General features: G+C 39.8%; 1 protein-coding gene across 3 annotated transcripts; it reads left to right on the top strand.

The window, feature by feature from the left end:
• The first annotated feature begins 478 nt into the window (after nt 1-478).
• Nucleotides 479-92,211, top strand: TGFBR1 (transforming growth factor beta receptor 1). 3 transcript variants are annotated; one of them, XM_082842777.1, is made up of 9 exons: nt 479-511; nt 61,302-61,547; nt 64,406-64,648; nt 70,113-70,343; nt 74,356-74,523; nt 76,298-76,454; nt 86,204-86,328; nt 87,334-87,464; nt 90,452-92,211. In XM_082842777.1, the coding sequence occupies exons 2-9, from the start codon at nt 61,412-61,414 to the stop codon at nt 90,575-90,577; spliced, it is 1,317 nt and encodes a 438-aa protein (XP_082698903.1). In that variant the 5' UTR covers nt 479-511; nt 61,302-61,411; the 3' UTR covers nt 90,578-92,211. The 3 variants fall into 3 exon arrangements, with proteins under 3 accessions (XP_082698903.1, XP_082698902.1, XP_082698901.1); XM_082842776.1 differs by lacking the exon at nt 479-511 and adding an exon at nt 20,566-20,654 and having other exon boundaries at nt 64,418-64,648; XM_082842775.1 differs by lacking the exon at nt 479-511 and adding an exon at nt 20,566-20,654.
• Nucleotides 92,212-121,896: the final 29,685 nt, after the last annotated feature.

Genomic DNA, 121,896 nt, shown 5'->3' with positions numbered 1-121,896 from the left:
CGGCGGTGAGAGGCCCGCGTACCGCAAAAAAAAAAAAAAAAGAAAGGTGGGCCTGGCACTGAGATCACTGTGTCCAGTAAACAAATAACATCGTCAAGTCCTCTCCCTCCGGCTCCCATCCTTTTGCCTCCATCACTCACCTTGACTCTTCTCTGTGCTCGGGCCTCATTTTCTCTTACTTGAGTTGGCTTCATCCTGGCAAGGACAGGGCACAGAAGCTACGACCACCGGAAGCTCCTGGCTTATATTATTTAGCTCAGTTATGCCTAGGCAATGAGAAGGTGTCTCTTTCCTCCCCCTGCTTTACTGGCTGTAAGTCCCAGCTGATCGCCCCAGCGTTTATCAGTCTCCTCATTCAGTCCTGGAGGCCGGGGATGAGGTTCTGTGATTGGTCAGGCTCAGGTTGCATCATCATCTGTGCGGACAGGGGTCAAGAATCAGTGACTGGCAGCCTCAGTAAAATCTACGGCCTGGCTGAAGCAGGGGAGGAGCAGATCTCTAAAGGAAGAAGGTGAGTGTGCTCTCCCTTAAGAAAGGAGGAGGTGGACAGGGAAACACAGCAAATCCCTCTCGTAGGAAGTCAGATTTAATGCCAGGAACCAGAGAAAGAGTACACATTCAGACGCTGGTTTTGTTTTCTAGGTGAGACGAGAGAAGTGAACTTTGTGGGCAGGAATTGTAATGAGGAAGTGAGCGCAGGGGTCTTCTTCTGTGGAGAAATAGCACTAAGGGGGAAGTTGTGAGAGGAGGCCTACCCTGCAGCCCGGCCTGCGGGAGGCTCTTGGAGGTGGAAGCCATTTCAGGTGATGACTCAGTGCGGTGTATCACGCCTCCCTCAGTTCTGCTCTGTCCAATGCTCCAAAACCAAATAAATAGGAACTGTGGCAGACTGGGTTCTTTTTAGCAGCAGTACACTCGGGTTTGTTTTCATGGGCATGAGTCCACTGCAAAGCAATTATTTTCTCTTGCCTCTTTGCTGCGTTAGAGAAATTGAGCAAGTTTAAAGAAATTGAAAGAAACAAATTCAAAGAAACAATTTTGTAACTTGCAAAATGGAATCACATAGTAACTGCCAAGTTGGCTGTGCTGATACATCATCATGACTGGTTCTCCTTTTTATAAAAAATTAAAATTATATGTATTTAAAATGTACATGTTTTGGGAGTTCCCTGGTGGTCCAGTGGTTAGGACTCAGCACTTTCACTGCCGTGGCCTGGGTTCAATCCCTGGTCGGGCAACTAAGATCCCGCAAGCCAAGTGGTGCAGCCAGAAAAAAAAAGTACGTGTTTTGATGTACATATACATAGTGAAATGATTACTATAGTCAGGCTAGTTAACATATCCATCTCTCCATATCGTTACCATTCGTGTGTGTGTGTGTGTGTGTGTAAGATGAGAGAACCCGAGATCTATTCTCTTAGCAAGTTTCCAGTATACAATACAATACAGTATTATTAACTATAGTCATCATGCTGTACATTAGATTTCTAGAACATACCCATTATATATAACTGCAACTTTGTACCCCTTGACCAACATTCCCCCACCTTCCCACCCCTGGTAGCCACATGCTACTTTCTGCCTCTATGAATTTGACAGTTTTGGATTCCACATATGAGTGAGATCATACAGCATTTGTCTTTCTGTGTCTGGCTTATTTCACTTAGCATAATGTCATCCAAGTCCATCTATGTTGTTGTACATGGCAGATCTCCTACTTTTTAAAGACTGAATTATATATATATATAAAATTTCTTTATCCATTCATTTGTTGGAAGATGCTAAGGTTGTTTCCATATCTTGGCTATTGTGAATAATGCTGCAATGAACATGGAAATGTAGACACCTCTTTCATTGGAAATGTAGACACCTCTTTCACGGAAATGTAGACACCTCTTTCATTTCCTTCAGATATATACCCATAAGAGGGATCGCTAAATCATATGGTAGTTCTATTTTTAATTTTCTGAGGAATCTCCGTACTGTTTTCCATAACAACTGCACCGATTTACATTCCTACCAATGGTGTACAAGGATTCCATTTTCTTTACATCCTCTCTGATACTAGTTATCTCTTGTCTTTTTGATAATAGCCATTCTAACAGGTGTGAGGTGGTAGCTCACTGTGGTTTTGATTTGCATTTCCCTGATGATTAGTGATGTTGAGCATCTTTTCATGTACTTGTTGGTCATTTGTATATCTTCTTTGGAAAAATTTCTATTCAGGTCCTTTGACCATTTTTAAAATTGTGGTTTGTATTTTTTTTTTTTTTTTTTTTTTTGCTATTGAGTTGTATGAGTGCCTTATAAATTGTGGATATTAACCCCTTACCAGATACATAGTTTGCAAATATTTTCTTCTATTACATAGGTTGCCTTTTCATTTGTTGATTGTTTCCTTTGCTGTGCAGAAGCTTTTTATTGACAGTTTGATGTTGCCCCACTTGTTTATTTTTGTTCTTGTTACTTGAGCTTTTGGTTTCCTATCCAAAAAAAATTACTGCCAAGACCAATGTGTCAAGACTTGTCCTGATCATATAGTTTCTATTAAAATCTTAGCGTGCCAGAATCAGAAGGGATCTTAGAGATCATAGCCAACCCTCTCACATTACAGAGAAGGAAACTGAGGCCCAGAGAGGGGAAGGGGCGTGATTTAAAGGACCCAGTGAGTTAGAGGCAGAGTGAAGTCTATCACTGAGGTCTTCTGAATTGTTGCACGAAGATCTTTCTATTAAGTCACTCAAGGATGCTTATAAGGGAGTGTCTGCTACAAATTTGCTTGTAAATGTCCTTGAAAGCAGTTGATGGGAAATTTCAGCCTGCTGCTTCAAGTGAAATTGCTAAATGAATTCGATTCTTGCATGCCAAAAATATCTCTGCAAAGATGTAACTTCGTCCTGGTTTAAACACGGGACACTTGAATTCAGCCATCCAGGATGTGCCCTCACCTCCCAATGGCCTTTTTGTCTCTGAATCCCTGTGGTCTGAAGGTAGTCTTCCCAAATCTACTGTTTGACTGTGTTTTTGTTACCTGGTACCCTCTGGGTTCCCCATCTTGACTGTTGGGCTCTGCAGGCCTGTCGAGCTGCCCCCACTTTCACAGCGAGGCTGTGAGCCAGTTGCTCCTCCAGACCCACCTGGTTCTGTGCCCTGCAACCTGATCCATCTGGAATACAGCAGTGGGTTCTCTTGCCCTGTGATGTCCAGTTAGGTTAGTCCAGTTGGCTGGAGATAGGAGGGAGGGAGAAGAGTGAACTTAGGGTACTTATTTGCCGGGTTCCCTGTCTATGGGATCTCTAGGTCTGGCTACATTCCCCCATTGAAAAGCTCAGCTCCCATCAAGCAGCTCCCTGCACAGGACTCTCTCTCCAGGCACCAGTAGCTCTTCCTCCCCTTTTCAGGCCTGTGCTGGTAAGAGCACCTTCTGTTACCAGTGCCTCCATGAGCCCTTGGGGTTCTGCATTCTCCCTTGTGGTTTCTCCATACCTGGCCATCTCTTTGAAAATAATCCTTTTATGAAACTCCCCTCCAATGACCCCATTTGAGTGTGCCACCTGTCCAGCTGGGACTCTGACTGATAAACTACCTGATTCCAACCTGGGGTCTCAGTCTCCCCCAAGCTCTGGGGCATATTCTATCCCGGGAGAGAGAATCTTCGGAGCCTCAGTTTAGGCGTCAGTTTGTCTGTAGGGTCCTTGAGCCTGAACTCTTAGGTCTTAACAACAAATTCGAACCTTATTCTGGAGAACAAGCCTCCGACACCTGAAGGTGGAAAGGAGACGGCAAGGAGCCAGAAATCAGGACCTGAAGAGCTGGGCTGGGCATCTGGCCGATGTTAGGTGTGTCATATAATAGAGGACAGGGTCCAGCGATCCTGAAAGAGAGCCTACTCTGGCAGCATCAGAAGCCAGCGTGTTCCTGTGCTTTCAGAGGCTGAGGAGAGCTGGGGGAAGGCATTTGTGTCCACGTTCAGGCCAGAGCACTGGGGAGACGCAGCACCTGCGAGGGCCCAGTGTGATCACGGCGGCAGGGGTCTGCTGACTTGACCGAAAGAGCCCCCAGGGAAGGTGAAGCACAGCACGCTCCTCTCAGCTTTGACACCCTCCCCCACCCCCAGTAGCATGCTAGTCCGAGTCCTGGGTCCCAATGGAGCCCTTAAGCTCCAAGTCCCTGATCTGACAATCACAAGCTATTCACTGGTAGCCAATGTCGTCTTTATTTGCATCTTTATCGTGCTAGACACAAAATTTGTTAGATTGAGAATAATTCACAGTTACTTACAACCTGTTTCCTTTAGACTGCCACTTGAGCCCAAAACTGTGTGGGGTAGTGCTTTCACAGAAGAAATGCACAGTTGAAAATATGCCCAAAGTGATAATATTACCTCACGTTTTTAAAATGTTTCACAGTTTGTCAAAGATTTTCTCAAGCATCACGTATCAATTGATTCTCACAATAAACCTATTATATATGTGTATATGTATATATCTGTCATCTATCTATCATCTGTCTACTATCTATCGTCTGTCTACTATCTATCTATCTATCTAACATCTATCTATCTGTAAAATGTATCTGAAAAGCTTGAGGATTCAAGAAATAAAATAACTTACCCAAAGTCATAAGTCTAGCCAGAATGAATTGCTTCTTTATATTTCTTATGATCTCACTGTGTAATATATTCATTGTGATTATGGCTGTCTTCCACTTAAGTCTGTGAGCTCATTAAGCATAGGGTTCATGGCTTATTATATTTTTTGTCATACATACCTAATAGGTGTGTGTATATGTATATACACAATGCGTCTACATTGCATTGTTAATGTTTAATAAATAAGAAAACAACCAGCCATGTATCTACCAGATTAGGAAATGAAACGTTGCCATAACTGTTGAACGACCCTCTGTGTCCCTTCCCTGTATCTTTCTCTCTCAATCTCAACCACTATTCTGAATTTTGTCTTTATCATATGAATGTATCCTGAAAAATATATGATTTACTTATGTATGTCATTTAACTTTATATAAATGGGTACATGGCCTGTTTATCCTCACTCCTCCTGCACATCCTCCACATACACAGACACTGCCGTGCTCACAGTAGGTGCTTGGACTAGCCTGGCCCTAGCGTGACCAAGAAAGCCTCTGTCTGCTCACCATGCTCTCCAAAGAATTGAAGAAGTCTGCTCAGAGGTTGGAGTTGGGTTCTGGCTAAGAAAAATCGTAGAACAAAACAGCTCAGGGCATCCAGCTGTGTCGCATGCCCATACTGCCACTCCAGGGGAGTCCCTTGTAGTCCCAAATCTGATCTATTCAGGGGGATAGTCCCAGTGGACTGTCTCATTACTTGAAGCTGGAGTCCCACTTTGGAGCTCAAAAGTGTCTTCTCTCAAGGCTTTTTCTGATTCACAAGTGGCAAGTACCACCCCTTAATGACCTTGTACCCTCTATTAACCCAACTTCCACTTCCTTACACATTTCCCTCTTAAATTCCTGGAGAATTTATGACACATTTTAACAACCATTTAAACAATGCAAGCAGTTTCTGCAAACCTTAAGAGTGGCACTTTTCAAACTGTGGGCCATGAACCATTAGTGAGTTGTGAAGTCAATCTACTGGGCTCAGACCAGGATTTTTAAAAATTGACATAGAATTGAGCATTACCTGGTCAAGAAGCTAGGATTACAAAATATCAGCATGCGTTCCCGGTAGCAAGCGGTAAATATTATCTTGTGAAAGTTCACAGAGGGATCACCTTGTGGTTTGGATGGGCTCTAGGTGTTTGAGTGTCCATGACTGACCTTAACAATTACCGTAATCCCAGCCAGTTGCCATATGGTTGGTTCAGGGATGGACAGTAATCCTCGGCCTCAGCCAGTTAGGATGTGTCAATCCCTGGCCACAGTTGGGGGGACACACGTCCCAATTAATCCAAGGATCTGTCTCTTAGGGAATCCAACCAAATCCTTTGACGGGCCTGGAAATTTCACAGATAAATACTTTGGAGATGCCAATCTGGTCTGAAACACAAAAGGGCTATTCACTGTTCACCCCACCTCCATCCCAGGTCAAAATTTGCTGGGGAGGGAGGAGAGACCAAGAGCAAACAAATAAGACACAGGGTAATTTCCAAGTTACATCATCAGTAACCTACTTATAAAAGTCATGGTTTTGCTGCCCTGAAGAGAGCTTTGTAGGCAGCCACAGGTCCGTCTCAAGCTCCAGGTAATCCTAAGGAGTACTTTACATACTGGAATTAAATATATAAAAATATATTATATACTGGATACTTAGGAGGCTGAATTCCTAGGGAAACAGGGGTTTGGGAATCAGCTGCATGCCCATGCCAGGGGTGGGTGGCAGGCAGGGGAGCATTTGAGGTTGTCCAGGAAGGACTGTAAGTTGAGTCAAAGTGAGAAGATGTGGGACAGACCCCAGGGAGAGCAATAATGCTTGGGGATGGACAGAGAGAAGAGTGGTAAGAGAGAAGACCGCCACCACCACACTTGTACTGTTGCATCGTGGTGACACAAACAGGAGCAAATTGTCCCTCCTGCCATCTCTGGCAGCCTGCCAAGACCTGGTCCACATTTGCCTGTCAGATTCCCAAGGCTTTTGGGATAGAGAACTGGGTAGCGGGAGAAGTGGAAGGAGGAGGCTACTGGATATGCGTTAGAATGGATAGAGGGCCTCTCGGAAAGAAGGAAGAGCATGGGGTGGCACAGGATACACTGTGAGATTTCAATGTAATCCTTCTGGCACCATTAACAGTTTTTCTTTTCAGTAAAAACTTATATGACTTTTTTGCGTGTGTGGGGAAGTCAGACCATTGTTTCTTTTGATGAAACATTATGATAAAGGGGGCTAGGAGGTGGTCCAGCTCTACTGGAGTTATGACACTACAATAGGTATTAATCATGTGTAGCCATCTCCCTCCCTATACTATGAGCTCCTAGAAGGAAAAAAGAGCTAGGCTAAAAGGAGGTGACCTGCCTATGTTTGAGAAGGAAAGAACAGTTGAGTGGAAAGATCTTATGCTGAAGTCTCGCCCCTCCGGGGATACCCGCCCTTCCCCCACTCAACTCTACCCATAAGGACTAGGAGAGAGAAAGCAGTGCGTCCAGGAGACGGGACCCCATACTGGCTTTTGGTTGGAATTGGGAGGAAGAAACCCACCTCAGAAATACTACGGAGTCATGCATAAAAGGAACTCTCAAATAGAGTGTGGAATAGAACCTTCCAGAAGCTGAGACACAGATCCTATAAGCTTGGTGGGTTTACAGCATTTTCTTCTTTCATTTCCTTTAGCGTCACAGTTAAATTCCTTTGGAAAGTACCACGCTGTCTCAACTATCTTAACGGAAATGAGGAAGGAGTCTGAGTTACATTCTGGAGTCTGAAGGAGGAGTCAAGAACTGTCCTCTGGGGCGCTGGGTGTGAGACCCCGGGGGTGGAGTTAGCCATGCTAGTGTGCTCTGTCCCCACCTGAGCAGCACTCATCCAACGCTCAGCTCTCCAAAATCTCTTCGAAAAATATGTCCTAGCTTTTGCTTTTGACTTACACGAGATGCTTCCCAGAACCTGGCTCCTGCAGCCATGTGCCTCATCCCTCAGCTCAGCTGTGGAGCCATGAAGACACTGGGACTCCTCAAGAAACAACCCCTCCTTCCCTTTTTCTCAGAACTCTGAAGGTGGCCAGGGCCCTGGGAATGCCACATGGCCTGGTTCTGATGGGCTCACACAAGAGAAACAGCACTTGCCCTGGTGTGATTCGTCTGCAGAACCTCCCTCGTGGCTCTTGTTTGGTCCAGCAAGTTCGGTCCAGCTGACTGTTGGTGCTGACTGGGGACGTAGGGACCCTCAGCCTCTTGGGGACAAAGTCCAGGGAGCATGTAGAGGAGTCAAAAACACAAGGGACCAGGAGGGCCTCCATGCCAGGTGAAGGGGGATCGGTTTTGAGCTGGAGTCCTGAGATTTAGGATGTGGAGTGACTGAAGCCTGGGGACTGGTTGGTGGAAGGCGGATGATAATGCTTCACCTTGGGAGCACTCACGTTTCCCCTGAAAGATGGGGGCAGAGGCCTGCAACCAACAGCCGTGGGGCTTTGTCTGCATAGCATCCCTTCTGCTAATAGGAACCTGGTGAGAATTCCTTTGGGAAATGACTCCTGCCCAACCACCGGTGCCTTATGTGTCTGGCAGGGTTGCCAAACCCAATGGCCCATCCATCCTGATCTCCACCACAGGAAAGGGCAGGTGGCAAGGGCACCAATCACCATGCCCCGAGACCCTGGCTTCACTGTCTGGCACAAGGCAGTGGTTCTCCACATAAGGCAGTATTGCACCCCACAGCCCTGGCCTTGGAAAGGGAGGGGTGTGCAGTTTGGTGGTGGTTGTCACAATGACTGGGGAGCACTTTGGCATCTAGTGACTGGGGGTCCTAAACATTAGCAACTCCCAGGACAGTGCTCCATAACAAAGAATTGTCCTATTGAAAGGCTAGTAGCCTCTCTGTTGAGAAACCCTGACCCAAATGATGGGCACCTGACCCCAGCTGGGCCATTCAGAGTCTATCCCTGGGATTTTTTTTTTTTTTTTTTTTTTTTTTTTTTTTTTTGCGGTACGCGGGCCTCTCACTGTTGTGGCCTCTCCCGTTGCGGAGCACAGGCTCTGGACGCGCAGGCTCAGCGGCCGTGGCTCATGGGCCCAGCCGCTCCGCAGCATGTGGGATCTTCCTGGACTGGGGCACGAACCTGCGTCCCCTGCATCGGCAGGCGGACTCTCAACCACTGTGCCACCAGGGAAGCCCCTATCCCTGGGATTTTGTTTCAGAACTTCAGGCAGGAGAAGGTGGTGCTCATCCCCTCTACCCCAATACTTGCAAGAGTATGTCTGCAGGAGAGAATGAGGACCAGGCAGAGAAAAGGCTGAGATGAGAGATGAAGAAAAAGAGAGCTTGAGAGCTAATGACATCATCTGCCCTTGTTCTTTTCTGGTATTTCAGCCAAGTTTTTCTTCTTTTGTTTTTTGCTTAATGCTTTTGAGTTGGCTTTCTCTTGTAAACCAAAGAATCTCCACTAGCAGAGGCTTTAAGAGGCAATGTTGCTCCTCCCTGGCCACAGGTGTAGGGGATTCAGATTTTAGAAAGCAGCTTTAACTCTCTCTCTAGTCTTCCCAAGCATCCCTCCATACTTTCCACAGATAAGGAAACAGATCCAGAGAAGGGTCAAAAAGCAATACGTCAAGGCTTCTGCCTCAGAGCTCGGAAAAGAACAGAACAGCCTACTCTTATTTAATGAGATCAAATCTAAGCTCCGGCTATTGAGTTGGGGGTGCGATTATGTCTTTAACGTGCCATTTGGCATTCAGGGGAATGCTGAGAGACACCAAGGGGAGGCTCACCAGGAAATTTCAACCTGGTTGGGGCCAGCATGGCTGCTTGGATCCTGTTGGTCTGGCTTAAAAAGTGGCATATTCAGATGGAACTGGAAACACGGGGCACCCAAACTGAAGGGCAGGGAATTTCAAGCCCACTAAGGCTCACCCTCCTTCATCCTAGTTTTTCCAGTTCAGGTAACTTAACAGGTCTGTAGGTTCTGCCATTTCCTTTGCAAAAGACCTTCAGGAGAGAGTCGGCATCCCTCTTGGGCCCAGAGAATTTTTAGAGGTTGCTTGTGGCCAAGATACTATAATTAGATGAATGGGATCCTTTGCCCTTGCCCTGTAGGTTGGAAGGAGTTGTAGGGCTGGTGCTTGCTGACTTGGGTGGAGGCTGCCCTGGGGGCTGTGGGCCACCTGCTTGCCTGTAAGTGCAAACTTCCATCCCGACCTGTTGGGAGATCTGATCCGTTGGAATGTCCACTCTCCACTCTGCCCCCCACCTTCCCACTCCCCGTCTCCCCACCCATTGCACAAACTTAAAAGTCACCGTCAGTTTTTTTCTGGCACTGAAATAGTCTTCATTGCTATTGGTATCGAAGGGAATTCAAACAAAAGCTATTGGCAATACAGTACAAGAGAAATTCAGCTTCTGGTGTTATCTCCCCTTCTCCAACTGTGAGAACATGCTCACAGGCTGTCGTTCCTCCTCCCTCTTTCAAGCTGATGTCTCCAAATGCTTGGGTTACTTTAGGAAATTTTTGTAAGTGGTTTTTGAATTTGTTTTCACTTGAACTTTTGTTACAAATGCCCAACTTTAAACACACCAGAGACAGGGATTTATCCTCTACTGTTGCTGCTTTGGAGGAATTTGTTGAGGTTTCTTCATGTATGATTCAGTTTTGTAAATATCCCATCGATACTGAAAAACAGAAGTACTCTGCATTTTGCACAAGTGACCTTGTGTGTGTTGGTGGGGGTGGGGTGGGGGGGAGTGTGAGCGCTTACTCAGCCTTGGTATTTATCCTTGATTGTTTTTTGCCTGCTTGATCTGCCACTTAGAGTTGTATTAAGCTCTCCCCAGTGCTGCTGTGTTTCTGTTGAATTCTCTCATGAAATGTGGGTGCTGTTTTTTGGATGTATAGTTCTAAATGTGCAAGTGAATTTGTATGTGTGTGTGTGTCTGTGTGCGTGTGTGTGTGTAAAATTAAACTTGTGCAGATCTCCTACAAAGAGGCCACATGGCTATGTGCTCCATATCTTCTGGCTTTTTTTTCTCTTTATACTTTTTAAGAACGTGTGGTTAAAGGGAAATTTGATCCAAGGGGAAGGGATAGGGGCAACCTATTGAAAACCTTCAATTTGTCTTGCCCACACGGAATCTTCCTGGCTGACCAGGGAGAAAAGCTGGGCTCTCCCTGAGACAATGTAACTGGGTAGGGCAGACCAACCCAGAGGAAGGGTAAGCGACCTTAGCGAGGCACCGAGTCTAGTCAGGGCAGGCGGCAACTGAGGGAAGAGTGACACATGACCACGTGCAGACAGTCCACTCTGGAGATTCTAACAAGGAGCAAGACGCTTCCGCAGACGAAGAGAGAGCAGCAATGGGTACTTGAAAAGCGGAGGCAACCACATTAGGAGGTCCGTCTGCATGGAGCAAACACTCATCCACTGAGCTCGGTTTTGGCCAGAGATTCCAGTCTTGAAAAGGGGGTGATAAAAAGGAGTCTGGGCCAGACGGAGGATGTAGGCAACACAGGTGACCAGTGCAGCAGCCTAGACTTGAGAACAAGGCAGAACCTAGTTATCAGCCCACTGGAGGCCGAGTCCCGGAGAGGGAGGCCGGGATTGCTTAACGTCCAGCTGTCTGAGAGCAGGACTGGTGCAAACAGAGCCACAGTCTGCAGCTTGGGACTGTTTCTCGGGGCCAGAGAGAAGACGGCTCCAGCCTGCTAGCCCCCAGCCCTAACTCACAGGGGCCAGGAGATTGGCATTACTTTTTGGCTCTCTTATGGGGTAAGGAGGGTGGTCAGGCCCAGAAGATGTGTCTCTGGGGAAAGAGGAAAGCAGGAAGGAGAGCTTAATGTACCTGTATCTGTCTTTGCAGATCAAGCAGTCAAAATGAGCAAAGGTAAACTACCAGGATTAGATATACACACACACACACACTCACAAATTCATGTGAGCAGAAAGAGTCCACTTCTGTTTTCCAGTATCTGTGGGACGTTTACTTAATTAATCTAAATAAATAAATAAGTTCTTCAAAGCAGAGAAACTTTCCACAGAGCAATCCTTTGTCGGTAGTGTGTTTAAAATTAGACTTTCATAACAAAAGTCCAAGTGAAAACAAAACAATAAAAAACAAAAACCAAAACATTTTCTTAAAAGTAACCCAAGCATTTGGGGAAACCAGATTGAGAGGCGAGTGGGGAGAGACAGACTGTGAGTATGTTTTTAATGTTTGAGAAGGGGTAGAGACACTGCCAGAAGCAGGGTTTTTCACATACTGTATTGCAAAACAGCTTTTGTTTGAACCCCTGTGAGACCTATAACAGTTACAACTGCATTCTGCTCTAACAGAAAACTGGATAGCGATTTTCAAGATGTCTGCAGGATGTTAGGTAGTAGGAGTTCCATTCCTGATAACTGGTGGATTGACCCTTCCAAGGAAAAAATTCTAAATGCAGAGGCAATATATCTTCCTAAATGCATTTATGAGCTGGCAAGAAAGTAAGAGAGTCTCAGGCAAAAATCCTAAGTGAGTACTAAGTGAAAGAAGGACTGCGCTGGCTGTGGCTCTGAGGGCATTGATTGAACCAGGTGGACTTGAGCTTCTGTTGTCGGGCCTCACAGAGGACAGAGAATCATGAAGTACAGAGACCAGGGCCATCCAAGGCCCCTAGACACCTCGTCCGTAAAGGTGAGGTGTCTAGGGGCTCAAATGTCAACCCCCAAATGTCTACACTCCCAGTTTGTGTAAACGGGAAATAGCTACTAACCCCATCAACCACCAGGGGGTTGCAAGACCCTAGGTGCTAAGCAAAAAAAGGGAAATTAATGTCATTACGGAGCCTGTGGGACCACAATCTGCCCCTCATGTAGTTTGAGGCCCAAGTTCATATTACCTGTGTGTTCTAAACAGTAAACAACAAACAACCCACGCCCCCCAAACTCAAGCCAATAATTTGTTAGGTTAATCTGAGACTGGTAGTGGTACAGGTGGCAAGAACTAGTGCAAATCCTTGATAGAGGAACCTACCTTTATCTCAGACCTTAAAGAATTTCCACAAATAAAATCTCAAGGAAATGCACAGCTTTCAATAAAAAGGAACCATCCTTACACAGAGGCACTGTAAATGAGAAAACAGACAGAAGAAATAGACCCACAAGAATTCAAATACTGGAAATATCATACACAAACAAAAGTAGGAAATAACTATGATTGCTATATTGTTTTTTTAAAAAGAACAAATTGAAAAACAAGGAGATATAAGGAAAGATCAAGCAGATTTGGAAAAGGTCCAAATATGACTTTTACAAATGAAAAATCAAATAATTAAAGTGAAAACTTAATGGAAATGACAAACGATTAGAAAGTGAAATTTAAAAATTAATTACAGGGAATTCCCTAGTGGTCCGGTGTTTAGAGCTCTGTGCTTTCACTGCCTAAGGCCGGGGTTCAATCCCTGGTCCGGGAAATAAGATCCCACAAGCTGTGTGGTATGGGCCCCCAACCCCCCAAAAATTAATTAATTCCACTTACAATAATGTACAAATTTACCTAGAAATAAATTTAACAAATGTTACAAAAGGCTTGTAGCAATAAAAACTACAAAACATTGTTGAGAGGAATTAAAGACTTGAATAGATGGAGAAATATACCATGCTCACAAATTAGAATAATCAATATTATAAAGATGTACATTCTCCCAAAATTGAGTTATAGATTCAATGCAATTCCAATAAAAATTCTAGCAGGCTTTTTGGAGATATTGACAAACTATCATTAAAATTTACCTGGAACTGTAAAGGTCTTAGAATGGGCAAAACGACATTGAAGAAGAACAAAGTTGGGGGGGTTACTCTACATGATTTTAAGACTTACCATAAAGTGTAGTAATCAAAACAGTGATATTGGCATTAAGACAGACAAATAAACCAATGTAAAAGAAAAGAGGATCCAGAAACAAACCCACAACCAAATGATTTTTGACGAATGTACCAGTGTAGTTTTATGAGAAAAGAACATTTTTTTCAAGTCATGCATCGACCGAATGTCAGTATGGAAAATATTGAACCTTGATTCATACCTCACATCCTACACAAGAGTTAATTCAAGATGGCTCAAAGACTTAAATGTAAAAGCTAAAACTATAAAGCATCTAGAAGAACGTATAGGAGAATATCTTTGTGATTGAACGTAGGCAAATATTTTCTGGACAGAACACAAAAAGAACTAACTATAAAAGAAAAAGTTTAAAATTACTGCTCTTTGAGGATAACAATAAAATAACAGTCAGAGTGAAACTATTTACCATACACACATCTGACAAAGGACTCATATCCGGATTATATAGATAACACCTATAAATTATTAATAAAAGACTTGGGTGAAAGACTTGGACAGACACATCATAAAAGATGATACGCAAATGAGTAACAAACACAGATGCTCAACAGAGAGCAGCGCTCAGCGAGCCTGCAGCTGCTAGAATTTGCAAGGCAAGAGTTCAGGAGAGAAAGGAGCTATGTAGGATGTTTAGAAAGCTGCAGAGGGGTTCTGTTTGAGTCTGTGGTTGAATATTCATCTACGCACACAGGGAAGGAAACCCCACAAAGCCAGCAATAACAACTTTAGAGGAAAGAAAAATTACTGAGATGCTATAATGTTCTCAGGTAATTCTGAGCTCAGACCAGGTCAGGAATCATTTGAGCTCTCTCCAGCCAGAGTAGAGACACTTTGTTGAATATATAGAGCATTTAACAGAGATCCCAGAAAGGCCGTACCTTACAAGTGAGGAAAAATTAGTCTTAGATTAATGGCTACTTCAGACTTGTCCTAAAGGAGTTTTAAAATAAGCCTCAAAAGAATCAAATTAATCTGCAAGTAACCTAGCTCACTGTCAGAAAAATTTCAAGATTCTTTAAAGGAATACAAGAAAATCAAGCATGTCACACCCTAAAATTTGCAATGTCTGGCATCCAATAAAAAAAAGTCACTAGAAATACGAAGCAGTAGGAAAATGTGAGCCCAAAATATCACTAAACAGAAACAGACCCAGAAACAACAGAAATGATGGAGTTATCTGACAAGTACATACATTAAAACGGCTAGTATAGCTATGCTTCATATGCTTAGAGATATAAAGAAATATGTGGACGCAATGAGAGGAGAAATAGAAGATTTTTTAAAGAACCAAATGAAGCATCTAGAGATGAAAAATTCAACAAAATAAAGCATCCAGATATGGAGCAACAGGACTCATTCATTGCTAGTAGAGATGCAGAATGGTATAGCCACTTTGGAAGACAGTTTGGCAATTCCTTACAAAACTAAACATACTTTCATCATATGATCCAACAATCATGCTCTTTGGTATTTACCCAAATGAGTTGAAAACTTATGTCCACACAAAAACCTGCACTCAGATGTTTACAGCAGTTTTATCCATAGTTGCCAAAGCTTGGAAGTAACCGAGACATCCTTCAGTAGGTGAATGCATAAGTAAACTGTAGTAAGCCTGTAGAGTGGAATATTATTCAGTGCCAGAAAGAAATTAACTATCAAGGTATGAAAAGATATGGGGGAAACTTAAATGCGTATTACTAAGTGGAGGAAGCAGACCTTAAAATACTACATATTGTATGATTCTGACTATATGACATTCTGGAAAAGGCAAAGCTATGGAAACAGTAAAAAGTCAGTAGTTGCCAAGTGATAGGGGGAGAGAGGGAGGAGTAGGCCAAGCACAGAGGATTGATACTATATCAATACTCTGTATGATACTATAATGGTGGATACATGTCATTATACATTTGTCAAAACTTACAAAATGTTCAATACCAAGAGTGAATTCTAATGTAAACTATGGACTCTGGGTGAGAATGATGTGTCATTGTAGGTTCACTGATTGTAATTAATGTACCACTCTGATGGGGGATATTGATAGTGGAGGAGGTTATGCGTGGAGAGGGCAGGAAATACATGGGAACTCTATGTAATTTTTGCTCAGTTTTGCTGTGAACCTAGAAAATAGGTATTCTTATTTATTATTTATACTTTATTTATAAAATATAAAGTCTATTGAAAAAGCAGAGAGAAAAGACAGATTACCTACAAAGGAGAAATCAACTAATATCTGATTTCATAAAAACAACAGTGGAAGCCAGAGACAGTGGGATTATGTCTTCAATTGTTGAGAGAAAACAATTATCATCCTACAGTTCTATATCCAGTGAAAACACTGTCCCATAATAAGGATTAAATATAGACATTTCAGTCAAACAAAACTAAAATTGTTTGCCACTAGTTAACTCTCACTAAAGGGAATTCAAAAGGATATACTTCAGGCAGAATGAAGGTGATTTGAGATGGAAAGTCTAGAAGTAAAAAGAATGAAGATCAGAAAAAGTGGTAAAAAGTGTATTCAAAAATGGCCACACTTATTCCCCTCTTGGTCTCCACGCCCTTTTGCAATGTGATTTTGCAGATCCTTTTATCAAGAGAGGGAGTCTACTTCCCCACCCTTTGAATCTGGGCTCAGCTCAATTCATGCCAAATCAATGGGATGTGGCAGAAATTATGTTGTGCCAGTTGTAAACTTCCATTCACTATTTTGGACCCCTGAACTGTCATGTTAACAAGTTCAGACTAGCTTGCTAGGATTAAAAACCACGTAGAAAAGCTGACCGAGACTATTATAGACTGTTCAGCATCAAGTTGATCTGCCACCCGACAGCAGATTCATATGGGAGCTCAGCTGAGATCAGCTTAAATTTGCCTAGACCAGAAAAACTGCCCAGCCTACCCACAGTCTTGTGAGAAATAATACATGGTTACTATTCTAAGCCACTAAGTTTTGAGGTGATTTGTTATTCAGTTAGGAGCACCAAGAGTTAGCAATAGATAATAATGGTATAAATTGATAATGTCTTATGGGTTAAAAAATAAGATAGAAATAAAATATACAGCAATAGATAGATAGCATATGACTAGAGTTGAAGTGTTCTAGGGTTAAAAGAAAAGATGTTTATTTTTCTCATGTAATAAGAACTCCAGGGATAAGCATTTCAGAGCTGGTTCAGTTGCTTAAGGAATTTATCAAGGACCCAGACTGTCTCCATTTTTCTCTCTGTTATTATTAGCTATGGCCATCATCCTTATGTTCACAAGATGGCTGCTGCACCTCCAGTCATTGCAGCTGTGTTCCAGGCAGAAAGAGGGTGAGAATGTGATACGTCTGTCTCTTCTTTATGAGGAAAACAATATCTTTCCCAGAAGCTCTACCTGGTAGACCTCTGATTATATTTCATTGGCCAGAAATCTGCCACATGGCGATATCGAGGTGCCAGAAGCCTGGGAAATTTTTAGTTAAGTGAACTGCTTTGCCAAAGAAAATGAGGATTCTGTTATAAAGTGAATGTAGCAGTGGATGTAGATTAGGCAACTAGCAGTCTCTGCTCTCTACTTAGAAAACATCTTCCTTGAGGGAATAATACAAAATGAAAAGCAAAGCAAACAATGTACTTAGTATAGAGATGGAGAGGTAGCATTGTGCAGGGGACAGGGCACTAGAGTGAGAGTCTCCTAGTCCTGGCTCAGAAGCTGACTTGCTGGGGGACGGTACCTCATTTTCTTCCCCTTTAAATCACGACGTTGGAGTAAACAAACTACACATTTTTGAGGGCCTATAGAGACTGTGAAGGGAATTAACGTTTATGATAGATTCTTCATGTGCAAGAGCACATTTAGACCTTACAACAAATATATGAGTGTCATTATCCCAGTTTACACTGGGGATGTGAAATCTCAGAGAGATCAAGTAGGGTGCACAGATCCCACATCTAGTAAATGGCAGAGCCAGAATTCCAACTAGGGCCTGCAGACCTCCAAAGTCAGAGGCTTCCTTCGATTGCCCATTCGTTTCCAGAAGGTGAAATAAGCACATGCATTTTTATTTACTGAGTTTTAAGGTCACACTTCCTAAACGAAGTGTCTTTTAAAGCATGACCTGGTAACACTTCCCCTGGGGGTGTTTATTACATACGCAGACTCCTGGACCTCCTTCAGATGAACTGGAGCAGACTCTCTAGGGCTGACACCAGGAATCTGCGTTTTAAAAAGCTCCCCTAGAGACCTCCCCGGTGGCATGGCGCAGTGGTTAAGAATCCGCCTGCCAATGCAGGGGACACGGGTTAGAGCCTTGGTCCGGGAAGATCCCACATGCCGCGGAGCAACTAAGCCCGTGCGCCACAACTACTGAGCCTACTCGCCACAGCTACTGAAGCCCGCGTGTCTAGAGCCTGTGCTCCACAACAAGAGAAGGCACAGCAATGAGAAGCCCACGCACCACAACAAAGAGTAGCCCCCGCTCCCACAACTAGAGGAAGCCCGCATGCAGCAACGAAGAACCAGTGCAGCCAAAAAATAAATAAATGAATAAAAATTTAAAAATAAAAAAATTAAAAGCTCCCCTAGTAATTTAGAGACATTTTAAATTGGAGAACCATGATTATAAACGTATAATGTATTGCTCCATTCTAATGTAGTTTATTTATAGATCAGTGGCTCATGGAAATTTCCTCCAAATATCAGGAAAATAAAATTTAAAAATAGTCTGTTTCTCCTTCCTGTTCCTTAGTTTCCTAATGAATATGCTCAATTCCATGGAAATGTGAAGAACCTGGAAGTATGTCATAGAAGATATCTGATTAATTGAGGCTCTGTAAGGCACAGGCACGGATTACTGTGAATGTGAACGCTGATTAGAATCACACAAAGCTGGAAGGGGATGGGCAAAGGAAATGACGTTACTAAATATTTACTATGTTCCAGACACTATTCAGACACATTATGTCATTTAAGTGGTCTAAGACATGTGATTCGATCCCTTTTATTTATAAATGGGGCAGGTACTATTATACTTCCATTTTAGAGATGAAGAACTTAATGATGAGAGAAGAACAATCACTTGTCTGAGATGACTCATTAACTCATTCACACAGTATCTCTTGAGGGCTTATCTTAAGCAAGATATTGAGACCAGAGCAGCAAAAAAAAAGCAGTCTAGAGACCTCAGCTGTCACAAGGCCCTGACCTACCCACCAGGTCTCCACTGAAGAAACCAGAACTGGGAAAGCAGATTGGGGCTGAAGCCTGGCAGAAACAGGCTCCCTGGGCTTGGACTGCCTGCTGCAGGGAGCAAGAAGAAAGCTTCCTGCTGGTGGTCTCAGGCAGCCCTAGAGAGCAGGCGGTAACCTTGGTTCCAGCAGTAGCTGCATCCCTGGTTAGGTGGTTCAGTGTATGTATACCAGACCCTTACTTGCCCAGAGGAGAGGAGCAGGTGAGGGGTCCGATGAGAGAGAGCCTAGAAGTAGAATTTGAAAGGGAAGAAGGGGAGCCCCCAAATCTGAACATATCCTCTCACTAACCTTGGGAGATAGATATTATTTCCATTTTATAGATGAAGAAATGGAGGCTCAGAAAGGTTAACTGACTTTCTCAAGTAAATGTTCAAGCCAGAAGGGGAATAGTGCCCGTCTCAGACCTCAGCTCCAACACCTCCACCTTGCCCCTTTAATGCTCAGGAGGGAGGTCTTCACAGGGTTGTAAAATGCTCACCAAGTAGTGCTAAAGTAATTTACAAAGCGATACTAGAGGCTGGTTCTGATTCCTGTTACTAAGGTTTTTTTAACTCCAAGTTCAAATCGCACAGAAAATAAAATTTTCTCCCTAAAAGGTTCTGTGGAAAATGTTCTCTGTTCTATGTAACAGCCTCCTCATCTGTGTTTGTGTCTGAAGAGAGGACTAGTCTGACAGGAAGAGTGATAAATCTGGAGCTTGTTTTGGCGTCCCGGAGGAAAGGTGGGTGGAGCGTCTCACAGTAAATTAGGAATTCAGAATGAAAACGTAGCCGAGTTTATTTGGGTTTCTAGTGACACCTCAGAATTATTGTGCAGGCGTGTCAAAGGCGGCTCAAAGTAATGACTGCTCCTCCTCCGCCCTCGGGATGCTGCGTGCTAAGAAGGGGGAATGCCTCTCCTTTGGGGATGAGGGTGGGAACCTTCCCTTTCCCACCTGAATCAGGAAGGGACAAGAGGAAAGGATTGTGGTTTGGAGTCCAGTCTGGCTCTGCTGAGTTCCGGAGACGGGCGGGAGGCAGTTCGGGGGCGTGTCTGAGCTCGGGATTTGAGGTCTGACGCCAGGATTTGGAGACTTTCTTCAGAATTTTTTTTGGGGGTATCTACGTTTGGGGGTGGACGCTGACAGTGGGAGGAAACGGGAGACTGGGTCGTATCTGAAAGGCACTGAGGTAGGATCTTGGGGCGGGGGGCGTTGAAAGTTGAGGCGAGGATCTGGGGGGTGGAAGTTGAAGCCTGCCTGAAGGTACTAAGGATGTGGGTGAATGTGTCGGGTATTGATGGTGCAGGGCTGTGAATGGGAATCAGGCTCAGTAACAGATCTTAGGTGAGAAGTAAAGAGGCTAGAAGAAAAGAGCGTCGAGCAGCCACAGCCTTTTCCTAAAGCGACTCACACCCAGACACACCCATCGTCCCAGACACACCCAGTGCCCTCGGTGGCTGGAGGCAAGGCAGTACCGGGGCCGGCTAGACCCTGCTCCCACCGGGCCTTCTCCGAACTCCCAGCGGCTTCCACAGCTGCAGGGGTCTGGCGGGTCCCCCCAGCGGGGAGTCTGAGGGCGTGGCCAGCGGCCCGGCGCCCGCGGCTCTGGATTGGCTGCCCAGAGGGCCCGTAGGCGGGGCTCTGGGTTGGGTCCCGCTCGGCTGTTCGCAGACGGCGGGGAGGCGGGGCCGGCGGGAGCCCGGCAGCCAATGGACGCGCAGCCCCGGAGCAGTTACAAAGGGCCGAAGCGAGGCCGCCGCGGCGGCGGGGGAGGTGGGGCGAGGCGAGGTTTGCTGAGGCGAGGCGGCTGCCGGGCCGGGCCGGGCCACAGGCGGTGGCGGCGGGACCATGGAGGCGGCGGCCGCTGCTCCGCGTCCCCGGCTGCTCCTCCTCGTGCTGGCGGCGGCGGCAACGCTGGTCCCGGAGGTGACGGGTGAGCGGCGGCGCGGCGGGACTGGCGGGCGGCCTCGGGGCGCGCGGACCGGGCCCGGCCTCTGGCTCGCTCCTTCTCTTTCTCAAACATGGCGCGGGGCCGGGGGCGCAGGTGGCGGCGCCTGGGCCGGGGCCGGGCTTTCCTGCTCGGGCCGCCGCCACGCTAGCCGCGGGTGGGGAGCGGAGGCGGGGCTAGGGCCTGGGTCCGAGCGCGGGTGGACTTGCCCGGCAGCCCGCGGCCGCCCCGGCTGCCGGCTCTCCGGGGGAAGTGGCGTCGGGCGAAGCCGTCCGGGGTCGGGGGCTGCCCTCTGGGGAGCGAGTGGGCGCGGGCCGACGGCCGGAGGGTGTGAGGCTGGCCGGGACCGGCAGAGCTGGGACTGCTCCCCATTCCCCTCGGGGCGCTGTGTGGCGTTGTCCCGGGCACCGCACCCCGAACGAGTAGGTGCTCCAGGCTCCGGGGTCCCGGGAGGGATTGGGGTCCGAGGAGGCTTCCAGGGCGGGGTGTGAGCTCTGAGCCTCCAGGGCCTCCCCTAGCAGTGGGAGGGGGGGATGTGTGGCAGAGACCCCCGGGTCAGCAGGGCCGCCCTGGCCTTTGGCGCCGGCCTGACCCCGCCGAGAGGGGCCGCTTCTCCAGACAGGGGTGGCTTTGGAAGGGGAGCTACTGTGAAGCTTTGTGTGAGGACAAGGAGGCACTAACATGTGCGGAGTGCTTCTTCTTTCGTGCTTCTGGGGAAGTGTTGAAGTGAATCCAGTAACCAGAGGCTACAGATTGTTTTCGTAGTAGAAACTTGAACGTTTGCTCACTCTGCGGGGGTTTGGAATGTTTGAATGGAAATGACTCTGAATTGATCAAACGCTTTTATTTCCTCGAAGGAACATCGCTAGAGATGTTCCATTTCTTGAGTGACAGTAGTTTGAATCAGTCGTCTGTGTAGCTGGTTTTCGAGGGAGTGTTTCCTGCGTTTTCCAAAATATTAAATTAGGATGGGGTATGGTCGTCACCTACCTCGCGGAAGGAGAAGTGAAAAACTTTGTTAGCATCCAAGTTATAGTACTAGAAACTGAAATATAGAGCCTTAGTGTAAGCAACTAAGATAAAGTGAAAGTACGTTTCTGTGTCTGTAATTGAACACCAAATGTTTTTAAAACAAAAAATTCAAGACTTAGGGTGCCAATTATTATTAATAGCTACTGTTTTTTAAGAGCTTACTATGATGCAGATGCATAAAGTACACCAAAGTACATTATCTAATCCTCACAACTAAACCCTTAGGGCTATGTGGCATTTGCCCCATTTTATTTATTTATTTATTTATGTCTGTGTTGGGTCTTCGATTCTGTGCGAGGGCTTTCTCTAGTTGCGGCGAGCGGGGGCCACTCTTCATCGCGGTGCGCGGGCCTCTCACTGTCGCGGCCTCTCTTGTTGTGGAGCACAAGCTCCAGACGCGCAGGCTCAGTAGTTGTGGCTCACGGGCCTAGTTGCTCCGCGGCATGTGGGATCTTCCCAGACCAGGGCTCGAACCCGTGTCCGCTACATTGGCAGGCAGATTCTCAACCACTGCGCCACCAGGGAAGCCCTGCCCCATTTTATAGATGAGAAAACTGAGATGTGGAGAGGCTAAGTACTCAATTATTAAGAGCTGGAGTTAGTACACTGAGGGTTCAGTGTTTCCAAAACCTATACACCTTAATATATACACCTCACTGTCTGGCATAGCCCATTTTTCTTTTTTAGTCCTCTAATAGTGATCTTTATTATTCACTTTTAGATTTTTGTCCTCACAATTAGAAAAACAGGTTGGCTTCTTTCTGACTCCTAGTACATTCCTTTTTTCTGGCCCTGCCACGCAGTGGTATCTAAATTCCCCAACCAGGGATCGAACCCGTGCCCCCTGCAGTGGAAGTGCCAAACCCTAACCACTCCTAGTACATTCTTGGAGTCCCTACACACTGGGCCTACATTAGAGGAAACAATGGAGTTTTGACATTGGCCTGAGAAGGGGGACAAGATAAATGTGTGGACAGGTGGGAGAATCAATATAGTTATGCATCAAGCATAAGTAACATTTCCACACCACTATTAACTCAAGTAGTGTAGTTCACTCTTTTCCACCTAGCTTAGCACACAAAGTGTTCGTGTATTCAAGCATCAGTATTGGACTTAATAGATGTACAGAGTATTGCTCAGCCCATGCCCTGGAGGAGCTTACAGACTACCCTGGCATGCCTACAATACAAAGCCGATCCAGGAGCTATTACTATGCTTAAGCCTAGACTACCTCAATTGGTCTGCCTGTTCTCCTTGATGATGTTGATGTTTCCATTCATCCTTTCATATATTCTGAAGAAGCGCAAATGCTTTTTAAAATTTATAATTTGACTTCCTTTTTAAGAGTTTGCAGTTGTTCCTTATTGTCTCGGCATCACTTTTGTATTTCTCTGCCCAGCTTCTGCTCTCTCCAACATAGATTTCTCTAGGGAAATTGGTTCCTTGTCCGTGGTACACAGTTTAGTACCACTATGTCTACATATATATCCTGTGTGAGAATGCTTCCTTTCTGCCATTTTATAACCTTTTCTTTCAAAACATGCCTAAAACCCAACTCTTATTTACATTAATGCCTCTTGAATGTTTTGTCCTTTCTTCATATGCAGCCATCAGTTTAGTCCTGCCTGTTACCCCTCAAATCCATTTGCTTTCCAGAGTTTCTCTCACCTAGGCTTTTTTATAGGCTGCTGCCAAGCTAATCTTCCTTAGCCATCCCCACAGAGGGTTTACGAGATTTCCCATTTGTATTCAGTGCTTAGAGCAGTACTTGAGGCTTATGATTAGGGCCATCTCTGTGTATCCAACCAGAGATCTCACATCCCACTACTGCAAACCCTCGATTCCAGCGTTTTCTATTTTTCCACCCACTCCACTTTTCAGCCTTTTCACTACATATTTAATTTTGCCCCTTTTGGGAGTGTGAGGAGAGAAGTTCTCAGTCCTGACTTCCTATACTGCTTTAGTTTGTGAACTCTTTATTTCCCTGAACTGTATAGAACTTACACTTTGTGTTGTCTATTTCTACCATGTTGCACTGTTACTTAAAAATACTCTCGAACGTGTTATAAGTACCCAGAGGGCAAGGATCATGCCTTTTATTTCTTTTATGGTCTCAGAACCTAGCACTATGTTTTATATTCTGTTCCACTTAAATGCTTGTTGTTTAAATTAATTCTGTTTGACTTGAGTATTCCTTTAGTGTTTATACTGTTATATGTAAGTACAGTTTATACAATATTAATTGAGAATTCTGTGTACAATCAGGAAAAGTCATGTGATGTGGTAAAAGAAGCAGTTGGTTATTAGATTTGGTTATTAGCCCCAACTTCTAGATATGCAGAAAATGGGGATGATACCTACTTTGTCTAGTTTATGAGATTGTGAAGATCAAATGAGAAAATTGTATTGGCATTTGAGGTTGCTATTTTGTATTGTTATTAATAGGAGGGCTGATGTTCAACCAGCAATTCCCACTGGGCCACGTGTGTTTTGATTGGTTAGACATTCTTTCTGATTGGTTGGTACCACTGGGGTGCTAGTTGTTAATACTTTTAATATCACCCCTGCAGAGAGGCATCAGTATTCAAAGAGGGAAGTGAGTATTCTAGACTGAAGTGACTGGGGGAGGCTTCCTGGACACTTTAGGACTTAAACTGACTTTGAAGGGTGGCTAGAATTCAGTTGGGCAGAGAGGGGGATTTGATGAGTGTTAAGCTCTCTCTTTGTAAGCTGTGTCCCCCAGCTCCCCTAGGGCAGGAAGCAAAAGCTTCTATTGTCTGGCTGGCAAGTTACTCTTTATAGAGTTAATTTCCTTATTCTGAAATGTGGGGTTTGGATATATTAACCACTGTTATTTTTTCCCAAATTAAAAATTCTCTAATATGTGACTGGAAACAGAAAGGTAATCTAAGTGGGATGAGTAAGGGAGAGTAATATAATGGGATGCCCACCAGGGCTAGGCATTCAAATGTTGAAAGTCATAAATCACTGAGTTTACAGATGGAAAAGCATAACTCTAGAGATTAGGTGAATTTCTCAGGGTTGGGCAGAACCAGGACAGGAACTTTGATTTTTCTGATTCTAGGTCTTGTGTCCTATATGGCAGTTTAAAATGTGAAGGATTTGGAGGGGGGAGGAACAGAGTTAATGGAGTGACTTACCTAAGTGAAGTTACCTTGAATTTCACAGAGCTTAAGAAAAGTGAGTTCTGAAAGTGGGAGGGAGGGGAAATAATTATAGGTTATAAAGTCCTCAATAGAAGGTCAGTACCTTTTTTATACTGCTGAAAAAAGGGCCTGGTGTAGTGCTTTTTTTTTTTTTTTTTTTTTTTTTTTTGCGGTACACGGGCCTCTCACTGTTATGGCCTCTCCCGTTGCGGAGCACAGGCTCTGGACGCACAGGCTCAGCGGCCATGGCTCACGGGCCCAGCCGCTCTGCGGCCTGTGGGATCCTCCCGGACTGGGGCACGAACCCACGTCCCCTGCATCGGCAGGTAGACTCTCAACCACGCAGGGAAGCCCGTGTAGTGCTTATTGATTGAGAAAAGTAGGCTTATAGTAGTTTGGAAATTTTGGTTTAATTGAAGTGGGATGTAATCGAAAGGCCTTGTAGCACATGGTTAGGTTTAGAATTTTAGATGATCTACTTTGTTGTTGAAATTAAATGGGGAGGAACTTCCCTGGTGGCACAGGGGTTAAGAATCCACCTGCCAATGCAGGGGACACGGGTTCGAGCCCTGGTCCGGGAGGATCCCACATGCCGTGGAGCAACTACTGAGCCTGTGCTCTAGAGCCCGTGAGCCACAACTACTGAAGCCCATGCTCCTCAACAAGAGAAGCCACCTCAATGAGAAGCCCTTGCACCGCAACAAAGAGTAGACCCTGCTCACAGCAACTAGAGAAAGCCCTGGCACAGCAACGAAGACCCAACACAGCCAGAAATAAATAAATTAATTTAAAAAAAGAAATTAAATGGGGAATGGACATGTTCAAAATAATGAAGAAGGAGATAAATCTTGTTCCTGTGGGGAAGGATGCTCCTGTGAAGACTTTTGTTGACAGCTTCTCCTAGGCCTAATTGAAACAGTTGCCTGAACTCAATGCTGTTCTTTAGTACAGTTGTATTGTATCAGATATGTTCATGTCTAATGAAGTGGGTTTTGAAAATGCCAGTATCCTATGGATGGCCCTTTTGATATGAGAACATGTCTTTTCAAACCACAGAATCGCCTGCACATGTCAAAAAACCTCATGCCTTTTGCTGTTCTTTCTTGGTCATGGCTTGCATAATGCAACTTTTTCTGAAAAGATGGACGCTGGTTTGATACCATGTGATTGGGTCACATCTTCGCCTCCTGGTTCTGGAATTGACAGCAGATGCTGGCATGTTTCTCAGGAATTTTCATGTCTTGTTACATAGAACTGGCTGAAAAAAACTTTTGGAATCTTCTCAAAATTTATAGTCTGTCTTGACCCAGCCTAACTGCAATACTTAGGATAATATTTAATGCATTATTTAATGTAATTTTCTCAATATCAAATCTAAGCAGTTTCCATAAACATTAAGATTTGCTGCTACGCTGAATTAGATCCAGGTTTAGCTGTACAGTTTTAGTCCAAAACTGCAAGTAAGTTTCTTATGGTTACCCTTTTTACATGTGAACTTAACGATTGATTGACTTGTAGGCTTTTTGCCTTAGACACTTTCTCAAACACTAGGTAGAGTAAGTCTGATTGGTTTTATGGGTCAAATTTTATAGATCACATCTGGCCTTTTGTAAAGCTGCTCTTTCATTTTGGCAATCTGAGAGCAATATACATTATACAGAATGATTTATAACAAAAATATTATGACTTGCAGGATGTACATACAGGTTGCTTTGACATTTCTGTGAAGGTTCAGTGGTCCTTGCATCATTTTATCAATCTGTAAGGAATATATTTTAAGAATGTGCTAGGAATTCTACCTGCCTTGTCTCATTTAATTCTCATAACCAGCCTTGGATGATAGTTGTGTAATAGTACAAAAGCTTCTTACTTTTGTACCAGTTAATTTCCAAAAGACTCTCTTTTTAAAAAAAATAATTAATTAATTAATTAATTAATTTTTTTGCGGTACGCGGGCCTCTCACTGTTGTGGCCTCTCCCGTTGCCGAGCACAGGCTCCGGATGCGCAGGCCCAGCGGCCATGGCTCACAGGCCTAGCTGCTCTGCGGCATGTGGGATCTTCCCAGACCGGGGCACGAACCCGTGTCCCCTGCATTGGCAGGCGGACTCTCAACCACTGCGCCACCAGGGAAGCCCTGTCGTTCATATTTTAATCATAAATACATTTGTAAAAGGAAGACACTGCTTCAGATGGAACAGATAGTGACTAACAGTAGTCCAACCACTGAGACTCAAATGATTGTGCATTACCATTAACTCCATCAGCCTGGGTAGGCAGAGTTGTCAGGATTTTGCTCAGATTGGAACTTAGTTTGTTCCTTTGAAAGTTTGTAAATAGAAGAGCTTCTGTGTTTCCATTCTACAGACCAGGAAACTGAGGTCATGATGTTAATGAATGATGGAGCCTGTGTTTAACCTTTGCAGAGTGTGTACTCTTTCCTCTACATCATGCTGCTTTCATACACAGTAAATATCTTTTTTTTTTTTTTTTTGGCGGTTCGCGGGCCTCTCACTGTTGTGGCCTCTCCCGTTGCGGAGCACAGGCTCAGCGGCCATTGCTCACGGGCCCAGCCGCTCCGTGGCATGTGGAATCTTCCCAGACCGGGGCACGAACCCGTGTCCCCTGCATCGGCAGGCGGACTCTCAACCACTGCGCCACCAGGGAAGCCCAGTAAATATCTTATAATGCTCATTTTGTCAGGGAGGTTTTCTTCCTTCCTTCCTCCCTCCCTCCCTTCTTTCCTTCCTTCTTTCCTTCACCATGAGAATATGCTTCAGCTTGTCTTTATTACAGTTTGCATCTTTGCAGCTTACTCAGATGCTTGCAGTCTTTCTTTGACGTTATATTTTTAGGTAATTCGAATCTCTCCAATGATTCTAATGATGGTTGATCCCTCACTATTTGTGTTGATTTATTTATATTCATAGCAAACTCTTTGCTTCTCAAATTAACATAGGCACAGACCTGAAAATTTGAATCAGAGAAGAGAAAAAAGCTATCATTGTCCATCGTTAACATTTTGGCTTATTCTATCCCTTTGCATTTTTTTGTATAATATAATCATTCTTTAATCATTCTGTCTCAATAGTTTATCAAAGCTAAATAAATATGTTTTTAAGATGGCAGAGCTTTGGCTTGTAGAAGAAATAGCTCATTTAATCTTAGCAAATATTTAGTAATGGTCAACTCAGTGGGAGGTATAGAAAAAGACGCACACTTGCTTTCAAGGAGTATGATGCTGGGGAAATATGAATACAGATTCAGTAATAGCAACCACAGGGATTGCTCTCTAAAGGTGATAGGACTTGATCTTGTGCCTTGCAGAATAGGTAGGGTTTAGAGAGGATGAGGGGCAGAGGGAAAGTACTCCTAGGTAGGGGAGGATGATGTGAGTGAAGAAGGAGCATGCTAAGTTTAAAAATTTTAAGGGGAGGAATGGAAGTTCATGATTTAAAGGGTGGGCTCAGAGAATTATGAACCTTGAAAATCAGGAAAAAGAATGTTTAACTGCACCACAGAGGAAATGGAGTAGGGTGGCTACCTAGGAGGTTTTGGAGTAGGTATGATGGCCTTGGGAATGGAGTGAATGGGTGGCTCTGTGACATTTTAAAGAAGTAGGAGCAGCTGGTAGTCATGCCTTTGCATGGCTGTTGCCTTGCCTGCAGGCTCTTGGCTTCCTCCCTCACCTCTTCTATGTCTTTGCTCACATGTCACCTTTTTCTCAAAGAGACTTACCCTGACCACCCTTTTGTAATTGTCATTACCTTGCTTTGCTTTTTCTTTCTTTCTTTCTTTTTTTTTTTTGCGGTACGCGGGCCTCTCCCATTGCAGAGCACAGGCTCCCGACGCACAGGCTCAGCAGCCATTGCTCACGGGCCCAGCCGCTCTGCGGCACGTGGGATCTTCCCAGACCGGGGCACGAACCCGTGTCCCCTGCATCAGCAGGCTGACTCTCAACCACTGCGCCACCAGGGAAGCCCTGCTTTTTCTTTTTTTTAACACTACCTTCTGAAATACAGTATTTACTTACCATATTTACTTATTTACTATGTTTATTGTTTCTCTCTAACTACTAGGATATAAGCTTCATGAAAGTGTATATCTTTGTTTTGTTAATCAGTGTATCTAGAGTGCAAAGAAAGTGCCTGGTGCATCGTAGGCACTCAGTAAATATTTGTTCAATGGCAGTCAGTGGCTCTTAACTGTAAAAAGGTGGAGTACAAAAGTTAAGAAGGACTCTATGAAGTAAAAAAAGAATGACTCCAGGATTTTTATACCTATATAATGCCTTTAACTAGTAAGGAATTTGGTGAGAGAAAGATAGAAGGGTAGTGAATTCTGATTTGAGCATGTTGAGTTTGAGGTGAAAGTAGGATAGGCAAGTGAAATGGTTCAGTAGGCAGCAACAATATAAGACTGGAACATGGTTGGAATGGGAGAGGACCTTAGGCAGAGAAATGATTATCAGCATATCCTTCCACCCCATTCTTTTGGATTCTCATGCCCCGCAAACCACCTTAAGTGGAGTATTTATTTTGATCCTGAATTCCTGGCTTAGATGTGGAGCCTTGCTCAGTTCACTGTTAGATTCTTCACTCCCGGTTGCAGGTCCATGTTTTGTTACCCACCCCCACCCCCACCCCCACGCCAAAGAAGTATATATTCAGAATCATTTGTGAACTTCTGGTTCTACTGAAATTGGCCTTTAGGCTATGCTGCTTTCTCTGCAGTAATATGACTGACTTCCTGGGAATCTGCTCTGGTTCCTGGCTGAGGTACAAGAGAGGGAGTTTCTTGTTTGAGGCCTGCATTTACTCCACTGGCTTCACGTCACGGTTGTGACGTTAATGGGTATTACCTTACTGTCTCTTGGAGCTTCCTGATGGCAATATTGTTAAACGCTTTTCATGCTACTGTTTTTCTCTGTGAACCAAACACTGGTGCACTTGTACATATCTCTAGACCATCTTTATTTTTCTCTTTGGATTGATCTAACTTATTTGTTTTCCTTCCAATTTTGAAGGCATTTAAATCATGTGACTTGGTTGCCAGAAATGTAATAAAATCTTTATGGGAACAGGTATAAGAGCCCCCACATATTTGTCTGGCATTAGATTCTAATCAGTGTGTCTCTTTGTCTGGCATTAGATTCTAATTGGTGTGTCTCTCTGGGACTCACTTTTCGCAGGAGGATAACACCTAACTTAAATGATGATTGTGAAAATAATATGTATCAATAGTAGTGTTTATAGAGTACCTAGCACATAGCCTGACACTGATAAATATTCAATAAATGAGACATACATTTAAATAAGTGAAGAAATGCCTTTTGGAAGAGGAAATACATGTCTGTGTAATGAAGAACTATGATTAATTGGTAGACTGAGAGGCAGATTTCACTCAATGTAAGAAAGGACTTTGTATCAATGGGAGCTGTCATGAAGTGGAACATTATAAGGTGTTATGTTCCCTGTCACTGGAAATATTCAGGCAGAGGTGGGAGGCAGAGATAACCTTCTGTCCAAGAAGTTGTAGAACACATTTCTTGAATTAGGTGAGAGGATGGAATTGATTATCTCCAAGCTCTTCTTCTATCCCAGAATTCTGTACTTACAGGTGTAGTCCAGGCTTCCTTGCTCATTGCTTTTAGCCAGCATACAGGCTCTCAACTTCCCTAGCATTCACGGCTTCAAGATGAGCACTGTTTTATAACTTTATCTTATTGTATGGGAAAAATTTATTCAGTGCTTGGCTTGTCCTCTGGCCGTTTTCTATAAAAGAATTTAGGACGCTTGAAATAAAAATATATGCAGTAAGACCAAAACTAGTGATCAGAAGGATAAGAACCAATAAGTAAAAGAGGAAAAGAAAGAGAAAAATTAGCTATAACTTTTACCTGAGGAAAGCTTTAGTAGTTGAGCACAATAATTAACTTTGAGTTTTCCAGGATTGAGGGCAATAAGGGAACCCTGAGAGTTTGCATAGATCTCATTGCCTGTTGTTGAGAACACATGAGGAGGCTGCCACCTTCCTTAATAAAATGGAGCCCCCAAACACGAAGACTGCAATGCAGGGAGAATTTCCAAGTGTTAAAAGAGTTCCAGGACCTGGCAGCCCTGATTCTTGTTCTCAGCCTTCCTCTTTAATATGTTTGAGGATTCAGTTTAGTGCTGCTGCTACCATTTTTATTCTGTACTCTAAGGACACACTAGTTTTACCTTAATGCCAGTGAAACAGCTGGTATAAGGCTGGAATGTTTAAATCAAGCTATCCTAAAAGCTATGGATAGAAAGCAACATAAAACTATTCATTCTGGTTTACAAAGACTCTGTCTTCAGGTCCTTATCTTTTGGCCTGTCTCCATTTGGCAGACAGAGTCTGAATACTGCCACCAAGTGAACTGAGCCAGACATCTACCTCTTTTCCCACAGGCCCAACTCAGCAAGGTCCAGAGTGTGTCTTTGCTTGGGTTTCCTGTTTGAAGAACTGCCTCCTTTCTGGGTGATGAATTATGGGAATGATGACTTCCTTTAGGAGAGACTGCACTTACCTAGAGAGCATATGTTGGTTGTATAGTAACCCAATATTCATATGAAAGATACCCACGTATGTTACCATAAAGGACATTCTTTGGTTAGAGACATGCTTATTTCACTGGGGAAAACAAGTTTCTCTCTGCTCTTGAGCATAATCTATTATAGAAATCTTTGTATAAGGGGCATTGGGAAAAAAGTGAAGAATTTGGGTTTATCACTCTCCATGACTTGAATGAATTCACTTGCCTTGCGTATTCTGCAGTTGCAGAGTTACTTTAGGCCTGTTCCAGTGTTTCCTTGTTCTAATCAACAGGCTGAACCTCCTTATTTTTGTTCACTTGCTTCAGGATAACCATTCCATCTAGATTTCCGAGGTGTGGACCTCACTGATTGCATAATAGTGTATATTTATAGTTCTAGGACACCTTGTACAGGCATCCTGTTACATTTCTACAATATAAGATCTTTAAATATGTATGGAAATAACAAATAGCTCCCATGCAGAAAAGCAAAGACAAATTTTTTTTTTTTTACTAGAAATAAGGACTAATATACATATATCAGAGCACTGAACATAGAGGAGATAAACCTGAAGAGGAATATAGAGATAAAAGCAGTAATGGTGGCTTTTCATTTATACAAACACACAAACTCTTACCCTCTCTCTCTCCTCTCTCTCTCTCTCTCTCTCTCTCTCTCTCTCTCTCTCCCTCTCCCTCTCCCTCTCTCCTCTCTCTTCTCTCTCTCTCTCTCTCTCTCTCTCTCTCTCTCTCTCTCTCACACACACACACACACACACACACACACACACACACACACACACACACATACAATATGTGTATGGGGCTTTTTTTTCTTGATGTATTCATTCCCAAACCAAACTATAATGTGCTCTAATTGAGTCTCTTTGTTTAGCACATGGCTATTGATTTGAGTACTTTCTCCAATTGAAAAACTGACATTTAAATTTTGTTATTCAGTGTACAGCTGATTTGAATAAAACGCCAAGATTGTGTATTGTAGATTTCCTTCAACAATAATTATATGTAATTATTTTACCAAAATAAACAAGTTAAAGTAGTTTTAGCTATTTTATCTCATTTCACATTTGGGGAAAAAATTACAGACCAGGGATAGAGTTTGCTCTTGTTTCTCAATGAGGAAAGCTAATTTCTGATTGCTAGTTCCAGCTGGTTCCACCAGAGAAGTGTGTAGTTGATGCTAGTAAAGAGCACTGAGCATGTGGAGAGGAAGCGCAACTGGAAATAGGTCAGGCTGGCCACATGCTGCTAAAACAGGTGACAGTTTTCATGAGTGTGGTATCTCAGAAATTTTAAGGAACCTGTGAAGATTAACTGAGTTTATGCTCCTAAACTTGGAGCATACTTCCTGGCACATAGAAAACATGAAGTAAATGATTGTTATTAAGAAAATTGTTTTTTATAGAATCATAGAATTTTTAGACTAGAAAGGACCATGAGACCGTGATTATCATTTTGTCTAACGTTATAAGTTAGGAAACTGGAGCTCAGACATTACGTGGTATTTCAGGATAAGCAGGATAATTTCAGGATAATAATTCAGCTAATGACTGAACAGGAATCCACTCCCTCCTCACAATTTTATTTAGCATCCCTTTTCTGACTCAAGCCTCCATTAGGGAGAATGATGTTTTTAAAATTGCCTAACTTTGTGGAAGATTTCTTTAAATACTATCAAATCAGACCCTAACAGATGGATGCATAGATGGATACATAATGATAAAATCAGTATAGCAAAATAGTAGCAGTTATGGAATTTAAATGGTGGTTATAGAGGTGTTCACATTTCTGTCAATTTTTCTGAATGTTTGAAAATGTTCATAATATAATGTTGGGGGTGGACTAAAAAAAATCTATACCATCTCCTCACCCCAGATATGTTTCTATTACTGATTTCTTTGAACACAGACCAACCAGCGGTACTTGCTACAGCCAAAGGAAATAAAACAACTGGGGGTCCAGGGCCCTCTGGCATGCACATTCTAGACCCTTTCCTTGACAGTCTCCAGGGATTGAGAACCACAGGTCTGTTTCAAGTTTTTCTGTCCTTTTCTTTCTTTTCTCTATCCTTTTTTTAAATTACAAGTGATAGTTGTGCATTGCAAATTTGAAATTCCCTACTCACCAACAAACAAGCCAATTAACACAATTAGCACTATAGGTGACTTTCCTATGAACAAAGGCTCTATTTTTTTTCTTTCTATTGTTTTGCTTTCTCCCTTTCTGTGGTAAATTTTACTTTTGTTCTTTTCCTTCTTATTTTTAATGCCTTTATAATCTTGAGTATTTCTATTCTTATATAATCTTTCTCCCCAAGATCACAATTGTTTCTTCCACCTTATCCTTTAAAAACAAAACAAAAACAAAAATGTGGCCACATAAATATTCTTTTAGCTGGGGCCTTTCCGCCCTTTCTTATATATCACCTAAGTTTTGTCAGATCCAGCCTACCCTTGCCTTGTGATGGGAGAAGGCGAAGGAGGGAGTTTCAATAAATTGGGTTTTAGGACTCAGGCAGAAACCTTAGGGGATACTCTTCAAGGGTCAGCAGACTCAGAATTAGCTGTGCATTGCAAACAGATGGTATGCCCTAAGGAAATAGTTGCTCTAAGCAATTGGGTCCTTGCATCTAATTTAGCTTAGAGATCCTGGAACAGGGAAAACAAGTCTCATGAAGCAAATGAGTATAATCACCTATGAACCATTATAAACCATAGCTAGGGCCTAATAACTATTAACTTATGTATAGACGTCATAACTCTGTGCCGCCATATACACATGCTGCATAATTCTGTACAACATAATTCTGTGCTGTATCTTCTATTCTCCAAAGGATAAGTAACATCAAGCCTTAGCAGACTCTAACCAAGCCCCTGCTAGAGGCCTTCTTCAGTAACCAAAATGGTACTAGTAATTGGAAAGCTGAATTCCTAATGCTAAGTCTTGGGACGTCTAGATTTTGAGGTCTGAAAACTTTTAGGTTGATTACAGTACATCCCCAAGCTCCAGTTTTTATATACACATAGTTTAGTCTTAAAAGGGTAGTGTTCCTCAAAGGAGTTCAGACAACCCTAGCTGCTTGCATCCTCATGCCCCAAGGGAGGCCATGGATTCAAAGGTTAGAAATATTGTAACAATATAACTATAATAAAAGCGTCTCATTTTGAGTGGGCTTTTCTGCCCTTGCTTGGTTTAGTTCAGGTTTCTCTAGGAGACTGTAACTAGAATTGAACTGCTTTCTTTGACTTTTTATTTGACAAGGGAGATGACCATTTCAGACTAGGGAAGGCAAGAAGGTTATAGCCTGTGTAAGTTGTGGTTCACCAAGTCTCAGATTTCTAACAGTATCTATCATCTTCCTTTTGGCTAAATTCTGTTATTTTTTCCTTTGTTTTGCAAAGGGGTGGGAATGACATAAAGCTAAATACCAAGAGACTCAATTAAGAGTAGAAAATGTGATTGCTTCTGTGGAGCGGGAAATAGGAAGGGTTGATTGTTCAGGAGTTGTTACCTTTTTTTTTTTTTTTTTTTGGTAACAGTCTTGTAGAACTATTTGACACCTTAAACTCTATACATATACAACTTTGATCAAAATAAATCTAAGTTAAAAAAATTAATGGTAAATATATGGCAGTTAGAAATCCATGAGTGCTTAGTAAATATGAAGGATTGAATTCCCCTGTTGAAGAGACAGACTCTTAGATAGGATTAATACAGACACAGAGGCCTGCAATCTAACAAAGTTTTTCAAGAGACACTTAAAGTGACATCAAAGGTTGAAAGAGTGGAATAGAAAAAGGCAAATCTGACCCCAAAAAAAGTAGGTATGATAAGATTAGTACCTGACAAAATAAAATTCAAACTACAATAGCATTAAAGGGAAGAAAGAGATGTATTATATTTTATTTTGATAAGAGGTACCATCTCTTAAGACATGTCATGAATCTTTATGCAACTAATAAAATATTGTCAAAATATGTAAGGCCAGAATTGTTAAAAATACAAGAAGACATTGATAATTTCACTGTTTGTAGATTAAGAAAGCAGTGCTTGAATAACATAATAATAAATAATGTATTCCAATTTCATAATCATGAATAATATTTTTGCAAAATAATTCTGCAATTTTCCAGGAAATTGATGATTTGGAAGTCAATAAAGAAAGGTCAGATTAAAAATTAACAACCAAAAAAAAAAAAACCAAAATAAAAAATGTATCTACTTGGAAATGTAAGATTATTCTTCTAAATAATCCTCAGGTTAAAGAAGAAATTACAATTGTAAATTACAAGCCATTTAGAAATGAACAAGAGCATATCAAACCTAGTGGGAGTTTTGCTGAAGGAGTACCCAAAGGAAAATCTGAAAGTAAGAATATTCAAAATCAAGCCATAGACCAAGTAAATACAAAGAAAATAAGGATTTAGAAACAAATTAAAAAAAACAGATATGATACATAGAACCCCAAATCAGTTCTTTGTAAACACATTATTAAAATAGACAAATATTTGGTAAATCTAAAACAGAAAGACATGGATAGAAAAATGGCAAAGGAGAATGGTGTCTTTTTGTTGAACTGTAATGTATTTTAATGTCCAGTTTCAGTTTTTTTCTCTTTAAGGTTAGTGCTTTTTGAATGCCACTTGATTAATATTTCCAGATTCAATGTCTTGACAATGTTTTTCTGTGTTTTCATCTAAAAGGCTTCTTGTTTTACCTTTCACTTTGAGATGCACAGTCCATTTGGAGTTGATTTTTGATTATGGTACGAGATTTTATTTTATTTTTTTCATTTTAAAAATATGTATGCCCAGTTGACCCAGTACTATTTGTTGGTAACGCCTTCCTTTTCCTAGTACACTGTGTTGTCACGTGTACTATAAATCAAGTAGTTGTATATGTGAGTCTGTTTCTGGAATCTCTATTCTATTTCATTGGTCTATTTGCCGTTGTGCCAATACCACACTGTCTTAGTATTATAATGTTATAATGGGTCTTGATATCTAGTAGTTAGGTTTTCCAAAAGCATTGTTTTTGAAGATTGCTTTGGCTGTTCTTGGGATGTTTTTCCACATAAATTTTAGAATCACCTTGTCAGTTCACACACACACACACACACACACACACACACACACAACCCAACCTGTAGGTTTTTTTTGTTTTGTTTTGTTTTTGCGGTACGCGGGCCTCTCACTGCTGTGGCCTCTCCCGTTGCGGAGCACAGGCTCCGGACGCTCAGGCTCAGCGGCCATGGCTCACGGGCCCAGCCGCTCCGCGGCATGTGGGATCTTCCCAGATCGGGGCACGAACCCGTGTCCCCTGCATTGGCAGGCGGACTCCCAACCACTGCGCCACCAGGGAAGCCCAACCTGTAGGATTTTGATTTGATTTTGTTGAATGTACAGATCACTTTGCAGAATATTGACAGTTTTACAGTATTGAACCATCTAGTGAGGAGGCTGGCATGTTTCTCCATTTATAGATAAATACATTTTATTTTATATTTTTCATAATGTCTATCAAGTATTGTTTTGAAGCTTTCGCTGTAAAGGTCTTACATGTTGTTTTTTGTTAGATTTATTCCTAGACATTTGATTTTGGGGGATGCTTTTGTGAATGATAATATTTTATAATTTGTGCTTTCTATTTGTTGCTGGTTTAAGAAAAGGCAATAACTTCTTTGTATAGTGACTTTGCTTTATCTTGAATAGGTGTTGAATTTTATCCGTATTTTTGTTTATGTGATCTATTCACATTTTCCTAAACTGCCTAAATAACTCTTATTCCTGAGTCTACATACAATATCTTTGTATATCACCGCCCTTGAATGACCTCCTTTCCTTTTTTAGCCTTCCATAAGCCTCAGTTGAGATGTCATCTTTGAGATAAGTCTCCCATTTCTGTGCTGCCTCTGCACTTTGTCCATATTACCCTTTATCAGTTGCATGTTTGTTCTCCACATTACATTGTGAGCTCCTTGAGAGTAGGAGTCTCATCCTAATCATCTGTCTTCCTAGAGGTGTGTTCTTTCTTCCTTCACAGATGACAACACAGTGTTCTTTTCTGGTAAAAGGTGTTCAGGCCTTATTCTCTGCTTCTAAAATTACTAACTACACAGGCCTTCGCCTCATATCTTCAACTATGGCTCTAGTAAGTCTTTTGCTGTTTGCTGGCCGAGGTGAAACTCTCCTCTGCCCTTAATTCAAAGGCAGCTGGTGGGTGGTTACCACTTCATTCTCTTACCACAGTTCTGTTTCATACGTCATTCCCCTATTCCAGAATGATATGCTACTTTCATTTAGGTTCATCACCATATCTCGGTATGTATGCAACCAACTCACTATGTCTCCTACAGCCACTCTTGCTTTCCAGAGGGAAAGGGTTGAAGCCTTTGTCTTGTTCTACTTGGGAGAGATCACCCTAGATTATCTAATAATCCTTTTTTTCTTTTTGTGCTTTTAGAATAAATCTAGATTACATTGGTATAACTTTTAGGGCACTCCTGTTTACTCATCTATAAAATAAAGGGTTAGGATCAGGTAATTATCAGTTGCCTTCCAGCGTGAACATTTTATGGTTTAATGAATTATGATTCTTTATCATTTGGGGGTATTACATATAAATGTGTATACTGGATGTGTCCCAACACTTTGTTAATTTGGGTTGGAACTGAAAACGTACTTCCCTGTAGGTATCTCTCACATGCTACAAGAGTGAAGTTCTTGGGTTAACCCTGTTCAAGCAGTCACATTGCTGAAAAACTCTGTATGGATATTTGTGAATGGAGAGAGAAACAGCTACCATGAATGCTCGCTTAGTGCTGTATGTGTGCATGTTTATATTATATTGTGTCAGTGTTGCCTCCTAGAGCTGTATAAAGGTTTGTGTTGGTTCTCTGTCCAGCATCTAGAACAGGAACTGGCACATTGTAGGTGTTAAAAATACTTGTTGAATGAGTGCATAAATGAATTTTTGAGCATTTTGTTATGTGCTAGGCACTGTTACTAAATCTTCTGTTATCTCATTTAACCCTCAAACCTTCTGAGATTGCTATTGTTATGCATTTAGGAAACAGGCTCCAAAAGTTAAGCAACTTCCTCAGAATTACTTAGAGGCTGATTGGCAGAGATAGGATTCGAACTTGTTTGTTTGTTTGTTTGTTTGGTCTCTGAATTTCATGAAAGAATGAAATGAATTACTGTTCTCTTGTAATACCCACTAGTCAACATAGAATCCAGTGAGAAACTGTATAAAAGTGTGTTTAGATTGGGGAAAATAAGAAATTCATTTATTTATTTTTTAGCACTCCCCATCATAAATACTAGTTTGTCCATTTTTTTCATGGGCTAGGGCGAGGCAGAGTGCACACATCTGCTCTGTATATTAACATACCCCCTCAACTCATTGCAGTGGAACAAAAACAAGAAGATCACCTGATAGGAATGGAATTATAATCACTTTGTATACAGCTTTAATAGTAAGATCATTCCTTTGTCCTTAAACATACTTCTATGAAGTATCAGCTTTAATCGCTATATAGTGTATAACTTACAATTGTATCATAATTTATTCTGTCATTGCCCTGTTGTCACTCATATAGGTTGTTTTCAACCATAAAATGCTGTAACAAACATCTGTGTGCTTATATCTTTGCTATCATCTATTGTTTCCTTAGACTAAATTTTAGGAAGTAGAATTAATGAATTAAAAGATATAGACTTTTTGTGTGTGTGTGCGGCACGCGGGCCTCTCACTGTTGTGGCCTCTCCCATTGCAGAGCACAGGCTCCGGACGCACAGGCTTAGCGGACATGGCTCATGGGCCCAGCCGCTCCGCGGCACATGGGATCCTCCCGAACCGGGGCACGAACCCATGTCCCCTGCATCGGCAGGTGGACTCTCAACCACTGCGCCACCAGGGAAGCCCGATATAGACTTTTTAAAGGCTCTTACTATATCTTTGCAAATTATTTTCCAGAAAGAACAGTTTGAAATTGACAATCCTTAGGGTTAAATATCCTGAGTTGGAGTTTTGAAGACAAGATAGGGAAGAGGGATGGAGCACAGAGGGGCATATTAAACATCTTTTATAACTTTGAAGAGATATAATACAGTCACATTTTTCAAAATTCAAAATGTGCAAATGGATTTATAGTGAAAAGTCTCCTTCCACTCCTATCTTCTGGGTACCCAGTTCCCTTCCTTGGAAGTCAGTGTTACCTGTTTCTTTTATATCCTTCCAGGGAGATATTTTGTAATATTTGCAAGCCAATATATGTATGCATTTTCCTCCCTCCCTCCATTCCTTCTTCCTTCCTTCCTTTTTCTAGCACAAATGTTACTATCTCTGTGATGACCTAGATGGGTGGGATGGGGTTGTGTGGGAGGGAGATCCAAGAGGGAGGGAATTAATGTATACATATAGCTGATTCACTTCACTGTACAGCAGAAACTAACACAACATTGTAAAAAATTATACTCCAATTAAAAAAATAAAATTTATATTAAAAAACAAATACAGTGTTGTGCACTATGTGGATTTTCACTTAATATGTCTTCAGGTAAGTCTACAATGTAGTACATAGAAAACATCGTATTTTTGTGTGTGTTTGTGGCTATATGATCTTCCATTTCATAGTGGTACCATTATTTTACCAGTTCTATTGATAGATGCATAGGAAAGATTACAGTCTAGTGTAACTGATTAGGAAATTAATAACCTATTATGTAAGTATATGTAAGCCACTTTACACATGTACAAATTTATCTATAAGCTATTTTCCTTCTGGGTCAGAGGGTATGTTCATTTGTAATTTTGAAAGTGTTGGGTTGTCCTCCATTTATATGATGAGAGAAGTTATTCTGGGCAATAGGATATTTTACGTCAAATGGGCTTGAGAGGTACCTACATGGGAATTTTGGACAGTTGAAAGGAGAGCACTGAGAATTGGGGAAAGGATTTCAAAAATGAAGGTAGTAAGGGATAAAAGAGAAAATTTGCTTGCTTGGCCATTTTATTGAGGACTCTGCTCGTAGCAACCAGCCACATACTAAAGAGATATTCCTTGGATGTTTTTTTAAGACACACATACTAGATCTCTCCTGTGTGCCAGGATCTAGGGATGCAGAGATGCTTAAAGCATTAAACTAGTTCCTGACCTGAAGCAGTTCATAGTTTAATGGAGGAAAAAGAATAAACGATTATAAAATGAGGTGCACTGCTGTAGTTATTGCACCTTGAAGATGTTAAGTTGAACTAGGTCAAAAAATGAAAACATGGATATTTAACATTTGATGTAACTTGTAAAATAATAGAATCTTACTATTTAAAGGATTGTTGAGTTTTGGACTAACTTTTCATTTATTACAGAAGATCCCTACTTCACGAACTCTGGCTATTGGTCATTAAGCCTCTGCTTAAATATCTCTAATGACAGGGAAGTCATAACCTTCTGAGCAGCCAATTCCATTGTAGGGAGGAGCTGTAGTTAGGAAATGATTCTTTATGAAACAAAATTTACCACATCCTGACCTCATGATTTGATTTAGTATTGGAGTAAGATAAATTGACTCAGTTGCTACATCTATAAAATGAGATTGTCTTCACAGCGATGGTATCTTTCAGATCAAACTTTGCTGAATTAATTCTTTGATTCTCTGACTCATTTACATGGCAGATTGATATTCAAGTAACACTTACTGATTAGTTGTTATATTGGACATTTGTGGGATTTTGTGCCCAGTTCTCCCTCTGTCTCCCCCATCACCATGGCTACAGTTAACAGTAAATGTTGTTGACTCTTTTTAAATCTGTTCTTAAACAGATTCCCCAAATCTACTAAGCAATTATCCTGCACTTGTGCAGTTTATTTTGAACCTAAGTGAAGGCCTTTGTAGTAATTGCCCCTATTAAATCTCATCTTGCCATTTAGGCAGCCTTTTCGTAGTGTGCTTTTCTCTGATAACAGTTAACATTATATCAGCTAATTCTGTGGAGCTTTGGAGACTAGAAAATGGAGGTATTGTGAAAATCAAGTGATTGAGAATTTCAAAGTGCCCTCATTCATTTGTTGAATTATATAAATGATTCTTCTTAAGTGCTTTAAAGGTGACAGAAGTAAATGGAATTTATCTGAAGAAATGTTTGGATAAGTCAGGTTTTTGTTTTGAAGCCCAACATTTTGGAGTGAAATGTTATCCAGACTGAAGGAGAACTTACTTTCACAATGTGAAATGTAATGGTGCTGTTATGTTGATAAGCTTGCGTTGACATTACTGCTGCAGAGCAACCCAGAGGGTGTGGAGTTAAGAAGAACCACTGAATCCTTTGAGGAACAAAGCCCTTAGCAGCAGGGTTTTGGCCTTGTTTATAGAGATATGCAGCATATTTTAAAAAGAGGAAGAGAACCTATGTGGTTCCCTAGACTTGGAAGAGGGAGAAGAGGAGAGGATAGGCCTCCTTGAGATGGGAGTGGAGAGAAGAGAGAAAGGTGGTTTACTCAGAGAAGCTTGAGTAGACCAGTAGACTAGATGGTAAATTGACATTAGTACTGGAAAGGATTTAACTTTGAACTTTTGCCTTTGCCTTTGCCAGCAATGGCGTGATCTTCTGCTTTTAAGCTAGTTAAGCGGACTGAATGAAAGGCATTGTGCGTGTTAGTTCCTTTACCTGTCTGTTGGTGTGTATTTGTTATATTTGGAAATACTGACTGTGCTGTAAAGAATAACTGTGCTGTAATAGACAGGGTAAGGGAAAGAAGTGTCGTTACCAGCACAGTCAGAGTGGTGAAAAGATTGGAATCCAGTGTCTGGTGAGAGCAGTCTTCATCCTCCTGTTCCTTTTTAGCTGCTGATCTGTCTTATGTCTTAGCAAGAAGAAACCTCTGAATCCTTCCAGGGGCCTTTTTTATCACAGATACTACTCTTGGAGGAATAGTGCTGTATTTGGTTTTGAATGTGTTGACTCTGCACTAACAGGTAAGACAAAGTACGCCCTGGAAGGCAGTTAGAAAAGGAGTTTGGAGAACAAGTGCAAGGAACGGGGAGTTTAGAGACAGATGTGAGCTGCAGCAAAGGGCTGAGTGTGCTGGTGGGCGCAGTGTCATGTGACTGAGACAGAAGGTTGTTAGTGTGTCTCATGTCCTAAAATATTTACAAAAGGATGAATTCAATCAAAAGGGCATCACGAGTGAATTTCAATGAGATGTTTCAGTCTAGTTCTTGATGGGGGAAGATGGGTGATGGAAGGATAGAGAGACCAAATAACAAGGGTTGAAAAAGGAGAGAGTATTTAAGGGTATGCCTAAAAAGAAGGGTAAGTTGTATAGACACTCTAGGCCTGGGAAGACAAAGTTTCTGGTACTAATTTTTATTTCATCAACAAGGCTCATAGAAATGCCTGTTCCATATAGTATTCACAGGCTGTCTACCTCTCCACTGTCAGATATAAGGGCTCGTGAATCAACCCTTGGTAGCCCTGGTATTATTAGGTAGAAGTAATAATGCCTTGATATGTGACTGCTGGATACACTGAAATGAAGGAATCATGGAAATTTCCTTTATAGATGGGACCAAGAGCCAGAATCTCAACTTGGAATTTATCCCTCTGATACTAGAGTATAGTGAAAATGATAACCCCAGGGGTTCTGCTCTTTTTACTCTTCCCACTTCCCTTGACAGCTAGATGTTTGGTTTCTGACAGTCCTTCACGTCACACCAACATCTTCAAACTCAGTAATTCTATGATCTATTCTGCAGTATTTGGAAATTTCTACTGCTAATAATTGTATTCCTGGCCTGGGACTGACAGTTTTCTGTGAACACAGTAACTTTTCATTGCAGTGCTGAATCACAGAGAAATCTTTGTGAATACATTTTAATAGGGATCAAGCTTAAGTTAAATTTTAGTTGCAGGAGAGCTACCAGTGCAAATAGTTAAAGTGATAATTAACTGAGTAATACCTTCCATGCATAGGCAAGTTCGCACATGCATAGGTTGTAACAAGTACATCATGTCTTACCTTTCTGTCTAGAGGCTAGAGTTTTGTGTTTTGTTCGACCTTGATTGTGACACAAGTGCAGATTTCCAAAATGTTAAAGTGTGGGAAAATGTGCATCTTAGAATTGAGGAAGCTGTGGCTACTAGTCAAGATTGGGGCACAGAAGCAAAAGGTGGCTAAGGTAGGAGAAAGGCACTAAACAGGGAGTTTAGTTCTTACCTTTGCAATCAAGCAGAAAAGTCAACAGGAAGCTGTACTATTGAAAAGTTTTGAGTTACTTCACATATGGATACCAGTATAGAAAAGAACTACATATACTTATTCAGGTTCATGATGATAATTTACTCACATCCACCTTAGGCTGGGTAGAATATTGTTATAAGTCATTTTGTACTCCTAAGTTTTGGTTTCTTCATTAATAAAATGGTAGAACTGCATTAGAACTAGATAACTTTCAAGGTTTTGTGTGGTTCTGTCAGTCCAGGATTCCACAGTGGAATTTAGGCACTACATTTGGGAATAGGTGTTTCTTTGGTGGCCTACAGATAAAAATCATGTTTGGAACAATTCTATGTATTGTATGTGATAATTCTGTATGTTCACATAATTTATATTAGTTTCAGAATATGTTAATGTATCTCATTTGATAATCTCAATGAGATGATGAAATAGGTCAGGAAGGTATTATATTCATTTTGCTGATGAAAAACCATTGTGGTTAGCATATTGAATAGTTATTTAAATTTGATGATCTTATTAACACTTGAGATACTAGTCACGAGGATGAAATCTTGCCTCTGAGGAAGAAAACCCTGTCAAAACAACTTCCCTACCTTCATCTATCTGGCAAATTTACATATTCTCCAGTTCTGACTTGAATATCCTGCAAAGCTTTTCTTGATCTTTCTTATACCTCAGCATATTTGAAGCACTTTGATCAGCCTGCTCAGGACTCTGGATTTGAATGATCTGTTTAATGCCTTACTCATTTACCCTAGTGAACTCCTTAACTCCAGATACCTTACGCCCCACAGCCTACATAGCACCTGGCATATAGAGATGCTCAATGAAAAACTGCAGAATGAAATGAAAGAGCCCAGTTGATGGGCTGGTGTTAAAAGGGTGCTGTGGAGGAGGAGAAACTTGGGCTCTGGGGTGGGAATAAGACATCTTGTATACTTTTTTTTTTAGATAGAAATTTTGCCCTGTACATGGATTTAAAAATTAAAAAAACAAAACAAAACAATAACCTAGTTTAATAAAAGGGAGGTAGCTAGGGATCAGATCTATTAATGAAATAAATTTGGATTTTTAAATAATGGGAATTAAAGCTCATGAATTCATGGGAATTTTTAAATTTCTGTTTTATTTTTTCCCTAAACTACATTACTATATCATACACATTTAACAGCAACTTTATATTTAATTAAGACTGATTTAGAGTACTGCAATAGAATTTTTAAATTCCCTCAAGAAATAAACCCGTACCTGGTTAAGCACTGTGTTATATGATGTTTTTATTTATCTAGAGACCTGTTCTTCTTATTGAAAGACTCTTGTTAAGAGAAGCCCTTTTTTAGCACTGACTTTCTCAAACTTGCCATAATGTAATGACCCCTTTTAAAAGAAAAATACAAATGTATTTTTCATAGTAGTTGTATAGACATGAAAGTAGATATAAAATCTTTGTTTTTGGCTCATCGACAACTATAAACCAAGTCTGCAAATTAAATATAAAGACAATTATACAAAGCCAAAAAATTCAAATTAATACAGTTATTCAGCGTGACGGATGATATTTAGGTTTCACAGTAGAAAAAAATAGCCTTGGGTTTGATTTCATTTTAAATCTGTTTCTATATTTTAACTTCAGTGATACTGAAAGCAGCAAGTGCTGATTCTCAGATGTAATGTTGTGCAAGGTGGTATTAATTTCTGCAAGGCTTTGTAAGTTCAGGTTTATCAGACCTCATACCTAACCAAACACTTGCCCGCACACATTCCTCAAATACCAATTTTAATGAGATGTCAACTGTTACGTTCACTTGCTGATGAGGTTAACATTATGACATTATTGAAATCTTTGTTAAATGGCTCTCTAACACAATTAATGCTGGAAGTGAGAATGGAAAAATGTCATTGCATACTTACAACCACATTTACTGCTAATGAACTTTTGCAGATTGTACTACAGAGGTGGGACCCATGTAATACTTGTAGCGTGTATTTGGTATTGGCTTTTGAAAATACCATGAATATACCATGCCTATATCACCATATGCTTTGATGGTTCAAGTTCCCTGTACTTTTCACTCTTTCAATTACAATTACTATGAAACGCTTGCTCGTAGAATGTGCCATGAGGACATTTGAAGGAGATCTTAACCTAGCTGAAGAAGCAGCAGTGAAAGCCTACTGACAGTACTTGTTTAGATAGCAGTTACTCATGATCCAGAATGTTTATCATTCATCTTAGATTATCTTTTAAATAAAAATATTAAAAAAATTTTTTGGGGCTTCCCTGGTGGCACAGTGGTTAAGAATCTGCCTGCCAATGCAAGGGACATGGGTTCAAGCCCTGGTCCGGGAAGATCCCACATGCCGCAGAGCAACTAAGCCCGTGTGCCACAACTACTGAGCCCGCGCCCTGCAACTAGTTAGCCTGCGCTCTAGAGCCCGTGCTCCAGAACAAGAGAAGCCACTGCAATGAGAAGCCCACACACCGCAATGAAGAGTAGCCCCCGCTCACCACAACTAGAGAGAACTGACAGCAATGAAGACCCAACGCAGCCAAAATTAAATAAATAAAATAAATAAATTAAAAAAACAATTTCTTTGTACACAATTTTAGACTCCCCTTCTTCTCCCAACATATTTGTGACCTCCTGTTTGGGAAACACTGCTTTGGCAAAAAAAAAAAATTTTTTTCTTTTTTTTTTTTTTGGCTGCGCTGCACAACATGTGGGACTTAGTTCCCTGACCAGGGATGGAACTTGCATCCCCACTGCAGTGCAGGCACCCAGTCTTAACCACTGGACCACCAGGGAAGTCCCTGGCAAATATTTTTATTTCTTTTAAAGAAATGTTTTTTATTTTATCTTTTTACTTTATTTATTTATTTTTGTTTGTTTGTTTTTGTTTTTGTTTTTTTTTTTGCGGTACGCAGGCCTCTCACTGCTGTGGCCTCTCCCGTTGCGGAGCACAGGCTCCGGACGCGCAGGCCCAGTGGCCATGGCTCACGGGCCCAGCCGCTCTGCGGCATGTGGGACCTTCCCGGACCGGGGCACGAACCCGTGTCCCCTGCATCAGCAGGTGGACTCTCAACCACTGCGCCACCAGGGAAGCCCCTTACTTTATTTTTTTAACATCTTTATTGGAGTAAAATTGATTTACAATGGTGTGTTAGTTTCTGCTGTATAACAAAGTGAATCAGTTATACATATACATATATCCCCATATCCCCTCGCTCTTGGGTCTCCCTCCCACCCTCCCTATCCCACCCTTCTAGGTGGTCACAAAGCACCTAGCTGATCTCCCTGTGCTATGCGGCTGCTTCCCATTAGCTAGCTGTTTCACATTTGGTAGTGTATATATGTCCATGCCACTCTCACTTTGTCCCAGCTTACCCTTCCCACTCCCTGTGTCCTCAAGTCCATTCTCTACGTCTGCGTCTTTATTCCTGTCCTGCCCCTAGGTTCTTCGTATCCATTTTTTTTTCTTTTTAGATTCCATATATATGTGTTAGCATACGGTATTTGTTTTTCTCTTTCTGACTTACTTCACTCTGTATGACAGTCTCTAGGTCCATCCACCTCACTACAAATAACTCCATTTCGTTTCTTTTTATGGCTGAGTAATACTCCATTGTATATATGTGCCACATCGTCTTTATCCATTCATCTGTTGATGGACACTTATGTTACTTCCATGCCCTGACTATTGCAAATAGAGCTGCAATGAACATTGTGGTACATGACTCCTTTTGAATTATGGTTTTCTCAGGGTATATGCCCAGTAGTGGGATTGCTGGGTCGTATGGTAGTTTTATTTTCAGTTTTCTAAGGAACCTCCATACTGTTCTCCATGGTGGCTGTATCAATTTACATTCCCACAAACAGTGCAAGAGGGTTCCCTTTTGTCCACACCCTCTCCAGCATTCACTGTTTGTAGATTTTTTGATAATGGCCATTCTGACTGGTGTGAGGTGATACCTCATTGTAGTTTTGATTTGCATTTCTCTGATGATTAGTGATGTTGAGCATCCTTTCATGTGTTTGTTGGCTATCTGTATATCTTCTTTGGAGAAATGTCTATTTAGGTCTTCTGCCCATTTTTGGATTGGGTTGTTTGTTTTTTTGATACTGAGTTGCATGAGCTGCTTGTAAATTTTGGAGATTAATCCTTTGTCAGTTGCTTCATTTGCAAATATTTTCTTCCATTCTGAGGGTTGTCTTTTTGTCTTGTTTATGGTTCCTTAGCTGTGCAAAAGCTTTTAAGTTTCATTAGGTCCCATTTGTTTATTTTTGTTTCTATTCAATTTCTCTAGGAGGTGGGTCAAAAAGGATCTTGCTGTGTTTTATGTCATAGAGTGTTCTTCCTGTGTTTTCCTCTAAGAGTTTGATAGTGTCTGACCTTACATTTAGGTCTTTAATCCATTTTGAGTTTATTTTTGTGTGTGGTGTTAGGTAGTGTTCTAATTTCATTCTTTTACATATAGCTGTCCAGTTTTCCCAGCACCACATATTGAAGAGGCTGTCTTATCTCCATTGTATATTCTTGCCTCCTTTATCAAAAATAAGGTGACCATATGTGTGTGGGTTTACCTCTGGGTTTTCCATCCTGTTCCATTGGTCTATATTTCTGTTTTTGTGCCAGGACCATACTGTCTAGGTTACTGTAGCTTTGTAGTATAGTCTGAAGTCCAGGAGCCTGATTCCTCCAGCTCTGTTTTTCCTTCTCCGGATTGCTTTGGCTATTCGGGGTCTTTTGTGTTCCCATACAAATTGTGGAATTTTTTGTTCTAGTTCTGTGAAAAATGCCATTGGTAGTTTGATAGGGATTGCATTGAATCTGTAGATTGCTTTGGGTAGTAGAGTCATTTTCACAATGTTGATTCTTCCAATGCAAGAACATGGTATATCTCTCCATCTGTTTGTTATCATCTTTAATTTCTTTCATCAGTGTCTCATAGTTTTCTGCATACAGGTCTTTTGTCTCTTTAGATAGGTTTATTCCTAGGTATTTTATTCTTTTTGTTGCAATGGTGAATGGGAGTATTTCCTTAATTTCTCTTTTAGAATTTTCATCATTAGAGTATAGGAATGCAAGAGATTTCTGTGCATTAATTTTGTATCCTGCTACTTTACCAAATTCATTGATTAGCTCTAGTAGTTTTTTGGTAGCCCCTTTAGGATTAGTAAACAGTGTAAACAGTGACAGCTTTATTTCTGTTTTTCTGTTCTGGATTTCTTTTATTTCTTTTTATTCTCTTATTGCTGTGGCTAAAACTTCCAAAACTATGTTGAATAATAGTGTTGAGGGTGGACAACCGTGTCTTGTGCCTGATCTTAGTGGAAATGGTTTCACTGTTGAGAACGATGTTGGCTGTGGGTTTGTCATATATGGCCTTTATTGTGTTGAGGCAAGTTCCCTCTATGCCTACTTTCTAGAGTGTTTTTATCATAAATCGCTGTTGAATTTTGTCAAAAGCGTTTTCTGCATCTACTGAGACGATCATATGGTTTTTATCCTTCAGTTTCTTAATGTGGTGTATCACATTGATGGATTTGCATATATTGAAGAATCCTTGCATTCCTGGGATAAACCCCACTTGATCATGGTGTATGATCCTTTTAATGTGCTTTTGGATTCTGTTTGCTAGTATTTTGTTGAGGATTTTTCCATCTATTTTCATCAGTGATATTGGCCTGTAGTTTTCTTTCTTTGTGACATCTTTGTCTCATTTTTGTATCAGGGTGATGGTGGCCTTGTAGAATGAGTTTGGGAGTGTTCCTCCTGCTGCTGTATTTTGGAAGAGTTTGAGAAGGATAGGTGTTAGCTCTTCCCTAAATGTTTGATAGAATTCGCCTGTGAAGCCATCTGGTCCTGGGCTTTTGTTTGTTGAAGATTTTTAATCACAGTCTCAATTTCATTGCTTGTGATTGGTCTGTTTATATTTTCTATTTCTTCCTGGTTCAGTCTCGGAAGGTTGTGCTTTTCTAAGAATTTGTCCATTTCTTCCAGGTTGTCCATTTTTTTGGCCTATAGTTGCTTGTAGTAATCTCTCTAATCTTTCTAATTCTATTGATTTGAGTCTTCTCTCTTTTTTTCTAGATGATTCTGGCTAATGGTTTATCAATTTTGTTTATCTTCTCAAAGAACCAGCTTTTAGTTTTATTGATCTTTGTTATCGTTTCTTTCATTTCTTTTTCATTTATTTCTGATCGGATCTTTATGATTTCTTTCTTTCTGCTAACTTTGGGGTGTTTTTTGTTCTTTTTTCTCTCATTGCTTTAAGATATAAGGTTAGGTTGTTTATTTAAGATGTTCCTTGTTTCTTGAGGTGGGGATGTATTGCTCTAAACTTCCCTCATAGAACTGCTTTTGCTGCATCCCATAAGTTTTGGGTCATTGTGTTCTCATTGTCATTTGTTTCTAGGTATTTTTTGATTTCCTCTTTGATTTCGTCAGTGATCTCTTGGTTATTTAGTACTGTATTGTTTAGCCTCCATGTATTTGTATTTTTTACAGATTTCTTCCTGTAATTGATACCTAGTCTCATAGGGTTGTGGTCGGAAAAGATACCTGATATGATTTCAATTTTCCTAAATTTACCAAGGCTTGATTTGTGACCCAGGATATGATCTATCCTGGAGAATATTCCATGAGCACTTGAGAAGAAAGTGTATTCTGTTATTTTTGGATGGAATGTCGTATAAATATCAATTAAGTCCATCTTGTTTAATGTATCATTTAAAGCTTGTGTTTCCTTATTTATTTTCATTTTGGATGATCTGTCTATTGTTGAAAGTGGGGTGATAAAGTCCCCTATTATTATTGTGTTACTGTCGATCTCCCTTTTTATGGCTGTTAGCATTCGCCTTACATATGAGGTGCTCCTATGTTGGGTGCATAAATATTTACAATTGTTATATCTTCTTCTTGGATTGATCCCTTGATCATTATGTAGTGTATTTCTTTGTCTCTTGTAATAGTTTTTGTTTTAAAGTCTATTTTGTCTGATATGAGAATTGCTACTGCAGCTTTCTTTTGATTTCCATTTGCATGCAATATCTTTCCCTCCCCTCACTTTCAGTCTGTATGTGTCCCTAGGTCTGAAGTGGTCTCTTGTAGACAGCATATATACACGTCTTCTTTTTGTATCCATTCAGCCAGTCTGTGTCTTTTGCTTGGAGCATTTAATCCATTTACATTTAAGGTAGTTATCGATAGGTATGTTGCTATTACCATTTTCTTAATTGTTTTGGGTATGTTATAGTAGGTCTTTTCCTTCTCCTGTGTTTCCTGCCTACAGAAGTTTCTTTAGCATTTGTTGTATAGCTGGTTTGGTGGTGCTGATTTCTCTTAGCTTTTGCTTGTCTGCAAAGGTTTTAATTTCTCTGTCAAATCCGAATGAGATCCTTGCTGGGTAGAGTAATCTTGTTTGTAGGTTTTTCCCTTTCATCATTTTAAATATGTCCTGCCACTCCCTACTGGCTTGCATAGTTTCTGCTGAAAGATCAGCTGTTAACCTTATGGGTATTCCCATGTATGTTTTTGTTTTTCCCTTGCTGCTTTTTTTTTTCAATTGTGAAAAGATATATGTATTTTTTACATCTTTATTGGAGTATAATCGCTTTACAATCGTGTGTTAGTTTCTGCTTTATAACAAAGTGAATCAGTTATACATATACATATGTTCAGATAGCTCCTCCCTCTTGCATCTCCCTCTCTCCCATTCTCCCTATCCCACCCATCCAGGTGGTCACAAAGCACCGAGCTGATCTCTCTGTGCTATGCGTCTGCTTCCCACAAGCTATCTGTTTTATGTCTCGTAGTGTATATATGTCCATGCCACTCTCACTTTCTCACAGCTTACCCTTCCCCGACCCCATATCCTCAAGACCATTCTCTAGTAGGTCTGTGACTTTATTCCCATCTTACCCCTAGGTTCTTCATGACATTTTTTTTTCTTAGATTCCATATATATGTGTTAGCATATGGTATTTGTCTTTCTCTTTCTGACTTACTTCACTCTGTACAACAGACTCTAGGTCCATCCATCTCACTACAATTAACTCAATTTCGTTTCTTTTTATGCCTGAGTAATATTCCATTGTATATATGTGCCACATTTTTTTTATCCATTCATCCGATGATGGACACTTAAGTTGTTTCCATCTCCTGGCTATTGTAAATAGAGCTGCAATGAACATTTCTGTACATGACTCTTTTTGAATTATGGTTTTCTCAGGGTATATGCCCAGTAGTGGGATTGTTGGGTCATATGGTAGTTCTATTTGTAGTTTTTTAAGGAACCTCCATACTGTTCTCCACAGTGGCTGTAAAAATTCACATTCCCACCAGCAGTGCAAGAGGGTTCCCTTTTCTCCACACCCTCTCCAGCATTTACTGTTTCTAGATTTTTTGATGATGGCCATTCACCACTGTGAGATGATATCTCATTGTAGTTTTGATTTGCATTTCTCTAATAATTAATGATGTTGAGCATTCTTTCATGTGTTTGTTGGCAGTCTGTATATCTTCTTTGGAGAAATGTCTATTTAGGTCTTCTGTACATTTTTGGATTGGGTTGTTTGCTTTTTCGTTATTGAGCTGCAAGAGCTGCTTGTAAATTTTGGAGATTAATGCTTTGTCAGTTGCTTCATTTGCAAATATTTTCTCCCATTCTGAGGGTTGTCTTTTGGTCCTGTTTATGGTTTCCTTTGCTGTGCAAAAGTTTTTAAGTTTCATTAGGTCCCATTTGTTCGTTTTTATTTCCATTTCTCTAGGAGGTGGGTCATAAAGGATCTTGCTATGATTTATGTCGTAGAGTGTTCTGCCTATGTTTTCCTCTAAGAGTTTGATAGTTTCTGGCCTTATATTTAGACCTTTAATCCATTTTGAGTTTATTTTTGTGTATGGTGTTGGGGAGTGTTCTAATCTCATACTTTTACATGTACCTGTCCAGCTTTCCCAGCACCACTTATTGAAGAGGCTGTCCTTTCTCCACTGTACATCCCTGCCTCCTTTATCAAAGATAAGGTGACCATATGTGCGTGGGTTTATCTCTGGGCTTTCTATCCTGTTCCATTGATCTATATTTCTGTTTTTGTGCCAGTACCATACTGTCTTGATTACTGTAGCTTTGTAGTATAGTCTGAAGTCAGGGAGCCTGATTCCTCCAGCTCTGTTTTTCGTTCTCAAGATTACTTTGGCTATTTGGGGTCTTTTGTGTTTCCATACAAATTGTGAAATTTTTTGTTCTAGTTCTGTGAAAAATGCCAGTGGTAGTTTGACAGGGATTGTATTGAATCTGTAGATTGCTTTGGGTAGTAGAGTCATTTTCACAATGTTGATTCTTCCAATCCAAGAACATGGTATACCTCTCCATCTATTTATATCATCTTTAATTTCTTTCATCAGTGTCTTATCATTTTCTGCATACAGGTCTTTTGTCTCCTTAGGTAGGTTTATTCCTAGATATTTTATTCTTTTTGTTGCAGTGTTAAATGGGAGTGCTTTCTTGATTTCACTTTCAGATTTTTCATCATTAGTGTATAGGAATGCCAGAGATTGCTGTGCATTAATTTTGTGTCCTGCTACTTTACCAAATTCATTGATTAGCTCTAGTACTTTTCTGGTAGCATCTTTAGGATTCTCTATGTATAGTATCATGTCATGTGCAAACAGTGACAGCTTTACTTCTTCTTTTCCGATTTGGATTCCTTTTATTTCCTTTTCTTCTCTGATTGCTGTGGCTAAAACTTGCAAAACTATGTTGAATAAGAGTGGTGAGAGTGGGCAACCTTGTCTTGCTTCTGATCTAATGGAAATGCTTTCAGTTTTTCCCCATTGAGGACGATGTTGGCTGTGGGTTTGTCTTATATGGCCTTTATTATGTTGAGGAAAGTTCCCTCTATGCCTACCTTCTGCAGGGTTTTTATCATAAATGGGTGTTGAATTTTGTTGAAGCTTTCTCTGCATCTATTGAGGTGATCATATGGTTTTTCTCCTTCAATTTGTTAATATGGTGTATCACGTTGATTCATTTGCGTATATTGAAGAATCCTTGCATTCCTGGGATAAACCCCACTTGATCATGGTGTATGATCCTTTTAATGTGCTGTTGGATTCCGTTTGCTAGTATTTTGTTGAGGATTTTTGCATCTATGTTCATCAGTGATATTGGCCTGTAGTTTTCTTTCTTTGTGACATCCTTGTCTGGTTTTGGTATCAGGGTGATTATGGCCTCATAGAATGAGTTTGAGAGTGTTCCTCTGCTATATTTTGGAAGAGCTTGAGAAAGATAGGTGTTTGCTCTTCTCTAAATGTTTGATAGAATTTGCCTGTGAAGCCATCTGGTCCTGGGCTTTTGTTTTTTGGAAGATTTTTAATCGCAGTTTCAATTTCAGTGCTTGAGATTGGTCTGTTCATATTTTCTATTTCTTCCTGATTCAGTCTTGGCAGGTTGTGCATTTCTAAGAATTTGTCCATTTCTACCAGGTTGTCCATTTTATTGGCATAGAGTTGCTTGTAGTAATCTCTCATGATCTTGTGTATTTCTTCAGTGTCAGTTGTTACTTCTCTTTTTTCATTTCTAATTCTATTGATTTGAGTCTTCTCCCTTCTTTTCTTGATGAGTCTGGTTAATGGTTTATCAATTTTGTTTATCTTCTCAAAGAACCAGCTTTTATTGATCTTTGCTATTGCTTCCTTCATTTCTTTTTCATTTATTTCTGATTTGATCTTTATGATTTCTTTCCTTCTGCTAACTTTGGGGTTTTTTTGTTCTTCTTTCTCTAATTGCTTTAGGTGCAAGGTTAGGTTATTTATTCGAGATGTTTCCTGTTTCTTAAGGTAAGATTGTATTGCTATAAACTTCCCTCCTAGAACTGCTTTTGCTGCATCCCATAGGTTTTGGGTCGTCGTGTCTCCATTGTCATTTATTTCTAGGTATTTTTTGATTTCCTCTTTGATTTCTTCAGTGATCACTTCGTTATTAAGTAGTGTATTGTTTAGCCTCCATGTGTTTGTATTTTTTACAGATCTTTTCCTGTAATTGATATCTAGTCTCATAGCATTGCGGTCAGAAAAGATACTTGATACAATTTCAATTTTCTTAAATTTACAAAGGCTTGATTTGTGACCCAAGATATCTATCATGGAGAACATTCCATGAGCACTTGAGAAAAATGTGTATTCTGTTGTTTTTGGATGGAATGTCCTATAAATATCAATTAAGTCCATCTTTTTTAATGTATCATTTAAAGCTTGTGTTTCCTTATTTATTTTCATTTTGGATGATCTGTCCATTGGTGAAAGTGGGGTGTTAAAGTCCCTTACTATGAATGTGTTACTGTCGATTTCCCCTTTTATGGCTGTTAGTATTTGCCTTATGTATTGAGGTGCTCCTATGTTGGGTGCATAAATATTTACAATTGTTATATCTTCTTCTTGGATCGATCCCTTGATCATTATGTAGTGTGCTTCTTTGTCTCTTCTAATAGTCTTTATTTTAAAGTCTATTTTGTCTGATATGAGAATTGCTACTCCATCTTTCTTTTGGTTTCCATTTGCATGCAATATCTTTTTCCATCCTCTCACTTTTAGTCTTTATGTGTCTCTAGGTCTGATGTGGGTCTCTTGTAGACAGCATATATACGGGTCTTGTTTTTGTATCCATTCAGCCAGTCTGTGTCTTTTGGTGGGAGAATTTAATCCATTTACATTTAAGGTAGTTATCCATAGGTTTGTTGCTATTCCCATTTTCTTAATTGTTTTGGGTTTCTCTCTTTTTTTTTTTTTTTTTTGCGGTACATGGACCTCTCACTGTTGTGGCCTCTCCCGTTGCAGAGCACAGGCTCCAGACACGCAGGCTCAGTGGCCATGGCTCACGGGCCCAGCCGCTCCACGGCATGTGGGATCTTCCCGGACCAGGGCACAAACCCATGTCCCCTCCATCGGCAGGCAGACTCTCAACCACTGCGCCACCAGGGAAGCCTGGGTTTCTTATTGTAGGTCTTTTCCTTCTCTTGTGTTTCTTGCCTAGAGAAGTTCCTTTAGCATTTGTTGTAAAGCTGGTTTGGTGGTTCTGAACTCTCTCAGCTTTGGCTTTTCTGTAAAGGTTTTAATTTCTCCATCAAATCTGAATGAGATCCTTGCTGGATAGAGTAATCTTGGTTGCCGGTTTTTCTCCTTCGTCACTTTAAATATGTCCTGCCAGTCCCTTCTGGCTTGACGAGTTTCTGCTGAAAGAAGAGCTGTTAACCTTATGGGGGTTCCCTTGTGTGTTATTTGTTGTTTTTCCCTTGCTGCTTTTAATATGTTTTCTTTGTATTTAATTTTTGATAGTTTGATTAATATGTGTCTTGGCATGTTCCTCCTTGGATTTATCCTGTATGGGACTCTCTGTGCTCCTGGCCTTGATTAACTATTTCCTTTCCCATATTAGGGAAGTTTTCAACTATAATCTCTTCAAATATTTTCTCAGTCCCTTTTTTTTTTCTCTTCGTCTTCTGGGACCCCTAATTCAAATGTTGGTGAGTTTAATGTTGTCCCAGAGGTCTCTGAGACCATCCTCAATTCTTTTCATTGTTTTTTCTTTATTCTGCTCTGCAGTAGTTATTTCCACTATTTTATCTTCCAGGTCACTTATCTATTCTTCTACCTCAGTTATTCTGCTATTGATCCTTTCTAAAGATTTTTAATTTCATTTAATGTGTTGTTCGTCACTGTTTGTTTGCTCTTTATTTCTTCTAGGTCCTTGTTAAACGTTTCTTGTATTTTCTCCATTCTATTTCCAAGATTCTGGACCTTTACTATCATTATTCTGAATTCCTCTTCAGGTAGACTGCCTATTTCCTCTTCATTTGTTACGTCTGGTGGGTTTTTACCTTGCTCCTTCATCTGCTGTGTGTTTTTCTGTCTTCTCATTTTGCTTAACTTACTGTGTTTGGGGTCTCCTTTTCGCAGGCTGCAGGTTCATAGTTCCCGTTGTTTTTGATGTCTGCCCCCAGCAGGTATGGTTGGTTCAGTGGGTTGTTTAGGCTTCCTGGTGGAGGGGACCGGTGCCCGTGTTCTGGTGAATGAGGCTGGATCTTGTCTTTCTGGTGGGCAGGTCCACATCTGGTGGTGTGTTTTGGGGTGTCTGTGGCCTTATTATGATTTTAGGCAGCCTCTCTGCTAATCGGTGAGGTTGTGTTCCTTTCTTGCTAGTTGTTTGGCATAGAGTGTCCAGCACTGTAGCTTGCTGGTCGTTGAGTGGAGCTGGGTCTTAGCATTGAGATGGAGACTTCTGGGAGAGCTTTTGCCATTTGATATTACATGGAGCTGGGAGGTCTCTGGTGAACCAATGTACTGCACTCGGCTTTCCCACCTCAGAGGCACAGGCCTGACACCCAGCCGGAGCATGAAGACCCTGTCAGCCACGCAGCTCAGACGAAAACGTAGAAAAAAAGAAAGAAAACAATAAAATAAAATAAAGTTATTAAAGTAAAAAATAATTATTAAAAATAAAAAAAATTAAAGAGTAATTTAAAAAAAAGAAGAGAGCAGCCAAATTGAAAAACAAATCCACCAATGATAACAAGCACTAAAAACTATACTTAAAACCAAACAAAAGAAAAAAGCAAAAACAGACAGAACCATAGGACAAATGGTAAAAGCAAAGCTATACAGACAAAATCACACAAAGAAGCATACACATACACACTCAGAAAAAGAGAAAAAGGAAAAAAATATATATATCATTGCTTCCAAAGTCCACTACCTCAATTTTGGGATAACTCATTGTCTATTCAGGTATTCCACAGATGCAGGGTACATCAAGTTGATTGTGGAGATTTAATCCGCTGCTCCTGAGGCTGCTGGGAGAAATTTCCCTTTCTTTTATTTGTTCGCACAGCTCTTGGGGTTCAGCTTTGGATTTGGCCCTGCCTCTGCATGTAGGTCACCTGAGGGCGTTTGTTCTTCGCTCAGACAGGACGGGGTTAAAGGAGCTGCTGATTAGGGGGCTCTGGCTCAGGCCAGGGGGAGAGAGGGGTACAGAATGCGGGTTGAGCCTGCGGCGGCAGAGGCCAGTGTTACGTTGCAACAGCCTGAAGTGCGCTGTGTATTCTCCCAAGGAAGTTGTCCCTGGATCACAGGACCCTGGCAGTGGCAGGATGCACAGGGTCTTGGGAGGGGAGGTGTGGTTAGTGACCTGTGCTTGCACACAGGTTTCTTGGTGGCTGCAGCAGCAGGCTTAGCATTTCATGTCTGTCTCTGGTGTCCATGCTGATAGCCGCAGCTCGCACCCTGAAACAATGGTCTCTTGCTTCTTAGGCAGTTCCAGACTTTTTCCCGGACTCCCTCCCGGCTAGCTGTGGCGCACTAGCTCCCTTCAGGCTGTGTTCACGCAGCCAACCCCAGTCCTCTCCCTGGGATCTGACCTCCAAAGCCTGAGCCTCAGCTCCCAGCCCCCGCCCATCCCGGCGTGTGAGCAGACAAGCCTCTCAGGCTGGTGAGTGCTGGTTGGCATTGATCCTCTGTGTGGGAATCTCTCCGCTTTGCCCTCTGCATCCCTGTTGCTGTGCTCTCCTCCATGGCTCCACAGCTTCCCTCCCACCATACCCTGTCTTAGCCAGTGAAGGGGTTTCCTAGTGTATGGAAACTTTTTCTCCTTCACAGCTCCCTCCCAGAGGTGCAGGTCCTGTCCCTATTCTTTTGTCTCTGTTTTTTCTTTTTTCTTTTGCCCTGCCCAGGTACATGGGCAGTTTCTTGACTTTTGGGAAGTCTGAGGTCTTCTGCCAGCATTCAGTAGGTGTTCTCTAGGAGTTGTTCCACATGTAGATGTATTTCTGATGTATTTGTGGGGAGGAAGGCGATCTCCACATCTCACTCCTCTGCCATCTTGAAGGTCTCCCTTGCAAATAATTTGCTGATCACTGCCTAGGAGTACAGGATTCAAAGATGGGAAAATAAAACAAATTTTAAATCTTGGCCCTTCTTAATGTAATGAGAGACACTTTAACGGCAAAGTGTAAATAGATTGATTTGTGCTAACCTAAAGGTATGCAAAGAGGGCTATGGGAAAAAATTGAAAGGAGTCACCCAGTTGTCTTATGGGTAGGGGAGAGGTTTAGATCACATCATGGAAAAGATCTTGTTTGAATATGGTCTTAAAAGATGAGAGGGTGGTTTCAAGTAGGCAGAGAGATAGTATGTGTAAAGACCAAGGTCATGAAAGACATGATTATCATAATAATGAGACGTGTATGGCCCAGGATAGCATTTGTAATGTGAGCAATAAGTTGGAACCCCAAAGTAGAAGTTTTCATTGTTAGACCCACTGTTTAGCTCTTATTTCATATACTCTAAGGGAGCCATGAAGATCATAGAAAAGGGAGAGGTATTCATGGTAGTATTTTTATATATAGCGATTACCATAGTGTATTGTAATGTTCTCCTTCACGGGTTGTTGGAGCTACTCAAGGGCTATGACCATGAGTTATAAATTTTTGTATACTAAGCTTTTGGTAGAGCAGCTGTTAAAGCTAATGCTTAGAAAACATTGGTTGAATGACTAATCATGAGTAAAGAGGATTCGGGAGAGAATAATGACAATCTCCTGTGGTGGTTTTAATTTTTTGTGGGTGATAGACCACTTTGTGGTTCTGTTGAAAGCTATAAACCTTCTCCTTGAAAAGGTAAATACGTACAACATTTGGCCTACAGTTTCATGGGATCCTTGTATCCCTGAAGCCAGTCCGTGGATTCCCGGTTCAGAATCCCTCCTTAGGAAATTATACCCAGGGAACCTACAATCACCGCCAAACCTCACCATGAATAAGCTACTGTCTCTTTTAACAGTCTTTTAAATGTTAGATTATAACTGTATCTTTTTCTTATAATTTTCTTGAATTCTCTTCATGCTTGGGAGGATTTAGTTTAAAGAACTGAATTATCTATGGAGAAAGAAAATAATTTTTATAATGATTGAGGTAAAGCTTCGCTGGTCTGTAAAGATAATAGACAAGCATGCTAATTAAGCTAGGAACCAGGAAGCAGCTGCTTGAGGTAATGCTGATATTCCTTGAGTTTGGGTTTAGCAAGTGAGTTAGGGGTCCTCAGGACCATCCTCTAGCTTGATGATTTGCTAGAAGAACTCACAGGACCCAGAAAAGCTGTTATACTCATGGTTTTTATTTATTACAGTGGAAAGATACATATTAAAATCATCTAAAGGAAAAGGGACACCTCATGGGGCAAAGTCCAGGAGAAACCCAGTACAAGCTTCCAGATGTCCTCTCCCAGTGCAGTAGCACAGGTGCACTCCATAGCTTAGCAATGATGTATGACAGCACATGTGAAGTGTTGCCAACCAGGGAAGCTCACCAGAGCCTTGGTGTCCAGGGTTTTTACTGGGGCTCAGTCACAAAGGGTTTGCAGCATTCTTATCAGGGAAAATATTTCAAGGTGTCAGAGCTCATCTCCCAGGAACTGGGAACAGGGCCAGTCCTGAAGACAGGCCTTTCTTGGGGATGTGTAAGGTTTGAGCAACTTGGGCCTGCTGAGTGAACCCTTTCCTGCACACCAAGTTAGCTGTTCAGAGTTAGCTAGCTTTCTTCTGGCCTGCCCGCCTAGCCACTCTTTTTCTAGTTACAGTAGGCCTCTCATCACAGATGGCCATTCTGCAAACCTGGACTCTTCCCTTTCCCTTACCAACATGTAAAGTTTGATTGGACTCAAGGACATATGTGTGCTTTGTTGTTTCATGAGATCCTAGTGATCTGTCACTCATTCAGCACTTTTTGAATGTTGCTGTGTACCAGGCCTAGTTTTAGATGTGGATCATGAGGGAGAGGAAAAAATAACAGTTCTGGTAAGCAGTGTATGGGGAACACTTAATCTTGTTGGAGCTTAGTGAAAGGTTGTGTGTGTGTATGGGAAGGTGTTGGTGATAATTAGAAGACTTCCCTTAAGTTGAGTATAAATATCAAATAGATAAAAGTGGGCATGGAGCTAGTGTTTCTCCAGTCATTTCTGTAGCCAGTTGCCTGTGTGATTGGAGCACATATGTATTGTTACCTTGCTTATGAGAAAGTACCCTAATCCTAGTTAGAAGATACATGTCTTTTGGGGATTTGCAAAGGAGAAAGGAATGTCTGGCTCAATACAAATCTATTTCCATTACTCCATTACCATAAACTTACCCTGACATTTCCAACCTACAGTGAGGAGGTGGTAGTATTTTCACATTGCTCCCCAGTCGGGGGAATATATGAATGCCTAGTTTTGGACCAATAAGAATAAGTATAACCTTTATAAATTTCAGTGTACTTTGTTTCAAATGGGAGGGCAAATGCTTGCCTTACATTGATGAAATTGCACGTAACAGTTTTTCTATACTTGGAAGCCAAAAGTTTTAGGAAAAAGCCTGGGTCCAAATTTCAACATGTTTGGCTCCTACATATGTGTGCTTCTTAACAGAATTTGGAACTTCTCAGGTTAACAAAGAGTTTGGTTTTTTGAACAGAGCAAAGAAGTTGTATAATTATAATAGAATCAGGAATGTATTAGTACAGAGAATATGGGATAATTTAAAATTGTTAACCTTGAGAATTTTTTCTGACAGGATCTTTTCTTTTCCCTCCAGCATTACAGTGTTTCTGCCACCTTTGTACAAAAGACAATTTTACTTGTGTCACAGATGGGCTCTGCTTTGTCTCTGTCACAGAGACCACAGACAAAGTTATACATAATAGCATGTGTATAGCTGAAACCGACCTAATTCCACGAGACAGGCCATTTGTATGTGCACCATCTTCAAAAACTGGGTCTGTTACTACAACATATTGCTGCAATCAGGACCACTGCAATAAAATAGAACTCCCAACTGTTGGTAAGTTGTTATATAAGTTTTTTCTTGATACTACAAGAAAAGCTCTTAGACTCTATGATTTTAGAGCTGGAAGGGATCTTAGAAATTGTCTATCCCAGTTTATTCAGTATAGAGGCAAGAAGTAACTTGTCCAAAGTAGTAGAGTTATAAGGGTAGCCAAGATCCTGACTCCTGCGTGTGTGTTGAGAAGGTGGTTCCAAGATACTTTCTCTGAGGTCTGTTGTGCCTAAAAGGGTAGCCTCTTTAGAGAATACTGATAAAGCCCACCATAGCAATATGTCCTCAGAGTGAAATTTTTTCCTTGTATAATGCTCCAGTCTTTTAAAGCAGTCAGTAATGGGAGGGAATTGAGAACAGCACTAAACAGTCCAGGTGCCTTCATTTTGTAATATCACCTTGCCTTATGATCTTTATGTATAAATTATTATATACGATTTCTACGTTTTTGGTCCTTCACCATAGTTTACATTTTAAAATGTCCTGGAAGAGCCAGGAATTTGAAAGCTTCATAAATGCTTAGGATTAGATTAATTTTAAGGTTCTGATTTAAGATGCCAGTCTAAGCTCAGCTGTTTAACTCTTCTGACACTTTCCCCAAATCCAAAATACCTACTATAATAATCAAAGGAATACAAAAATGAGGAAAACCTATATTAATGCTAAGAGAATTAATGGAAGAAATGCCACCCACTTGCCTATAGTTGTGAGGAACTCTGCAGTTTATAGTGCAGATTATAACAGACTAGTGAAGAACTGACTAACTATAGGAAAAGAAGTAGGTGAAAGACCCTCTTGCAGAATCCCACCAATACCTTAAGCTGAGGGGCTGGGTGTGAGGCTAGGCTACAGGGGCAAACTCTCAATTCTCCTTTAGGAAGCACCTGCTTTCAGTGCTCACTTTCCACTCAGAGTTGGTCTAGGCATCATGCTAATTAAAGTAGGAAGCACTGCTGTAGCTCAGAGGAAAAGGGCCAGTCCTGCCAGTTGTAGAAGGAAGGCAGTCCTCCACCTAGTTCGAGTGATAACAGCAAAGTAAAACCAGATCTTCAGCATGATAGAGAAGGTCCCTGTGGCAAAGCTCTGTCAGACTGTAATTTTTCTTTTATATAGGCATCTGCAATTCTAATATGACAAGGAGAATGATAATTCCAGAATTTCCCATTTCCATTATTTGAAATGGCTTGAAATATCAGAATGGAGACTCACAAAACCTTATGAAGAGCTCACTTTATTTTTAATGCTAAAATACACAAGTACCTCATTCCCAGGTCCCTGATAATCAGACAGCAAAAAAATTTATCAAATGGAAAGATTGCATGGTTCAAAAGAAGTGAACTGAACTGGATAAATGAGAGTAGATGTCATCCTATGAAATACACTTACAACATGTTAGGGAAGAACTTTCAGACAGTCCAAGGTCTGTTTTCAGTTGTTCACAATGAAATGAGAACATTTCACAGTTGTTAAGATCGCTTTCAGATGAAAAGCTCAATTGATGAATTATTTTTAAAAATGCAGTATTGAAAGTGAACAGCAGACTGGATGTTGTAACTTTATTGTCAAGTGTGAGACAAGCTTAAAGCAAGACAAACTTGAGAAATTGTGTTACAATTCAGAGAAAAAGATAGTTGGTGAGCAAATTAAGAGACATAGAGGACAGATCTAGGTGATCCAATATGCTTAGCATAAAACCAGAAAAAGGCAAAAGGACAGAAGAGAGAAGAAATACTATGTAAAATTAATGAAAAAATACTTAACCAAATATATATAATGAAAAAACTATCAGTTTTCAAGAATAAAGAAAAATTGTGCACACATTCAGCACAAGTGAACACTGGTTACCTATAAAAGGAAAAAAAAAGTTCAGATTTTTTCCTTTTTTTAAATACCAGAAGGCAATGGAATATCATAACATTGCTTGTTACCCAAAATTCTTTAGATGAGCCAAGATTTTTCATATATAAAGGCAACAAGCATCTTTAGATAATTAAGTATTCAGTGTATAAGGACCCATATACTCTTTCTGAAAGGAATTACTAGAATTAGGATTCTTTATCATATGAAATCAATCCAAATAAAGATCTCAAGAATGATAAAGATGTGATGTGAAAGAAAGGGTGGTGAGCCATGAACCAGCATGTGTCAGAATGAATGCCAAAATAGCTGTAATTAATGTGTTTCTGAAACAATGCAAATTGTTAATTGTTAAAAGAGATTATAAAAAAAGATCTTTAATTAAAAGTCTAAGTGATTAAAATAAACTAGAAAGTATACACATGCAAACTATTAAAAAAGAGGATATATTTTTGCATGAAAAAAATTGGTGGAGATATATACACAGGTGAGTTTGGGGGGATGGTGAGGCTGTAGTTAATTTTTTTTTTTAATTTTGCTCATCTGTATTTATATTTTTAAATTTTTTTTCCTGCTATGAGCATATACTAGCCTTGGAAAGAAGATAAGCCAAACTACTTTTTAATAAAAAAGAAAAAGAAGACAATGACTTAAGAAGAAATATTTAATGGGAGTTGTTCCAGATTATTGGTTCTTCTATTAGCGATCTGACAGGGCTAAGGGGGGTGGGTGGTGGTCCTACAGTGTTTGTGGTAGCTGGCCTTGTTATTTAGGGGATGGCTCAAGACTTCAGGAAGACTAAGTGGATGTTCATAGCGATCATAAAAGGAGAGCCAATGGGAGAAGATTAAGTGCTTCACTTGTTACGGGTTTGAGCTTTATGAGCTGCTGTGATGAGGCTCTGACTAATGGTAGTAGTGGCCAACTGCAGGAAATGTGGAGGATTTAGGAAATTGTGGATGCCGCCTACAGTGTTATTGTTGTTGATGTTTATTTCACTTGAGGCCCTTTTCCAGGAAAGCCATCATCTGGCCTTGGTCCTGTCGAACTGGCAGCTGTCATTGCTGGACCAGTATGCTTCGTCTGCATCTCACTCATGTTGATGGTCTATATCTGCCATAACCGCACTGTCATTCACCATCGAGTGCCAAATGAAGAAGATCCTTCATTAGATCGCCCCTTTATTTCAGAGGGTACTACGTTAAAAGATTTAATTTATGATATGACAACATCGGGTTCTGGATCAGGTAATGTATTTGTTTTTTTCTTTTTCCTAAGATGTCTTTTTAAAATTAACTGTGTTATTTATTAGTTGGCTAAGCCAGTTGGCTTAGTATGTTAAAACTTGGGATAGTGTGAATACTACTCCAGCTTTGAACCTAATAAAGGTCTTTAAGCTAGGTCTGTATCTGACTATGGCTAGTTTAGTAAGGACAAATAAAATTGACTGACTTATTTGAGCAGTAAGTCACCTTCACATTTGTGTAACTTTCAAAACATTCTCACCTTCTCATGACTCTGTGAGAATAAGGACAGTTATTCCTCTGTAGCTGAGGCCGAAGTTCACAGATGTTCAAATAATCTGCAGTTTACCCATTCTCTTCAGGACTGTTTAGCAGCTTTATTTTTGTATTGAAAGCAGGCATGACAGAGAGTGTGTTTGGAATTGTGAAGGTTATTTGCTTTTTCAACATTAAATTGCTGTCTCTGGCTCAGGCCTAGTTTTTTATTAAACTAATGAATTTTTAGTCATTTTCTCACTTTAGAAAAAAGTCTGACCACCTTGTTATTTAATATAGCTTTATGGATCCATGGCCCTTCTGATATTTGCTTTTCTCAGTTCTCTTTGCTTTTTGTGGGATCAGAAATAGATTATCTAATTACCTGAAGCAAATTTTGGCATAGCAGTCAGTGCTTCATATTTAAATCAAAAGGGAATTTAATTTTCACTTTTTCTTACATGTGCTTTGGAAGGATACTAAGAGAAGATTCCTATCCTCTACAGTATTGTAATTTGACACTTAATGCCTAGCCAGGAATTAAGAGATCTAGATTCCAGTGCAAGCTTTGTCATTGATTGGCTGTCTGATCTTGGTTAAACCATGTTTTCTCCTTGGGCTTCTGTTTCCTCATCAGAAATATGGGACAGATACTGTTGATAATAATACTTAAAGTGGTTTGTTAGGACTTTTAAATTAGATGTACTGTCCTTTAAAAAGTATAAATTAACTTCAAATAAGGGCTAAATTCATGGATAAAAAGATTTAAAAATATATGTATAATGAATTTTATAATCAAGTGATTAAAGGAACTTCATTGGTTTTTTAAATTAATTAATTTTAATTTTTGGCTGCGTTGGGTCTTTGTTGCTGCGCGCAGCCTTTCTCTAGCTGTGGCGAGCGGGGGCTACTCTTCATTGTGGTGGCTTCTCTTGTTGCGGAGCACGGGCTCTAGGTGCGTGGGCTTCAGTAGTTGTGGCACGCGGGCTCAGTAGTTGTGGAGCACGGGCTTAGTTGCTCCATGGCATGTGGGATCTTCCCGGACCAGGGCTCGAACCCTTGTTCCCTGCATTGGCAGGCAGAGTCTTAACCACTGCGCCACCGGGGAAGTCCCTGAAGGAACTTTAAAGCAGAAATTGTGATTGGGGGAGGAATATGACTCTGAAGCACAAAATCTCACCTGATGATACAGAAAGTTCACATAATGACAAATGTCTTTAAGGGAATGAAGGTATATTCATGTATATATTTGTATGTTTATTCATTTAAATATGAAGAAACTGACTTCATGGCATAAAGTTTTCTTCTGTAGAATTTGGCCGTACATATTCAGTAAGTGAGTTCTGCCCATGACTGCTAGGATACATACAGGCTTACGGTGGAGCCCGGGTCTCTTAAGGCAGCCTTTAGGGATCCCTGTGACTGTTGTGAGGAGGGAGGCAGTGACTGGCTGGATTGAGATGGAGCAGCCTTAGTACTAAAGATGTCACAGTCTTTGGGCAGGAGTGGTGGAGGAGTGGAGAGAGATTATTTTAGGGTTCCCCTTTGATTCTGAGTTAGTTCAAAGGGTTCCCAAAGAATATCTGGCTCATTCTAGAAGCTAACCTGGACCAACAAAATATGATAAGCAAGGGCCAAAGTCACAGAAAATTAGGGTGGCTTTAGATCATTTGGAATTAATCCCTTGGACCTGCTCTCTTGTTGCCACACTTACACCCAGGGAAATCAAAGCAGCTCCTGCCACTTGGCACAGTGGTATGTATCAGGCCTCAAGGAGAGCAAGCCTACCTAAAGGATTAAAACAAATTGCTGTCTGGATGGCAGTTTGTTTCTGAATAAGAATATATTCATTTACCTTTTAAGATACAGACATGAAGTAAAGAATGTAATTGTAGTAAAGAATGGAATTGTTCTTTTTCCATTTTATCTATATTTCTATATATGTCAGGGACCCAGCTCTATTGTTGAAAGCTTCTCTCCCTCCTTTTATGCCTCCTTTTACACCCTGCAAAAACTTGTCTGCATTGTTTGCCAGCTCTGTGGCTTTGGGCAGTTAGCGGATGTCTCATGCCTGAGTTATTTCGTCTTTAAAATGAAAGTAATGAACCCTGCCCAGTGTACATTACTGGATTGTTGTGAGGTTCAAATGAAATGAGATGTTTGTGTGAAAGCACTTAAGCACTTGGTAGATTGTAAAGTTATATCCAAATGACAGGTGTTATTCTTATTGAAAAGATATTTGGAAAAAATCTGATATACAGTATGAATTTGCTGCATTTTACAAAAGAACTAGTTTAAGGCCTCCTTCCCTGTCATAGTTTATTCTGTGTTAATGGCTTTCAGATTTATCCAGACAGAAGCTATCTTCTGTTGAATGACAGCAGAAAATTCCATTGCTTTTCCTTCTATTTATTATAAAGACTGAATGCCATTTCATGAATGGGCCTCATGCCTCTGAGTAAGTCAAATGTCTGTGTATATCCTTTTTAGTTCTTTCACTCATTGAGGAAAAGATAAAACATTTTATGTTATGAATTCAAATGTTTATTACTCAGTACTATGACCATAATTGAGGAAAGGCCCTATCTCTCTCTTTCAAAGACTGTACTTTTAACTTAGGAATTGCAGGGAGACAATGGAGAGATGTGTTCTGGAACCTAGCTCTAAACTTAAAGCTAATCGTATCCCTGTTGCATTTATTTGAATCACAGGTTGTGCATGTGCCCATATTTAAGCTGTCATTAGATTGCAAAGTATGTGGGAACACGCAAACATGTGCCAGATTTATTTATTTGGTTGTGCAGGGTCTTAGTTGCGGCAGGCAGGCTCCTTAGTTGCGGCACATGGGCTCCCTAGTTGTGGCACTCACACGGGATACAGCTCCCCAACCAGGGATTGAACCCGGGCCCCCTGCATTGGGAGTGCGGAGTCCCATCCACTGCACCACCAGGGAAGTCCCCTGTGTGCCAGTTTTTGAGAGTGTGCGTCTCTTAGGCCAATGTTTATTATGTCTCATTCATGCTTACGATCTCTTTAATGCATGCATGTCCTTCAGGTCTTATTTTTGTTGTTCACTGCATGTAAAGGTGCTTGGACCCTGTTTCCCCATTGAAGTTTTCGCTCAAGCAGTTCTAAAAGGTACAGAAGTAAAGCAGAAAATATAGAGATCTGAATTAGGCCTGTTTATTTTTGTCTTTAGAAAAAAAACTATTACTTTTTAAAAAATGCTCAGATTTTCATGTGGGTTATGGTAACCAAATACAGATAATATGATAAATCTAGATTTGATTTTTAATTCTAGTTCTGCATCTAGAATCCAGTTGTGAAGGGGAAGACAAAGACTTTCTTTGTCCTGTTAGGCTTTCTTGACCCTGCGTGAGTCCTGAATGTGTCAGGCATTTTCAGACTTCCCATTTGCTATTCCCTTTCTTCTTTATTCCCTGCATTTCTAACTTCCAGATCAGCCTCCTGAAATGAACTCTTAAGTATACTTTAAATCTTTAAGTACATGGTGTGGCCCTGTTCAAAGGCTTTAAGGAAATTTTGTAAGTTAGTGTCTACTGTAAACAACATAATTAGGAATTGGTTATTCATAATACAAAAGAGCTCCTTGACTTAAATAAGGATTTTTCACAGATTTATTTTTAACCAGCAGTCTCCTTATAAAAACAATTGTTTACAATTAGACTGCTAACTACTTTGCAGGAAGTACGGAGGATGGATAGAGCAAGGGGAAGGAAGGATCTATTTGAGAAACTTAAAGATGAAAAGAGACAACTTAAAGATTTAACATTTGGATTTATTAGTATTTCACACCAGAGAATCAAAGAGACCAGATAATTTTATTTACTTCCATTAGTTTAATTTGATCTAGCAGGCAACTCAAGATAGATTATAAGTGACACCAATTTATGTGTATTAGACTATAAATAAAATACTGTAGAACACAATGTACACTGATATTTTGTCAGTGTCAGTATAATTCGACAGTTCTTAGTCCATGGGGAATTGGACTAGTCCCAAATATAGTGTTACTTAAATTTTGTAGGTAGTTAGTAAATACTTTTATGTAAATGAAATGTGTGGTAATATTTAAAACTATGTATTTTATAGTAAGGTAAGTTCAGTTAGTGAGAAAACTGCCAATGTTTCATCACCAAGGTAAGTTACTTGGCATCTTTCCTTAAGATATTAGTGTTGCCTAGGCAGCCAGTTCCTGGCACGTAAATTGGTAAATTGCTTGCCTTGAAATGGTTTCTGTGATAATTTTTACTGATTTATTAAAAGTTAGACCAGAATTTACTTCTTCATTTCTTATGCTTACACACTTTTCTCCTCCTTTTCTCCTTACACACTTTTCTCCTCCTTTTCTCCTTACACACTTTTCTCCTCCTCCTTTTGTAAAACTGTTACCAGACTCATCTTTCTGAAATAAGATTTTTAAATTATTTCTTTCCAGTCATGAAATGAATGGAAATGTTTACTAGTTCCTCTTTCACCCACAGCTCTCATTGGTCATCTTGAGCCGGGCATTCAGTACTCTTCACATTCTGGTGCAGCTTCTCTTCTACTGTTTTACTACATACATCTTTTTTTTTTTTTTTTTTTTTTTGGCAGTACGCAGGCCTCTCACTGTTGTGGCCTCTCCCGTTGCGGAGCACAGGCTCCGGACGCGTAGGCTCAGCAGCCATGGCTCACGGGCCCAGCCGCTCCGCGGCATGTGGGATCTTCCCGGACCGGGGCACGAACCCATGTACCCTGCATTGGCAGGCGGACTCTCAACCACTGCGTCACCAGGGAAGCCCCCCATACATCCTTTTTCTGCTTATCTATCTAAGCTGGTTCCCTAAACATGTATCATCCATTTCTTCTACTTTTGCTTGCATATTCCTCCTACCTAAACACCTTACCTCCTTGTCGTCTTCTTTGTCCTATCCCTTCTGTAAAGGACAATCTTTACATTCAGCTTATCTTTTAAAGCCTACCTTGACTCTCTAGGCAGGAGTTTCTGGATTCTTTTATTGTATTTATTATTTTCCTTTTATCATGAATTATTGTTTTTGCAAATTTACTCTATATTTCCTCAGTGAGATTGTAAGTTCCTTTAAGGAGTTAAACCTTTCTGAGTCACTCTTTTAACGCCTATCGTGGTGTTAGAAACAGGTACCGATATTGGTTGTTTGTGTCGAATACTATTTATTTTTATCTTTAGGTTTACCATTGCTTGTTCAGAGGACAATTGCGAGAACTATTGTGTTACAAGAAAGTATTGGCAAAGGTCGTTTTGGAGAAGTTTGGCGAGGAAAATGGAGAGGAGAAGAAGTTGCTGTTAAAATATTCTCCTCTAGAGAAGAACGTTCATGGTTCCGTGAGGCAGAGATTTATCAGACCGTCATGTTACGTCATGAAAACATCTTGGGATTTATAGCAGCAGACAATAAAGGTGAGTAACATTTGCTTCTCCTTTGAGTGTTACAAAATATACTTAATCCTTTCCACAAAGAAGACTATTAAACATTGTCATATTTGATGAGAAATGGATGTTTGTAATATAAATTAGACCTATTAAGTAAAATAGAATATATTAGAAGCCTTTAGGAACAAGAACTTCTTAAAGATTTTCTTGACTCTTGACAACATGTTCCTAAACCTCTAATTGCTTTATAAAATGTAAAGAGCTATTTAAAAAAAGGTTACATGCTTTTGTTGTTTGGTTCTGGGAAGTTAGTTACTGAGGATAGTCATAACGTAGAAAAAAAATTTATCAACTCTGGTTGCCCAGAGTTTTGAGATAGGCTAGAGCTCATATGTTTCCTTTTAATCTCTTCCTGACCATTAGGGCATTCTAATATTTCTTAATGACCTTATGTATAGGGAGAGTAAGAATAACTTCTCAGTGTATTCTGTGTTTAAATTGCTAGGCTAAATGGATTAATCTTTTAAGTAAACTCACTTAAATAGAGAAATGGTTTCTCCAAAACCACCTTGCCCTTAGTAACCATGTGGACCTTTTCTTGCCTGTGGTACACAGGTGCTTGAGGCCTGGGGGCAGATGCTGAAGCAAGTGAGGAAGCCATGTCAGTAGACAGCATGAGAGGTGACTGTGAAAAGTGAAAAGTGACTTCAGACTGCACTTCATTTACTTTCCTGGCTTCAGTTATTATAGTAGTGCCCACAATCATACCTTTATAGCTTTTGTCAGAGGCTTGTATTGGGTTGGCCAAAAAGTTCAATTGGGATTTTCCATGAGATGTTACAGAAAAACCCAAATGAACTTTTTGGCCAACACAGTATTACAACTCGACTCTCATCACACCCACTCTGAATCAAATGTATTTCCCAGCTTTCCTATTTTTTTAAAAAAAATGCTATCATCTTTTTTAAAGGCCATAACCATAGTCATCTTTTTACTTCTCTCCCTTCCCATTTTCTTCAACAATATTTATTTCTTTGAAATATTAACAATGTTTAATCTCAGTTTGTGTTCATGGGTGATTTTGATTTTGATTTTTCTTTTTGCTTCTCTGTATTTTCAAATTTATTTACAACAAACATTTATTACTTGTTTTTTTAAACTTTTATTTATAGAAAATTTCCAGTATATAGAAAAGCAGAGAATAGTATAATGAACCCCCATCACCCAGCTTCAACAATTATCAGCTCACTGCCAACCACATTTGAGCTCTGATTCCACCTACTCTGCCCCCTCTGAATTATTTGAAGCTAATCCCAGATAGCATATCTTTTCATCCATAAATATCTGTTTGTATCTTTAGATTATGGGGAATCTTTTTTTGTGAAACATAACAATACTACCATTGTCAATTTTTAAAATGCCATCAAATATCTATCTAGTCAGTTTCACATTTCTGCAGTGGTCTCCCCCTTTTTTTTTTTTTTTTAACAATTGGTTATTCACTTTAGGATCCATTGCATTTGGTTGATATTTATCTTAAATCCCTTAAAATCACTAGGGTTACCCTTTGTCTTTTTCTTCTCGGAGTTTATTTGTTAAAGAAACTGGACTGTTTGTCCTATAGGGCTTATCATTAATTGAATTCTTATAGTATCTCTGAACTTGCTCCTTGTATAATTTGAAAACTGGTAGTTAAAATTAGAGACTGAATCTGATTATTTTATTGGTTTCCTGAAAATATATACGTTCTACATATTCTTTCTATTGCATCAAATCAGGAGGTGTATAAGTGTGATTATCTGCTTTTCGTGACTTAGGGGCGGTGATGGATGTAAGCAGGGATTATCAATAGATACTACCAATTCAGTATTACTTAATTTAAAAACAAAACAAACAAAAGCAGTGATCATAGTCTGACCAAGTCCTTAGTTTTCACTTTCTTCTGTCTTCGACACCATTTAGCTTCTCCCCCAACCCTTAAAACAACCTTTGTTTTCTGTGACTCTGGACTTTCTTATTTCTTAATAGGTGTTTTTGTTTTCTGAAACTCTTCTTAATACATATGAAGGCTCTAATTCTACAAATAGTAATTTCTCCCTCAAAGAACTTACCCACATTTTTGCTTTCAAACTCAATGGTAGGTAGTGGTGACTTTCAAATATACATTTTGAGGTTCAACCCTTACCCAGGCCCAGCATGTTTTAGGCTTGTTCCAAGTTGTAAACACACTAACTGACACAAAATGTTCCTGCTGCTGTGCCCTGAACTCTTCCCTTTTGCTTAGGCAGCAGCCAAGCTGTTACTGTCATCTGGAGGTTACCATTAACCCTGCTGGCTTTTCCCTACACCTCCTTTCTTCTTTGTCAGGGTTAATGGACTTTGCCTAGAACCTAGCCCCTCCATCCCCTATTCCCCTTTTCTTTATCTTTCTCATACTGATTTAGTTAATTCCACCTTAGACAACCCTTTATGTGGGCATAGCCTCTAATATGTCCTTCTTCCTTCCACCTCTCTTGTCACTTACCTCAGAAAACCTCCCATTCTTCCATCTTGCTGTGTTCCTATTTATTTCTTGTATTTGTGAGCCTTTCTGAATTCAGGTATGGTTAATAAGCATGCAGATAAAGCTAGTGATGTACCTGTATCAAGGAAAGGTATAAGTTTGAACAGAATCAGTTTACAAAGTTTATGAAGAAACAAGTTGATAAAGAACTAGTATCATGAATATTTAAATCCTTTCGAAAATACCCAGAAATCTCCTCCAGAATCTTCTGAAAACATTTCATTCCTTAATCTTTTCTAATCAGAATTGCTTTCTTTCAATTAACAACCTTCAAAATATAGAAATTGTTTTATGTCAATCAGTTTTTCTTTTGTTTTACAACTAATGGGGAAGTTCTTATGTGCCATGCATTGTACTGAATGCTTTTTAAAAATCTATTATCCTATTTTTAAAATCTTCTTAGTAGTCTCACAAAGTAAGGTATTCTTGTTGTGTAAAAGAAGGAACAAAGGCTCATTGGTTAAGAAACTTGTCTGAGGTCATGTAGTCAGTGACAGCCAGGCCCCTGATTCCAACCCAGGTCAGAATGACTCCAAGTGTGCATCTTTTACTGAATTGTCCTGCCTCCTAGTATTGTTGTAATATTTTTGCTTTCATGATTTTGTGAAATATATGACTTGCCAGCTACTCCTAGGTTAAATTGGCTTTTGTGGACCAGCCTAGCCTAGAAGCCCAGCCAGAACCTTTACCATGATTCTCATGGGAACATACATTTCCAATTCATGTACTGGCTTACAAATGAACTTTTGGAAGGACACATATTCCTAGTTGTTGAGGTTCAAAATCACCTTGTGTAAAACTGGATTCAGTCCTAGCCTTTTCTCCTCATGACATTTTTAGCTCCTGTCTCAGCTTCCCCATGTGTCAGTGATACCACTATTTTTATATTTTTCTAATCTGGAAACCTTGGAATTGTAATCTTTTCTGGCTTCTTTGTGAACGGTACACACAGTCTGTTTGTCATTAAAGCTTGCAGTTCTCATTTAAGCTCCCTTTCAGTTTCCAATAATATTCCATTCCCACTATAGCCACACTAGGTTCCAGGTACTTCTCATCTTCTTCCCTCCCTCCTCCCTTGTTTCCCTCCCCCCTTCCAGAAACAATCGTTGAGCACCTAACCTGAACCAGGCACCTAACTTGAACCAGGCATTCCTCGAAGCATTATCCCAGCCCTGCTACCATCTGTGTGGACTCAACATCACCATTTTTTAACTATGATTCCCTCTCTCTTGAATGGGATTAGTTATCCTTGCCTTATCTCAAGATTAAAGGGGCTTACTTTAAGGATCTAAAGGATACATACGTGAAAGTATAAGAAAACTGAAATATAAGAAAATATGTAAGAAATATATACAAATTTGAGGTACCAACATATTGCAGTTGTGTGATTCAGGATTGAGAGTAAAAAATGATAACTTTTGAATAAATCATAAATGTTCTATAGCCTATCTGAAATATTGTTATTCTACTTGGCAGACAATGGTACATGGACTCAGCTCTGGTTGGTGTCAGATTATCATGAGCATGGATCCCTTTTTGATTACTTGAACAGATACACAGTTACTGTGGAAGGAATGATAAAACTCGCTCTGTCCACAGCAAGTGGACTTGCCCATCTTCACATGGAGATAGTTGGTACCCAAGGTAACTCAAAGCAATCCTGTTATTTAAGCTTTAAATTCCCATGGATCTAATGTCTGTTCAGAAAATTTTTGCAAGAAGTCAGCTTAATTGGAGATATTTAAAATGAGTTTTTAGATGAGAATATTTTACCTTTCTGTTGAAAATCTAAGGTGGAGTTATGAATCTGGGAATTTGTTCAGAGATTCTCCAGTCATTGTAACAATATTGATATTTTTGTAAGTTCTTAAAAGTAGTAGCGTTTAGTCTTTCTTGTGATTTTTGAGGATCTTGATTTTGGAATTTAGTTTATGTGCAGTACCATATGAAATGTGAAAAAGCTTTGTAAACATCAACATGCTCCATAAATGCTATCTGGCTATCTAATAATTATATTTGACCCTAGGATAAGGAGACTGCATGAAACAGTTTTACAGTTGAAAAATTGAATACTAAGTTTATGAAATTTTTATGCTTTGATTTTTGTGCCATATAAGATATCAGATGCCAATATATTCTCTGCTGTAATGATTATCCACTTGCTACCTGATGACTCCCCCAACTCCCAACTTTACAACACACATGCTGTTTTACTATCTCAGCCAGCCCCATCTTTGTAAATTTTATTATTGTTGATTATAATAGCTTTATTGAGTTATAATTTACCCATTTGGTATACAATTCAGTGGGTTTTAGTATATTCACAGAGTTGTACAGCTATCACCACAATCAGTTTTAGAACATTTTCATCATCTTAAAAGAACCCTGTAGTTCTTAGCAGTCATTCCCCATTTCCCCCCAAACTCTTTAGCCTTAGGCAACCTCTAATATACTTTCCATCTCTATAGATTTGCTTATTCTGGACATAGCATACAAAAGGAATCATACAATATGTGATCTTTTGTAACTGGCTTCTTTCTCTTAGTGTATTTTCAAGGTTCAGCCATGCTGCAGCATTTATCAGCAATTCATTCTTTTTTATGGCTGAGTAATATTTCATTGTATGGATATACCACATTTTGGGTATCCATTCATCAGTGATGGACATATGGGTTGTTTCCACTTTGGGCTGTTATGAATAATGCTGCTATGAACATTGTTGTACAAGTTTTTGTGTGGACATGTTTCCAGTTCTCTTGGATATATACCTGGGAGTGGAATTACTGGATCATATAGTTACTCTAGATTTGTGAAACTGCCAGACTTTTTTTTCCAAGTGCCTGTACTATTTTACATTTCCATCAGCAGTCTCTGAGGGTTCCAAGTTTTCCACATTGTAATTATTACTTTTTAATTTTAATTATTTTTAAATTATTTTTAAAATTTTATTTTTTTTCATTTTAGTGAGAAGACTAAATAAATAGATTAAAATACATAGTCCCTGCATAGTACAACTTTTTCTAGTGGTATTAAGGTATTATACATTTAGTGAGTACATTCCAGTTGATAGACAAAGGAAGTGATTGAGATTCTTGGTTCTTGAATTCGAGTATCAGTGACTAGGTTTCCTGTAAAAAATTCATAGGGTATCAACAAACTAGTATCTTTAACCCCCAGTCTTTGCATATTAGACTTATATTTTTTGAGCATCATCCATTTTCTTTGAAGAAATGTAATTTCAGCAACTTTTTGTGTAATGATTCCCTTAAGGTGGTTTAGTAATGGCCTAGGTATTGCGGTGATGGGAGTTGAAATGCTTCGACACTGGGATGCGAGGAGAAGCTTTTGAACCTAAAGGTGAGATTTGTGATTGGTATTACCCTTTAAGCAACCATGTTTAATTTTTTTCTTTCTTTAGGAAAACCAGCCATTGCTCATAGGGATTTGAAATCAAAGAATATCTTGGTAAAGAAGAATGGAACTTGCTGTATTGCAGACTTGGGACTGGCAGTAAGACATGATTCGGCCACAGATACAATTGATATTGCTCCAAACCACAGAGTGGGAACAAAAAGGTATACTTATGGCTACACAGTGATTAATATGTTCTGAAATTGACTTCTTTTCCTTCTCATTTCTAGATACATATCTTTTCTGAAACTCGACCTTGTACTTTATTAGATTGCTCACAGGTAGAAGATCTCATGGTCTTGCCTGCTCTGAAACCAAGGTTACCTGACTTAAAAAGGTAACTGCTGATGAAAGGTGGCCTTTCCAGAAAATATTACTTTTAATTAAATTAATTAAAATATTAATTATATAAATTAATATTTATATAAATATATATTTATATTTATATTTATATAATATATTTTAAAATATATTTATATTTATATAAATATAAATTAAATTAATTAAAATATTAATATTATCATAATAGTAGCTAATGTTTATGGGGTACCTACTATGTGCCAATCATTTTAATGGGTCTTTTATGTATATCATTTATTGTTCTCTACAAATGTTGTGCTGTAGTTAGCCCAACTGTTTTCATATTTTTATCTCCTGAAAACATGCCTTTCTCTCTTCAAACTTTCCCATGTGCTGTATCCTAGAGCATAGTTTCTGCTTTTATTTCCCTAGCTTGTACTTAGTCTTCCTTTCTCATAGAAATCCTTTTCTGGACTGTTAGATGTCCTTGGCAAGGGCCCTCACTGCATGCTGAACTTGGACCATTGAGGCATTTAGCACATTATAACTGTCCATTTATTTGTCTGTATATTCCATTGGATCATAAGCTGCTTGAGAGCAGCCTTGTATTCCCAGCATCCATTTGTGCCTAATACATAGTAAGTCCTCGATAAATATTTGTTGAGTCTATGAGTACTCAAAGGACCTAATTAGGTAGGTATCACTACCCTCAATTCAGAGATGAGGAAACCGCCTTGTGGAGGTTAAGTAATGTGGCCAACCAACCTCATGGATGGTAAGCTGAAGAGCCGAGATTTGAACCTGGGCCTTTCTGACCCAAAAGGCTTTGCTCTGTGTATCACACAGCATTTGCCAACACATATCTTCAAACTGCTACCTTGGACTTGAATAGAGCCAATGTTCTATCTCAGTCGTATTTGTGACTTACGGATTCGACAGGGACTCTCAGATCTCTTGACTCAGTGTTCCAGGCAGTGGTTGCTGCAGGTCTTTGTGAGTCCTGGGGCTTTTGAAGCCTCAGAACTGTGCAAGGTGGTATCAATAGGAGAACTGGCATTCATTTTTATCTATTATTTTGTTCCCTGGAGTATGTCTTTGTCTTTCCTTTTATCCTGTATTAGTGAGAAGACTTCTAGATTAAAATATAGTACATAGTACATAGCCAAGTAGGTGGTGTACATTAAGACACCTAGGATAGTCAGTTATTACTTGTGGGTCATTGGAAACTTAGATCATAAGGCAGATAGCATAAAATTGCTGTTTCAGCTTTTCATGGGATTTGGTTGACATCATTAATTTGCAAACTAGTTGGGATATTTAATATTTTTCTTGAGTCTAATATGATCTCAGTTATGTGTGGAAGCTTGAGCTTCAGAGATCAGACCCAGGGAGAGGACAGGGGTGGGCTGTGTAGAAACAGTCTGAAGGGGCTGGAGGCTGGTGCAACTGACTGCACCTGAGGTTATACACAGAGGAAGCCTGGGCTGCCTTAGAGGCCAGGTGCCATTGTGTGGGCAGTGCATGAGGGGAGGGTTGGGACCTGCCATTACAGCCTTTTTCCTGGCATGAGCTCTCAGGCAGCAGGACACAGCCTACACAAACTCCTGGAGCAGTCACAATACATACCCCACCCCCCCACCCCAGGCTCCAGGAGCGATCGATCGTGAGCTGCCTCTGCTCCCCTCATGCGCTCTGGGGGCACACGTGAGCTGCCACCACCACCAACCCCAGGCATCTGCCGCCACATCTGCACACCCTCTTTCAAGGGGATAACTGCCAGCACATGCTGAGGAAAGAGGTGACAGGCATCCATACTAAAAACAGCCCTTGCACCAAAAGTATTAAACCCACACAAGGTACACAGGGACACCCCCACATATAAACAGTCTTCCAAGATCACCATCAATAACTGTTTCTCCTAAACTCACAGAATAAGAAATACAAGTAAAGTGAAGAAGCAGAGGAACCACTCCCAGTTAAAAGACCATTAGAATTCCCCTGAAAGAACAAACAATGAAACAGACCTCTTCGGTCTAGGGGACACTGATTTCAAAAAGGAAATAGTGGAAATACTGAAGGAATTAAGAAAGGCTATCAACAGAAATGCAGAGTACTATAAAAAGGAACTAGAAACCATAAAGAGGAACCAAGAAAAATTAGAAGAAAACTCACTTGTTGAGACGAAAACTAAAGGCAATGAATAGCAGAATAAATAATTGAGAAGAACGAGTAAGTGAACTGGAAGATAGAATATGGAAATCACCCAATCAGGATGGCAGACAGACAAATGAAAAAAAGAGACCTATGGGATAATATAAAGCATGCCAATCTAGGCATAATAGGGATTCCAGAAGGGGAAGAAAGAGAAAAGGGGATCGAAAATGTATTTGAAGAAATTATGACTGAGAACTTCCCAAACCTAAGGAAGGAAACAGATATCCAGGTACAGGAAGCACAGAGGGTCCCAAACAAGGTGAACCCAAACAGATCTACACGACGACCTATTATAATAAAAATGGCAAAAAGAGAGGATTCTAAAGGCAGCAAGAGAAAAACAAAGAGTTAATTTACAAGGGATCCCCCATAAAGTTATCAGCCGATTTCTCTACAGAAATGTTGCAGGCCAGAAGGGAGTAGCAAGATATATTCAAAGTCCTGAAAGGGAAAAATCTGCAACCTAGGATACTCTACCCAGCAAGATTATCATTGAGAATAGAAGGAGAGAGAAAGAATTTCTCAGACAAGCAAAAAACTAAAAGAATACAGCAGTACTAAAGCTATCCTAAAGGGAATATTGAAAGGTCTTCTCTAAATAGAAAAGGAGTAACAGTCTATAGGGAAGAGAAAATCACAATTGGAAAGCAAATTACCTAAATAAGCCAGTACACACACAGATTAAAAAAAAAAAATTCTGTGAAAGTAATGGTAACCACAATGAACAGCAAAAGGATGAACATGAAGATGTAAAAGAGGACATCAAACTCATAAAATGTGGGGAAGGAGGGTAAGAAAATGTAGATTTTTTTTTCATTTCCTAGATGTGTTTGAGCCTGTATGACTACCAGTCTAAGGCAAGTAGATATAGGACGGGGTTAATATATTTCAGAAACAGAGTAAACACAAATCAAAAACATATAGTAGATTGACAGAAACAAAAAAGAAGAGAATGTCAGTGTAATACAAGAGAAAATCATCAAATCACAAAAGGAAAAATAATAGAAAAGGACAAAGAAGAAATATAAAATCAACAGGAAAACAAGGTCAAAATGGCAATGAATAACATATCTATCAATAGCTACTTAAATGCCAATGGACTAAATGCTCCAATCAAAAGACAGAGTGGTAAGCTTCTGCACAGCAAAGGAACCCATAAACAAAACAAAAAAACAACCACAGAATGGGAGAAAATATTTGCAAACTATGCAATGGACAAGGGCTTAGTCTCTAAAATTTACAAACAGCTCATATGGCTCACTATCAAAAAAAGCAACCCAATCAAAAAATGGGTGGAAGACCTAAATTGATATTTCTCCAAAGAAGACATACAGATGGCCAAGAGGCACATGAAAAGATGCTCAGCTAATTATTAGAGAAAAGCAAATCAAAACTACAATGAGGTATCACCTCACACCAGTCAGAATGGCCATCATCAAAAAAATCTACAAACCATAAATGCTGGAGAGGATGTGGAGAAAAGGGACCCCTCCTACAACTGCTGGTGGGAATGTAAATTGGTACAACCACCATGGAGAACAGTATGGAGGTTCCCTAAAAAAACTAAAAATAGAACTACTATATGATCCAGCAATCTCACTCCTGGGCATATATCCAAGAAAACCATGATTCAAAAAGATACATGCATCCCAATGTTCATTGCAGCACTATTTAAAATAGCCAAGACATGGAAGCAGTCTAAATGTCCATTGACAGAAGAATGGATAAAAAAGATGTGGGGTGTGTGTGTATTCACACACACACATGTATATATACATATACACACACACACACAATGGACCATTAGCCATTAAAAAGAACGAAATAATGCCATTTGCAGCAACATGGATGGACCTAGAGATTATCATACTAAGTGAAGTAAGTCAAAAAGACAAATATCATATGATATCACTTATATGTGCAATTTAAAAAATGATACAAATGAACTTATTTACAAAGTAGAAACAGACTCACAGACTTAGAAAACAAATTTATGGTTACCAAAGGGGAAAGGTAGGGGGGGAGTGATAAATCAGGAGGTTGGGATTAACATACACAATACTATGTATAAAACAGATAATCAATAAGAACCTACTGTGTAGCACAAGGAACTCTACTCAGTACTCTGTGATAACCTATATGGGTAAAGAATCTGAAAAAGAATGGATATATATATTAACTGAACAACTTTGCTGTACACCTGAAATTAGCACAACATTGTATATCAACTATACCCAAGTATAAAATAAAAAATTAAATTAAAAAATAATAAAAATATACTCTCTCTCAAAAAAAGAGATCTCTCAATATCCTGTAGTAAACCATAATGGAAAAGAACATGAAAATATATATATATATATGTATACCTGAATCACTTTGCTGTACAGTAGAAATTAACACAACATTGTAAATCAACAATACTTGAATAAAATAAATTTTTTTAAATAGAAAAAAAGAGTGGCAGATTTGATAGAAAAAAACAAGAGCCTACAATATGCTGCCTACAAGAGACCCACTTTAGGGCAAAGGACACACATAGATTGAAAAGTGAGGGGATGGAAAAAGATTTCATGCAAATGAAAATGAAAAGAAAGGGGAGGTTGCGATACTCATATCAGACAAAATAGACTTTCAAACAAAGCCCATAAAGAAAGATAGAGAAGGACACTATATAATGATAAAAGGATCGATACAGGAAGAGGATTTTATACTTGACAACATATATGCACCTAATAATATAGGAGTACCTAAATACATAAAACAAATACTAACAGACATAAAGGGAGAAACTGATGGGAATACAATAATAGTAGGAGACTTTAACACCCCATTCACATCAATGGACATATCTTCTAGACAGAAGATCAATAAGACAACAGAGATCCTAAATGACACAAGAGAACAGTTAGGCTTAATTGACATTTTCAGGACATTACATTAAAAAAAAAACAGAATAAACATTCTTTTCAAGTGCACATGGAACATTCTCTAGGATTGACCACATTACTAGGGCATAAAACAAGCCTCAACAAATTTAAGAGTATAGAAATTATCTCAAACATCTTTTCTGACCACTGCAGCATGAAACTAGAAATCAACCACAGAAAAGAAATGAGAAAAAAAAAAAAAGATTACATGGAGACTCAATAGCATGCTACTAAAAAATCAATGGGTCAATGATGAAATCAGAGAGGAAATTTTAAAATACCTTGAGGGACTTCTCTGGTAGTCCAATGGGTAAGGCTCCGCACTCCCAATGCAGGGAGTCTGGGTTCGATCCCTGGCCAGGAAGCTAGATCCCACATGCATGCTGCAACTAAGAAGTCTGCATGCTGTAACTAAGAAGTCCACAAGCCGCAACTAAGTCTGCATGCCACAACTAAAGATCCTGCGTGCCACAGCTAAGACCCAGCGCAGCCAAAATAAATAAAATAAATATTTTTAAAAATACCTTGAGGGCTTCCCTGGTGGCGCAGTGGTTGAGAGTCCGCCTGCCGATGCAGGGGACACAGGTTCGTGCCCCGGTCCGGGAAGATCCCACATGCCGCGGAGCGGCTGGGCCCGTGAGCCATGGCTGCTGAGCCTGTGCATCCGGAGCCTGTGCTCAGCAACGGGAGAGGCCACAACAGTGAGAGGCCCGCGTACCAAAAAAAAAAAAAAAAAAAATACCTTGAGACAGATGACAAAACACAACCATACAAAATCTATGGGATGGCAGCAAAAGCAGTTCTTAGAAGTTCATAGCAATACAGACCTTGCTCAAAAAACAAGAAAAATCTCAAACATCCTAACCTACTAGTTAAAAGAATTAGAAAAAAGGAAAAAGGAGAACAAACAAAACCTGAGAGCAGAAGGAAGGAAGTAATAAAGATCAGAGGGAAAAATAAGAGATTTTAAATAAAATAGAGATTTTTTTTAAAAAATAGAAAAAAATCAATACAACCAAGAGCTGGTTCTTTGAAAGGATAATCAAAATTGACAAACCTCTGGCCAGGCTCACCAAGAAGAAAATAGAGAATCCAAATAAAGTAAATGAAAAAGGAGACAGACATAACAACTGATACTGCAGAAATACAAAAAACCATAAGGGAATACTGTGAACAATTAAATGCCAACAAATTTGACAACCTAGAAGAAATGGACAAGTTTCTAGAAACATACAGCCCACCAAAACTGAATCAAAAAGAAATAGATACATACAGCTGATTCACTTTGTTGTAGAGCAGAAACTAACACAACATTGTAAAGCAGTTACATTCCAATAAAAAAATAGATAATTTGAACAGACTGATCATTAGAGGTGAAACAATCTGTAATTTAAAAACTCCCTACAAACAAAAGTCCAGGACCAAATGGCTCCACAGGTGAATTCTACCATACAAAGAAGAACTTACATTGATCCTTCCAACTCTTCCAAAAATTGAAGAGAACACTCCCAAAGACACTCTATGAAGCCACCATCACCCTGATACCAAAGCCAGACAAATACACCAGCAAAAAAGAAAATTACAGGCCAATATCATTGATGAATATAGATGCAAAAATTCTCAACAAAATATTAGCAGACTGAATCCAAAACACACAAAAAAGACCATACACCATGACCAAGTGGGATTCACTGCAAGTTCACAAGCATGGTTCAACATTCACAAATCAATGTGATACAGCACATGAACAAAAGAAAAGACAAAAACTGCATGATTGTCTCAATAGATGCAGAAAAAGCATTTGACAAAATTCCATTCATGATAAAAAAAAACTCTTACCAATGTGGGTACAGAGGGAACATAACAAAAGCTATTTATGACAAATCCACAGCCAATATAATACTCAGTGGTGAAAAGCTGAAAGCCTTCCCACTAAAATCTGGAACAAGACAAGGATGTCCACTCACACCTCTTTTATTCAACCTGGTATTGGTAGTCCTAGCCACAGCAATCAGACAAGAAAAAGAAATAAAAGATATCCAAATTGGAAGGGAAGAGGTAAAGTTGTCATTATATGCAGATGACATGATTCTACATATAGAAAATCCTGAAGACTCCACACATCGATTACTAGAACTGATAAGTGAATTCAGCAAGGTAGCAGGATACAAGATTAACATACAGAAACCGGTTGCATTTCTTTACACTAACAATAAAACATCAGGAAGGGAATGTTAAAAACAAAAAACAAAAAACTTTCAAAATTGCACCCTCAAAAATAAAATACTTAGGGGCTTCCCTGGTGGTGCAGTGGTTGAGAGTCCGCCTGCCGATGCAGGGGACACGGGTTCATGCCCCAGTCCGGGAGGATCCCACATGCCGCAGGGCGGCTAGGCCTGTGAGCCATGGCCACTGAGCCTGCGCGTTCAGAGCCTGTGCTCCGCAATGGGAGAGGCCACAACAGTGAGAGAGGCCCACGTACCGCGAAAAAATAAAAAATAAAATGCTTAGGAATAAACCTGCCCAAGGAGGTGAAAGACTTGAGAACTCTAAAACATTAATAAAGGAAACTGAAGATGATTCAAAGAAATGGAAAGATATCCCATGCACTTGGATTGGAAGAATATTGTTAAAATGGCCATACTACCCAAAGCAATCTACAGATTTAATGCAATCCCTACAAAATTACTCATGACGTTTTTCACAGAACTAGAATAATCCTAAAATTTATATGGAACCATAAAAGACTCAGAATTGTCAAAGCAATCCTGAAGAAAAAGAACAAAGCAGGAAGCATAACCCTCCCAGACTTCAGACAGTACTACAAAGCTACAGTAATCAAAACAGCATGGTATTGGCACAAAAACAGACATATGGATCAGTGGTACAGAATAGAGAGCCCAGAGATAAACCCACACCACTACAGTCAATTAATCTTTGACAAAGGAGACAATAATATACAATGGAAAAAAGACTCTCCTTCAGCAAGTGGTGTTGGAAAAGTTGGACAGCTGCATGTAAATTGATGAAGTTAGAACACACCCTCTCACCATACACAAAAATAAAACTCAAAGTGGCTTAAAGACTTAAACATAAGACATTACACCAAAAACTCCTTGAAGAGATCACAGACAAAACATTCTCTGACATAAATTACACCAGTGTTTTCTTAGGTCAGTCTCCCTAGGCAGTAGAAATAAAAACAAACAAACGGGACCTAGTCAAACTTCCAAGCTGTTGCACAGGAAAGGAACCATTAAAAAAATGAAAAGACAAGCTACAGAATGGGAGAAAATATTTGCAAATGATGCGACTAACAAGGGCTTAATTGCCAAAATATACAAACAGCTCATACAACTCAACAACAAAACAACCCAATCGAAAAATGGGCAGAAGACCTAAATGTGCATTTCTCCAGGGAAGAAATACAAATGGCCAACAGGCACATGAAAAGATGCTCAATTTCACTAATTATTAGAGAAATGCAAATCAAAACTACAGTGAGGTACTACCTCACACCAGTCAGAATGGCCATCATTAAAAACTCTACAAATAAAAAATGCTGGAGAGGATGTGGAGAAAACGGAACCCTCCACTGTTGGTGGGAATAATGTAAGTTGGTACAGTCACTATGGAGAACAGTATGGAGAAAACTAAAAACAGAATTATCATATGATCCAGCAATCCCACTGCTGGGCATATATCCAGAAAAAACTGTAATCCAAAAAGATACATGCACCCCTGTGTTCATACCAGCACTATTTACAATAGCCAAAACATGGAAATAACCTAAATGGCCATTGACAGATGAATGGATAATGAAGATGTGGTATACAGATACAATGGAATACTGCTCAGCCATGAAAAAGAACAAAATAATGCCATTTGCAGCAACATAGATGCAACTAGAGATTATCATACTAAGTGAAGCAAGTCAGAAAGAGAAAGACAAATACCATATGATATCACTTATATGTGGAATCTAAAATATGACAAATAATCCTATCTACGAAACAGAAACAGATTCAGGGACAAAGAGAACAGACTTGTGGTTGCCAAGGGGGAGGGCGTTGGGAGAAGGATGGAGCGGGAGGTTGGGGTGAGCAGGTGTAAGCTATTCTATGTGGAATGAATAAACAACAACGTCCTACTGTATAGAACAGAGAACTATATGCAGTATACTATGATAAACCATAATGGGAAAGAATATTTAAATAAGAATATATATATGCATAACTGAATTTCTGTTGTATAGCAAAGTGATTAACACAATATTGTAAATCAACTATACTTCAATTAAAAAAATTTATTTTTAAATTTAAAAAACAGCAGAAGCATAGTGAAAGGGGGAAAGGTCAAAATTAATATTGACCCTCCCCCCACCTCCCCACCCAGGAGTAAAAGGAAGTTTATGAAATAGTTTAAAAGTAATGTCACTATTACATAAAATAAAATGCTGACTTCTTTTTTAGGTACATGGCCCCTGAAGTTCTAGATGATTCCATAAATATGAAACACTTTGAATCCTTCAAACGTGCTGACATCTATGCAATGGGACTAGTATTCTGGGAAATAGCTCGACGATGTTCCATTGGTGGTAAATCTCTCTCCCCTCCCCCAACATTTTGTCATGAACAGGTGGTTCAAGAATTGCCTTTTTTATTGAATGAAATTGTTTACCCAGTGATCACTGAGAGTGCCAGAAAAAATGAAAGAGATAAATGACATGACATGCTTTATCCTAGTGTATAGTTTTATCCTAATACACAGCTTTATTCCAGTGTAGTCTTTTTCTATTTCCACTTGAATTTTGGGAAGCAACAGAAACCAACCCCTTGTTATGTTGCAGTATAGATATTTAGAATGGATGACTACTTGAGAGGCCACCCAGGAAGCTATTTCTAGCATGTACCTGAGTCAGACTGATTTTTTCCCCCTGAGATTATGGTTATTTTCTCAATCTTGAGAGCTGGAAATTACATATACAGAATACATATACTGCGTTGCATTACTTTTTTAAAGTAAGCTTGTGTTAGACTGAGCACTTTCAATGTTTACTTGAGAAATAGTCTCTTATCCTTGAGGACCAGGCTCACCAGACTAGTGCCTCAGGGTTTTGAGGCAGTGAGGGGTGGAGTAGCAAATAGGACAGGTTATTGACAGATGCAAGTAGAGGAAGGGACTTGCACCTCAGGCTTGCCTTGTAAGATTCACACCTTAGTGATAGAGTGTGTGTATCCCCGTACCAACTGAGAGGCTGTGCACTTGTAGAATAAAAGGTTTCATTTCTTGCGCATTAGGGTTCTGGGAGAAAATCTGGTCATCACAGCTCATAGTTAACCATCATTAAAATAGCCTTTGCTGATCCCATGGCAATACTTAGTTTCAAGGTGTGGGCTCAGTACTGACTCAAGGAGGTGGGTTGTTGATGGAGATGTGGATGAGAGACTGCAGTCTGTAAGCTGTGTTCCATTTACCTGATTTAGTAATGGGACACTGTAACAGGACTCTCAGCTGTTCTTTTTCTGTCTGGTCAAAGAATGCTCTGACATTATCTGAGTAAATCCTTCAAAATAGATTTTTTTTTTCTCAACCAATGTAGGAATTCATGAAGATTACCAGCTGCCTTATTATGATCTTGTACCTTCTGATCCATCAGTTGAAGAAATGAGAAAAGTTGTTTGTGAACAGAAGTTAAGGCCAAATATTCCAAACAGATGGCAGAGCTGTGAAGTGAGTATTTATTTTGGATACTACACAGTTCTCTAAACTGCTTCTGGTTAGTAAGTGGAAATTTGCTACTTTAAGGAAAACAGACATTAAGAATCCCCATTCCTTTATTTTTCATGGCTGTTAAACCAGTGAGTAAAAGTAGAATAATTTGTTTTTTATGTTCAATTTTAAGTATATTGAAAGGGCTGTGGAACGTTTTCAGTGGCCATTAGTGTATCAGAACAGTGTTTAGATCTGCCAATGAAACAAGCCTCCTACATTTTTAATTAAAGCTTCCCTTCAATCAGGGCAGCCCAGAATAGTGGGATGAGTGCTGGATGGAATTAGGAGGCCTGTATTCTAGATCAGCCTGGCTACCATTTCAGAGTCTGACTTTGGGCAAACCACTTCTGTTTTCTGGACCTTAATACGCCTTTTTGTAAAATGAGGGATTTGGATGATTATGAAGATGGTTCAGATGATTTTACATTTTATTCATCTTACTGCCCTTATGACTATTCACCAGGAATTTGGGGAAAGTGTTTTACAGCAGTGCCTGAGCTTTTCAATCCCAGCTCTTACAAAAAGTTTTAGAAATATTTTTGTAGTTGTACCTTTAAAGAATTCATAAGAAAAATTTTATTTAATCTGTCCTTAATTGCTAGCTGTTACTATTATAATACTATTATAATATTGGTGAAACAAAGCATTTCCCTCCAGATTTGATGTTTTGTAGTTTAGGAAGAATAAAAAGCTGGTTACTTAAGTAGTTGATTTTACATCTTAAAATAATGTAGGCCTTAGTAGACACCTTTGACATCAAGAGAGTTCCTTGGCTACCTCCAACCAAATCAAGTATCCAGGCTCAGATAAAATATATTGTGTGCTCACAGAATCTGCATGTTTTAACGAATGGAATTGGGCTAGATCTTGTCTTGTAAAAATTTGATCTTGATACTACAAAGCAGTTACAAATTGGAATTACTCATGTACTCATTCAGTGATTAGAGCAGATTAGTATTAAACAGATGGCTTTTTAAGCATGAAGGAGAGTTAGCAGTTAACATTAAAAATGCACATGCAATTTGCACTTACTCTCACAGCATGCTGAATTAATGCCATCACTGGCATTTTTGTTTTTTTCTCCATTTGGCTAGTTTTCTATGTACTTATCACTAACTCAATCTTTCACTTTTCTAGGGTTTTACAAATCTCTCAATAGCTGAAACACATCAAGAATTTGAAACTGATAGGATACCTACAGAGTATCTTCAGAACCCTCTGACTTTTTCCAGTCTGGACTGGTTGTTCTCTAGGCCAGCTTTCATCTTGGGATATCCCTCACCTTTCACCCGTGATTCCCTTTGCCTCTTTTATGGTGAATCCTCCTTCCTGGATCCCACATCTTCCTGTTTCTTGGTTTGCTCATTTTCCCCCTCTCTCAGCTCTCTGCTCAGATGTTACCTTGTCAGTGAGACATTACCTCTCAACCTATTTAAAATAGCACCTTCCTTCCCTGGCATATTTTATCTCCTTCTCTAAACGATGTTTCTCCTTAACACTTACCATTGACAGTCCATGTATTTTGCTTATTTATTAATTATATGCTTTAGCCTTCTAGAATATCAGCTTTATGAGAGCAGAAATTTTGTCTGTTAGTTCACTGCTGTTAGTTCCCTAACACCTAGGATGGTTATCTAGTAGACTATAGGCACTCAGTTTGTTGGATGAATTCATGTATGGGCTGGGCCCTTGGTCATTTTTATCTGGAAACAAATGTTCATTTCTAGGGAATTTTCCTCAAGTATTTCCTTGATGTGTTCCTTTCCATTTTCCTCTGTTCTTTTTGTTCAACTCTGGTTATGAATGTAGATGTCCTGAACAGGCATTCTAATTTTCTTATCTTTTCCCTCCTATTATCCATTTCTTTGGGGTTTTTTCCCTCAACTTTCTGGGAGATGTATCAGCTTTTATCTTTCGAGTTTTTTATTATTATTATTATTATTCAGGTTTATCTTCTAGTTCTGTACAGTTTTTCTAAAACCAAACAAAACCCAAAAAATTATCGATAAGTCCAATATCAGTGTTTTCTTTTATCTCTTTGAGGATATTAATGATAGATTGTTGATACTGTCTTCTTTCTATACACCTTCTGTTTTCTCCAAGGTGCTTTTTTCTGTTTTTGTAAACTTCTGCATTTCATATTACTTTCCTCAAATGTTTGATCAAGCTCATACTCTTCATGTATAAAAGGGGCACTGAAAGCTGATGGGAAGCTTTGTGCACACGAATGGAGCTTATCATCATCAACTGTGATGTGAGTGTGATGTAACTGGGTTGCTTCCTTGGGGAACCACTGATGTCAGTCTCTTCAGGCTTTTCCTCTTGGGCGAAAGACTCTTCCAGTCTCTTACCTGGAGGATTATGTAAAGTCAGTGGCCGTGTTTTCGGAAGAAAGTTTATGGTCTTAGTGTTCAGTGTGTTGTCAGTGTGGAACTTCGCCATGTTCCCCGAGACAGAAATCTCAGTTCTACTCTCTCAGGTGCGAACCTCTCGACTTCTGCTGGGGTGGGGGTAGGGCAGTCGCCCAGCTGTGTGAGGTTGGGCGGGGGGCGGGGGGGCAGCTATCTGGGGTTCTAGCTCCTTTGGCTGATCCTATTTTTAGCCTGAACTCCACCCCAGGGGTACTTGATGCAGTTAATTCCTCACTTCTGGGGGGCATTTCATGGTGAGTCAGGTTCCTTCTTTGCCTTGAACAACTCTGCTTTAGTATTCAGCCTTTTCAGTCTACAAAGTAAATCACCCCTTGTCCATCTGCTTTCCAGCTCCTGGAATACCCTGTTGATGGGTATTTAGGTCATTTCTACTCACTTGCTATTACAAGTAATGCTGAAACAGAAATACTTGTATATATGTTATTTTAAAAGAAAATTTACAGGTAAAGATTATTATCCAAATCAGTGAAAAGTGGTGCATGCGTTAATGATCTTTCTTGTCTTTTCTTGTAGGCCTTGAGAGTGATGGCTAAAATTATGAGAGAATGTTGGTATGCCAATGGAGCAGCTAGGCTTACAGCTCTGCGGATTAAGAAAACATTATCACAGCTCAGTCAGCAGGAAGGCATCAAAATGTAAATTCTGCGGCTTTGCCTGAACTCTACTTTTTCTTCAGATCTGCTCCTGGGTTTTAATTTGGGAGGTCAGTTGTTCTACCTCACTGAGAGGGAACAGAAGGATATTGCTTCCTTTTGCAACAATGTAATAAGGTCAATTAAAAACGTCCCAGGATTTCTTTGGACCCAGGAAACAGCCATGTGGGGTCCTTTCTGTGCACTATGAACGATTCTTTCCCAGGACAGTTAACAAAATGTTGTGTGGTCTACCTTTATTTTTTATTAACACAAAACGTTTTTTTAAATGATTGCTGGTCTTAACTTTAGGTAACTCTGCTGTGCTGAAGATCATCTTTAAGGGTAAATGGAGCTGAATTGCTGAGTTATATGAAACATTTCTTATTTTTAAAGAAAGTGATTTACTCCTGGTTAGTACATTCTCAGAGGATTCTGAACCACTAAAGAGTTTCCTTGATGCAGACTTTGAATGTACTGTTCTATAATTTTCAGGATCTTAAAACTAACACTTATAAAACTCTTATCTTGAGTCTAAAAATGACCTCATATAGTAGTGAGGAACATAATTTATGCAATTGTATTTTGTATATTATTATTGTTCTTTCACATATTCAGAACATTACATGCCTTCAAAATGGGATTGTACTATACCAGTAAGTGCCACCTCTGTGTCTTTCTAATGGAAATGAGTAGAACTGCTTAAAGTCTGTCTCTGTGTGTTAAAACGTGTAGTGTTTTAATTCAAAAGTTTATTTACCTGGATAACCCAGACTTTTTCTGTTTTGTTTTTTGGAAGAGTTTTTCTGGTATGTCATTTGGTATTCCATTTTGAAAATGCCTTTTTCCTACCAAAATGTGCTTAAACCACTAAAGAAATGAAGTGGCATTAATTGGTAAATTGTTATCATGGTCATGTTTGAATATTCTCACGTCACGCTTTTGCATTTTAATTGTGTTGTTTAAGTATACTTTAAAAGAATCAAGTGGCACTCTAGATGCTTATAGTACTTTAATAATTTAAAATCTGTAGCATACAGACTAATTTTTCTAAAGGGAAAGTTTGTCTAGCTGCTTGTGAAAAGTTGTGTGGCATTCTGTAAGCCATTTTTTTTCTTTATCTGATCAAAGACAGTGTTATTTTTTTAAGAAATGAGCTACGTTTAAAATTAGAATATGGTTAATGTTAAATGATAGGCCTTTTTCTTGGAAGGTAAAGGTAGTTAATAATGTGGATAACAGTGTGTGAGAGAGTCACATTTGTTGTGTAGGAGTCAATGTTCTGTGGATTTTCTGTCTTTGTACCTAAGGTTAGAGTTAGTGTGGTTTTGAGGTCTCACTACACTTTAAGGAAGGCAGCTTTTAATTCAGTCTTTCCTTCTCTGTGCAGATACTGCAAATGCCTAATTCACATGGTTATGGAATGAATTCAGTGCACCCTTGATATTTGGGAAAGTGGTAGCTAAGGAATATTCTGAGGAGAGGTTCTCCATTTACAGATGTTTTTGGTCAAATTAAATGTTTAAGGCAAATTTGTCATGGTCTTCTCACATTAAGTTGAAACTAGCTTATAATAACTGGTTTTACTTCCAGTGTTAGAAAGTCTGCAAGATTTTTACAGTTTTCGAAGTCCTCTTTATCACTGTGATCTTAATCTGGGGGTGGGGGTGGGGAACCTATCATAGCTGTGAGGCAAGACGTTCACCTTATAGTGCTATCAATTTCCTGATGAAAGGGTCAGAATAACCTGTACAGTATTTTGGTTAAGAGATAGTGGCCACTTATGCTGACTGAGCTGCATTCTGTTAATGTCTTATCTCTTATACATAGAACAAATCTGAAAGACTATTTGGTCTTAAAGCCAAAGTAATTTCAGAATGAATGACATATTACATAGGAATTTAGTGTCAATTTTATGTGTTTAAAAACGTCATGAGGAAAATATGTTTAGAGGTTAATATTTTGAGTCCAAATTTGAGGGGTTTTTGTAGTTACCATGATTTCATCAAAGCAAATGAGTGAGTTTGAGAGGTTTGTTTTTTGTAATTGTGTTATATTTCCTGTTTATTAATCTCTAGCTCTGTGATCAGGTACTTTAAAAAAATTTTTTTGGCCATTTACAAGCCTACCAGATCTGCTTTATGAAATCCAGGGGACCAATGCATGTTAATCACTAAAGCTATTTTTATATAATTTTAAGAACATACCAAAAGTTCTTCTCTGATTTAAAGTTGTGATACATGATTTCTCACTTTCATATAAGGTAATCAACTTTTGCTGAAGATATTCTTCATTAAGTCAAAAAATAAGTTACAATTTTACTGTTCTTGCCTAAATGGATAAAATGTACTTTTGATGAATCAGGGAATTTTTTAAAAGTTGGAATTTAGTTCTAAATTGGGTTTACATGTTACTCTAGATAATTCCATTTTCTTGGCTAATGATGGTTTGATAACCCCAATTGGCTAGTATTGAAAATGAAAGTAACTTAAAAGATTTATAGATCATGATTACTGTGGCTATAACTGCAGAAAAATTTGAGAATGAATTTTATTATTTAAAAACACAAACCTTTGTTTATACTGCCTATCTTCAGATGCTCACTTTCCAAGTTTCAGCTTGGCTAAAATATACCTTCAGGCAAATTATCTGTCCACGTCCACTTTGTTAGTGTCCCCAGAGGAACGGGGATGGGGGTCGGGTATGACCTAGTGGGGTGTAGACATTCCTGGTCCTTTCTTAATATCTCAGCTCTCTCTCTCCCAAACTGCCTTCCTGCTGGTCCCTGACTCAGATTGGGATGGCAGCAAGGTGGTAGCTGTGGCAATGAAGCAGTAGCCAGTTGTATCTTCCATAGGACAGGGTAAGGTCCAAAGAGCTGAGCCTCTAGTTATGCTGTAATGATAGTGCTCAGGAAGTGCCTCGAGTCAGGATACAGTGCCATGGTCATCAGAAATTCCAAATTTCAGTTCTTAAAAACTTTCATTGGTCACTTGGCCATTTTGCAGCTCATACATGGATTACCTTTTTTTTCCTCCTCTACATTAAAGAACTGTCACATACAGAATATTTTGTAAAACAAGATGGCAAAGTGCTAATTAAAATGCACAGCAAAATTAGTATTCCATTAGACATGTCATATCAAGAGTTTATTTTTACGCCTGCACTGAAAGAGTGGTTGTAAGTAAACTGTTTCTTGACCATGGCAGTGTTCTGGCTCCAGATGGTAGAGAGTCCAAATACTGGTTCTGTCACAGCTTGGCAGAAATTGCCAATTCAGATGTTTTTGAGAGTCTAAAGAATAGCTCATGACATGTACTACAGCTTCTTGAGTGTTTTGTAATGCTGGGATGCCCATGGGCCCTCTCTCTAGAAATGCTGGACTTCTAGGACATTCTGAGGATTGTCAGTACATTTAAACTTTTCAACCCTATTATGCAGTCTTATTTGTAATTGTAAACTTTAAAAAATGTGGTTAATAACATTCAACCAGTTTCTTAAAGCTTAAAAAGAACTTCAGTGAATGTTTTCATTTTTAAATGAATTTTGTGAATTGAATATCATGAACCATGTTTTGATATCCCTTTTTCACATTGTGCCAATGGAATGGGGTGTTTGGTATTTCTTTGTATGTCAAGGAGATGCTTCAAAATGTCAATTGCTTTAAACTTAAATTACCTCTTGAGAGACCAAGGTACATTTACCTCATTGTATATATGATGTTTAATACTTGTCAGAGCATTCTCCAGGTTTGCAGTTTTATTTCTATAAAGTATGAGTATTATGTTGCTAAATTACTCAAATGGTACTGTATTGTTTATATTTGTACCCCAAATAACATCTATACTTTGATTTCTATATTTTATTGTATTTGTGCAAAATCCTTTTGGCTTTATCACTGTAATCTCTGGCCTATAAGATGTGTACAGAAAATGTCCATATAAATTTTCATTTAAGTTGGATGATTTTGAGAATCCTCTAAAGAGGAGAGAAAATACAAAACTGCAGTTCCCCATAAGTTTTTTTAAACTGTATATTGTATTTGTAGTAATATTCTGAATGAACTGTAAATAGGAAGTAGAGGAATAATGCTTATGTCAAGTCCTAACACTACAGTAGAAAAATGGAAGCGATGCAAATAAATTACTTTTTTTCCCAAGTGCTAGTGGCATAATTTAAAATAAAGTGTGTATATTGGAGTGAGCCATGCTGTTATGAAATGCAGTTGCTGTAAATAGAGACTAGAATCTTTGGATGACTACCTGGTACAGGTTACAGTATCAGAACATGTTTGAGAAGTCCCCACAGGTGCACACAGGTGCATCTGTGTGTGTGGAGGCTTCTTTCCACATGCTTGGAGGTTATTGATCTGTCAGTGGACAGGATGGGACATGTCTACATGTGAACTGCTTTGCCTCTGGCTCAGCAGATTTTGCTAAGTTTGTGTTAAAGTGGTGTTTAAGTTTTTCAGTGATTTTCAAAGGAAATTTAGAGTATTTTCATCTTCTAAGTTTTACCTTATTTTTCCTTCTTTTCCTAATTTAAGGATTTGTGAGAAATATTTGTAGAAATAAGTTTTGTTTGTTCTGTTTTTTGTTTTTTTAAGTAGATTTGAACAGTCTCCTGGGAGTGAGAACTTGGCTGATAAAAGAACTAAGGAAGTAGTGGTAGAGAGGGGAGATGTCATCCCCAAGCCCTCGATGGACTCTGGGAGAGGTTTTGCAGATGAGATTGTTCTTGCATTAAAGACTAGTCACTTCAATTCAGAGACTGGATTTAGGGATTTTTTTTTTCCTTCATAATAAAGACGTATCACTAGGATGTAGAGCTTTTGTTGGAAGTTAGAAGAAAGTAAGATTATTTTTAAAACATTATATAGATTCAGAGAAAGCAGAACTAGCTTTATCTCTTTATCACCTCTTCTGCCCCTGGGGTTTCGTAATTTGGAGAAAGTGATTTTACATATATGGCCTGCAACTCTGCTTTTTTTGTTTCATAATTGAGGATTTAGAAAACAGTGGGGCTATTCCAAAAAAGTGAGTAGAAAATCTGATGTTACAAAAGCTAGGGCTCAGCCATGTATGACTTCTACGAGTTAGAAAATATTCAGTTAAATAATATTAAATCATTGTGGAAATAAAGGATTCTTAGTGTGAGTTGAAGAGAAATGGAAAAACGAAGAAACTTAAGATGACTATTTTCTTTCCTATTATGAAAGAATAGAATTATAAAGGGATATTGGCAACTTAAAGTATTTCAAAGAAGGGAAAGGGACCCTAGACTGTTGAGAATTACAGGATTTGGATACAACTAAACCAGCTTTCAAAAATGAAAACCAAAAAAAGAAAAAAAGTGGCAAAGTAAGACTAAAATGATTTGTTCTCTGTAGATCTACCTTACAGGAAATACTAAAAGAAATTCTTCAGAATGAAAATGATACCAGGTGGTAACTTGAATCCACAGAATGAAATAAAAAGTACTGGAAATGGGAAAGATAAAAGACTGTATAAAGGTATTGCTGCTGTAACAAATTACTACAAATGTACTGACTTAAAATAACACCTACTTATGATGATGTCACATTTCTGAAGTCCAGGTATAATGTGGCTCAGTTGATTCTCTGCTGCATATTTCGGAAGTCCAAAAAAAAAAAAAATCAATGCATTGGGTGTGCTACATTCCTTTCTGGAGGCTCAGGATGAATTGACTTCCAAGCTTATTCAGGTTGTTGGCAGAATTCAGTTCCATGTGGTTGTAGGACTGACATCCCCATTTCCTTGGGGACTATCAGCCAGGGGTTGTTCTTCGCTTCTAGAAAGCGCTTACATTCCTTGGTCCCCACTGCCATCTTCAAGGACAGCAAAAGCAGTTCCAGTCCTTCTCACACTTCATCTCTCTAATCTCCCCTTCTCTCCATCTTTCCTCTGCTTCTCTTTTCCACCACATCTCTCTCCAATGGAATCTTCTACTTTCTTCTTTGCCTTTTCAGGGATCATGTGGTTACATTAGCCTAGATTATCCAGAAAGGCCCAATCTCCCTATTTAGTAACCTCAATTTCATTTGTAAAATCCTTTCACAGCAGAACCTTGATTGAATAAACAAAGGATGGGAATCTTGAGGAGACATCTACCTACCACAATACCTATTTTCTCTTTAAATGGCATGTTATTGTATGACACAAATAATAATACTGTATTGTTGCTTTTATTACATAGATGCAATGTACATTACAATAGTAGCACAAAGGAGTGGGTAGGAAATGGAACTATACTGGAACAAAGGGGGATTCTGTATTTTATTGGAATTACATTAGTATTAATCTGAAGATATTGGTTAATTAAAATACATACTGCAGTCCCTAGAGCATCCACTAAAACACTCAAAATACAGTTGAAGAAAACAAATCTAAATGGCACACTAGGGACTTCCCTGGTGGTCCAGCAGTTAAGACTCCATGCTCCCAATGCAGGGGGCCCAGGTTCGATCCCTGGTCAGAAAACTAGATCCCACATTCTGCAATCAAAAGATCCCACATGCCACAACGAAGATCCCGTGTGCTGCAACTAAAGACTCGGCGCAGCCAAATAAATATTTTTTAAATGGCACACTAAAAAATATTTAACACAAAAGAAGGCAGCAATAGAAAGATGGAGGTGCAAAAACATTTGAGACATTTAGAAAACATAGTAAAATGGTAACCATAAATCTAACCATACCAGTGATTTCATTAAATTTGATTCAAGTATTTAGTCCAATCATAAGGTAGAAACTGTCATAATGGATAAAAAAGCAAGACTTAACTATATGGTGTCTACAAGAGACACTTTGGATTCAAAGACAAATAGTATAAAAGTATGGAAAAAAATATATACCATGCAAACAGAAACCATAAGGGAGCCAGAATGGATAATGTCAGACAAAGTGGGATTTGAAACAAATTACTAGAAATAGAGGACATTTCAAATGATAACGGGTCAGTATATGAGGGAGATATGTTACCCAACCAAGCTTGGGTTCGCTCTCCTGCATGCGGTAAAGCCAATCTAGTGACACCAGGTTGTGGTGAAGGAAAGTAGTGTTTATTGCAAGGCACCCAGTGTGGGGCCAAGCAAGAACGGGCAGCTCGTGCTCGAAAGACTCGAACTCCCCCGTGGATTTTAAGGAAGGGTTTTTAAAGACAAAGTGAGGGAGGGGGCCATAGGGTCAGTGATCAGTTCATGCATAATTCTGACTGGTTGGTGGTGAGGCAACAGGGTGATGTTTTGGGACTCTCATCAACTTTCTGGTTCCCAATGGTCTGGGGTCTACATGCTTGTGGTCAGAATGCAGTTAACTTCTTCTAGCTGGTAGGGGTTTTATCTGCAAAACAATTCATGGATATGCCTCAGGATATTATCTATAGCCCTTGAGGAGGAACTAAAGGTCCTTGACTTTGTTTTATATATAATTTTGTCTTGCTTGACTGTTTTCTTTTGTTTCTGCATTTTCTCACTTCTGATTAAATTTGCCCTTTGGTACTTGGGGAAGGCCTTGGAGGCTAAAACTTTTCTACAAAGAAGGCGTGGGGAACACGGGGATCTGCCCCTGGGAGGGGACTGCAGGGTCCTGCTTGGTTTCAGATATAACAGCTATTAATGTATATGTACCTAAAAACAAATACATGGAGAAAATAGTGACAGAACTGAAGGAGAAATGGACAATTCAGCAATGATATTTGGAGATTAATATCACATTCTCAATAACTGATAGAACTTGACAAAAAGCAAAAAAGAAAATATCATCACCCAACTTGTCCTGACATGTGTAGACCAACCACCACAGCAGAACACACATTCTTTTCAAGTCCACATGGAACATTCTCCAGGAAAGAGCACATACTATGCCATAAAACAAGTCTCAATGAATTTGAAAGGACTAAAATCATAGAAAGTGTATTCAACCATGTTGAAATTAAGTTAGAAGTCACCAACAGACATTTTGCAGACCCTCAAATATGTGGAAATTTAACACATTTCTAAATGCCTGTGTATTGAAGAAATCAAGGGAAGTTAGAAAATTTTAATGGAATGAAAAAACAGCATATTGAAATTTACGGTATGCAGCTAAAACAGTACTGAGAGGGAAGTTTAGTTTTAAATACCTATATTTGAAAAGGTATTTAAATTCCATGAAGATAGATGCAAAAGTCCTTCACACTATTAGCAAACTGAATCCAGCAACAAATAAAAAGGTTTCTACACAAGGACCAGATAGGATATATCCTGGAGCTGCAAGCTTGATTTCACATCCAAAAAGTTGTATACCATATTAATAAAATGATAAAACCCATACGGTCTACTAGACACAGGAAAAAGCATTTGACAGAATTTGACACCCATTCATGATAAAAACCCAAAGTAGGAATGTAAGGCACGTTCCTCAACCTAAGTGAAGAAGTTTTTCAATCTATGAAAATCCCACAGCTAATAAACTTAGTGATAAAAGAGAGCTTTTCTTCTGAAATCAGGAGCAAGCAAAAATATCCACTCATTTTTATGCAACACTGTAGTGGAGGTTCTATCCAGCTCCTGATCCCCCTCCCCCCAACCCCTCCCAAAGATTAAAGGAATTCAAATTTGAAAAAGTAAAACTATTCACATGATCTTGTATGACCCTAAGACATGATCTTGTATGATCCTAAGGAATCCACAAAAACGCTACTAGGATAAATTGCAAGGTTGTATGATACAAGATCAATATATAAAAATCAATTGAAATTCTCTATTAGCAATGAGCAATCCTCTTAAAATTAAAAAACTTCCACGCACAATAGCATTAGGAATACAAGAATAAATTTCATTGAAAAATTATAAAAGTTTCTGAGAGGGGCTTCCCTGGTGGCACAGTGGTTAAGAATCTGCCTGCCAATGCAGGGGACATGGGTTTGAACCCTGGTCTGGGAAGATCCCACATGCTGCAGAGCAACTAAGCCTATGCGCCACAACTACTGAGCCCGCGTGCCACAACTACTGAAGCCTGCGTGCCTAGAGCCTGTGCTCTGCAACAAGAGAAGCCACTGCAATGAGAAGCCTGTGCATGGCAATAAAGAGTAGCACCCACTCGCCACAACTAAAGAAAGCCCATGTACAGCAATGAAGACCCAATGGAGCCAAAAATAAATAAATTAATTTTTTTAAAAAAAGGTGCTGAGAGAAATTAAAGATCTAAAAATAAATGGAAAAATGTCCCACATTTGTGGACTAAAAGATTCAGTACTCTTATAATGGTAATTGTCCCCAAATTGTTCTCTAGCTTCAACTCAATCCCTATCAATATTCCAGCAGGCTTTTTGGTTTGTTTAGAAATTGACAAGCTGATCCTAAGACTTGCATGGAAATACAAAGTATCTAAAACGGCCAGAATTATTTTTTTAAAATACTGAGGAATTACCCTACCCAATTTCAAACTTATAAAGCTGTGATAATCAAGACAGTGTTTGTTGGCATCAGGATAGGCAGATAAAGCAATGGAACAGGATTAACAGTCCAGAAATAAACCCTTACATATACGAAAAATGGATTTGACATATGTGCCAAGACATTTCAGAGTGAGAAAGATCAGTCTTCAATAAGTGGTGCTGGGACTACTGGACACCAATATGGAAAAAAAAAAAAAAGACAAGAAGAGAGAGTTATTTAGACCCTTAGCTTATTATAGACCTAAAGATAAAAGCAAAGGCTGTACAACTAGAAGAAAATGGGAGAAAATCTTCATGACCTTGGGTTAGGTAAAGACTTCAATGTGACACAAAAAGCAAAATTAAAACCATGTTGATAAACTGGACTTCAAAATTAAAATCTTTTGGGGCTTAAAAATAATTACTGTTGTCTGTGATCAAGGTGGTGGAGGAGTAGGACATGAAGCTCACCTCCTCCCACAAAAACATTAAAAACACACCTCCAAGTAGAATGATTCACACAGAACATCTGCTGAATGCTACCAGAAGACCTCTGACTCCCAGAAGGGCAAGAAAACCTCCAAGTAACTGGGTAGGACAAAATGAAAAAGAAAAAGAAAGGAATTGTGACGGGGCCTGCACCCCAGGGAAGGAGCTGGGAAGGAGCAAAGGTTCCCGCATTCCTGGGAAGCCCTTCACCGGTGGGGAGACCAGTCTGGATGGAGGGGGAGCTTCAGAGCCTAGAAGGATAGTGCAGCAACCAGTCTGAGAACGGCAAAATGGGGAGTAATATGCACAGAAGGTCAGCACCACCACCCTGCACTCCCCAGCATGAGAGGCTCATCTGTTGGTGTGGGTGGGGGCTGGGGGCTGAAGCTCAGGCTTCAGAGGTCAGACCCAGGGAGAAGAGCAGGGTTGATTGAGAGGAGACAGCCTGAAGAGGCTGGACTGTGGCAACTGAGAAGGAGCCTGGGCCCACCAGTGAGGCAAGGTGCCATTGTTGGGGGGCATACAAGGAGCGAGGTGGGACCACCATAAGGGCTTCTTTCCCTGTGAGTGCTCTCAGGCAATAGGACACCACCTACGGGAGCTCTGGGGGTGGGGGCAGGTTGCCGCCACCATCGTGGGCTCCAGAGGCAGGCATGGGCCGCCGCTGCCATTATGAGACTCGAAAGCAGGTGCCAAGCCCTGCCCCCGCCATCCCAGGAGCACACAAGTGCCACTGCACCTGCATACCCCACATCGAGGGGATAATGGCCAGCACATGATGAGGAAAGAGGCAGCAAGCATCCAAACTAAAAGCAGCCCCTCAATTCTGGACAAGATGGCAGGACTTGAGCTCACCTTCTCTCACAAAAACACCAAAATCACAACTCACTGCTGAACAACCAAAAAAGACTGGAACCTACCGAAAAAAGATATTTTACATTCAAAGACAAAGAAGAAGCCACAATGAGATGCTAAGAGGGGCGCTTCTGTGACATAATCAAATTCCATACCCACCAGGTGGGTGACCCACAAATTGGAAAATAATTATATCACAGAGGTTCTCCCACAAGAGAGTTCTGAGCATCATGTCAGGCATCCTAGCCTGAGGGTCTGGCATTGGGAGGAGGAACCCCCAGAGCATTTGGCTTGGAAGGCCAGCGGGGCTTGAGTGCAGGAGCTCCACAGGACTGGGGGAAACAGGGGCTCCAATCTTGGAGGGCACACATAAGGTTTCACATGCACTGGGACCAGCACAAAGCAGTAACTCCATAGGAGCCTGGGCTAGACCTACCTGCGAGTCTTGGAGGGTCTCCTGGGGAGGCAGGGGTTGGCTGTGGATCACTGGTGGGGGCAAGGACGCTGGTGGTAGAGGCCCCAGGAAATACTGGTCAGTGTGTGCTCTCCAGGAGGTCACCATTTTGGCACCAAGCCCTGGCCCTACCCAACAGCCTGCAGGCTCCAGTGCTGGAACACTTCAGACCAAACAACCAGCAGGATAGGAACACAGCCCCACCCAGCAGCAGACAGGCTGCCTAAAGCCGTACTGATCTCAAAGCCACCTCTAGACACACTCCTTTACACAGCTCTGTCCACCAGAGGGACAAGACCCAGCTCCACCCACCAGTGGGCAGGCACCAGTTCCTCCCAACAGGAAGCCTGCACAAGACCTAGGACCAACCTCACCCACCAGGGGGCAGACACCAAAAGCAAGAGGAGCTACGATCCTGCAGCCTGCGGAAAGGAGACCACAAACACAGAAAATTGGACAAAATTACATGCCAGAAAAATATGCTCCAGATGAAGGAACAAGATACAAACCCAAAAGAACAACTAAGTGAAGTGGAGATAGGCAATCTACCTGAAAAAGAATTTAGAGTAATAATAGTAAAGATGATCCAGGATCTTGGAAAAAGAATGGAGACACAGACCGAGAAGATACAAGAAATGTTTAACAAAGAGCCAGAAGATTTAAAGAACAAACAAACAAAGATGGACAATACAATACTGAAATGAAAAATACACTACAAGGAATCAATACCAGAATAAATGAGGCAGAACAATGAATAAGTGAACTGGAAGACAGACTGGTGGAAATAAATCATTGCTGTGGAACAGAATAAAGAAAAAAGAATGAAAAGAAATGAGAACAGTCTCAGAGACCTCTGGGACAACATAAAACACACCAACATTCACATTATAGGGGTCCAGAAGGAGAAGAGAGAGAGAAAAGCCTGAGAAAATATTTGAAGAGATTATAGCCAAAAACTTCCCTAACATGAGAGAGGACACACTCAAGTCCAGGAAGTGCAGAGAGTACCGTACAAGATAAACCCAAGGAGGAACACACCCAGACACATATCAAACTCACAAAAACTAAAGACAGAGAAAAAATATTAAAAGCAACAAGGGAAAAATCGACAAATAACATACAAGGGAATCCCCATAAGGTTGTCAGCTGATTTTTCAGCAGAAACTCTGCCGGCCAGAAGGAAGTGGCACAATATATCTGAAGTGATGAAAGGTAAAAACCGACAACCAAGAGTACTCTACCCAGCAAGGCTCTCATTCAGATTCAACAGAAAAATCAAAAGCTTTACAGACAAACAAAAGCTAAAGAATTCAGCACCACCAGACCAGCTTTACAACAAATCCTAAAGCAACTTATCTAGGCAGAAAAGGCCACAAGTAGAAACAAGAAAATTACAAATGGGAAAGCTCACCAGTAAAGGCAAACATAAAGTAAAGGTAGGAAATCATCCACACACAAATATGATATCAAAACCAGCAACTGTGAGGAAAGTACAAATGCAGGATATTGGGACGGCATTGGAAATTAAGAGACCAGCAACTTAAAACAGTCGTGTATATACAAAGACTGCTATGTCAAGACCTCATAGGAACCACAAACTGAAAATCTACAATAGATACACAAAAAAGAAAAAGCAATCCAAACACAACACTAAAGATAGTCAAGAAATCACAAGAGAAAAGAACAAAAGGGAAGAAAAAAGACCTACAAAAGCAAATTCAAAGCAATTAACAAAATGGTAATAAGAATATACATATCAATAATTACCTTAAATGTAAATAGATTAAATGCTCTAACGAAAAGACAGAGACTGGCTAAATGGATACAAAAACAAAACCTATATATATGCTGTCTACAAGAGACCCACTTCAGATCTAAGGACACATACAGACTGAAAGTGAGGGGATGGAAAAAGCTATTCCATGCAAATGGAAATCAAAAGAAAGCTGGAGTACCAATACTCAGCTGACAAAATAGACTTTAAAATAAAGACTGTTACTAGAGACAAAGGACACTACATAATGATCAAGGGATCAATCCAAGAAAAAGATATAACAATTGTAAATATATATGCACCCAACATAGGAGCATCTCAACATTTAAGGCAAATTCTAACATCCATAAAAGGAGAAATCGACAGTAACATAATAATAGTGGGGGACTTTAACACCCCACTTTCACCAACAGACAGATCATCCAGACAGGAAATCAATAAGGAAACAAGGACTTAAATGACACATTAGACCAGATGGACTTAATTTATATTTATAGAACGTTCCATCTGAAAGCAGCAGAATACACTTTCTTCTCAAGTGCACATGGAACATTCTCCAGGATAGATTCCATCTTGGGCCAGAAATCAAGCCTCAGTAAATTTAAGAAAATTGAAGTCATATCAAGCATCTTTCTGACCACAGTGCTATGAGATTAGAAATCAACCACAAGAAAAAAAAATGTAAAACATGCAAACACGTGGAGTCTAAACAATATGTTGCTAAACAACTAATGGATCACTGAAGAAATCAAAAAGGAAATAAAAAAAATACCTAGAGACAAATGACAACAAAAACATGACAATTCAAAACCCATGGGACGCAGCATTAAAGTTCTAAGAGTGAAGTTTGTAGCAATACAATCTTACCTCAGGAAACAAGAAAAATCTCAAATAACCTAACTTTACACCTAAATCAACTAGAGAAAGAAGAACAAACCAAACCCAAAATTAGTAGAAGGAAATAAATCATAAAGATCAGAGCAGAAATAAACAAAATAGAAATGAAGAAAACAACAGAAAAGATCAATGAAACTAAAAGCTGGTTCTTTGAAAAGATAAAGTTTATAAACCTTTAGCCAGACTCATCAAGAAAAAAAGGGAGAGGGCTCAAATCAATAAAATTAGAAATGAAAAAGAAGTTACAACTTACACCACAGAAATAAAAAGGATCATAAGTGACTACTGCAAACAGCTATGGGCCAATAAAATGGACAACCTAGAAGAAATGGACAAATTCTCAGAAAGGTACAAACGTCCAAGACTGAACCAGGATGAAATAGAAAACATGAACAGACCAATCACAAGTACTGAAATTGAAACAGTGATTTAAAAACTTCCAACAAACAAAACTCCAGGACCCGATGGCTTCACAGATGAATTCTATCAAACATTTAGAGAAGGGTTACACCTATCCTTCTGAAACTCCTCCAAAAATTGCAGAGGAAGGAATACTCCCAAGCTCATTCTATGAGGCCACCATCACCGGCTACCAAAACCAGACAAAGACACCACAAAGAAGAAAATTACAGGCCAATGTCTCTGATGAACATAGACACAAAAATCCTCAACAAAACACTAGCAAACCAAATCCAACAATACATTAAAAGGATCATACAGCATGATCAAATGGGATTTATCCCAGGGATGCAAGGATTTTTCAATATACACAAATAAATCAGTGTGATAGTCCACATTATTAAACTGAAGAATAAAAACCATACGATCATCTCAATAGATGCAGAAAAAGCATTTGACAAAATTCAGCACCCGTTTATCATAAGAACTCTCCAGAAAGTGGACATAGAGGGAACTTACCTCAACATAATAAAGGCCATATATGACAAACCCACAGCTAACACCATTCTCAAAAGTGAAAAGCTGAAAGCAATCCCTCTAAGATCAGGAACAAGACAAGCATGTCCACTCTCGCCACTTTTATTCAACATAGTTTTGGAAGTCCTAGCCATGGCAATCAGACATGAAAAAGAAATAAAAGGAATCCAAATCAGAAAAGAAGAAGTAAAACTGTCACTGTTTGTAGATGACATGATACTATACATAGAAAATCCTAAAGATGCTACCAGAAAACTACTACAGCTCAATGAATTTGGTAAAGTTGGAGAATACAAAATTAATACACAGAAATCTCTAGCATTCCTACACACTAACAATGAAAGATCAGGAAGAGAAATTAAGGAAACAATCCTATTTACCATCACATCAAAAAGAAATACCTAGGAGTAAACCTACCAAAGACCTGTACTCTGAAAACTATAAGATGCTGATGAAAGAAACCAAAGATGACACAAACAGATGGAAAGATATACCATTTTCTTGGGCTGGAAGAATCAACATTATCAAAATGACCATAATACCTAAGGCAATCTACAGATTCAATGCAATCCCTATCAAATTACCAATGGCATTTTTCACAGAACTAGAACAAAAACTTTTAAAATTTGTATGGAGACACAAAAGACCCTAAATAGCCAAAGCAGTCCTGAGAAAGAGAAACGGAGCTGGAGGAATCAGGCTTACTGACTTCAATAATCAAAGCTACAGTAATCAAAACAGTATGGTACTGGCACAAAAACAGAAATATAGATCAATGGAACAGGAAAGAATGCCCAGAAATAAACCCATGCTCCTATGGTCAATTAATCTATGACAAAGGAGGCAGGAATATACAATGGAGAAAAGAAGCCTCCTCAATAAGTGGTGATGCGAAAACTGGACAGCTACATGTAAGAGAATGAAATTAGAACATTCTCTAACACCATACACAAAAATATACTCAAAATGGATTAAAGGCCTAAATGTAAAGCTGGATGCTATAAAACTCTTAGAAGAAAACATAGGCATAACACTCTTTGATATAAATCACAGCAATATCTTTTTTGATCCACATCCTAGAGTAATAAAAATAAAAACAAAAATAAACAAATGGGACCTAATTAAACTTAAAAGCTTTTGCACAGCAAAGGAAACCATAAAACGAAAAGACAACCCACAGAATGGGAGAAAATATTTGCAAATGAAGTGACCGACAAGGTCTTAATTTCCAAAATATACAAACAACTCATGCAGCTTTATACCAAAAAGCAAAAAAAACCAAAAAACACCCAAACAACCCATTTGAAAATGGGCAGATCTAAATAGACATTTCCCCAAAGAAGACATACAGATAGCCAAAATGCACATGAAAAGGTGCTCAACATCACTAATTATTAGAGAAAAGCAAATCTAAACTACAATGAGATATCACCTCACACCAGTCAGAATGGCCATCAAAAAGTCTACAAACAATAAATGCTGGAGAGGGTGTGGAGAAAAGGGAACCCTCCTACACTTTTGGTGGGAATGTAAATTGGTACAACCACTATGGAGAACAGTATGGAGGTTCCTTAAAAAACTAAAAGTAGAACTACCATATGATCCAGCAATCCCACTCCTGGGCATATATCTGGAGAAAACCGTAATTCAAAAAGACACATGCACCCCAATGTTCATTACAGCACATTTACAGTAGCCAAGACATGGAAGCAACCCAAACGTCCATCGACAGATAAATGGATAAAGAAGATGTGGTACGTATGTACAATGGAATATTACTCAGGCATAAAAAAGCAAAATAATACCATCTGCGGCAACATGGATGGACCTAGAGATTATCATACTAAATGAAGTCAAAAACAAATATCATATGATATCACTCATATGTGTAATCTAATTTAAAAATATGATACAAATGAACTTATTTACAAAACAGACACAGACTCAAAGATTTTGAAAACAAACTTATGGTTACCAAAGGGGAAACTGGCGGGGGTGGGGGTGGAGGGAGGAGGAATAAATTAGGAGGCTGGGATTAACACATACACATTACTATATATAAAATAGATAACCAACAGGACCTACTGTATAGCACAGAGAACTCTACTCAATATTATGTAATATCCTATATGGGAAAAGAATCTGAAAAAGAATGAATATATGTATAACTGAATTGCTTTCCTGTACACCTGAAACTAACACAAAATTGTAAATCAACTAAACTGAAATAAAAAATTTTTAAATTACTTTCAAGAGAAAAGATGAACCAAAGATTGACAGGAAAAGTTTACAAATAATGTAGCTGATAAAAGACTTGTATTTAGAATACATAGAGAATTCTTATAATTCAAGACAAATGATATAATTAAAAACGGTCAGAAAGCTTTATAGACATTTTGCCAAGATATACGAATGGCTAATAAACAATTTCTTATGACTATTGATAAAATTAAAACCATAATAAGCAACTACTCCATACTAGAATGACTATAGTAATAATTTAAAAAAAAATACTAAGTGTTGGTGAGGATGAGAAACTAAACTCTTCAAACATTGATGGAATGTAAAATGTTACTACAGTCCCTATGGAAAAGTTTCTTTTCTGAAGGACAGTTTCTTCAAAAGTTAAATATAGACCAAAGGGGCAGGGATCAAGATGGAGTAAGAGGATGTAGAGCTCACCTTCCCCCATGAACACATCAAAAATACACCTACATTTGGAAAAATTTTCATGGAAAACTACCTGGAAACTGGCGGAAGAACTATACAAACAAGGCTTAAAGAAAGATTCCCAAGTAGCCAGGTAGGACAGGAAAAAAAGCACTGAGTTGGGACTTGTGCTTCCAAAAGGGGTCTAAGAGGAAAAGAAAGACTGTGCAGGCAGACTCTTGCCCTGGGGAGTGAGTGGGCTGAACCACAGACTGGGTGTCCCAGTCCTGGGGTCCTACACGGAGGAGACAAGCACCCTTGGCTGCTGAGAGAACCACTGGGACAGACAGAAAGGTTGGAGAAGCCTAGACTCCACTTGCTAGGAGTTCATGGATGCTGGCTTGCCAACAGACAGGGCGGAGAGAGACCTGCCCTAGTGGGTGCTCCTTCACTTCATTTCCCAGTCCATGCTGGGCAAACACCCTGGCTCTACCCACTCCATATATGGCTTGGCACAGGATCTAGGGCAGCCAGGCCCTGGGAAAAGACTTTATCTAGTGACACAGAGGTGGGCTGGGCTGTGGTCCAGATGGGGCCATTGTTGGTACTTACTCAAACAGCGCCAGGAAAGCAGCGCTGACCTCCAACAGCAGTGCAGCCACTTTAATTCTTGCAACCACATGCCCCAAGCCTCAGTCCCAGCCTAGTGAACACTCTGGCCCTGCTCACTCCATGCCACAACGTTGCACTAGATCTGGGACAACCACAACAGGAAAAGACACAACCTTGGGCTGTGACTGAGCAGAGCCTAAGATGCCTACACAGGGAGCACATCAGACCTCTGTAAGCACGCAAGTGTCACTTAATTCATTGCTCCCCTCCTTTGGGCCAAAAGCCCCAGTGTGGGGAGAAGGAAAAACACTTAAAAGGAACAGAGCCTGCTTGAGTCTGACCCTGAGGGCTTCTGCTCCAGCAACTTGGGAGCTGACCCCAAGCCCTGGCAGGGCTGTGGCAGATACTGAGCAGGGAAGAAATCCCACCTCACACCCTGCACAGGATTTAGCTCCTCCAACACTAGCCATACTCTCTATCAAACTGATAGTGGCCAGCAGACCCTGAAGAAAGATGTGGCTGTGTCCACATTAAATACAGCTCTCACACCAAAGACATTAAACACATACCATCTATATAGGGATATTCCCACATAAAAACACCCCTTCAAGATCACAATAGAGAACTGTTTCATCTAAATTCACAGAGAAAGGAAAATGAAAAGGCAGAGGAAGTACTCCCAATTGAAAAAGCAAGAGAAAACCCCTGAAAAACAATTAAACAGAGGTAATCAGTCTACCAGACACTGAGTTTAAAGATTAGTAATAAAAATGCTAACTGAAGTAAGAGTATTGATATAAACAGTGGTCATTTTAACAAGGAACTAGAAACTATAAAGATCTAATCAAAAATAGATTATTCAATTTTTGAGATAAAAGCACTCTGGAAGCAATGAATAGCTGAATCAGTGACACAGAAGAATGAACAAGTAAGCTGGAAGACAGAATAAAGGAAAATTGCCCAATCATAACAGTAGACAAACAAATGAAAAAAAACATGAAAGCAACATATGAGATCTATGGGATAATATAAAATGTGCCAACATATGCATAACAGGAGTTCCAGAAGGTGACAAGAGAAAGAAGGAGATAGAAAATGTATTTGAAGAAACTACAGATGAAAATTCCCCAAACCTCAAGAAGGAAACAGATATCTGGTACTGGAAGCACAGGAGGTCTCAAACAAGATGAACCCAAACAGGCCCACACCAAGACATCATAATTAAAATGTCAAAAGTTAAAGATAAGGAGAGGATTCTACAGACAGCAAGAGAAAAACAACGTTAATTACAAGGGAACCCCCATAAGTCTATCAGCTGATTTCTCTGAAGAAATTTGCAGACCAGAGCCCTGAAAGGGAAAAACCTGCAACCTAGGATGTTCTATCTGAAAGATCATCATTTAGAATAGAGGTGGAGATAAAGAATTTCTCAGATAAGCAAAAACTAAAAAGAATTCAGCAATACTAAACATATCCTAAAAGAAATGTTGAAGGGTCTTCTCCAAATGGAAAAGCAAAAATCTATAGGAAAGGGAAAATCCCAATAAGAAAGGCCAGTATATAGTAAGGATTGAAGATCACTTAAATAAGCTAGTACATTGATTAAAAAACAAACAAACAAAAACTGTAAAAGCAACTATAACTGCAATAAACAGTAAAGGGATAGGCATGAAGATGTAAGATATGGCATCGAAAACAATGTTGGGGAAGAGAATAGAAAATGTAGATCTTTTAGAATGTGTTTGAACTTAAATGACTAACAGTTTGAAGCAAGTAGACATAATTATGGGTCAAAATATATGAACCCCATGGTTACCACAAAATCAAAACCCTACAATAGATACAGAAAAACCAAAAAGAAAGGAACTCAAGCATATTACAGAAAAAAATCAAACCACAATAGGAAAAACAATAAAGAAATGAACAAAAACAACTGGAAAATAAGGAGTAAAATGGTAGTAAGTACATACCTATAATTTAAGCGTCAATGGACTAAATGCTCAGTCAAAAGTCATAGGGTGGCTGACTGGATAAAAAAAGACTGTTCAATATGCTGCCTATAAGAGACTTGATTCAGGGTGGAAGACAGACACAGACTAAAAGTGAGGGGATGGAAAAAGATATTTCACGCAAATGGAAACAACAAGAAAGCTGGGGATAGCAATACTCATATCAGACCAAATAGACTTTAAAACAAAGGCTATAGAAAAGACAAAGAAGGGCATTATATAATGATAAGGGGATCAATACAAGAAGAGGCTATTATACTCATTAACATATATGCACCCAATACAGGAGCACCTAAATATGTAAAGCAAACACTAACAGGCTAAAGGGAGAAATGAATAAAGCAACAGGTGACTTTAACACAACACTGACATTAATGGACAGACCATCCAGACAAAAAGCAATAAGGCAACAGAGATCCTAAGTGACACAACAGACCAATTGGACTTAATTGATATCTACAGAAAACTATACGCAAAAAAAAGAATACACATTCTTTTCAAGAGTGCATGAAACATTATCCAGGATAAATCACATACTAGATCACAAAAGCAGCCTCAGTAAATTTAAGAAGATAGTAATTATATCAAGCATCTTTTCCGACCACAATGGCATGAAACTAGAAATCAACTACAGAAAGAAAGACAGGAAAAGAACAAACATACAGACTAAACAGCATACTGCTAAAAAAAACTAATGGGTCAACAATGAAATCAAAGAGGAAATCAGAAAATATCTCGAGACAAATGAAAATGAAAACACAACTTTCTGAAAATCTATGGGATGCAGCAAAAGCAGTTCTAAGAGAGAGTTCATAGTGGTACAGTTCTCTCTCAAGAAACAAGAAAATTCTCAAACAATCTAAACCTAAAAGAACTAGAAAGGGAACAAAGCCCAAAGTCAACAGAAGGAAAGATCAGAGAGGAAATAAAATAGAGCTAAGATGAAAACCAAGAAAAGATGAAACCAAGAACTAGTTTCAAGAGCTAAAGTTTTTTTTTAAAAGATAAACAAAATTGATAAACCTTTAGCCAGGCTCACCAAGAAGAGAGAAGACCCAAATAAAGTAAGAAATTAATGAGGAGAAATAACGAATATGACAGCAATTCCAAAACAATCATAAGTAAGTATTATGAACAGTTATGTGCCAACAAAATGGACAACCGAGAAGAAATGGACAAATTTCTAGAAACACACAGCCTACCAAGACTGAGTCAAGAAGAAACAAACAATTTGAACAGACTAATCACTGGAAGTGGAATAGAATCTGTAATAAAAACAAAACAAAAAAAAACCCAAAACAAAAACAAAGCTTTCTGCAAACGAAAGTCCAGGACTGGACTGCTTCACTGGGGAATTCTACCAAACATGTGGAGAATTTAGACCTATCCTTCTCAAACTATTTCAAAAAAATTGAGGAGGAGAGAATATTCCCAAATTCATTATATAAGGTCACCATTACCCTGATACCAAAACCAGACAAAGACACTACAAAAAAAATTACAGGCCAATATCCTTGATAAATATAGAAGCAAAAGTTCTCAAAATATTAATATTAACACACTGATGACAACAATACATAAAAAGATTCATATACCATGATTGAGTTGGATTTAGTTCAGGGTCATGAGGATCAATCAACAGTCACACACATGGGGGAGCTTCAAGATGGCGGAAGAGTAAGACGTGGAGATCACCTTCCTCCCCACAAATACATGAGAAATACATCTACATGTGGAACAGCTCCTACAGAACACCTACTGAACGCTGGCAGAAGACCTCAGACCTCCCAAAAGGCAAGAAACTCCCCACGTACCTGGGTAGGGAAAGAGGAAAAAGAATAAACAGAGACAAAAGAACAAGGACGGGACCTGCACCAGTGGGAGGGAGCTGTGAAGGAGGAAACGTTTCCACACAATAGGAAGCCCCTTCGTGGGCGGAGACTGTGGGTGGCGGAGGGGGGAAGCTTCGGAGCCGCGGGGGAAAGCACAGCAACAGGGGTGCGGAGGGCAAAGCGGAGAGACTCCTGCACAGAGGATCGGTGCCAACCAGCACTCACCAGCCTGAGAGGCTTCTCTGCTCACCCGCGGGGCGGGTGGGGGCTGGGAGCTGAGGCTCGGGATTCGGTCGGAGCGCAGGGTTGGCGGACTGGGGTTGGCGGTGTGAACACAGCCTGAAGGGGTTAGTGCACCACGGCTAGCCAGGAGGGAGTCCGGGAAAATGTCTGGAGCAGCCGAAGAGGCAAGAGACCTTTTCTTACCTCTTTGTTTCCTGGTGCAAGAGGAGAGGGGATTAAGAGCGCTGCTTAAAGGAGCTCCAGAGACGGGCGCGAGCCACGGCTAAAAGCGCGGACCCCAGAGACGGGCATGAGACGCTAAGGCTGCTGCTGCAGCCACCAAGAAACCTGTGTAAAAGGACAGGTCACTATCCACACCTCCCCTCCCAGGAGCCTGTGCAGCCCGCCACCGCAAGGGTCCCATGATCCAAGGACAACTTCCCCGGGAGAACACACGGCACACCTCAGGATGGTGCAACATCACGCTGGCCTCTGCCGCCGCAGGCTCGCCCTGCACTCCGTACCCCTCCCTCCCCCCGGCCTGAGTGAGGCAGAGCCCCCGAATCAGCTGCTACTTTAACCGTGTCCTGTCTGAGTGAAGAGCAGATGCCCTCAGGTGACGTACACGCAGAGGCAGGGCCAAATCCAAAGCTGAAAGCCAGGAGCTGAGCTAACAAAGAAGAGAAAGGGAAATCTCTCCCAGCAGCCTCAAGGCATCAGATTAAATCTCCAGTCAACTTGATGTACCCTGCATCTGTGGAATACCTGAATAGACAACGAATCATCCCAAATTGAGGAGATGGACTTTGGGAGCAACGATATATATTTTTTTTTCCCTTTTTCTTTTTTTGTGAGTGTGTATGTTTATGCTTCTGTGTGTGATATTGTCTGTATAGTCTTGCTTTTACCATTTGTCCTAGGGTGCTATCTGTCCAGTTTTATTTTGTTTCTTTTTTTTTAGTTTACTTTTTAAAGTTTGTTATCATTGGTGGATTTGTTTTTTCGTTTGGTTGCTCTCTTCTTTCTTTTATTATTTAAAAAACTTTAATAATATTTTATTTTAATAACTTCATTTTATTTTATCATTTTCTTTCTTTTGTTTTCTCCCTTTTATTCTGAGCCATGTGGATGACAGGCTCTTGGTGCTCCAGCCAGGCATCAGGGCTGTGCCTCTGAGGTGGGAGAGCCAAGTTCAGGTCATTGGTCCACAAGAGACCTCCCAGCTCCACGTACTATCAAACGGTGAAAATCTCCCAGAGGTCTCCATCTCAGCGCTAAGACCCAGCTCCACTCAACGACCAGCAAGCTCCAGTGCTGAACACCCTATGCCAAACAACTAGCAAGACAGGAACACAACCCCACCCATTAGCAGAGAGGCTGCCTAAAATCATGATAAGGCCACAGACACCCTAAAACACACCACCAGACATAGACTTGCCCACCAGAAAGACACGATCCAGCCTCATCCACCAGAACACAGGCACTAGTCCCCTCCACCACACCACACCCACTGAACCAACCTTACCTGCTGGGGGCAGACACCAAAAACAACGGGAACTACGAACATACAGCCTGCGAAAAGGAGACCCCAAACACAGTAAGTTAAGCAAAATGAGAAGACAGAGAAATACACAGCAGATGAAGGAGCAAGGTAAAAACCCAGCAGACCTACCAAATGAAGAGGAAATAGGAAGTCTATTTGTACAAGAATTCAGAGTAATGATAGTAAATATGATCCAAAAGCTTGGAAATAGAATGGAGAAAATACAAGAAACGTTTAACAAGGACCTAGAAGACCTAAAGAGCAAACAAACAGTGACGAACAGCACAATCAATGAAATTAAAAATTCTCTAGAATAGATCAATAGCAGAATAACTGAGGCAGAAGAACGGATAAGTGACCTGGAAGATAAAATACTGGAAATAACTACCGCAGACCAGAATAAAGTAAAAGAAATGAAAAGAATTGAGGACAGTCTCAGAGACCTCTGGGACAACATTAAATGCACCAACATTCGAATTATACGGGTCCCAGAAGAAGAAGAGAAAAAGAAAGGGACTGAGAAAATATTTGAAGAGATTATAGTTGAAAACGTCCCTAATATGGGAAAGGAAATAGTTAATCAAGTCCAGGAAGCACAGAGAGTCCCATACAGAATAACTCAAAGGAGAAACATGCCAAGACACATATTAATCAAACTATCAAAAATTAAATACAAAGAAAAAATATTAAAAGCAGCAAGGGAAAAACAACAAATAACATACAAGTGAATCCCTATAGGGTTAACAGTGGATCTTTCAGGAGAAACTATGCAAGCCAGAAGGGAGTGGCAGGACAAATTTAAAGTGATGAAGGGGAAAAACCTACAAACAAGATTACCCTACCCAGCAAGGATCTCATTCAGATTTGACAGAAAAACTAAAACCTTTACAGACAAGCAAAAGCTAAGAGAATTCAGCACCACCAAACCAGCTTGACAGCAAATGCTAAAGAAACTTCTCTAGGCAGGAAATGCAAGAGAAGGAAAAGACCTAAAATAACAAACCCAAAGCAATTAAGAAAATGGGAATAGGAAAATACCTATCAATAATTACCTTAAATGTAAATGGATTAAATTTTCCAACCAAAAGACAAAGACTGGCTGAATGGATACAAAAACAAGACCCATACATATGCTGTCTACAAGAGACCCACTTCAGATTTAGGGACACATACAGACTGAAAATGAGGGGATGCAAAAAGATATTCCATGCAAATGAAAATCAAAAGAAAGATGCAGGGGCTTCCCTGGTGGTGCAGTGGTTGAGAGTCCGCCTGCCAATGCAGGGGACACGGGTTCGTGCCCTGGTCCGGGAAGATCACACATGCTGCGGAGCGGTTGGGCCCGTGAGCCATGGACGCTGAGCTTGCGTGTCCGGAGCCTGTGCTCCGCAACGAGAGAGGCCACAGCAGTAAGAGGCCCATGTACCGCAAAAAGAAAAAAAAAAGAATGCTGCAGTAGCAATTCTCATATCAGACAAAATAAACTTTAAAACAAAAACTATTACAAGAGACAAAGAAGGACACTACATAATGATCAAGGGATCAATACAAGAAGAAGATATAACAATTGTAAATTTATCCACCCAAGAGAGGAACACCTCAATACATAACGCAAATACTAACAGACATAAAAGGGGAAATAAACAGCAACACAATCATAGTAGTGGACTTTAACACCCCACTTTCACCAATGGACAGATCACCCAAAATGAAAATAAATAAGGACACACAAGCTTTAAATGATACATTAAACAAGATGGACTTAATTGATATTTATATGACATTCCAGCCAAAAACAACAGAATACACTTTCTTTTCAAGTGCTCATGGAACATTCCCCAGGATAGATCATACCTTGGGTCACAAATCAAGCCTTGGTAAATTTAAGAAAATTGAAACCGTATCAAGTATCTGTTCCGACCACAACACTATGAGACTAGATATCAATTACAGGAAAAAAATCTGTAAAAAATACAAACACATGGAGGCTAAACAATACACTACTAAATAACCAAGAGATCACTGAAGAAATCAAAGAGGAAATCAAAAAATACCTAGAAACAAATGACAATGAAAACAGGATGACCCAATACCTATGGGATGCAGCAAAAGCAGTTCTAAGAGGGAAGTTTAGAGCAATACAACTCTACCTCAAGAAACAAGAAACATCTCAAATAGACAACCTAACATTACATCTAAAGCAATGAGAGGAAGAAAAACAAACAAACAAAAAAACCCCAAAGTTAGCAGAAGGAAAGAAATCATAAAGATCAGATCAGAAATAAATGAAAAAGAAATGAAGGAAACAATAGCAAAGATCAATAAAACTAAAAGTAGGTTCTTTGACAAGACAAACAAAATTGATAAACCATTAGCCAGATTCATCAAGAAAAAAAGGGAGAACTCAAATCGATAGAAATAGAAATGAAAAAGGAGAAGTAACAACTGACACTGCAGAAATACAAAAGATCATGAGAGATTACTACAAGCAACTCTATGCCAATAAAATGGACAACCTGGAAGAAATGGACAAAGTCTTAGAAGTGCACAACCTGCCGAAACTGAACAAGGAAGAAATAGAAAATGTGAACAGACCAATCACAAGCACTGAAATTAAAACTGTGATTAAAAATCTTCCAACAAACAAAGGCCCAGGACCAGATGGCTTCACAGGTGCATTCTTTCAAACATTTAGAGAAGACCTAACACCTATCCTTCTCAAACTCTTCCAAAATATAGCGGAGGGAGGAATACTCCCAAACTCATTCTATGAGGCCACCATCACCCTGATAACAAAACTAGACAAGGATGTCACAAAGAAAGAAAACTGCAGGCCAATATCACTGATGAACATAGATGCAAAAATCCTCAACAAAATACTAGCAAACAGAATCCAACAGCACATTAAAAGGATCATACACCATGATCAAGTGCGGTTTATTCCAGGATTGCAAGGACTCTTCAATATATGCTAATCAATTAATGTGACAGACCATATTAACAAACTGAACAAGAAAAACCATATAATCATCTCAACAGATGCAGAGAAAGCTTCTGACAAAATTCAACTCCCATTTATGATAAAAACCCTCCAGAAAGTAGGCATAGAGGGAACTTACCTCAACATAATACAGGCCATGTATGACAAACCCACAGCCAACATCATCCCCAATGGTGAAAAACTGAAACCATTTCCACTAAGATCAGGAAAAAGACAAGGTTGCCCACTCTCACCACTCTTATTCAACATAGTTTTGGAAGTTTAACCAGAGAAATCAGAGAAAAAAAAGAAATAAAAGGAATCCAAATCGGAAAAGAAGAAGTAAAGATGTCACTGTTTGCAGATGACATGATACTATACATAGAGAATCCTAAAGATGCTACCTGAAAAGTACTAGAGCTAATCAATGAATTGGGTAAAGTAGGAGGATACAAAATTAATGCACAGAAATCTCATGCATTCTTATACACTAATGATGAAACATCTGAAAGTGAAATTAAGAAAACACTCCCATTTACCATTGCAACAAAAAGATAAAATATCTAGAAATAAACCTACCTAAGGAGACAAAAGACCTGTATGCAGAAAATGATAAGACACTGATGAAAGAAATTAAAGATGATACAAATAGATGGAGAGATATACCATGTTCTTGGATTGGAAGAATCAACATTGTGAAAATGACTCTACTACCCAAAGCAATCTACAAATTCAATGCAATCCCTATCAAACTACCACTAGCATTTTTCACAGAACTAGAACAAAAAATTTCACAATTTGTATGGAAACACAAAAGACCCTGAATAGCCAAAGCAATCTTGAGAATGAAAAACGGAGCTGGAGGAATCAGGTTCCCTGACTTCAGACTATACTACAAAGCTACAGTAATCAAGACAGTATGGTACTGGCACAAAAACAAATATATCAATGGAACAGGATAGAAAGCCCAGAGATATACCCACGCACACATGGTCACCTTATCTTTGATAAAGAAGGCAAGAATATACAGTGGAAAAAAGACAGCCTCTTTAATAAGGGTGCTGGGAAAACTGGACAGGTACATGTTAAAGTGTGAGATTAGATCACTCCCTAACACCATACACAAAAATAAGCTCCAAATGGATTAAAGACCTAAATGTAAGGCCAGACACTATCAAACTCTTAGAGGAAAACATAGGCAGAACACTCTATGACATAAAACACAGCAAGATCCTTTTTGACCCACCTCCTAGAGACATGGAAATAAAAATAAACAAATAGGGACCTAATGAAACTTCAAAGCTTTTGCACAGCAAAGGAAACCATAAACAAGACCAAAAGACAACTCTCAGAATGGGAGAAAATATTTGCAAATGAAGCAACTGACAAAGGGTTAATCTCCAAAATTTACAAGCAGCTCATGCAGCTCAATAACAAAAAAACAAACAACCCAATCCAAAAATGGGCAGAAGACCTAAATAGACATTTCTCCAAAGAAGATATACAGATTGCCAACAAACACATGAAAGAATGCTCAACATCATTAATCATTAAAGAAATGCAAATCAAAACTACATTGAGATATCATCTCACACCAGTCAGAATGGCCATCATCAAAAAATCTAGAAACAATAAATGCTGGAGAGGGTGTGGAGAAAAGGGAACCCTCTTGCACTGCTGGTGGGAATGTGAATTGGTACAGCCACTATGGAGAACAGTATGGAGGTTCCTTAAAAAACTACAAATAGAATGACCATACGACCCAGCAATCCCACTACTGGGCATATACCCTGAGAAAACCATAATTCAAAAAGAATCATGTACCAAAATGTTCATTGCAGCTCTATTTACAATAGCCAGGACATGGAAGCAACCTAAGTGTCCATCAACAGATGAATGGATAAAGAAGATGTGGCGCATATATACAATGGAATATTATTCAGCCATAAAAATAAACGAAATTGAGTTATTTATAGTGAGGTGGATGGACCTGGAGTCTGTCATACAGAGTGAAGTAAGTCAGAAGAAGAAAAACAAATACCATATGCTAACACATATATATGGAATCTAAGAAAAAAAAATGTCATGAAGAGCCTAGGGGTAGGATGGGAATAAAGGCAGACCTACTAGAGCATGGACTTGAGGATATGGGGAGGGAGTAGGATAAGCTGTGACGAAGTGAGAGAGTGGCATGGACATATATACACTACCAAACGTAGGGTGGATAGCTAGTGGGAAGCAGCCGCATGGCACAGGGAGATCAGCTAGGTGGTTTGTGACAACCTAGAGGGGTGGGATAGGGATGGTGGGAGGGAAGGAGACGCAAGAGGGAAGAGATATGGGAACATACGTATATGTATAACTGATTCACTTTGTTGTAAAGCAGAAACTAACACACCATTGTAAAGCAATTATACTCCAATAAAGATGCTAAAAAAAAAAAAGGATTATACACTGTGATCAAGTGGGGTTTATCCCAGGAATGCAAAGATTCTTCAATACATGCAAATCCATCAATGTGATACACCATATTAACAAACTGAAGGAGAAAAACCATATGATCATCTCAATAGATGCACAGAAAACGTTCAACAAAATTCAACACCCATTTATGAAACAACCCTCCAGAAAGTAAGCATAGAGCGAACTTACCTCAACATAATAAAGGCCATACATTACAAACCCACAACCAACAGCATCCTTACTGGTGAAAAACTGAAAACATTTCCACTAAGATCAGGAACAAGACAAGGCTGCCCACTCTCACCACTATTATTCAGCACAGTTTTGGAAGTTTTAGCCACACCAACCAGAGAAGAAGAAGAAATAAAAGGAATCCAAATTGGAAAAGAAGAAGTAAAGCCATCACTGTTTGCAGATGACATGATACTCTACACAGAGAATCCTAAAGACGCTACCATAAAACTACTAGAGCTAATCAATGAATTTGGTAAAGTAGCAGGATACAAAATTAATGCACAGAAATCTCTTGCGTTCCTATACACTAATGATGAAAAATCTGAAAGTGAAATTAAGAAAACACTCCCATTTACTACTGCAACAAAAAGAATAAAATATCTAGGAGTAAACCTATCTAAGGAGACAAAAGACCTGTACGCAGAAAATTATAAGACACTGGAGGGAGGGGTAAGATGGTGGAAGAGTAAGACGCAGAGATCACCTTCCTCCCTACAAATACATCAGAAATACATCTACACGTGGAACAACTCCTATAGAACACCTACTGAACGCTGGCAGAAGACCTCAGATCTCCCAAAAGGCAAGAAACTCCCCCCACGTACCTGGGTAGGGCAAAAGAAAAAAGAATAAACAGAGACAAAAGAATAGGGAAGGGACCTGCACCAGTGGGAGAGAGCCGTGAAGGAGGAAACGTTTCCACACACTAGAAGCCCCTTCCCCGGCGGAGACTGTGGGTGGCGGAGCAGGGGAGCTTCGGAGCCGCGGAGGAGAGCGCAGCAACAGGGGTGCAGAGGGCAAAGCGGAGAGATTCCCACACAGAGGATCGGTGCCGACCAGCACTCACCAGCCTGAGAGGCTTCTCTGCTCACTCGCCAGGGCGGGCGGGGCTGGGAGCTGAGGCTTGGGCTTTGGTCTGAGCGCAGGGAGAGGACTGGCGGCGTGAACACAGCCTGAAGGGGTTAGTGCACCACGGCTAGCCGGGAGGGAGTCCGGGAAAAAGTCTGGACCTGCCGAAGAGGCAAGAGACTTTTTCTTACCTCTTTGTTTCTTGGTGCAAGAGGAGAGGGGATTAAGAGCACTGCTTAAAGGAGCTCCAGAGACGGGTGCAAGCCGCGGCTAACAGCGCGGACCCCAGAGACGGGCATGAGACGCTAAGGCTGCTGCTGCCACCACCAAGAAGCCTGTGTGCGAGCACAGGTCACTCTCCACACCTCCCTTCTGGGGAGCCTGTGCAGCCCGCCACTGCCAGGGTCCCGGGATCCAGGGACAACTTTCCCGGGGAACGCACGGCGCGCCTCAGGCTGGTGCAACGTCACGCCGGCCTCTGCCGCTGCAGGCCCGCCCCGCACGCCATGCCCCTCCCTCCCCCCGGTCTGAGTGACCCAGAGCCCCCGAATCAGCGGCTCCTTTAACCCTGTCCTGTCTGAGCGAAGAACAGACGCCCTCCGGCGACCTACACGCAGAGGCGGGGCCAAATCCAAAGCTGAACCCCGGGAACTGTGCGAACAAAGAAGAGAAAGGGAAATCTCTCCCAGCAGCCTCAGGAGCAGTGGATTAAATCTCCACAATCAACTTGTTGTACTCTGCATCTGTGGAATACCTGAATAGACAACGAACCATCCCAAATTGAGGAGGTGGACTTTCAGAGCAAGATTTATTATTTTTCCCCTTTTCCTCTTCTTGTGAGTGTGTATGTGTATGCTTCTGTGTGAGATTTTGTCTGTATAGCTTTGCTTTCACCATCTGTCCTAGGGCTCTATTCGTCCTTTTTTTTGTACTTAAAAAAATTTTTTTTTCTTAATTATTTTTTTATTTTACTAACTTTATTTTATTTTACCTTACTTTATTTTATTTTCTTTTATCCTTTCTTTCTTTCTACTTTTTCTCCCTTTTATTCTGAGCCCTGTGGATGAAGTGCTCTTGGTACTGCAGCCAGG

The sequence above is a fragment of the Leucopleurus acutus genome, assembly GCF_964270905.1.
Source record: "Leucopleurus acutus genome assembly, chromosome: 7".
Classification (NCBI taxonomy): Eukaryota; Metazoa; Chordata; class Mammalia; order Artiodactyla; family Delphinidae; genus Leucopleurus; species Leucopleurus acutus.
The sequence above is the reverse complement of the archived record's forward strand: the minus strand, read 5'-3'. Positions and strand labels throughout refer to the sequence as shown.

Coding starts and splice junctions, on each gene's coding strand:
- TGFBR1 (XM_082842775.1), top strand. CDS start 20,570: ATGGAGGCGGCGGCCGCTGCTCCGCGTCCCCGGCTGCTCCTCCTCGTG. Junction 64,649..70,112: donor AACATCGGGTTCTGGATCAG/GTAATGTATTTG, acceptor TTTTATCTTTAG/GTTTACCATTGCTTGTTCAG. Junction 87,465..90,451: donor ACAGATGGCAGAGCTGTGAA/GTGAGTATTTAT, acceptor CTTTTCTTGTAG/GCCTTGAGAGTGATGGCTAA.